Source organism: Oncorhynchus masou, chromosome 1 (assembly GCF_036934945.1).
Source record: "Oncorhynchus masou masou isolate Uvic2021 chromosome 1, UVic_Omas_1.1, whole genome shotgun sequence".
NCBI lineage: Eukaryota > Metazoa > Chordata > Actinopteri > Salmoniformes > Salmonidae > Oncorhynchus > Oncorhynchus masou.
Window position 1 is genome coordinate 33,726,702 of NC_088212.1, and position 144,179 is coordinate 33,870,880.

Consider the following 144,179-nt stretch of genomic DNA (forward strand, 5'->3'; position numbering starts at 1 on the left):
CTGTGATACAAGATGTTTATAGAAAGAGGAGAGGCACTGTGATACAAGATGTTTATAGAAAGAGGAGAGGCGCTGTGATACAAGATGTTTATAGAAAGAGGAGAGGTGCTGTTATACAAGATGTTTATAGAAAGAGGAGAGTTGCTGTGATACAAGATGTTTATAGAAAGAGGAGAGGCACTGTGATACAAGATGTTTATAGAAAGAGGAGAGGCGCTGTGATACAAGATGTTTATAGAAAGAGGAGAGGCACTGTGATACAAGATGTTTATAGAAAGAGGAGATACAAGATGTTTATAGAAAGAGGAGAGGCTGTGATACAAGATGTTTATAGAAAGAGGAGAGGCACTGTGATACAAGATGTTTATAGAAAGAGGAGAGGGTCTGTGATACAAGATGTTTATAGAAAGAGGAGAGGCGCTGTGATACAAGATGTTTATAGAAAGAGGAGAGGGATGTTTATAGAAAGAGGAGAGGCACTGTGATACAAGATGTTTATAGAAAGAGGAGATGCGCTGTGATACAAGATGCTGCTGATGATACAAGATGTTTATAGAAAGAGGAGATGTTTATAGAAAGAGGAGAGGCACTGTGATACAAGATGTTTATAGAAAGAGGAGATGCGCTGTTATACAAGATGTTTATAGAAAGAAGATGTTTATAGAAAGAGGAGAGGGGCTGTGATACAAGATATTTATAGAAAGAGGAGAGGTGCTGTTATACAAGATGTTTATAGAAAGAGGAGAGGCACTGTGATACAAGATGTTTATAGAAAGAGGAGAGGCGCTGTGATACAAGATGTTTATAGAAAGAGGAGAGGTACTGTGATACAAGATGTTTATAGAAAGAGGAGAGGCGCTGTGATACAAGATGTTTATAGAAAGAGGAGAGGCACTGTGATACAAGATGTTTATAGAAAGAGGAGAGGCACTGTGATACAAGATGTTTATAGAAAGAGGAGAGTCACTGTGATACAAGATGTTTATAGAAAGAGGAGAGGCGCTGTGATACAAGATGTTTATAGAAAGAGGAGAGGGGCTGTGATGTTTATAGAAAGAGGCTGTGAAAGAGGAGAGGCGCTACAAGATGTTTATAGAAAGAGGAGAGTTTACTGTGATACAAGATGTTTATAGAAAGAGGAGAGGCACTGTGAAGATGTTTATAGAAAGAGGAGAGGCGCTGTTATACAAGATGTTTATAGAAAGAGGAGAGGTGCAAGATGTTTATAGAAAGATACAAGATGTTTATAGAAAGAGGAGAGGTGCTGTGATACAAGATGTTTATAGAAAGAGGAGAGGCGCTGTGATACAAGATGTTTATAGAAAGAGATGATAGAAAGGGAGAGGGGCTGTGATACAAGTGTTTATACAAGATGTTTATAGAAAGAGGAGAGGCGCTGTGATACAAGATGTTTATAGAAAGAGGAGAGGCGCTGTGATACAAGATGTTTATAGAAAGAGGAGAGGGGCTGTGATACAAGATGTTTATAGAAAGAGGAGAGGCGCTGTGATACAAGATGTTTATAGAAAGAGGAGAGGCGCTGTGCTACAAGATGTTTATAGAAAGAGGAGAGGCGCTGTGATACAAGATGTTTATAGAAAGAGGAGAGGCGCTGTGATACAAGATGTTTATAGAAAGAGGAGAGGCGCTTATAGTGTGATACAAGATGTTTATAGAAAGAGGAGATACAAGATGTTTATAGCTGTGATACAAGATGTTTATAGAAAGAGGAGAGGCGCAAGATGTGATACAAGATGTTTATAGAAAGAGGAGAGGCGCTGTGCTACAAGATGTTTATAGAAAGAGGAGAGGCAAGATGTTTATAGAAAGAGGAGAGGTGCTGTTATACAAGATGTTTATAGAAAGAGGAGAGGCGCTGTGATACAAGATGTTTATAGAAAGAGGAGAGGCGCTGTGATTGGTCTCTTTGTTTTCTCTCTGACTAATGCCCTCCTTGCCTGGTCCGTGAGTTTTGGTGGGCGGCCATCTCTTGGCAGGTTTGTTGTGGTGCCATATTCTTTCCATTTTTTAATAAAGGATTTAATGGTGCTCCGTGGAATGTTTGAAGTTTCAGATATCTTTTTACAACCCAACCCTGATCTGTACATCCCCACAACTTTGTCCCTGACCTGTTTGGAGAGCTCCATGGTCATCATGGTGCCGCTAGCTTGGAGGTGCCCTTTGCTTAGGGCTGTTGCACACTCTGGGGCCTTTCAGAACAGGTGTATATATACTGAGATCATATGACACTTAGATTGCACACATGTGGGCTTTATTTAACTAATTATGTGACTTCTGAAGGTAATTGGTTGCACCAGATCTTATTTAGGGGCTTCATAGCAAAGGGAGGGAATACATTTGCATGCACCACTTTTCAGTTTTTTATTTTATTTTTTTAAACAAGTAATTTTCTTCATTTCACTTCAGCAATTTGGACTATTTTGTGTATGTCCATTCCACGAAATCCAAATAGAATTGCAACGCAAATTACAGATTGCAACGCAACAAAACGTTGCAGGGTGAAAAGAGGGGTGAATACTTTTGCAAGGCACTGTGTCTGTTTGAAGTGTATGAAAATATATTATACAAGTGCTTCGGTATTTTCAACACAGAAATGTTTCTTAAAAAGACTAGAAGAGAAGTATTGAATTTTCCTCAACCATGAAAGACTATCATGCAAATTGTTGATGTTCGTGCTGTTTGTGAAGTTAAGGGCAATGTGTGCTGTTTTGTTTTGAGCCAGATTCAGCTTTTCTATGTCTTTCTTTGTTGCACCTGACTAATTACCGCACAATAATCAAGATGGGACAATTGTATTTTTATTTTATACTGAACAAAAATATTAACACGGCATGTAAATTCAGCAAAAAATTAAAATGTCCTCTCACTGTCAACCGCGTTTATTTTCAGCAAACTTAACATGTGTAAATATTTGTGTGAACATAACAAGATTCAACAACTGAGACATAAACTGAACAAGTTCCACAGACGTGACTAACAGAAATGGAATAATGTGTCCCTGAATTAAGGGGGTCAAAATCAAAAGTAACAATCAGTATCTGGTGTGGCCACCAGCTGCATTAAGTACTGCAGTGCATCTCCTACTCATGGACTGCACCAGATTTGCCAGTTCTTGCTGTGAGATGTTACCCCGCTCTTCCACCAAGGCACCTGCATGTTCCCGGACATTTCTGGGGGGAATGGCCATAGCCCACACCCTCCAATCCATCAGGTCCCAGACGTGCTCAATGGAATTGAGATCCAGGCTGTCTGGTGAGGACCTGCCTTACAACAGGCCTAAAAGCCCTCAGTCCAGCCTCTCTCAGCCTTTTGCTGAGCACTGATGGAGGGATTGTGCGTTCCTGGTGTAACTCGGGCAGTTGTTGTTGCCATCCTGTACCTGTCCCGCAGGTGTGGTGTTCGGATGTACCGATCCTGTGCAGGTGTTGTTACACGTGGTTTGCCACTACGAGGACGATCAGCTGTCCATCCCGTCTCCCTGTAGCACTGTCTTAGGTGTCTCACAGTACGGACATTGTAATTTATTGCCCTGGCCACATCTGCAGTCCTCATGCCTCCTTGCAGCATGCCTAAGGCACATTCACCCAGATGAGCAGGGATCCTGAGCATCTTTCTTTTGGTGTCATCATCAGAGTCATCTGAAGGTGAGAGTTTATCCTTTGGCATATCAAAAGCTGTGTGTGTGTGTGTGTGTGTGTGTGTGTGTGTGTGTGTGTGTGTGTGTGTGTGTGTGTGTGTGTGTGTGTGTGTGTGTGTGTGTGTGTGTGTGTGTGTGTGTGTGTGTGTGTGTGAGGGGGGTACGGAGTAGTATTTCTGTCTCTAATAAAGCCCTTTTGTGGGAAAAAAATCATTCTGATTGGCTGAGCCTGGCTCCCCAGTGGGTGGGCATATGCCCTCCCAGGCCCACCCATGGCTGCACCCCTGCCCAGTCATGTGGAATCCATAGATTAGGGCCTAATTAGTTTATTTCAATTGACTGATTTCCTTCTATGAACTGTAACACAGTAAAGTCTTTGAAATTGTTGCATGTTGCGTCTATATTTTTGTTAAGTGTATTTATTTAACCTTAATTTAACTAGGCAAGTCGATTCAGAACAAATTCTAATTTACAATGATGGCCTACCAAGAGGCAAAAGGCCAACCTGCGGGGACGAGGCTGGGATAAAATGTTTAAATGTTGGACAAAACACACATCACGACAAGACTTAAATGTAAATGTAAGAGAGACACCACAACACTACATAAAGAGAGACCTAAGACGACAACACAGCATGTCAGCAACTCATGACAACACAGCATGGTAGCAACTCATGACAACACAGCATGGTAGCAACTCATGACAACACAGCATGGTAGCAACACAACATGGCAGCAGCATAAACATGGTACAAATAACAAGTTCAAAGCCTGAACAACTTGTACAGTGGATCTTTGAATCAAAAACACAGAACATCTTTTTATAACAGACATACCTCATCTTCACAACAACATTGTCAATATGACTTGACCATGATAACAGACCATCTAATGTTACTCCTAGGAGTGCAGCTTCTTCAATTTGTTCAGAGTGTGGTCTCAGCCAGCTGCTTAGACACTTGCAGGGACTCAAACAAACAGTTGCACATGTCCTGGGCCCTAGCAACCACCCTGGATACTACCCTAGCAAAGACCCAAGCAACAACCACTGCCACCTGCGTGGTGAACGACCTCCTCCTTTCTCTCTCTGTCCTCTCTGTGTGTACTGCCTTATCTTAAAACAACCTGGTCTGGTCATTCTTAGGTCATTCCAGAAACCAGTGTACTGATCCTTCTCCATCTCATCATAGAAGGCTGTGTCTGTCTGCTCTGGAGTCCTGCTGCACAGACCTAATGCCATTCAGCCTCAAAGGACCATACACACCCCGGGTACGCACACACACACACACACACACACACACACACACACACACACACACACACACACACACACACACACACACACACACACACACACACACACACACACACACAAACTTAAATACTTTATTTGAATCCACAAATCATAATTCATACAATAAGTATTCAAACATTTCAGGACAGGGATCTCTGGACACCTAAGGAAACAGATAGCACCTTCTCCACTCAGCAAGGCTGTCCATGACTGTAGACACGGAGTAATACCTCGCTGGCTGCTTCGCCTTTGTCTGATGTAGGTCTGCTATCTGAATGCCAGGTACTGTCAGCTTGTGAACATGGATATCAGTGTGTACACATCTCCATATATCAGCAGAGCAAGCTTGCACTGCTACCCGAGGCTGTTCAGGCGTGACACGAGGGGCTGGTATTTAAGCAGCTTGGCAGGCAAGGCCTGCTCCATGTAGGAGTCAAATGAGCAGCCCCTTCCTCTGGCAACAACAGCCCCTCCCTCTGGCAACAACAGCCCCTCCCTCTGGCAACAACAGCCCCTCCCTCTGGCAACAACAGCCCCTCCCTCTGGCAACAACAACAACAGCCCATCCCTCTGGCAACAAAAGCCCCTCCCTCTGGCAACAACAGCCCCTCCCTCTGGCAACAACAGCCCCTCCCTCTGGCAACAACAGCCCCTCCCTCTGGCAACAACAGCCCCTCCCTCTGGCAACAACAATATCTGGCTTATATGGGATACAAGAAGACACATTATCGTCAACGTCAAACCAGGCTCCTCTGACAAGAGCATGTTTTTATGTGTGCTGTTGGTGAGACCACGTGTCTCAACTCAGTAGCTACCACGTCAACAAGATGGTCATGTCTTGCAGTGTACAAGTATTTGTATGTACGGCAACCATTAACAACTTGTGCAACAGACTCCATGACATTTAAGTCAGGGTGTAAAAACACAGAAGGGATCATGGTATGCAGGGTCCTAGAGTGCTAGGTTGTATTTTTTTGGTAGAACTTGCAGCCTTGCCTTAACAGTAAAGGTGAGACTGTCCTCGCCAATAATGGGGCACACACACACACACACCCACACAAAAACACACACACACACACACACACACACACAACTTCTCTCTTTGGTCTCTCTCTCTCTCTGGTCTCTCTTCTTCTTTCGATCTTTCCTTTCTCCCCGGGGGATGTCCCTTCATGCTGTGCCCAGGTCTGGTACTAGCCGTGTGGGTGTGTGTGTACGTGTGTACTTGTCTGTGTGTGTACGTGTGTACTTTTCTGTGTGTGTACGTGTGTACTTGCCTTGCCTTACTATGTTGTGAGTGATGTTGTGCCATGTGGAGCAGGTGTCCACCCATCTGTGCCAAAACCATAGAGACTAGACTGCTTATGAGCTGAGCCACGGTTTCACAGTCACACTCACTTACACATTAGACATCGGCTGCTGATAAAATGAATACTGAGAAACACACATGACTGTGTGACTGTGAGATGAACATCTAAGGGAACGTTGTAAATATTCCACCCAGTGTGTCTGTTTCCCCTCTCCGCCCACAGCCCAGGGCCATTGGTTACAAACAGGAAGAGCTTAGTGACAGACAGACAACCTCTTCTCTCTTCCTCTCTCAATAGCAGCTGGGCCCACCTGCTCTCTCTCTCACCATCTCACTCTCTCTTATCCCCCTACTCTGCAACTCTCTCAGGGTGTGAAACAGAAACCCAGATGAAGAGCTCATCATTAATCTCCAACACTCGTTTCTGTAGAATAAATATCCCTGATCCACTCTGCTGCTTTAATGACCTGACTTCTCTCCAAGAAAACCTTTTACTCTGTTACTACACACTGTCAAACACACACACACACGTTCGCATGTGCATAAACACACACGTAGAAATGCACACACAGATGGGGATATGTTTCAGGTGCGGTGTGTGTACAGAGTTTGAAGTGGAGGATATTCTGTGCCTGCTCCCCTCTATGTAAAGTGGAGCCCAACAGAGAGCTGCACGCGCGCACACACACACACGCACACGCACACACACACACACACACACACACACACACACACACACACACACACACACACACACACACACACACACAGGTACATTTTTGTCTCTCTGTGTGTCAGTTAGAGGTTGTGGAGGTGGAGGTGGAGGTGGAGCTTCAATTCAAAAGAGGGCTGTTTTCTCTGCAGGCCAACCAATCACAACAGCTCCACTACAAATTAACATCACAGTGTGTGTGTGTGTGTGTGTGAGAGAGAGAGAGCTGTGTTTACACTTACATTTTAGTAATTTAGCATACGCTCTTATCCAGCGACTTACAGTTAGTGCATTCATCTTAAGGCATAGAACGTAAATTTTTCCTCAATAATGTAGTTATTAGTAGAGTCAGAGCTAGAAGTGGGAGTCAGGTTCAAGTGCGGGGAGGTCAAGATGAGGAGGATTGTTTAAGATACTGTTTGATGAGGTAGGGTTTCAGTTGTTTCGGAGGATGGGCAGGGACTCTGCTACCCTAGTTTCAGGGGGAAGCTGGTTCCACCATTGGGGTGCCAGGACAGAGAAGAGCTTGGACTAGGCTGAGAGGGAGCTGCCCTCCCGTAGGGGTGGGAGGCCAAGAGACCAGAAGTGGCAGAACGGAGTGCTCGGGTTGGGGTGTAGGGTTTGAGCAGAGCCTGGAGGTAGGGAGGGGCAGTTCCTCGTGCTGTTCCGTAGGTAAGCACCATGGTCTTGTAGTGGATGCGAGCTTCAACTGGAAGCCAGTGGAGTGTGCAGAGGAGCAGGGTGACATGAGAGAACTTGGGAAGGTTGAAAACCAGGCGGGTTGCAGCGTTCTGGGTAAGTTGCAGGGGTTGGTAGCACAAGTGGGGAGACCAGCCAACAGCGAGTTGCAGTAGTCCAGATGGGAGAGGCGCCTTGATTAGCACCTGCACCACTTCCTGTGTGAGGTAGGGTCGTACTCTACTGATGTTGTAGAGCATGAACCTGGAGCGGGTCACTGCTTTGATGTTTGCATAGAACGACAGGGTGTTGTCCAGGGTCACGCCAAGGTTCTTTGCACACTGGGAGGGCGACACTGGAGTTGTCAACTGTGAGGTCTTTGAGCAGGCAGGCCTTCCCCGGGAGGAAGAGCAGTTCCGTCTTGTCGAGGTTGAGCTTGAGGTGGTGGGCCGACATCTAGGTTGAGATATCTGCCAGGTACGCAAAGATGTGTGTTGCCACCTGGGTGTCAGAAGAGGGGAAGGAGAAAAGTAGTTGAGTGTCAACCACATAGCAATGATAGGAGAGACCATGTGAGGATATGAGGGAGCCGAATGACTTGGTGTATAGAGAGAAGAGGGGCTAGAACTGAGCCCTGGGGGACACTAGTAGTGAGGGTATGTGGTGCTGACACAGATCCACTCCACGTCACCTGGTAGGAGCGGACTGCCAGGTAGGAGACAATCCAAGAGGGTGCAGAGCCTGAGATGCCCAGCCCTGAGAGGGTGGAGAGGAGGATCTGATGGTTCACGGGTCGAAGGCAGTGGATAGATAAAGGAGGATGAGAACAGAGGAGAGATAGTCAGCTTTGGCAGTGTGGAGAGCCTCCGCGACACAAAGAAGAGCAGTCTCGATTGAGTGACCCGTCTTGAAGCCTGACTGGTGTGGGTCAAGAAGATCATTCTGAAAGAGATAACAAGAAAGTTGATCGGAGACAACGCGCTCAAGTGTTTTTGAAAGAAAAGAAACGTATACAGGTCTATAGTTTTGACGTCAGATGAATCGAGTGTTGGTTTCTTGCGGAGGGGAGCAAATCGGGCCATTTTGACATTAGAGGGATGCCGTCAACCTTTTTTTCAAAGTGGTTGAAAAAGTAGTCCGCAGAGATGGAGGGGTTGGAGGATTAAGGAGGGAGGAGAAGGTAGAGTTTCCTAGGGTTAGGCAGAAGCTTGACATTTAGAGTGGTAGAATGTGGCTTTAGCAGCAGATAGAGGAAAAGAAGGTAGAGAGGATGGAGTGAAAGGATGATAGATCCTCCGGAAGTTTAGATTTCCTCAATTTTCACTCAGCTGCTTGCAGTCCTATTTTGTAAGCTCGCAATGAGTCACTCAGCCACTGAGCAGAAGGGGAGGGCCCAACCGGCCGGTAGGAAAGGGGACAGTGTGAGACATTAGATCCGGAAAGGGAGGAGAGTAGGGTCGAAGAAGCAGAATCAGGAGACAGGAGGGAGAAGGATTTAGCAGAAGGAGAGAGTGAAGATTGCGACGGCGCATGACCATCTGGTTAGGGTCGGAGGAAAGGGAGACAGGAAACAAAGTAGTGATCAGAGACCTGTATGGGGGTTGCATTGAGATTAGTAGGCGAGCAGCCTCTAGTAAAGAGGAGGACAAGAGTATTGCCTGCCTTGTGAGTTGGAGGGGATGTGGAAAGGGTGACGTCAAAAGAGTCGAGGAGAAAGAGAGAGTTGGAAAGAAATGAATTGAAGGCAGACATCGGGAGGTTGAAGTCGCCAAGTACGAAGAGTGGTGAGCCATCATCATGAAATGGGCTTATCAAGGTGTCAAGCTTATTGAGGAGCTCTCCAAGGGAACCTGGTGGGTGATAGATGACAACAATGTTAGGCTTAAGTAGACAAGTGACAGTGACAGCATGGAATTCAACTAAGGAGATGGACAGGTGAGAGAGGGAGAAAAGAGAATCTCCACTGAGGAGAAATTAGTAGACCTGTGCCACCACCGCAATGACCAGATGCTCTTGGACTACAAGAGAAAACAGTCAGTTGAAGAGAGAGCAGCTGGAGTAGCAGTGTTCTCTGGGGTGATCCATGTCTCCATCAGGGCCAAAAAGTCAAGGGACTGAAGGGCAGCATAGGCTGAGATGAACTCAGCATTCTTGACCGCAGATCGACAGTTCCAAACTCTGCCAGGGACTCGGAATTCCACATGGGTTGTGAGTGCAGGCTACACTAAATTAGAAGGGTTGCAGCCAAAGGGTGAGGAGTGTCTGTAAAGCCTACAGGGAGAGGTGCAAAAGTTGACAAAGCTACAAAAGACCAACATGAGATCATCTGTAAAACAACTAGGTAAGATATTCAAGTGAGAGAGTGGAGTCCTACCTCTTTTTCCTTCCTCGAACAACACCACAGAACAACACCACAGAACAACACCACAGAACAACTCCGTAGAACCGTCTTTGTTTCGGCGATGGTCTTTGTTTTGCGGAGGAAAAACGCCACTGACATGACCGCCACTTACAGCTGTTGATAATTGATAATTGCCTAGCAGAGGTGAAACCACTCTCCCTCCAATAGAGCCACTGATTACCAAAACAATTCCCAAATTGCCCTGCCCCTTGATCCTGATTATGAGCAGTCAGAAGTTCCCACACCAAATACAAATAGGCCACCGGAAAGACAGGCAGCAGTTAAAGTAGGTGGCCCTAGCTAGAAAAAAGACAGTACTAGACCACAACAGATAAAAACAAAAAAAGTATATTTACCACACCTGGAGATATCAGGAGTCCTCTAGCTATAGACTGAAGCACACTGAGATGGAGACTGGGAAGCTGGTTACATACGCTCAGAAAATAGATAAAACCAACCCCCCCCCCAGCCATTGATTACCAAAACAAGTCACAAATTGAATACCAGCGCTTGCCCAGTCTATTAGAAGTGATGCAGTCTCAAAATCCCCTCTGTCAACCTTACCCAATCACAACTTTCCTCAGAGAGCCCTGTCCAATGCCCAATCAGCACTGTCCAATCAAAATACTCCTGACATGGTCCAATGAGAGCGCAGGTCTTACTAGTGTGACATCCGACTTCGGTGAGCTCTCCGTTTCCCAGCAGTCAGGGTCACCCAAAGGCCTGCCAATCACAGGTCAGAGAGGAGCAGTAAGGGCCTGTCCAGACCGCCCTGGCAGAGCTGGGTGGGTTCCAATTCTCTACCCTTATCCCGGGAGTGTGCACTTGTTCACTACCCCTTATGGAGGTAAAACATTGGACACTTTAGAGAAAGTGTTTAGGGAAGAGAGAAAGGGATCCAAAAGAGAGGGAGGGAGATGAGAGGTAATGAAGGAGAGAGGGTATGGGTCTCTCTAGGTGCTGTGAGGAGAGGTACTTAGAGGCTTTGAGCTGTGGAGTCAGACAGAGTCCACGTCGAGATACATTACCTCACACTGCTCCAGCCACGCATGACAGAGAGACTGTGTGTGTCTGAAGTAACCAGCACCTATCTGTGTTTTTATGGGGTTGACCTCGCACACACACTCGCTCTGCGCTCCAGATGTCTGTGCCTCAGTTCTTATGTTGTAGTGGTGAAGTGGTCCTGTACTGTAGCTCTTAACAAACATGAACTGGTTTGGATTTAGCTGTGTCCTTTCTATTTTTCTAGCTGAGAATGATTTTTAAATGAATCATATGAATGAATCAAACTAAATAGTGTTTGTGTATGAACTGTGGTGTATGTAGGCTATGGAGCGTAGTGTTAGGTACATAACTGTCTTTGTTCCACATGTTCTGGATGGTCAGGCAAATGACAGCAACCTGCTTTCTACAGCTCAAAAGTAGTTACGTTAGTATATAGGAACAGGAACACAAAAAGAGCATGTTTTTTTCTATGCTTCCTTTACACTTTTCCTCACTTCCATTCTGCCTGTGTCCTCTCCATTATGAGTTGTGGTACCTGCGACCCTGACATTTTCATTTCATTTTCCCAGTCTGGCTCCCCCTCCCCTCTCCCTCTCTACTCCCATCCTCCTTTCCCCTACATTCTCTCTCTCTCTCTCTCTCTCTCTCTCTCTCTCTCTCTCTCTCTCTCTCTCCACCTTCCTCTCCCGTTTTCTGGGGCAGTTCCTTTCTTCCTCCTGAAAGCCTCAGAGTGAAAACAACCGAAATAAACCAAGGCGAAGAAAGAGAAATATATAACAAAAAAAACATGTGAAGTCACTCTTTCAGAATGCGCCTCTTTCCTCATTCTTTATCTTGCTCTTCTCTCTTTCATCCTGTTAAAAAGAGCCTTTATTATCTGCTCTCTCATGAATTACACATGAGCAGCACCTCTCTCTCTCTCTCTTCCCCCTCATTCACTCCTCCCATCCCCTCTCTCTCTGCCTCCATATATCTCTCTCTCTCTCTCTCTCTCTCTCTCTCTCCTCCTTCACTCCTCCCATCCCCTCACTCTCTCTCTCTCTCTCTCTCTCTCTCTCTCTCTCTCTCTCTCTCTCCCCCTCCTTCACTCCTCCCATCCCCTCTCTCTCTGCCTCCATCTCTCTCTGCTCTCCCAGATGGTGTAGTTCAGGTCATATCCTGTGTGTTTGGAGGGTAACTGGGTTACTGTCTGTTCTGTTGTTCTCACTCATCTGTCTATGAAGAGAAAACAGGAACAGCACGTTTCATATAATAGCATTCAGACACACACCCTTTCAAAGCAGATTGAGAACCTATCAACATTTCCAATAGAGTCAAGGGATGCAGTTTTGCCATTGTATCTCTATCTATGCCAGTGGTACTCAACTATTTGAGAAGGTCCGGTCACACAAATTTCCTAGGTAGCAAAGGTTCGAATGGATATTGCCATTTATCTACGTTGTAACGAGCCCCCACCTCACAACCAATGCTACCCCAAACTGTTCAAACTGTTCACATTCCTCTTGTTAATGGAGAAAACATTTAGCAGTTTAAACCTAATTTCCTGCAGTTCTACACATTTTGCCATGTGGCGGAGCGAACATTTTGCATTTTTTAATGCTAATTTCCTGCTATTTTACACATTTTGTCATGTCTTATGTGTGTTCATATGGTACATGAGTGACTCAACGTCAATATGGGCCCCTTGGGGGTTGAACATCCTGTGCACGTAAAGTGTTTAGAGTGGCCCAGAGGTGCATTCATATGGAGATATCTGCTTTAACATATCCACTTTAACCAGCGGCCCCCTTCTCTCTCTCTCTCTCTCTCTCTCTCTCTCTCTCTCTCTCTCTCTCTCTCTCTCTCTCTCTCTCTCTCTCTCTCTCTCTCTCTCTCTCTTTTTTCCCCCTCATAATTTTTTGCTATCTCCCTCTCTTCCTTCCTCTCCTGTTCTCTCTCTCCCTTTTTCTAGCCTGCCCCAGTCTTCAAAAAATCTGCCTCTCTCTTCTCCTGAGCTGTTCTCTGTCATAACAGCCATCTGTGAGGATTGTCTGTTTCTGTTGTCCAAGCAGATATGGGAGGAAGAGATGAAGGTGATGAAGATAGTGACTGGAGCTCATTGTCTGGCTGCCAGTGGAGGTGTGTGTGACTCTTATCATATGTCAGAGTGCGACTGTGTGAGTGTCAATAATGATATGCATGCTCTGGGCTCTGGTTTGATCTGCACTGTCTGAGGTGTCCTCTGCTCACCTTTGTCTGAGGGGGAAGAGAGGAGAGAGGGAGGGAGATAGAGAAGAGGGTGGGGAGGGAGGGAGGCAGATAGAGAGGATGGTAAAAAAGAAGGCAGGTAGGAGGGGAGGAAGAGGAGAGGGGAAGGGAAGACTGCTTTTTTCTCTGACAGTGGCAGAGCAGTAGACAGCTCTGATCAGGCTATTGTTAGATGTGTGTGAGTGTGTGCACACACATTGTTAGAAACATCTCACATTGTTAAAAATGAAGTGATCCTTGTGCCTAATGCAGGTGCTGTCTGATCTGCCACACACACCCACACACACACACACAAGTCTGTTCTAGTTAGCGCGCAATATAATCAAATCCGCAGTGCAGTATTCTCACAGAAAGCTAGTAGTTATGTTTCTTTGGGCGTGTTTATGTGTCATGCTGGGGTATGGCCTCTGGTTGACATTTCCAGTACCTGAGCAACAGTACTCTGACACAGGCATACACACATATACACAGACACGCGCACACGCATGCGCATGCGCACACACACACACACACACACACACACACACACACACACACACACACACACACACACACACACACACACACACACACACACACACACACACACACACACACACACACACACACACACACACACACACACACACAAACTCAGCAATTGATCTTCCCTCTCTCACCCTGAGCAATTACCTCCCTAGTTATTCAGAATCCATCATCAGCTCCCTACCGACCATTAGCCAAGAAACAAGTGGGGTGGAGTGTATGTGTGTGTGTGCGCGTGTGTATGTGCGTGTGCGTGTGTGTGTGTGTTAACGCACACAAACACATTCAGTCTCATCTTCACATCACTGTATGAAGCAGGCAGATCGCTCAATATTGACTTCAAAATTGGACGTCTGTCGATGTCCTGAGAATGTCCGCTAGGGGAAACAGTGAGCGCGATTACCGTCAAGTATACTTCGGTTAAGTAGGCTTGGGGTAATCCCATGACTCTGGATCCGAAGGTCATGTGTTCAATCCCACTGGTAGACACACATTTATTTTTTATTCCAAATGCCCACACCAGTAGAAATCCACTTTTTTTTGAAAGATGATGGCCACAGCATACCCATAATGCTGCACAACAACTTATGTCAATATGCCATCACTTAAGTCAAAGTATGATATATTTGGGCTTGAAGTGATAAATCTGAACTGTCCACTTTGCTCAAATCCGTGTGAATGTAGTGTCTTTTCCTGTGATATACAGTGCCTTGCGAAAGCATTCGGCCCCCTTGAACTTTGCGACCTTTTGCCACATTTCAGGCTTCAAACATAAAGATATAAAACTGTATTTTTTTGTGAAGAATCAACAACAAGTGGGACACAATCATGAAGTGGAACGACATTTATTGGATATTTCAAACTTTTTTAACAAATCAAAAACTGAAAAATTGGGCGTGCAAAAATATTCAGCCCCCTTAAGTTAATACTTTGTAGCGCCACCTTTTGCTGCGATTACAGCTGTAAGTCGCTTGGGGTATGTCTCTATCAGTTTTGCACATCGAGAGACTGACATTTTTTCCCATTCCTCCTTGCAAAACAGCTCAAGCTCAGTGAGGTTGGATGAAGAGCATTTGTGAACAGCAGTTTTCAGTTCTTTCCACAGATTCTCGATTGGATTCAGGTCTGGACTTTGACTTGGCCATTCTAACACCTGGATATGTTTATTTTTGAACCATTCCATTGTAGATTTTGCTTTATGTTTTGGATCATTGTCTTGTTGGAAGACAAATCTCCGTCCCAGTCTCAGGTCTTTTGCAGACTCCATCAGGTTTTCTTCCAGAATGGTCCTGTATTTGGCTCCATCCATCTTCCCATCAATTGTAACCATCTTCCCTGTCCTGCTGAAGAAAAGCAGACCCAAACCATGATGCTGCCACCACCATGTTTGACAGTGGAGATGGTGTGTTCAGGGTGATGAGCAGTGTTGCTTTTACGCCAAACATAAGCTCTCAAGCTTAGACTTTTGTTAAAACACTGTCATCTCAGATTTTCAAATATGCTTTTCAACCATAGCTAAACAAGCATTTGTGTAAGAGTATTGATAGCTAGCATAGCTATAAGCCTAGAATTCAGCCAGCAACATTTTCACAAAAACAAGAAAATCATTCAAATAAAATCATTTACCTTTGAAGAACTTCAGATGTTTTCAATGAGGAGACTCTCAGTTAGATAGCAAATGTTCAGTTTTTCAAAAAATATTATTTGTGTAGGACAAATCGCTCCGTTTTGTTCACGTTTGGCTATGAAAAAAAACTGTATCCAGTTATAGCCTCAAGCTCATTAGCATAACGTAACGTTAACTATTTATGAAAATTGCAAATGAAATGAAATGAATGTGCTAGCTCTCAAGCTTAGCCTTTTCTTAACAACACTGTCATCTCAGATTTTCAAAATATGCTTTTGAACCATAGCAAAACAAGCATTTGTGTAAGAGTATTGATAGCTAGCGTAGTATTTAGCGTAGCATTTAGCGGGCAACATTTGCACAAAAACCAGAAAAGGATTCAAATAAAATCATTTACCTTTGAAGAACTTCGGATGTTTTCAATGAGGAGACTCTCAGTTACATAACAAATGTTCAGTTTTTCCTGAAATATTAACTTTGTGTAGCTATGGTCAATCTTCCAATGATATGCCTACAAATACGTCACAATGCTGCAGACACCTTGGGGAAACGATAGATCTAGTGAAAAATAGAGCCTCAAAAATCCTGCTCATTTCCTGTTTGAAGTTTCATCTTGGTTTCTAGCAGTTTTGGAAACGTTTTTTTATCCAATAATGAAATAGCGCCCCCATAGATGTAAGAGGTTAATCAATGCTTATGACAAATCCAGCCCCAGAACCAGCCATAGAGCCAGCTGGCTAATCTTATGAATACGGTGTAGTTAAAGAAACCCCGCAACAGATAACATTAGCTAGCTAGATAAGGATAGCAAGATAGCTAGCTAGTTAGCTAGATACGGTTAGCATGCTAGCTAACTACACTGACTGCTACCAGTGCCCTATTTGCTGATGTTTATCAACTCCAAGTGGAAATTCCCACACCCAATGTGTGAATATGAATGAGTTGCCTTTGCCATTCTTCGGCGTTGGAACCTAAACATGAATTTCCTCTCTAGGACAGGAAATTATGCTAAAATAGTGGCGGCAACTTACTCTGGGGGGGGGGGGGGGGGGGGTCCTTTATCCCTTAACTAAACCATTTGAAATGAATGCCTAAACCTAATGTATTAACCATATCAGAAACCTTAAGCCTTAATGAGCAACTTCAAAATGTGATGTTTGGAGAAACGGAACGATGCTGATCAGGAGTCGATCCCAGGGTGTTAAAAACACTTTGAAATGTGATGTTTTGAAAACATGGATAAACGTCAGAATCATATTGGTAAAACTGTGAGATCTTGTTGACATGAAGATCCGGCTGAGAAAGCAAGTTTTTTTCGTGTCTCTCTCTCTTTAAATATGACAGGCTGAGAGAGTGGCCAAGCAGCAGGGTGTGTGTGTGTGTGTTTGTGTTTGTGTGAGACACATTCTACCTCACACACCCTTCTGCGTGGCCACTCTGTCAGCCTTTCATATTTAAAGAGCCATTAAAGGTGCTCCCAAGACCCTGGCTCACATTAATGATGTCACTGTGCACAGCGGCTCATATTAATGATGTAACAGCAGCCAAGAATGTATGCTGAGTGTGTGTGTGTGTGTGTGTGTGTGTGTGTGTGTGTGTGTGTGTGTGTGTGTGTGTGTGTGTGTGTGTGTGTGTGTGTGTGTGTGTGTGTGTGTGCACGTGTGTGTGCGCGTGTGTGTGTGTGTGTGTGTGTGTGTGTGCGTGCGTGCGTGCGTGCGTGTGTGTGTGTGTGCATGCGGAGGGGGGCAGTGCCTCATCTGTAACACGGCACGACCTTGATGCACAGCCCTGTATGGATGGATGGGGGGATGGGGGAAGATGGAGAGAGTGAGGGAAGAGAGGAGGAGGGAGGAAGAGAGGCGTAGGGTCTCTCTGTAATCTTTGTCTCCAGTGTTTTTCCTCTCATACGCTTCCCTGTACCATGAGTTCTCACAGTGCAGTATAAACAGACAGGATTAGACCCCATAACAACATAGAACATGGCTCCAAACAGGATTACAGCTGGGGGAGAGGTGGGGTGCGGGGGGAGATAGAGTGGAGCAGGGAGAGACAAGGGGTCTGTCCCAGAACTCTATTCACTGCTGCACCTTGCACCGATATTGCTATAAATCAGATCAAATCATATCCAATCTATATTTGTGTCAAAAGTAGTGAGTGGGTGGGGTGAGGTAGGGAGCTATCATTCCATTTAGATGTTTAATGTTGTCAGAAACGGGACTGCTCTGACGAGCTGGAGAGGAGAGGAGGGGACGTGAGAGAGGGAGGAAAAGAGAGGGGAGAGGTCAGGTTACCATGTGGCTGGAGAGGCAGGCTGTGTGTGTGTGTGTGTGTGTGTGTGTGTGTGTGTGTGTGTGTGTGTGTGTGTGTGTGTGTGTGTGTGTGTGTGTGTGTGTGTGTGTGTGTGTGTGTGTGTGTGTGTGTGTGTTGCATTGCTGACTCCAGTGTTCTACGCCTCCCCAAGGTTGCAGTGTGTTTATAAGTGTGAGCTAAAAGGATTTAGGATGATTTTATACCCTGACGTATGAGGACATGATTAGAGAGGGGCTTTATGTGAATGGTTAAATAGCTGGACATACTCTCTCTCTCTCCATGGCTGTAGGGAAACTGTGAGTGTGATGTTGTATCCACAGGCAGCGTTTTTGTGTTTGTCTGTGTCTTTTTAATGAGGCTCCTCCCATCCAGATGAGTCTCTCTGTCACTGGGATTCAACCCCTTGACTGGTATTTACATCTGTAGTAGGCTAGGAGGAGCGTGTGTGTCTGTGTCTGTGTGTGTGTGTGTGTGTGTGTGTGTGTGTGTGTGTGTGTGTGTGTGTGTGTGTGTGTGTGTGTGTGTGTGTGTGTGTGTGTGTGTGTGTGTGTGTGTGTGTGTGTGTGTGTGTGTGTGTGTGTGTGTGTGGGGTGACTATTTTGTGAAGTCTGAAACTACTGACGTTCCCGACCCCCTCTTTGTCTTGAGACAAAGCAGTGCTTGTGGCAATGTTCCTCTAGGTCACGCGCGCACATGTGCACGCACGCACACAGACACACACGTATACGAATACACACAGTCGTGCTGAGTGTGTGAATGAGGGCCTCTTAGATGCTGAGGGGACAGCTGTATCCGTACTGTGCCTATGCTATGTGTGTATGTGTGTGTCCATGTCGTGTGTGTGTATACAAGCTGCGTGTGTGTCTGTGCTGTGTGTGGTGTGTGGGTGACAGCTGTGTACATGCTGAGGGTCCTTCATTGTGATGAAAATGTTGGGCATGCATGTCTGAAACTGCTATTCACACATAACCCCCTCATCAGAATACCCTTCACAGATAAATGGTAAGGGGTCTGTGTCTGTGTGCGTGCGTGTGTGTGAGCGTGCGTGTGTGTGTGTGTGTGTGTCTGAGTGTGAGTGTGAGTGTGAGTGTGAGTGTGAGTGTGAGTGTGAGTGTGAGTGTGTGTGTGTGTGTGTGTGTGTGTGTGTGTGTGTGTGTGTGTGTGTGTGTGTGTGTGTGTGTGTGTGTGTGTGTGTGCATACATGCTTGACGGGGAGTGTTAATACATTTGAACACTCAAGGGATATAATCTACATAAGTGACGGCTTCACAGAGCAGACACATTTTAAGGCAATTATCTCAACTGGCCTGTTTTAGTTAACACTCATCGGACTCCATTGTCCTCATGTAAATGCTGTGTGGAAAATGCACAGATCTTTGTCGTGTTAAACGTAGCCTTAAACACTTCCAAATTTGACGTTCGCAAAAACTTTGAAATGTAATGTCTGAGAAACATGGAGGAACGTAAACGTCCGCATCTGATTTCTAAGGCTGCAACTCCGAATCCAGTGATAGAAAGTTTCTGGGATTAAAAGCCTTTGTTTTAATCCCAAACCTTAAAGTGGAACTGATAGCATTTTAGCAACATGACATTTTATTAAAATATGTTCATATACTGTACACCCCCAGGAAGAATATTACACACCAAAAAAAAGATTCTTAGAATGTTTTGGAATTACGTATATCCAAGGCATTTGTGAAAAATGTATACAAATATAGAGTGGGAAAACGGCCTGGCGTTTGGGCAATTAATAGACACTTCAATAAATGAAACCTAGTAAAAACATATGTGTGTGTATATATATATATATATATATATATATATATATATATATATATATATATATATATATATACATACACATGTTTTTATTAGGTTTCATTTATCTACATTTATATACATGTATAAATACAAAAAAAGTATAATTATTTTTTTAGTGGGTAGATCAGCGTAAATATTGCAGATAGATTGTAGCTAAAAACCTATTTCTCATCCAGGACTGGAGTCTATGCAGACCAGTGCACCATATCAGCCAATCAGAGCTACATTAGGCCTTTATACAAACAAGCCATTTGCCACACAGGACTGCCATCATTCACTTTGAACTGGACTGTGTGTTTACAGGCAGTATAACCTGCCATCATTCACTTTGAACTGGATTGTGTGTTTACAGGCAGTTTGACCTGCCATCATTCACGTTGTACTGGACTGTGTGTTTACAGGCAGTATGACCTGCCATCATTCACTTTGAACTGGATTGTGTGTTTACAGGCAGTATGACCTGCCATCATTCACTTTGAACTGGATTGTGTGTTTACAGGCAGTATGACCTGCCATCATTCACTTTGAACTGGATTGTGTGTTTACAGGCAGTATGACCTGCCATCATTCACTTTGAACTGGATTGTGTGTTTACAGGCAGTATGACCTGCCATCATTCACTTTGAACTGGACTGTGTGTTTACAGGCAGTATGACCTGCCATCATTCACTTTGAACTGGATTGTGTGTTTACAGGCAGTATGACCTGCCATCATTCACTTTGAACTGGACTGTGTGTTTACAGGCAGTATGACCTGACATCATTCACTTTGAACTGGACTGTGTGTTTACAGGCAGTATGACCTGCCATCATTCACTTTGAACTGGACTGTGTGTTTACAGGCAGTATGACCTGCCATCATTCACTTTGAACTGGACTGTGTGTTTACAGGCAGTTGCAACAGCGCAACTTTAAATCATTCGCCAAAAGCCACAAAAATACACCTGAATGGATTTATGCAAATATTTAAATACCATGGGAGTCCTCTTGCATTTGGAAACATTACATTCCTACTGATCAAAAATTCATGAAAGGTAGGCTCTCTCTCCTTCAGTTATAAACATCATCAACAACAAGATTAACAACTAATGCTAGCCACAGCAAGATGAGCTATAATCTAACGAAACAACATTAGATAAACCCTGAAACTTCTCCAGCTAGGTGGCTGACAACATTGCTCTGTTAAACTATGGGGAAATTGTAGCCTAGTCGCTAGTTACAGTACTTCCAGACACAAATGAGAGAACACCTCACTCTGGTGATTTTACTTGCCCTAGCAGAGCTGGTTAGGCTGTTTTCATGGTATCTAGAATGTTTGTGACTAACTGACTTTTTGCCTAGGTTTACTGACACCAGTCATATTCATCGGGTGTTGCATGTTTGTTTATTCATCAGTTATTCTGCACTCAGAATTTGCAAACGCAAGTGATATGCTAACTGGGTAACAGTCATTCAAGTTCAGCATAGCTAGCTAGCTACATAAATAGATACACTAGCCTATTAGCCACGTTATGACTGACTTGTGATCATTGCCCTTGCAAGTTTGATTTGATTGACATTCTCAGTTTTTGTCCAGAATATTGAGTCATTGAAACTGAAACTGAAACAGTGCATCCCGAATGGAGACAGCAAACGATGTTCCAGGGCAGCTGTCTCAGTCTCAAATCAGATTTCCCTCAAGAATTTCCTTGTATTTAGCACCATCCATCATTCCTTCAATTCTGACCAGTTTCCCACCCCAAGGGGGTGAATACTGACTATCATCCCTGGCTGACTCACCATCCCTGGCTGACTCTACCATCCCTGGCCAACACTACCATCCCTGGCTGACTCTATCATCCCTGGCCAACACTACCATCCCTGGCTGACTCTATCATCCCTGGCTGACTCTATCATCCCTGGCTGACTCATCATCCCTGGCTGACTCTACCATCCCTGGCCAACACTACCATCCCTGGCTGACTCTACCATCCCTGGCTGACTCACCATCCCTGCCTGACTCTACCATCCCTGGTTGACTCTACCATCCCTGGCTGACTCTACCATCCCTGGCTGACTCACCATCCCTGGCTGACTCTACCATCCCTGGCTGACTCTACTATCCCTGGCTGACTCTATCATCCCTGGCTGACTCACCATCCCTGGCTGACTCTACCATCCCTGGTTGACTCTACCATCCCTGCCTGACTTTACCATCCCTTGCTGACTTTACCATCCCTGGCTGACTCTATCATCCCTGGCTGACTCACCATCCCTGCCTGACTCAACCATCCTTGCCTGACTCTACCATCCCTGCCTGACTCAACCATCCCTGCCTGACTCTACCATCCCTGGCTGACTCTACCATCCCTGGTTGACTCTACCATCCCTGGCTGACTCTATCATCCCTGGCTGACTCACCATCCCTGGCTGACTCTACCATCCCTGGTTGACTCTACCATCCCTGCCTGACTCTACCATCCCTGGCTGACTCTACCATCCCTGGTTGACTCTACCATCCCTGGCTGACTCTATCATCCCTGGCTGACTCACCATCCCTGGCTGACTCTACCATCCCTGGCTGACTCTACCATCCCTGGCTGACTCTATCATCCCTGGCTGACTCACCATCCCTGGCTGACTCTACCATCCCTGGCTGACTCTACCATCCCTGGCTGACTCTATCATTCCTGGCTGACTCACCATCCCTGGCTGACTCTACCATCCCTGCCTGACTTTACCATCCCTTGCTGACTTTACCATCCCTGGCTGACTCTATCATCCCTGGCTGACTCACCATCCCTGGCTGACTCTACCATCCCTGCCTGACTCAACCATCCTTGCCTGACTCTACCATCCCTGCCTGACTCTACCATCCCTGGCTGACTCTACCATCCCTGGCTGACTCTACCATCCCTGGCTGACTCTACCATCCCTGGTTGACTCTACCATCCCTGGCTGACTCTACAATCCCTGGTTGACTCTACCATCCCTGCCTGACTCTACCATCCCTGGCTGACTCTACCATCCCTGGTTGACTCTACCATCCCTGGCTGACTCTACCATGCCATCCCCCCTGGTCTCTGTGCCATCTTTCCTTACCTCCCCTCTCCATGGCTTAGCTATGTCTGAGTGCTGCCAGGCACAAGACTGCAGCCAGAATTTACTGATGTGCCCAAAGCTTCACTAAACATGCGGTTTGTGTGTGTGTATTTGTGTGTGTGAATGGTCTGGGATGGCTGTGGGAAAGGATTAGGCAGCTTTAGTTAGGCTTTGTATAATAAGCAGCGCTATGCCTGCTCCGGATGGAAACCACCCAACACACACACACACACATGTACACAGACACGCACACGCACACACACACGCACACGCACACACACACACACACACACACACACACACACACACACACACACACACACACACACACACACACACACACACACACACACACACACACAATGATGGAATCATCTCTGCTGTTAACTACCTCTGTGAGTTTCAGTAGTTTTAGTGTGGAGTGCGTGTGTTAGGGTGGAGTGTGTGGGTTAAGGCTCCCTGGCTGTGGTAATTGGGGCCGATGGAGCAGAAAGCAAGGGATAAAGTGAATGATGAAGGGACAGATAAAGAGAGGGAAGAGAGGGATGGAGTGCTGCACATCGCCTGGAGGAGAGCCACTCTGATTGGCAAACTCAACGCGTGGTGTGTGTGTGTGAACAGCTTAGCCCTCTCTCTGTGGATCAATTAGATGTAGGAGTGTGGACCCAGGTGTGGATCACTCCTCATGGTAATAGGGTTTAGATTGGTGTGTGTGTGTTTAGATTGGTGTGTGTGTGTGCAGTGTGCGTGCTAGCGAACTGTGTGTTTTACTCAATGTTCTACTAATTTAGCAGAGAATATGAATTTGAAACTTGGATTATACCTTCAGATGTATTCTTTAAACACCAGACCAAAGAAATGCATATTCTAGATATTCAGTGGTTGTCTGAGAACATTGCTCAGTGACAGCTGTGTGGATCTGTGTTGAAGAAGTGGAGTTACCACTTCAGCTTCTAGATCACTGTGAGCTGACAATTGACCATGGCTGTATGTCTGATCATCACAGTATTCTGAGGTTAGTTCAGGTTAGGTTAGTGTTCATTAAGCTAGAAACATCCAGCTACACACACACGTACGCTCATCATGAGAACCCTAGTGTGTCTGTCTGTGTGTTTGTTATGTGTGGGTGTGTATTGCTGAGTCCACGCATGTGTGTGTGAGGTGCTGTTTGATGTTCTGGAGAGGTTAATACATGTGCATTTGTATGAGGCCCCTGCAGCTGCTAGCCCCTTCCTCTGTCTCCATGTCTCTCTCTCTCTCTCTCTCTCTCTCTCTCTCTCTCTCTCTCTCTCTCTCTCTCTCTCTCTCTCTCTCTCTCTTTGTTCCTATTTGTCTCTTTCTTTCTCTCTCTCTCTCTCTCTCTCTCTCTCTGTCTCTCTCTCTCTCTAGTTATCTCTCTATATATGTGTATACAGTATATATATATATATATATATATATATATATATATATATATATATATATATATACTGTATATATATATACTGCATGTCAATTACATGATAACATATAGGTAAGTAAGATGGATGGACGTGCATAAGAATGGTTGTGTGGGTCAAAATTCTAATCCCATTTCACCTTTATGAATGATTGTCTTTTTGGACACTTCGAGAAGTGTAAAAAGAAAGTTTGATTTCACCTAATTTTAACATTCTGTCATAAGGAGCACATATAAAAATCACTATAGTACGTGCCTTTAAGTGCATCATAAAAGTAACAGGGTTGACAATTAAATCAGCCATGAATCCCCTTGTGCCAGGGGGAATGGATGTTTGTTAAATTGTTAAAACCTTTCTAGCCTGTCTATCTATGTGTAACAGGGTTGACATGTTATGCTCGACTCGTTCAGTTTTCCACCGGAAAACATCAGAAAAATTGCCAAAATTAGTAGAACCAGCTCACCTGCTTTTACGCTATGATTTGACTATTAGTGAGCTACAATCTTCATAGAAATCAGAGGGACATGTCTAAATGCAGAATTTGGGCAGAAGTCTTTATTCATATAAAAAAACAGATTTATTGAATTCTCCATGCAGTCTATATTAAATGGCACTTAATTTAATATAACAGGCTTTTAAAATTCAATATCGGTGCACGAAAGAGAGAGAGAGAGAGAGAGAGAGAGAAAGAGAGAAAGAGGGAAAGAGAGAGAAACGGAGGAGAGATAAAGAGATGGAGTGGGTGTCATAAAAGAGCGAGAGAGAGTTGAGACCACTCCTGGGAGCGTAGAATGCTTCCTCATCAGTAAACAGTGAATAATTCATATATATATATATATATATATATATATATATATATATATATACACATACAGAGAGAGAGAGAGAGAGAGAGAGAGAGAGAGAGAGAGAGAGAGAGAGAGAGAGAGAGAGAGAGAGAGAGACAGGTAAATGATATTCGTGTCACAGACCTTCCATTTTTACAGCAGACAGCCCAGTCCTGAGTGGACGCTTTTATTATTCACTACACTATGAACTCTCAGAGACCCTCAAGACCTCAAGTGTGTGTGGCGTGTGCGTGTGTGTGAGAGAGAGAGGGAGATAGAGAGAGAGAGAGAGAGAGAGAGAGAGAGAGAGAGAGAGAGAGAGAGAGAGAGAGAGAGAGAGAGAGAGAGAGAGAGAGAGAGGGTGAACCAGAGGACAAGGTGGGGCAGCACGCAAAGCTTCCCTAACGGTGACCCCAGCACACACTCGGCTCTCTGCCAGGGGGAAATGGATTGAGCAGACTTCTGTCTGAACCAGTGGTGTAGTTCTGACCCAGATACACACCCTCATGGGAACCAAAACAGCGAAGAAGTTTAGCCTCGCTCTTCAGGGCTCTTAGTATTGCTGTTTCCCTCATACATCGCTGGCCCTACCTTGAACTCCACTACATCTACAGTGTATAGCATACAGTAGCATCCACCATGTCCCCTTTAAATCAGGAGCTGTAAGAGATCGACCTCTACATTGGAGACAAGTATAACTAAAAGCGCATGGTGCTTCATAGACAGAATCACTACTGACTCGTATTGACATTATAACCTCTGACCCCTGAACATGACTCCTGACACAGGCGTGTCAGGGATGTACACTATTCTACACAATACTGTGCTTATGGTGATGTTGATGTCATAAATATGATAGATGACACAGAGGCTGAAGCAGTCAGCAGTTTGTTCACCCCTCACACACAACTCACTGCATTATCACACACAACTCACTGCATTATCACACACAACTCACTGCATTATCACACACAAACACGCAAACACAAAAACAGCATGTCCTGCAGACTGGCAAGCTGAGTATTTGCAATATATTCTGTGTTTCATAACTCCAGCCAGTACACTCTTATTATGCTACTGTTATTACAGAGATGCTGCTTGGTTTTGACAATCTGGAGGAAATACAATAAGCAAGTGGAATAGTAATAATAACAGTATTTTACCAGCTCACATTGCACTCCGCTCCAGTGGTGGAAAAAGTATCCAATTGTCAAAAGTAAAGTTACCTTAATAGAAAATGACTCAAGTAAAGGTGAAAGTCACGCAGTAAAATACTACTTCAGTAAAATTATTTGGTTTTAAATATACTTAAGTATCAAAAGTAAATGCAAAAGTATGAATAAAAAAAATCCTTATATTAAGAAAACGAAATGGCACAATTTTCTTGTTTTTAAAATTTACGGGTAGCCAGGGGCACACTCCAACACTCAGACATAATTTACAAACAAAGAATTTGTGTTTAGTGAGTATGCCAGATCAGAGGCAGTAGGGATGACCAGGGATGTGTGTGAATTGGCCCCTTTTCTGTCCTGCAAAGCATTCAAAATGTGAGTACTTTTGGGTGACAGTGAAAACAAGTGCAGAACCCTCTCTTGTCTCAACACAGATCTGAAGATATGACAGAGAGTGTTACGACTTCCACCGAAGGTGGCTCCTCTCCCTGTTCGCCACCGGGCTACTAGCTGCCAATTCCTTTTTCAATTCTGTTAGTTTTGTCTTGATTGTTTTCAGTTGTTACTTATTTGTTGTTAATTATAGTCTATTTCAACTTCCAGGGCCCACATGCCTTTGTGCCAGTTTATTCTCACTGTCAGTGTGGTGAAATTGTTTTGCTTATACATATTTTGCTGTCTGACTTTCCTGATTTATTGGTCATTATGCCTGTTTGTTGGCTAGATCCAGCTTAATAAACGTATGCATTGGAAGCATTGCTGGGGCATTGGGGGTGGCAGTGTAGCCTAGTGGTTAGAGCATTGGACTAGTAACCGAAAGGTTACAAGTTCAAATCCCCGAGCTGACAAGGTACAAAATCTGTCATTCTGCCCCTGAACAGGCAGTTAACCCACTGTTCCTAGGCCGTCATTGAAAATAAGAATTTGTTCTTAACTGACTTGCCTAGTAAAATAAAGGTAAAATAAAATTGCTCTCTCCGCCTGACTCCACACCCACCACTCCTAGCTATCCGTGACAGAGAGAGAACTGTCGTTGTCATGTTTCTCTTTCTCTCAAACGGGTGACTTCAACTGTCACAGAAACCCTGAAGAAAGAGCATCAAACAAATGAAGCTCCCGAGTGGAGCTGAAGGACGGGACTGAAAACAAACAAAGGATAACTATGTAAAATATACTGTGCCCGTAAAATGTGTTTAGTATGTATAAGCTGGAAGTAGAAGCCTAAGTATTGTTGTCCATTAGTTTACTCCAATTAGGGGAGGGGTTAGATGAAAATAATACATGGAAATATATATGATATATGTATTTACAAAAAATGTATATGGAGGAATAGAAATAATGCCGACAATTACATTGATGGAAGCCACAACCTATCTGCAATATTAAAGCTGATCTACCCCCACCACAAAAAAAGGAAGGAAGCTCCTCTTTCTATCTCTCTACAATAAACCCCCCCCTCTCTCTCTCTCTCTCTATCTCCCTGTCCTGTATATGCTGTAGTTTATGTGTTTGTGGATTGGGGTGTGTTTGTGGATCAGGGGGTGTGTGAGTGGATGCACATACTTAGACAAACACAGTAAGTCAGGCTAGTTTTTCACAGTGGAGTGGTTGAGAGAGCTCTGTGCGGGGTTCGCACACACACACACACACACACACACACACACACACACACATGCAGACCCAGCTGCAATCTGAGTGGAGTATCATTGAACAGCATATATTCGTCTTCCTGGGTGTCTCAGCTCATGCCTCTGTGTGTCTGTATGCTAGGAAGCTAAACGCTGTACACTCACACAGCTGTGGTCACCTACTGACAGTTACTATGTTGTGCGTGTGATAGACAGGATGAGCTGTACCCAGGTGCATGGCTGGAGGGGGAATGGAGAAATGGGGGAGAGGAAAAGGGAAGAGAGAGAGAGCGAGAGAGAGGAGGGTTACCAGTTGGGGCCTGGGTTTGTGTTTGGGTGTGAGGGGGTCGTAAAATCATAGGAGAGGAAATCAACGCTGAGCTACACACACACACACAAACTGAATTCTACATAAACTTACCGCCTGCACCTGCTTCTCGACACCACATCACCACACAACTCACCCTCACACCAATATCACCTTCTTCATCACCAGTGCACCAGTTCACAAGATCATCCTCGGCCTCCCATGGCTCCAACGCCATAACCGGTTGGTTATGGTCGAGGATGAGAATGGTTGAGGATGAGAATCACGGACTGGTCACCCGAATGCCGGAGGACCTGTTTTCCTGTTCCCTCTCATGCTGTTGCCCCTGTAGTCTGGGACGTAGATGTGGACATTCGCCAGGCTAGACAGAGGGAACCCGCTCCCACTACCTGTCCTCCTGAGCGCATCTCCATTCCCACAGGGATAAGGGAGCGGCTGGGCACACACCGCTGTCATCGTTGGACATCCTGGGATCACCCATCCTATACAATCACTCTCCGAGAAGTATTGGTGGCCCACCTTGGCGCCGGATGTAACTCGTTACGTCAATTCCTGTTCTGTCTGTGCTCAAATGAAGTCCCCCTGGCACGCTCCAGCAGAGAAACTCCTCCCCCTTCCCGTCAGTCCATTGAATTTGTTACTGAAAGGTTTCCACTGGTGTCCCCCAGGGCTCTGTTCTAGGCCCTCTCCTATTCTCGCTATACACCAAGTCACTTGGCTCTGTCATAACCTCACATGGTCTCTCCTATCATTGCTATGCAGACGACACACAATTAATCTTCTCCTTTCCCCCTTCTGATGACCAGGTGGCGATTCTCTGCATGTCTGGCAGACATATCAGTGTGGATGACGGATCACCACCTCAAGCTGAACCTCGGCAAGACGGAGCTGCTCTTCCTCCCGGGGAAGGACTGCCCGTTCCATGATCTCGCCATCACGGTTGACAACTCCAGTGTCCTCCTCCAGAGCGCTAAGAACCTTGGCGTGATCCTGACAACACCCTGGCAACCAACATCATGGCGGTGGCCCGCAGGTTCATGCTCTGCAGAGTACGACCCTGCCTCACACAGGAAGCGGCGCAGGTCCTAATCCAGGCACTTGTCATCTCCCGTCTGGATTACTGCAACTCGCTGTTGGCTGGGCTCCCTGCCTGTGCCATTAAACCCCTACAACTCATCCAGAACGCCGCAGCCCGTCTGGTGTTCAACCTTCCCAAGTTCTCTCACGTCACCCCGCTCCTCCGCTCTCTCCACTGGCTTCCAGTGAAGCTCGCATCCGCTACAAGACCATGGTGCTTGCCTACGGAGCTGTGAGGGGAACGGCACCGCAGTACCTCCAGGCTCTGATCAGGCCCTACACCCAAACAAGGACACTGCGTTCATCCACCTCTGGCCTGCTCGCCTCCCTACCATTGAGGAAGTACAGTTCCCGCTCAGCCCAGTCAAAACTGTTCGCTGCTCTGGCCCCCCAATGGTGGAACAAACTCCCCAGAGTGACGCCAGGACAGCGGAGTCAATCACCACCTTCCGGAGACACCTGAAACCCCACCTGGAATACCTAGGATAGGATAAGTAATCCTTCTCACCACCCCCCTTAATGATTTAGATGCACTATTGTAAAGTGGCTGTTCCACTGGATGTCAGAAGGTGAATTCACCAATTTGTAAGTCGCTCTGGATAAGAGCGTCTGCTAAATGACTTAAATGTAATGTAAATGTTTCACCACCATTCTGGTGGTTGTATATAGATTTTCGAAATCCTGTCATTTTATTCTTCTCTCTGGTCTCCTCACAGCTCTCCAGGTCGCTGAGGCACTATTCCAGCAGGTCTTCTGACATTATGGCCTTCCGGAGGACATTGTCTCTGACCATGTGCCCCAATTCACATCACAGGTATGGAGAGCCTTTATGGAGAAGCTCAGGGTCACAGTCAGCCTCACTTCCGGGTATAGGCCTCAGTCCAACGGGCAGGTGGAGAGAATGAACCAGGAGCTGGGGAGGTTCCTGAGGAGTCAATGCCAGGACCTGCAGGGAGAGGGGACCCGATTCCTTCCATGGGCAGAGTACGCCCAGAATTCGTTACGTCACTCCTCCACCGGGATTACTCCCTTCCAGTGTGTTCTGGGTGTCGAGCCGGGTCTGGTTCCTTGGATCCCGGGCCAGACCGATGCTCCTGCGGATAATGAGTGGTTCAGGTGCGCAGAAGAAGTGTGGAAAGAGGCTCACGTCAGACTTCAGTGCGCCATCCACCGTCAGAAGGAGCAGGCAGACCGCCACCGCAATGAGACTCAAGCGCGCCGTCCACCATCAGAAGGAGCAGGCAGACCGCCACCGCAATGAGACTACAGTGTTCCATCCTGGGGATTGCATCTGGCTATCTACCAGGAACCTCCCACTCCGCCTGCCCTGCAAGAAGCTGAGCCCCCGGTTTGTGTGGCTGTTCAAGATTCCCCAGAGTGTCAACGAGGTGACTTATAGGTTACAGCTTCCCAGTGATTACCGTATCTCACCTTCTTTTCATGTCTCCCTTCTCAGGCCGGTGGTTCCTGGTCCCCTGGCTGATGCTGTCCATCACAACACCCCTCCGCCCCCCTGGACGTCGAGGGAGGTCCCGCCTATACCGTCATATCCCTACTGGACTCCCGACGTCGTGGAGGTCGGTTCCAGTACCCGGTGCCCTGGGAGGGGTATGGCCCAAAGGAGCAGTGTTTGATTCCGGTGGAGGACATTCTGGATCCCAACATCATCCGTGATTTCCATCTTCGCCGCAAGAACCGACCCACTCCTCGTGCTCTGGGCTGTTCCTCTGGCCGGCGGCGTCTTGCGGCTGGAGCCGCGCATTGGGGGGTGGGGATGTGATGCAGCCTGGATTCAAGCCAGGTACTGCAGTGATGCCTCTTGCACTGAGATGCAGTTTCTTAGACCACTGCACCACTCAGGAGCCCTAGGGAAGGGTACCATTATACCATCATTCTTAAATGGAAGAAGTTTGGAACCACCAAGACCCTTCCTAGAGCTGGCCGCCCGGCCAAACTGAGAAATCGGGGGAAAGGGGTCTTGGTCAGGGAGGTGACCAAGCTCTAGAGGTCCTCTGTAGAGATGGGTTAACCTTTCAGATGGACAACTATCTCTACAGCACTTCACCAATCAGGCCTTAATGGTAGAGTGGACAGATGGAAGCCACTACTCAGTAAAAGGCACATGACAGCACACTTGGGGTTTGCCAAAAGGCTCCTAAAGATTCTTAGACCATGAGAAACAAGATTCTCTGGTCTGATGAAACCAAGATTGAACTATTTGGCCTGAATGCCAAGCGTCACGTCTGGTGGAAACCTGGCACCAACCCTATGGTGAAGCATGGTGTTGGCAGCATCATGCTGTGGCTATATTTTTCAGTGAGAGGCACTGGGAGACTAGCCATGACCAAGGCAAAGATGAACGGAGCAAAGTACAGAGAGTTCCTTGATGAAAACCTGCTCCAGAGCGCTCAAGACCTCAGGACTACGACCCTAAGCACACAGCCAAGACAATGCAGGAGTGGCTTCGGGACAAGTCTCTGAATGTCCTTGAGTGGCCCAGCCAGAGCCCGAACTTGAACCTGATCGAACATCTCTGGAGAGACCTGAAAATAGTTGTGCAGCAAGGCTCCCCATCCAACCTGACAGAGCTTGAGAGGATTTGCAGAGAAGAATGGGAGAAACTCCCCAAATACAGGTGTGCCAAGCTTGTAGCATCATACCCAAGAAGACTCAAGGCTGTAATCGCTGCCAAAGGTGCTACAACAAAGGACTGAGTAAAGGGTCTGAATACTTATGTAAATGTGATATTTCAGTTTTTATGTTTATTAAATTAGCAAAAATTCTAAAAAACTGTTTTTGCTTTGTAATTATGGGATATTGTGTTTAGATTGATGAGGGGAAAAAAAGCAATTTAATCAATTTTAGAATAAGGCTGTAACTTAACTTGAAAAGGTCTTGGGGTCTGAATACTTTCCGAGGGGACTGTATATGGTTACAGGGTGTTATGTGATTTAAGGCACAGCCAGAGGGAGAGTGAAGCTGTGAAATATGAACGCTCTCATTAGCACAGTTCCACTGAGAGTTCGTTAAGGTTTCAGGCCAAACGAGCATTTAATGTGTGACATGATTTAATGAGATGATCATTCTACACTCTCTGTCTCGCTTTCTCTCTGAGCTTTTTTTTCACCCCAGTCCCAAATCTCTGGTCTTTCTCCGGAAGAGTGCATTTGTGTACTCATTTGAAGGCTTTTGAGTGGTATAAGTATGGGCAGAGGAGTTTCCACCCTATATTCTTAAACTGGCAGGCCTTTGATGCTCATTTGACTCTTTGGTCCGCTGCAGAGATAGACAACATTACAATTATTACAGACATGTGGTGATCTTGTTGACTGAGATTGTATGACTGGCATTGTTTAATGTTTTTTTTATGATTGTTATATAGAAATGAATAGAAAGCCTATAATTCTTATGACCCTATTTCCACATGATTCCCTCGCTGTGTGTCTGTGTCTCAGTGTGGCAGCATTGATGTGAATTGACACATTGATTAAAAATATATCTGTCTGAATTATTCAGCATGTTATTTTAGTGTCAGCATGTGTGTGCGCTTGTGTGTGTCTGTGTGTGTGTGTGTGTGTGTATATGTGCGCGTGTGCGTGCGTGAGTGTGTGTTTAGGTGTGTGTACGTGTGTATTTGGAGGTCAAGGGATTCACTGAAGTCTGGTTGTCACAGAAATCTACTTGAATAATAATGACTCCACAGCTGAGTCCCTCTGAGGGAGAGAAAGGGAGAAACAGAGAGAGAGAGAGAGAGAGAGGGAGAGAGTTATAGAGGGGTAGAGAGAGGGGGGAGAGTGAGATACACACAGAAACATTCAGATTGGAGCTATGATAACGTATACTGTAATGCATGTATTTTAATGAGTAGCTCAACCTGACTGTCTGTCTGTCTGTAGCCGATGAGAAACACAACTTTCCATGTCTGACTAAAGCATCTCACTGAGACCAGGCTGTTTGTGTATGTGTTTGGTGTCCAGGGAGCAGTACAGTAGAGTCTGGAAGAACAGCTGTGGGGAGATCTGGGAACTGAGACATGGATTTTCCACACACACACACGCACACTTTAGTGTGTATTTCACATTATTTCATCAGCAGCAGTGCTGAGGATGTTTTCTTCACTAATGCGACACAAAGAAAATTTGCTTCTCGGCGAGAGAGAGAGAGAGAGAGAGAGAGGGAGAGAGACAGAGAGAGAGAGAGAGAGAGAGAGAGAGAGAGAGAGAGAGAGAGAGAGAGAGAGAGAGAGAGAGACAGAGAGAGAGAGAGAGAGAGAGAGAGAGAGAGAGAGGGAGACAGAGAGAGAGAGAGAGAGAGAGAGAGAGAGAGAGAGAGACACACACAGACAGGGGGGGTGGACTCATTAAGGAGACAATAGAGTTGAGGGGAATTCAATTTTTTTGTAAAACATGTTTCATATGCAGGATCCGCATCAGACATCAGCAATGGATCTGTGATGCTGTGAAGGTGTGTGACAAGGGGTCTAACAACAAGAGTTGTGGTGTAATATTCTCCTCGGAACTAGTCTCCATAACAAAGCTGTTTGGATCTCAGTGGGACTCCAACACCCACGATGCCTCAATCTGTCTCACATGTCAGGAGATGAAAGACATGCTATAACACACTGCTCTTCTGTGGGACACACACTGGAGCTACAGTATGCTGTGTTTGCTGATTTACACTGTTTTCATCATCTTACCCTACACACTGAGTGTACTAAACATTAAAAACACCTTCCTAATTATTAGTTTACACCCCTTCAATTTCTCAGGCATGGAATCCACAAGGTGTCGAAAGAGTTCCAGAGGGTTGCTGGCCAATGTTGACTCCAATGCTTCACACAGTTGTGTCAAGTTGGCTGGATGTCCTTTGGGTTGTGGACCATTCTGGATACACACGGGAAACTATCAGTGGCGACCCGTCATTCATGGCAGGTGGAGCAAATATATTTTTTGGGGGACTTGCCTGTTTTGCATGTTATTTTGACATTAATACATGTCACATATCAGTTTGCAAACAGTGTAAAAAATATATAACATTGAGTTAATAAAGCTGCATACAAACATGGTCTCTTTTTTGTTTTCTTGAGTAAAGCAGCTCCAAAATACAGGTGTTTCAGCCTCGCTCAGTGCTTTCTATTGTGGTGGGGCAAGCCAGCAGAAAATACGGAGCGTAGCACCATGATTGGCTCAGTGTTCTGTCACTCATTTGGACACCATGTCACCACCAAGTCTAAGGGTAGAGCTAGAAAATAAATTATAGATAAAATGTATCGGTGCTCATCGGGCCATAAACATTACACAACAAGTTGAAAATCGCAAATTCAACAATGAGTGGTTTGGAAGGAATCAGTGAAAGTGGCTAACTACAAGCATTGCAAAGCAATCAGTGGAGTGGCTGTGTGGTCCCAAATCTGGGATGAAGTGGCTAACTTCCAAGTTTAAAATGATAAACATTCAACATTGGCCATGCTGTCAGTGAAGCATGATTTGTGCCACGCTCAAAACAACTGTTAACCCGTAACTGTGAAAATTTGACTTCAGTGAGTTCAAGACAAGTGGGAAGTCGGGAATAAATGAGCTCCGACTGGGAAAATATGTTTTGAACGGTCATCCAACTCGGAATTCTAAATCCGGCCCCTTTCTATGACATCATCATGATTTAACCTTATTTTTTCAGAGTTGCTAGTTGTTTTGAAAGCACCATGAATCCATAGAATGCAAGACTTTGATGACGAAATTGTCCCATGAAGGACTGCCGCTCCACCTTCCAAAAATGTATTGTATGGTGCTGCATAAATGATGCAATATGCCAGGTAGATATATATACTGTAGCTAAGAAAGTAATACTAAGTATATGTTGTGTAGTAAGATGTTAGTAGTCCATGTCTCTCACCCTAATAATTTGCTATATTTGCCCCTCTTAATTTCACCTATTGTTCTGACTTGGTGGTGAACTTGTTTTAGAGAAATGTAATCATTGAATATTGTAAGAGCTTTCATTGTCTGCTTATATGCCCCCTTTATTTATCCTACGGTTCTGACTTGGTGTACAGGGAGAACACTGTAAGAACGGCCCATGTTCTGAATTCTGTTGCTGTACATTTCAAAAGTGCTAAACAAATAGTTATATTGACTACGTCTGTCCTAGCTCGCTCATGAATGTCTTAATCGAAATTACGGATTGCCTCTTATCCGCTTGACATCCCCTTATGCCATAGTTTGTACATCTCATTTGTCATTAGAAACCACATTTGTTTAAGCAAATCAGCAACATCAGCTGTTTTTTAAAGGCAGGTTAAATAAACAAATTAGGCTGAGTGAACTGTTTCTCTGCCAGACAAGGCTCCGCTGAGAGCCAGGTGAAGCAGTGGTAAACTGTTGGGACTGCTGTTGTTGGGGCACCGTTTGTTACTGTTATAGTGTAATTAATGTATTGTTTAGTGTATTTGCTTTGCTGGCATGCATCCCCCCCCCCCCTTTGAGCGTTTTAAACCCAGCGGCATTACAGCTCTTGACTCAAACCGGTACTACTACCATACTACTACCATACCCCGTTCAAAGGCACTTAAATATTTTGTCTTGCCCATTCGCCCTCTGAATGGCACACATACACAATCCATGTCTCAATTGTCTCATGGCAACAACAAAAAAATCTCGATTTGAAGTGGAGTTAACAGGTGACATCAATAAGGAATCATAGCGTTCACCTGGATTCACCAGGTCAGTCTATGTCATGGAATGTTTTGTACACTCAGTGTATGTTAATTAATTCCCCTGGGACCCGACTTTCTCCTCTCCTCTCAATGCTTCCCTTCTCAGGATTGTTTTCTCATTCAGGTGGGATGTGTGGACTGCTACTATCCCCCTCTCTGTGTCTATGTCCCTGTCTCATAGCTGAGAATATGTGTGTACAACCATTCTGTCTATCTGTACTATGGAGTTCTGTCTCAGCTAGATCCAGTCTGTATGTTTGTTTTCCATTAGATATGCTTTGTTAAATACACACATCATAGCTCAGATTCCAATTATAACGCATAATGACACGTAATTACACTGATTAGAAAATATTTAACATCCACATGAGATATAAAATGTACATAATCCAATGTGTAACATTAATTTGTGATATTCTAGCAATAGAAGCGGTCTATTTTTGCATCTGCAGACTGTAGTGCTATTGGTTGGAGACTGGCATACAGTACTCTGATCTGTTGCCTATTGCGAAGACCCCCACACACACACGCACACACACACACACACACACACGCTGTGGGTAATGAAATGCTTCACAGCTCGTTTGGCTTCTGCTCTTCAAAAAAAGCTGCACGGCACTGGGTCTAAAACACAACTATTAGATCTATAATGACTCTCCTGCCTACTCCCTATGGAACTACACACACATACCCACGCATACACATGCACACACACGCACACGCACACACACACACACACACGCACGCACGCACGCACGCACGCACGCACACACACACACACACACACACACACACACACACACACACACACACACACACACACACACACACACACACACACACACACCCTGTTAAGTCTATGCATTATACATTCCACCCATCTGCCACTCAGAGCTCTCAATCCCATAGGGGGGCAGAGGAGGAGAGGGAGAAGAGAGGGGCTCCCTTCATCTGTTTTTAACAGCTGGAAAAAGGAGGGAAGGTTTAGCATGATCCTACAGATGTAGGATCTTAATTTGAGCCAGTTTGCTCAAGTTGGAAAATAGTCCTGCAGCAACAGGAAATGGGAATTGTTAAGTGGATTATAATTAATGGATGTTTTTGTAGGGGATGATACATTTTTCATTAGGGCAAATCAAGTCTAAAACTTAAAAGAATGAATTACAAACTTTAGAAGTCTTCGCAGGAAATTATCATTAATAATGGAGTGATCAAATTAAGATACTACATCTTTATTTAGAACTCTCTTTCTCCCCCAAACCCAGTCACTTTACCTCTCTCTATTCCCCATCTCTCCTCCTTTCTCAGCCCTCTTTCTCTCAACGGCCTCTCCTCCTCTCTCTTAACCCCCCACACCTCTCTCTATCCCCAATCCTCCCCTTTCTCTTACTCTCCATCTCCCCCCTCTCTTCCTCTGTATATCTGTCAGGAGCCTGGCTGGTGGAATGTGAGGCCTTCACCTGTGTTTGGGCCTCATTAACAAACACCCAGAGAAATACACTATGTGTCTGCTCTATGAGTGATTTATACACACATATATCACCATCTCTTTCTCTCTCTCTAGCTCCTCTCCCACCCTCCCTCCCTCCCTCCCTCCCTCCCTCCCTCCCTCCCTCCCTCCCTCCCTCCCTCCCTCCCTCCCTCCCTCCCTCCCTCCCTCCCTCCCTCCCTCCCTCCCTCCCTCTTTCTCTCTCTCTCTCTCTTCTCTCTCTCTCTCTCTCTCTCTCTCTCTCTCTCTGTTCTTCTCTGCTCATATTCCTACATTACACATACACCTGCTTTGTCTGTCTGTATGTATGTCTGTGTTCCGTTCTCCGGGGGATCAGGACGCTGCCTGGAGACCAGACCATCTGCAGCCTGGAACCTCACTATACCTCTGATCTGATCCCTCCATCTGGGAGAGAGCGAGAGGGAGGAGAGGGAGATGTCTGTGAATGAGCCTGTCTCATTGTCTCAGAACCATGATGACTGTCATGAGATGCTGTGTTGCATCCTTGCAAGAATCATCTCAACCCACACCTCCATCAGGTGTTTTGCCTAACCTACACCTGTGTAACAACCCTGCCTCTGACTTCTTTTTTATAAGTGTGCAACAAGCTCTCACAGTCTCACTTCAGAATCTGACGTTTGTCCATAAACATCAAATTTAGAAGGTTAAGTTTAGCATTAATTCCAAATGTTTAAGGTAGGGGTGAAGGTTTGGGATAAGGTTAAACCAAAAACAAAGCAACTGTTACGTTTAGTAATTAATTCCAAATGGTTAAGGTAAGGGTTAAAGGTATACTTCAGGATTTTGTCAATGAAGCCCTTTATCTACTTCCAGGCGGCAGGTAGCTTAAGAGTTAGAGCGTTGGGACATTAACTTGAAGGTTGATTGTTCGAATCATGAGCCGGCAAGGCACCCCACAATAACTGGGGCTGATACATCTGATGTCGATTAAGGCAGCCCCAGCACCTCTGTGATTCACTCACCATTGCCCCTGGAGGCTGGTTTTGAAATCATCTCCCGATGTCCTGGCTACCTGGACGGACGTCCAATTTTGCCTTGGATCTTGAGCAACTTGGCTGGTGTGTGTATACAGTGGGGTCCGAAATGATTCACACCCTTGATAAAGATGAGGAAAAATTACTGTTTAAAATAAATCATTCAAATACTGAGCTATACTGAACAAAAATATAAATGCAACATGCAACAATTTCAATGATTTTGCTGAGTTACAGTTCATATAAGAAAGTCAATCAATTGAAATAAATTCATTAGGCCCTAATCTATGGATTTCACGGCTTGGCAGGGGCGCAGCCATATGGCCGACCCACTGGGAAGTCAGGCCCAGCCAATCAGAATGAGTTTTTTGTTCAGTGTATATTGTATACTAAAAGAAATGGGAAATTATATAATTTTATACTAATACAATTGCTCAGAGAAAGAGATTTCGTTTAGCAAGTAATACTTTTTTCTCTCAAAAAAATTACTGACACCCCTTTTTTCAATACCTTTCAATACCTCACCTTGCAAGGATAACGGCACTGGGCCTTTTTCTAAAATGTTTTTGAGTTGGAGAACATATTGGTAGGTGTCTTAGACCATTCCTCCATACAGAATCCTTCCAGATCCTTGATATCCTTTATCTGTACTTGAGGATGTGTGAGACAGACACACAGCTGCCCTGACAAACAGACACACAAACATTCATCCAATCCGACCACTAACTGCATGATCCTCCTCTGCCTTATTACATTCCTCAGCTGTTCCACTCAGTGTGTGAGTATGGTCTGGATGAGGACACAGGTTTTGTTGTTTTCAAGTGGCACTGTGCTGCTTTTATTAGTAATATGTACAGTATACTCATGGTATACATCGTTCAACGAAATGCTTACTTGCAGGTTCCTTCTCGACAAGGCAACAACATTAAGAAATCTTTAAAAAAAACAAGAATACGAACATAAAGTGAACATATATATATATATATATATATATATATATATATATATATATATATATATATATATATATATATATATATATATCTATATATATAGATATATATATAATGTAGCATAAATATAATACAGGAAGAAACTATTTATAATACAATATTTACACGTGTATTGAGGAAGGGGGGATGGGGGACAAGTGTGAGTCTGGTAGCAACAGTTGTGATGTGTGCTAAGATGCAGAGAATCAGAGCAGGTGGTCAGTCCATTTCAAGTGTTCAGCAGCCTGATGGCTTGTAGATAGAAACTCATGCTCCGATACTGCCTGCCCGATTATAAGAGAGAGAACAGCTCGTTGCTGGATCGTGTGGGGACCTTGATGATGCTGTGTACCCTCCTCAGGCACCATTTCAAGTAGATGTCCTGGATGGGTGAAAGCACAATGATATGTGCTGGGCCATCTTTGCCACCTGCTAGAGGGCCTTGCGGTCTTGGATGATGCAATTCCCATACCAGGCCATGATGCAACCGGTCAGGACGCTCAGAATGGTGCAGCGGTAGTATTTGGAGAGGACCCGGAGTCTCCTTAGGAAGCAGATTTGATTTGATTTATTAGTATCCCCATTAGCTGAATATGGCAGATGTTGAAAAGATGTCGACAAGCAATAACACATACGTTTTCTCAACAACAGGTTATGGTCAATAATATCAAAGGCTGCACTGATGCTGTTGCGCCTTCATGACAAGAGTGGAGAATCTCTATAACAATGGGTTAAAGTTATGTATTGTAACTCTAGGTGTAAAATAGTAAATATGGCTACATCTCAGAGTATTAAATTGTCAAGTGGAGAAAAACAAGGTTGTCCATTATCAGCATATCTATTTATTTATTTAGGCCATCGAAATGTTGGCTATTAAAATTACATAGAACAATAATATCAAGGGTCTAGAAGTCCAGAGTTTACAATCAAAGGTGTCATTTTATGCTTATGATTCATATTTTCTTTTAAATCCACAATTTAGATCCCTCCAGTGTCATAGAGGATCCAGATAATTGTTATAATATCTCTGGAATACAACCAAATTATGATAAGTGTACTGTTATGTATTGGATCACAAAAAAATACAACTTTTACATGACCGTGTAGTTTGTAAAATATACTGTGTCCAAATATACTATGTAAAATATACTGTGTCCATAAAATGTATATAGGTTCAGAACTTTTGTGAAACAGCACAAGTTGAAAATATATGGCAAATAAAAATCTAAACTGGATGGTCTTCAGAGGTAGATGGGAGGGGTTGAGGGTCACTGAAGGATGGGACTAAAAACAAATAAAAGATAACTATTGTAAAATATACTGTGTCTGTAAAATGTGTTTAGTATGAATAAATTTGAATGGAAGCCTGAGTTTGTTGTCATTTAGTTGAATAAAGGGAGAGGTGGTAGGGTTAGGGGAAAATATATTTACAAATATTTTTTTAAGTGTTGGTGTTATTGGTCCATGACAAGCCCTCAGTGATGTGGATGCCAAGGAACGTACAACTTGTGACTCTCTACTACAGTCCCATTGATGTGGATTTGTGCATGTTCCCCCCACTTCCCAAAGTCAACAATCAACTCTATCAGAACTGAGGATAAGACCCAGATGCAGACAGCTAGTCACAGATTTATATTGACCCAAACAGGGGGCAGGCAAAAGACAGGTCAAAGGCAGGTAGAGGTACGTAATCCAGGGCAGAGTCAATAAGGTACAGAACAGCAGGGTTCCCCTGTGTTAAGAGTAAGTGTGGAGGAGGTGTTGTTGCCAACCCTCACAGACTACAGCCTGTAGTCTGCCGATCAGGAAGTCTCAGATCCAGTTGCAGAGAGTGGTGTCCAGACCCACGGCTTTTGGGGTCAAGCTTGGAAGGAACAATAGTGTTGAATGCTTAACTGTAGTCAATTAACAGCATTCTCACATAGGTGTTCTTCTTGTCCAAATTTGTTGCGGCTGTGTGAATAGCAATGGAAATAGAATCTTAAGTGGATCTGCTGGAGCGGTAGGCAAATTGGAGTGGGTCCAGTGTGCCTGGGATGCTGCCCTTGATGTGGGCTATGACCAGACTCTCGAAGCACTTCATGATGACCGAGGTCAGCATGACGGGCAATAGTCATTTGGGCATGTCACCTTGTTTTTCTTGGGCACTGGGACGATGGTGGTCTCCTTATTAATGCAGCTGGGCAGCCTGGGACAGGGGTAGGTTTAAGATGTCACAGAAGACACCCACCAGCTGGTCATCACACACTCTGAGGTTGCGGCCAGGGGGCCGGGACCAGAGATGAACTCGCTCAGGTAGAACAAACTTAAACTTGCGCCTTTTTTCAATGCTGAATTGAACTTCATTGAGAAAACAGAAAGGTGTCAATGTTTTTTTTCCGTAAACATTCTTTCTGAATTTAAAAGTAATCCAAGTAATCATCTAGTTTTTTTTTAAGTATCTGTAATCGGATTACAATATTTTTGCTGGTAACATAAATGATTACAGTTGCAGTTTTTTTGTAATCAGATTACATGTAATCAGTTACTCCCCCACCCTGTTTGTCTATCGGCTGCCTGTTTCAGATGTTGTAGATGCAAGGCCTAAATGAGAAGAAAAGATGGGGGAGAAGAAGAGGAGGAGAGGAAAAAGAGAGGAGGAGAAGAGGAAAAGAAGACATTGAGGAGGGTGAGGTGAGGACAAGATTGCTCCAGAGAGTGAAAGGGAGGTGGAATAGGATCATTAGGGATGGAGAAGGAGAGTGATGTGGAATAGGAGCTGTGTTGTCTTCCCTGCCAGGGGGCCGGGACCAGCGATTAAGGAAGCTCTTTGTATGGAGGGAGAGGCACAGCTCTGCTCTGCTCTGCTATTGGTCCAGAATAATGTAGGAACCAATCAGAGACAAGATATCTGTGTCACATCCACCCCAACCATCTTACACATTCTTCAACAATGTGATTTACATATCTATCTCATCTATCTCTCTTTTTTCTCTACCTCCAGTTCCTCTTACACTCTCTTTCTCTTTCCGTCTCACCTGATGAGTGTTATCTAGACACACAGTCCAGTCTGATAGCTGAGTGTAACCTAAGGTACTGAGCGGTAAGGCACATGTGAGGTAAGGTGAGTATGTAAGGTAAGATAGGTGGTAAGGTAAGATGTACTGTAAGAGACAGAGATATCCAAGTGAAACACACCATTATAGGGTTGAGTTACCTACTAACCTCACAACACAGAGACACATGTTGTCATAGGGAGCTTTATCATTGACTCTCATCAGGTCACATCAGATACCTGTGACTATCGTACTCTGACCACCCCAGTGTGTGTTTGTGTGTGTAGCTCAGCATTCTGCTGTCCTGTGATTTTATGACCCCTCACACCCAAACACAAACCCAGGCCTGGTAATGGCCCCTTGTGTGTGTGTATGTGTGTGTGTGGTGGGGGGAGGGGGGTTGTGTGTGGTTCTTTGCTATTTAGCACAATAATAGCTGCTGTCAGTTCCCAGGTGAGTCCCAGGGCTAGGAGTCCCGAGACTGTGGTCTTATTCTGTTCCAATCCTACTCAGCCAGGTAAATGAAAATTACATTTAAACTGTTTGTATCTCTTATCATCCATGTACCAGTAGACAAAAGAATCTGTCTGTGAGACTGTGTTTACTCAGGAAGGGCCTGGCTAATGGCTGGCTCACTGTGTCTCTGTGACCCCTGCTCTGGATAGACTTTGGGGTCAGACTGGAGCAACAATAGCTACTTACACAGGTCACAGGTGTTCCCTGACCTGGTTTTAAAAACTGAGACATACAGTTGAAGTCGGCAGTTTACATACACTAGGTTGGAGTCATTAAAACTTGTTTTTCAACCACTCCACACATTTCTTGTTAATGTTAACAAACTATAGTTTTGGCAAATTAAATAAATCATTCTCTCTACTATTATTCTGACATTTCACATTCTTAAATTAAAGTGGTGATCCTAACTGACCTAAAACAGGGAATTTTTACTTGGATTAAATGTCAGGAATTGTACAAAACTGACTTTAAATGTATTTGGCTAAGGTGTATGTAAACATCCGACTTCAACTGTACAGTATCAGTCAAAAGTTTGTACACACCTAATCATTCAAGGGTTTTTCTTTATTTGTACTATTTTCTACATTGTAATAACAGATATGGAATTATGTAGTAACCATAAAAGTGTTAAACAAATCAAAATATATTATACATATGGCATTCTTCAAAGTAGCCACCCTTTGCCTTGATGACTGCTTTGCACACTCTTGGCATTCTCTTAACCAGCTTCATGAGGTAGTCACCTGGAATGCATTTCAATTAACAGGTTTTCCTTGTTGAATGTTAATTGGAATTTCTTTCCATTTCTTTCCTGAATGCATTTGAGCCAATCAGTTGTGTTGTGAAAGGGTAGGGGTGGTATACAGAAAATAGCCCTATTTGGTAAAAGACCAAGTCCATACTATGGCAAGAACAGCTCAAATAAGCAAAGAGAAACAACAGTCCATCATTACTTTAAGACATTTAAGACATTTCTTTGTGAGATGCAGAGTAGGTGAATGGATGATCTCAGCATGTGTGGTTCCCACCGTGAAGAATGGAAGAGGAGGTGTGATGGTGTGGGGGTGCTTTGCTGGTGACACTGTCAGTGATTTATTTAGAATTCAAGGCACACCTAACCAGCATGAATACCACAGCATTCTGCAGCTACAACAGGGCAATGACCCAAAACACACAAGAAGGAGAGTGATGGAGTGGTGCATCAGATGACCTTACCTCCACAATCACCTGACCTCAACCCAAATGAGATGGTTTGGGATGAGTTTGACCACAGAGTGAAGGAAAAGCAGCAAACATGTGCTCAGCATATGTGGGAACTCCTTCAAGACTGTTGGAAAAGCATTCCTCATGAAGCTGGTCGAGAGAATGCCAAGAGTGTGAAATGGTGCTGAAGAGGATGGCTGATGTTTTACATGCTCCTAACCAACTGTGCTATTTTGTGAGTTTTTTTGCATTTGTTTGTAATTTATTTTTTAAACTTATTTTGTACATAATGTTGCTGCTACCGTCTCTTATGACCGAAAATAACTTCTGGACATCAGAACAGCGATTATTCACCTCAAACTGGAATGAGCTTTTTCTTTTAACAAGTCCAACAAGAAGGATATACTGCATTCCCGGGAACAGGCCCAAATCCACGTCATTTGAGTGAAGAAAAGACAGAGTTAAAGGGGGCGGAGGTCGGGCCTTCTGAGAATTCGTAGGCGAGTGAGTAAACTCCCACTGCCATCCGTTCTATTGGCCAACGTGCAATCATTGGAAAATAACATTTATGACCTACGATCAAGATTACCCTACCAACGGGACATTAAAAACTGTAAAATCTTATGTTTCACTGAGTCATGGCTGAACCACGACACGGATAATATAGGGCTGGTGGGATTTTCCATGCACCGGCAGAACAGCGAAGCCACGTCTGGTAAGACGAGGGGTATGGGGGGGTCTATTTGTCAATAACAGCTGGTGCGCGATGTCTAATTTAAAGTCTCTGGGTATTGCTCGCCTAAGGTAGATTATCTTATGATAAGCTGTAGACCTCACTATCTACCAAGAGAGTTTTCATCTCAACGTAGCCTTCTATTTACCACCACAAACCGATGCTGCCACTAAGACTGCACTACACCAACTCCAAAAATGCTATAAGCAAACAATAAAATGCTTTTCCAGAAGCGGCGGGAACCTTAATGCAGTCAAACTTAAATCTGTTTTACCTAATTTCTACCAGCATGTCACATGTGCAACCAGAGGAGAAAAACTCTAGACCACCTTTACTCCACACACAGAGATGCATATAAAGCTCTCCCCTGCCCTCCATTTGGCAAATCTGACCGTAATTATATCCTCCTGATTCCTGTTTACAAGCAAAAACTAAAGCAGGAAGTACCAGTGACCTGCTCAATACGGAAGTGGTCAGATGATGTGGATGCTACGCTACAGGACTGTTTTGCTAGCACAGACTGGAATATGTTCTGGGATTCTTCCAATGGCATTGATGAGTATAACACCTCAGTCATCGGCATCATCAATAAGTGCATCGACGACGTCGTCCCCACAGTGACTGTACATACATATTCCAACCAGAAGCTATGGATTTACAGGCAACATCCGCATCAAGCTAAAGGCTAGAGCTTTTCAAGGAGCAGGACAGTAATATGGAAGCTTATATGAAATCGCACTATGCCCACAGACGAACCATCAAACAAGCAAAGCGTTAATACAGGATTATGATTGAATCCCACTACACCGGCTCTGAAGCTCGTTGGATGTGGCAGGGCTTGCAAAGTGACGCAAGCCAACCAGATGAGCTAAATACCTTTTATGCTCGCTTCGAGGCAAGCAACACTGAAGCATGCACGAGAGAACCAGCTGTTCTGGACAACATTCACAGAGCCGCGGGGCCAGACGGATTACCATGACGTTACTCAAAGTATGCATGGACCAACTGGCAAGTGTCTCCATATTCAACCTCTCCCTGACTGAGTCAGTAATACATGTTTACATGTGTCAAGCAGACCGCCATAGTCCCTGTGCCCAAGGAAGTGAAGGTAACCTGCCTAAATTATTACTGCCCCATAGCACTCACGTCAGTAGCCATGAAGTGCTTGAAAGGCTGGTCATCACTCACATTTTATTTTTTTTATTTTACCTATACTTTACTAGGCAAGTCGGTCTAGGAACAGTGGGTTAACTGCCTGTTCAGGGGCAGAACGACAGATTTGTACCTTGTCAGCTCGGGGATTTGAACTTGCAACCTTCCGGTTACTCGTCCAACGCTCTAACCACTAGGCTACCCTGCCGCCCCATCAACAGCATCCTCCCGGAAACCCGAGATCCCCTCCAATTCGCATACCGACCCAACAGATCCACAGATGGCGCAATCTCAATCGCACTCCACACTGCCCATTCTCACCTGGAGAAAAGGAACACCCATGTGAGAATGCTGTTAATTGACTACAGCTCAGCATTCAACTCCATAGTGCCCCAGAAGCTCATCACTAAGCTAATGACCCTGGGACTAAACACCTCCCTCTGCAACTGGATCCTGGACTTCCTGACGGTCCACCCCCAGGTGGTAAGGGTAGGCAACAACACTTCTACCACGCTGATCCTCAACACTGGGGCCCCTCAGGGGTGTGTACTTAGTCCCCTCCTGTACTCCCCATTCACCCACGACTGGGTGGCCAAACACAACTCCAACAACATCATTAAGTTTGCTGACGACACAACAGTGGTTGGTCTGATCATCGACAACGATGAGACAGCCTATGGGGAGAAGGTCAGAAACCTGGCATTGTGGTGCCAGGACAACAACCTCTCCCACAATGTGAGCAAGACAAAGGAGCTGATCGTGGACTACAGGAAAAGGTGGACCAACAGGCCCCCATTAACATCAACAGGGCTGTAGTGGAGTGGGTCGAGAGTTTCAAGTTCCTTGGTGTCCACATCACCAACGAACTTTCATGATCCAAACACACCAAGACAGTTGTGAAGAGGGCACAACAAAACCTTTTCCCCCTCAGGAGACTGAAAAGATTTGGCATGGGTCCCTAGATCCTCAAAAAATTCTACAGCTGCACCATCAAGAGCATCCTGACTGGTTGCATCGCTGCCTGGTATGGCAACTGCTTGACATCTGAACTTGACGCACTACAGAAGGTAGTGCGTACGGCCCAGTTCATCACTGGGGCCAAGCTTCCTGCCATCCAGGACTTTTATAATAGGCAGTGTCAGAGGAAAGCCCCAAACATTGCAGAGACTCCGTCACCCAAATCATAGACTGTTTTCTCTGCTACCACGTGGCAAACAGTACCGGAGTGCCAAGTCTAGGACCAAAAGGCTCCTTAACAGCTTCTACCCCCAAGCCATAAGACTGTTGAACAATTAATCAAATGGCCACCGGACTATTTACATTGACCCCCCCCCCCCCCCCCATGTTTTGTACACTTCTGCCACTCGCTGTTTATTATCTATGCGTAGTCACTTCACCCCTACCTACATTTACAAATTACCTCGACTAACCTGTACCCCTTTGACTCGGTGCCCGTACTCCCTGTATATAGCCTTGTTATTGATATTTTATTGTATTATTTTTTACTTTAGTTTATTTGGTAAATATTTTTTTAATTAACTGTTCTTGAACTGCACTGTTGGATAAGGGCTTGTAAGTAAGCATTTCACGGTAAGGTCTACACTTGTTGAATTCGGCGCATGTGACAAATTGAACCGTGTGCTCCCTCGCCGGCCTCTAGGTCACCAGGCTGCTCATTATGGCACACACCTGTCACCATCGTTAAGCACACCTACGCGCCATCAGGCTCACCTGGACTCCATCACTTCCCTGATTACCTTCCCTATATATGTCACTCCCTTTGGTTCCTTCCCCAGGTGTAATTGTTTCTGTTACAATTTCATGTCTGTGCGTTGTTCATGTTTCTTGTTTTGTATTGTGTTGCTTTTATTTATTATAACACTCACTCCCTGAACTTGCTTTCAGACCCTCAGCGCACACGTTACAGAATAACGCCTCACCTAAGGGAAGCATCAGGGAGTGTTTTTAAAAAATTGTTTTGGTTTCGGTGGGAATGACGTCAGGTCCGGGAGCCGCTACAGGCTTTCATGCCTCAGCCAGATCGCCAGGCTCTCCTGCCTCTGTGGGCTCATCAGTCTCTCATGCCTCAGCCGGGTCGGACCGCCAGGCTCCCCTGTTTCCACCGGCTCGTCAGACTTTCATGCCTCAGCTGGATCGCCAGATTCCCCTGCCTCAGCCGGTCTGTCAGGTTCCTGTGTTCCAGACGGTGACAGGTTCCCGCGCATCAGCAGGGGTGACTGGTCCGTTCCTGATCCCCGGAATCGTCCCTGGAGTTGGTGTCCCGCGGCTGGAGCCGAATGCGCTGAGGAGGGTGTACAGTCAGGTATGCTCTATCTCCGGCGCTCTAAGTCACCATGCTCCTGCATCTCAGCTGGATTGACAGGTTTCCCGCACCTCTGCAGAGGTATCCGGTCTGCTCCTGATCCCCGGGATCGTCACCTTGGTCGGCGTCCTACAGCCGGAGCCGCGCGTCGGGGAGGGGGTACTGTCACGTGTGCTCCCTCTCCGGCCTCTAGGTCACCAGGCTGCTCATTATGGCGCACAACTGTCACTATCGTTAGGCACACCTGCGCGTCATCAGGCTCAGCTGGACTCCATCACTTCCCTGATTACCTGCCCTATATATGTCACTCCCTTTGGTTCCTTCCCCAGGCGTTATTGTTTCTGTTCCTGTGTCACGTCTGTGCAATGTTCGTGTTTCTTGTTTTGTATTGTGTTGCGTTTATTTATAAAAGCACTCACTCCCTGAACTTGCTTCCCAACTCACAGCGCACATTGTTACACAAATAAAGTTTGATTCGATTTTGAGTGTGCAAAGCTGTCATCAAGGCAAAGGATGGCTACTTTGAAGAATCTAAAATCTAAAATATATTTTGATTTGTTGAACACTTTTTTGGTTACTACATGATTCCATATGTGTTATTTCATCGTTTTGATGTCTTCACTATTATTCTACAATGTGGAAAATAGTAAAAATAAAGAAAAACCCTTGAATGAGTACATAAGCACATACATACATACATACATACATACATACATACATACATACATACATACATACATACATACATACATACATACATACATACAAACATACATACATACAGACACACACAAACACACTCACATACACACTCATATACACATACACATATGCAGGTGTTCCCTGGCTGACAGAGGTGTGAGTCATGTAGCGACAGACGGGCTGTTTGAGGGAATGGAGAGAGGGAGGGAAAGACAGTTAGATGGAAGGAGGGAGGGATGGAGGTGTGGAGGTGAAGGGGGTGTGTGTGTCAGTTTCAGCCTCCCCTGCTCAGCTGTGGATGTAATTAAATGGATTCGTATGGAAATATGAATTTAGCTTGATGAATAGAGTCAAGTATGTGCACAGTTTGAGTGTGTATTTGTGTGTCTGTGTCTGTGTGTGTGGTTAGAATGTGTGTGTGTGTATCTGTGTTTAGTAAGATATGTTACATTAGCCTTAATGAATAGCAGATGAGAGCTGTAATTGAACCAAGCAACATTTGTACCTGTTGCTGAAATAACAGACCAGGTAAAGAGCATTTACCTGGTCGCTCCAAAATAACATTTGTGTTTTCTCCCCTCTGAATTAGACTAATGTTGAGATAATAATCCACATCACGTCATGTTGTGTAGAGCCAGCTATGTGACTCAATCCCAGAAGATGTGAAGAGACTGTCCCCAGAGCAGAGAGGAGCTAACAGGAAACAGCAGATGTAATCTAATATCAGTGTCTGGTTAACGAGGATAATTTCCTCTGGCCATGTCCGACGAGTTTAGTTGTGTGTGTGTGTGTGTGTGTGTGTGTGTGTGTGTGTGTGTGTGTGTTTGCTGAAGGACAGTGGGGCGTATGTGCGGTGTGTGCTGTGAGTATGGGGGGTGTACATATGAGTCATAGCTGTAGTTATTACATGATCGGACTCCCTGCATTTGCCTTTTATTGCACTGACTCTATGCACACTCACTGGACTCTACCCACACACTCACACATACTTACACTGACATCCCAACACACACACGGCATAGCACACGGACACATGCATACTGACGACACACACACACATTCACACTCACCACATACGCTGCTGCTACTGTCTATTATCTATCATGTTGCCTAGTCAATTTACCCCTGCACGCGTATCCGTACATAGCTACCTCAAATACCTTGTACCCCTGCACATCAACCCAGTGCTAGTCCTCCCTGTATATAGCCATGTTACTTTTACCCTTTATTGTCATCGGTTATTCACTGAGAATTTATTCTTCATGTCACTATGCATTTAGGAATGTGCGTTTATGGTAGTAATTTATTTAACTTTGTCTCCTCGGTAAGAAAAACTCCACTTATTTTTAAAATTAGGAATCCAATGTGCCATTTGTTTATTTCTGTGTTCACGTGACTAATGCTACTACTTTTTGGAAAATGTGTGTTGGAAATTCAAAAAATTGTTGGAAAATGACCCATAAGTGAGCATTTCACTGTTAGTCGACACCTGTTGTTTCCGAAGCATGTGACAAAGTAAAATGTGCTTTGATTTGACCAACCTATAACACACACCAAACATACAGGTAACTGCCAAAATAGAGGATACACTTAAGCAAATGAGAGATACAAAGTATATTGAAAGCAGGTCCTTCCACACAGGTGTGGTTCTTGATTTGATTATAAACACATAAAACATTCCATCAAGCTTCGAGTCCTGTATAAAAAATACCCAGTTGCTCATTACCTGGGCTACCATGGCAAGAAGAAGAGGTCTCATTGAAGGAGGGTTCTCAAAGGAGCATAGGGGTTTCAGGGTGTGTGTGTTTGTGTGTGTCTCAGTCACACAATCTCAACCCAACTGAACACTTATGGGAGATTCTGGAGTGGCGCCTGAGACAGCGTTTTCCACCACCATCAACAAACCACCAAATCATGGAATGTCTCGTGGAAGAATGGTGTCGCATCCCACCAATAGAGTTCCAGACACTTGTAGAATCTATGCCAAGGTACATTGAAGCACCTGGCGGTGCTGGCGGCTTGCGGTGGCCCAACGCCCAATTCAGACACTTTATGCTAGTGTTTCCTTTATTTTGGCCGTTACCTGTACCACACCATCCACAGAGCCGCTCTGTTCCATACTCCGGCAAGCCTACAGAACACACACACACACATCGTGACCACACTGAGTAGAAGTGATGTTAATGTGAACAGAGATTCCTACTGGTGTCTAAGTGTTCCCAACACCTGGCACATTCCAGCTGGACTGAAGGAGAGGATTAACAGACACACACACACACGCACGCACACACACGTACGCACACACACGCACACACACACACACACATGCACGCACGCACACGCACACGCACGCACGCACGCACACACACACACACACGCACACACGCACGCACACACGCGCACGCACACACACACACGCACGCACACACACAGCGTGTTGCTGTGAAGCAGACAAACCTGAGATAGACTCACAGGAAGCATATGATGAGGTAGAGAGAGGGGTCATAAATTATGAGTGTCGATTTGAAGACGTTTCGCCATGATAGAGTGTCATCATAATAATGAGTTTAGGGCTAGTAAAACTTCACATTGTCTTAGTCTTTGTCTGGCTTCTGGGAATAGTTTTTTTTCAAGCTAGTAACAGCTAGACCTACATATAGCCATAAGATGATCCACAATGACTTGAAATGCCTTACTGCATCTATACATTATCATTTCTATTTTTAATAACTGAACACTGTTCCTCTCTCTCTCTCTCTCTCTCTCTCTCTCTCTCTCTCTCTCAATTTAAGGGACTTTATTGGCATGGGACACATGTTTACATTGCCAAAAGAAGTGAAATAGATCATAAACAAAAGTGAAATAAACAATAAAAAAATAGCAGTAAACATTACACTCACAAAATTTCCAAAAGAATAAAGACATTTCAAATGTCATATTATGTACATAGTCAAATATTTTCTTAATTTTGGGTCAGTCACAGTGGTCAAGTATTCTGCCCCGTTTAGGGCCGAATAACATTCTAGTTTGCTCTGTTTTTTTGTCAATTCTTTCAAATGTGTCAAGTAATTTTCTTTTTGTTTTCTCATGACTTGGTTGGGTCTAATTGTGTTGTTGTCCTGGGGCTCTGTTTGTGTTTGTGAACAGAGCCCCAGGACCAACTTGCTTAGGGGGCTCTTCTCCAGGTACATTTTTCAGATGATGGATTTGTTATGGAACGTTTGGGAATTGCTTAATTTTAGGTGGTTGTAGAATTTAACTTCTCTTCTCTGGATGTTGATAATTCGCGGGTATCGTCCTAATTCTATTCTGCATGCTTTATTTGGTGTTTTACGTTGTACACAGAGGAGTCTCAATTTGGTGTTTGTCCTATTTGGTGAGTTATTGGTTGGTGAGCGAATCCCAGACCTCACAACCATAAAGGGCCATTTGTTCTATAACTGATTCAAGTATTTTTTAGCCAGATCCTTACTGCTATGTCGAAATGTATGTTCCTTTTGATGGCATAGAAGGACTTTCCTGCCTTGTCTCTCAGATCGTTCACAGCCTGGTGGAAGTTACCTGATGTTTAGGCCGAGGTATGTGTCGTTTTTTGTGTGCTCTAGGGCACTGGTTCTCAATCCTGGTCCCGGGAACTCAAAGGGGTGCACGTTTTAGGTTTTGCCCTAGCAGTACACACCTGATTCAAATCATCAAAACCTTTCGATGAGTTGATCATTTGAATCAGCTGTGTAGTGCTAGGGCAACAACTAAAATGTGCACCCCTTTGGGTTCCCAGGACCAGGATTGAGAACCAGTGCCCTAGGGCAACGTGTCTAGGTGGAATTTGTATTCTCTCTCTCTTTCTCGCTCTCTCTCTCCCCCGCGAAGCCCAAGGCTGACAGGGCGGGCGGGTCCTGCTCTCTCAGAGGCGGGTTTTCCGCAAAAGGGTTGGTTGATTTGCTATCGATCTGAGGAAGAGAGGAGAGGGGAGGATTCTTAGGTGAGGCCTGGAGAGAAAGAGAGAGAGAGAGAGGGGGAGAGGGGGCGAGAGAGAGAGAGAGAGAGAGAGAGAGAGAGAGAGAGAGAGAGAGAGAGAGCGGAGCCGAGATTTATTGCTACAACAAGACTAAACTCAACCAGGACGGAATAGCGCTGCTCGAGACAGGAAATCTGATGCAGGGAGCGAAGAAGGAGTGAAAGTGTTTGGTGGAAGGACTGCTATTTTTCAATCGCTACTGTTTTCCCCCTTTCCTACTCCTCTCCTTTTCTTTCCATTCCTCCTCCCTGACCGATCGCATTCCGCGTAGAATCTGCACTTTAATGCCCCTGCGCATCCGAGGAGTGGAAGGAGAGAAGAGCGAGGAAGAAGAGAGCGAGGGAGAAGAGAGCGAGGGAGAAGGAGAGCAGAGGCCTGACTTTAACGGAAACCCCGCCGCCGCACCTCACCCCTCTCCCCCGTGGCTGCCTGTCCCCTCTCCCCTCCTGGCCCTGCATGGACGGGGATGGGGAGAGCCGGATGTTGTTACCGCGGGGCTGAGCGCCTCGCATCCTCGCCTTCCCTGCGACCGCTGCTGCTGCTGATCGTCGCTCTCTGTTACGGGGCGCACAGAGGTAGGCTAACTAGATAACTTCAAATGTTGTTCATTTTCCTCAGTAGCCTCATCGGGACCTAGTTCCTTGTCCGCGGAAAACTTCAGATCGAGCGCTGTGAATGTGACTTAACATTTAGAGGCTAATGGTGAGTTAATAACCAGTTAATAATGCCAAATCTAGGTATTTCGGATTGGCCTAGCATTTGGTTAAGATTAGTCTATAGTGCATTTTATAGGCCTGTGTGTTGTAGCCTATTGGAGTGTATTCGAACCTGAACCTCCCGTTGTCATTGTGTTATTGTCTGATATTGCTGGGCTCTTTCTCTCTCCCGCGGACCGCGGTAGCGCAGCAGTCAGAAGGGAAAGTGTTTCCTCCCCCATCGCTCTCTTGTTTCTCCGGAGTTTCTCCAGTGGTGGCTCTGCCGTGGGTCGCTATGGCTGATAGAGAAGGGAAGGGTGGCTCTGCCGTGGGTCGCTATGGCTGATAGAGAAGGGAAGGGTGGCTCTGCCGTGGGTCGCTATGGCTGATAGAGAAGGGAAGGGTGGCTCTGCCGTGGGTCGCTATGGCTGATAGAGAAAGGGAAGGGTGGCTCTGCCGTGGGTCGCTATGGCTGATAGAGAAAGGGAAGGGTGGCTCTGCCGTGGGTCGCTATGGCTGATAGAGCAGGGAAGGGTGGCTCTGCCGTGGGTCGCTATGGCTGATAGAGAAAGGGAAGGGTGGCTCTGCCGTGGGTCGCTATGGCTGATAGAGAAGGGAAGGGTGGCTCTGCCGTGGGTCGCTATGGCTGATAGAGAAGGGAAGGGTGGCTCTGCCGTGGGTCGCTATGGCTGATAGAGAAGGGAAGGGTGGCTCTGCCGTGGGTCGCTATGGCTGATAGAGAAAGGAAGGGTGGCTCTGCCGTGGGTCGCTATGGCTGATAGAGCAGGGAAGGGTGGCTCTGCCGTGGCTGATAGAGAAAGGGAAGGGTGGCTCTGCCGTGGGTCCTATGGCTGATAGAGAAAGGGAAGGGTGGCCCTGCCGTGGGTCGCTCTGGCTGATAGAGAAAGGGAAGGGTGGCTCTGCCGTGGGTCCTATGGCTGATAGAGAAAGGGAAGGGTGGCCCTGCTATGGGATAGAGAAGGGGAAGGGTGGCCCTGCCGTGGGTCGCTATGGCTGATAGAGAAAGGGTGTCTCTGCCGTGGGTCGCTATGGCTGATAGAGAAAGGGTGTCTCTGCCGTGGGTCGCTATGGCTGATAGAGAAAGGGAAGGTTGGCCCTGCCGTGGGTCGCTATGGCTGATAGAGAAAGGGAAGGGTGGCTCTGCCGTGGGTCGCTATGGCTGATAGAGAAAGGGAAGGGTGGCCCTGGGTCGCTATGGCTGATAGAGAAAGGGAAGGGTGGCCCTGCCGTGGGTCGCTATGGCTGATAGAGAAAGGGAAGGTTGGCCCTGCCGTGGGTCGCTATGGCTGATAGAGAAGGGGAAGGGTGGCTCTGCCGTGGGTCGCTATGGCTGATAGAGAAAGGGAAGGGTGGCTCTGCCGTGGGTCGCTATGGCTGATAGAGAAAGGGAAGGGTGGCTCTGCCGTGGGTCGCTATGGCTGATAGAGAAAGGGAAGGGTGGCTCTGCCGTGGGTCACTATGGCTGATAGAGAAAGGGAAGGGTGGCTCTGCCGTGGGTCGCTATGGCTGATAGAGAAAGGGAAGGGTGGCCCTGCCGTGGGTCGCTATGGCTGATAGAGAAAGGGAAGGGTGGCCCTGCCGTGGGTCGCTATGGCTGATAGAGAAAGGGAAGTGTGGCTGTGCTGATGTCTTGGTGTCAGGTCCATTACATCCAGCCAGACTAACAAAGGCTTGTTGACACAGTTTTAAAATAATGTAGGCTTATAATAATAATGGGAATGTAAATTATAATTCGGTATAATTATGTCACAAATGTATACATTTTAGCCTACCTATACTTTTAATACACAAAAAAATATGAGTTCAGTGTAATAGGACCAAATGGAGACAATAGAATAGAACGAAATGTAATAAACCAGAAAATAACAAAACCATATGGAAACAGTGTCATCAAGAATATGTTCTTAATTGAATTCATATGTATCAATAAAGGTTCAATAGAAAACAAAACAGAATAGAATAGAACCATATAATCTGGAATATATTAGAAGGGAATCAAATCATACAGAAACTCTAGGATTGGTAAATAGAATAGGCTAGAATACCAAAGGGTGGTAGTAGGCTACTTGAAGTCATCCTATAGAGGCTGGGTTTGCCCTTGTGACCCAGAGCTAGCTGACTGCTGTGCCTACACAGAGAGGCCTGTTCTGGACTGGCACTGTGACAGCCCACCACCCCTCTCTGGATGTCCCCCAGCCATAACCCAGACCCTAGGCCCTGTCATCCAGCCCGCACTCATTGACTCTTGCGTGTATTTGTGTGTGTGTGTGCACAGCAGTCACACCTCTGGTAATTCATTTAACACAGTCCCAGGCAGCTGGACATGACACTGTCTGTGCATAGTTCTGTTCAGTAGGGGGATGGGGACAGTTTGAGAAGCATAAAAAGCACGTTGACGCTCCCTTCCAATAAGAATTTACATTTTAAATCAGTTACATTTCAAATTATCTATTTAGAAGTTGGTCCTATTTCACTTTTCTAAGTTAGTTCAGGACACCATATAACACATTTTACATTATAATTGCATTTAATTGATTGACACTAATAATTTATCAGCATGTCCTGTCTCATTGTGAATGTCAGATGTTGCAACGAGGAGATATACACAACACACTATTTAGATGTCTTGGTGTTTTTTTGTGTGTGTGTGTGTGTGTGTGTGTGTGTGTGTGTGTGTGTGTGTGTGTGTGTGTGTGTGGCTAGTAACAAGACTTGGTGTGTGTGTGTTATAGTGTGTGTGTGTCTGTGTAGCTAGCTAGTAACAAGACTTGGTGTGTGTTATTGTGTTGAGGGTGTGGTGTGTGTAGCTAGCTGGTCTGTGTGTTATTATGTTGATGGTGTGGTGTGTGTAGCTAGCTGGTCTGTGTGTTATTGTGTTGAGGGTGTGGTGTGTGTAGCTAGCTGGTCTGTGTGTTATTGTGTTGAGGATGTGGTGTGTGTGTGTAGCTAGCTGGTCTGTGTGTTATTGTGTTGAGGGTGTGGTGTGTGTGTAGCTAGCTGGTCTGTGTGTTATTGTGTTGAGGGTGTGGTGTGTGTAGCTAGCTGGTCTGTGTGTTATTGTGTTGAGGGTGTGGTGTGTGTAGCTAGCTGGTCTGTGTGTTATTGTGTTGAGGGTGTGGTGTGTGTAGCTAGCTGGTCTGTGTGTTATTGTGTTGAGGGTGTGGTGTGTGTAGCTAGCTGGTCTGTGTGTTATTGTGTTGAGGGTGTGGTGTGTGTAGCTAGCTGGTAACAAGGCTCCACAGCTGTCTTCTCATAGTGCTCATCACCACCGGACGCATCAGACCAGCTGGGGAGTCATCAGCTATCACTCCTGATATTATTTGCAGTGTCATTACCGCCAGCCATCCCCACAATTTACCGTTATTCAGCCGTGTGTGTGTGTGTGTGTGTGTGTGTGTGTGTGTGTGTGTGGACTGAAACAGAAGTGAGTGTTGTCTGAAGCAGAGGCCAGAGCAGCTGTGTATTGTCCCACAGTCAGTCACAGTTATCAGTACGTTCATACTAGACTCACTGCACAAAGACCAGTGTGATCAGAAAGACCTGGAGACGCACGTGTTTGCTGTGGAGTTTTACTCTCAAGATTCAGCCTGAGAATGAGAATGTGTGTAGTCGTTCACTCATTGTATCTGTGAGTAACTCTCTGTGTGAGTGTGAGTGAGTGAGTGAGTGAGTGAGTGAGTGAGTGAGTGAGTGAGAGAGAGAGAGAGCGCAGTGAGCTCTGGATCCTTGGTGTTTAAGTAAATACAACACTGATAACAGAAAAACGTCTACTTTAAAACTGGAAATCAACCAATCCTCCATCGGTAACACAATGGAAAGGCCAAGTGCTTTATTATCTAAATGTTGAAAGTGTGTGGGCGACGAAGAGACGAACTGGTGCATGTGACCACGAGGCAGAGAATGATGTCCTTAATGTTTGTTTGTGTTTGTATGCTGTCATTTGTATGTGTATGTTTTGTATTGTTTGAAAAAATCTATACAACACGGATCAGTGGCTGGGAGGAGAAGTGACTACTGGACAGGGAGAGGGGTGGGCTATGTCTGGCCTGTGCCCACACACGGCTGAGTGAGACTGAGTCGGGATCTCTCACCAGGAGTCCAGTTTGAATGTGTCATTCTGTAAACCTGGGATGTAGAAAACTCATTTGTCCATTAAGGGAAGCCTGGAAGGGTCAGACGATAATGTTAGCATTGTGTGTGTGTGTGTGTGTGTGTGTGTGTGTGTGTGTGTGCATCCAGCTGTTACTTGATTTCCTTATTTCAGTAAAAATCTGTTTGAGATGGGGAAGGTGGAGATTGATCGACACAGAGATACCAACTGTACGTAGACACACTCCACCTGGAGAACTAATTGAATCATCAGTCATACTGTAAAAATAGAGTTGGATTCATGATGAGGATTTGGATTAGTTCTAAGGCTCTGGGTCTAGGCTTTCAGAGGTGTGTGTGTTTGTGGCTTTGTGTTAGCTGAGGAGTAGTGTCAGTATTTAACACACTGGAGGGACATTCTAACCCCGAGTGTGAGTGGAGTGATATATTGTGTACCATCCCTCTAATACCCACCACAATACTGCCCCCACCTGGTAGGATCAGGTACTGACACACACACAACCCTCTCACCACACAGCCCTGAGAGCGAGAGTGAGAGAGGGTTGGCTTTCTGCAAACATTCCTCTTCTCCTTTCTTATCCCTTTATCATATGGTTCAGTGCATTCACACCAAGACATCTATGGACCTGTTTGCTTTATCTCTTTATACAGCAGGGGAACTAGGCCTATTGTTAGCATTAGTTTATGTGTGAATAGACCTATACTGCGTGTGCGTTCATGTGGCTGTGTGTGTGCTGGTGTCTGTTAGTAAATCATGCCATAATCAGATGAGCTTTGACAGTGCGTGTTGTTAGCAGTGGAAGCAGAGCCATGATCCTTTCAGAGATAGTTATTAGTGTGTGTGTGTGTGTGTGTTTGTGTTTGTGTGTTTGTTTCTGCATTAGAGAGCCTCTGGTCTAATCTAATAGGAGCTCACTGTGGCTGATACATTAGGCCTGGCCTCTCCTCCTCCTCTCTCTCTCTCCTTCTCTCTCTCTCTCTCTCTCCTCTCCTCCTCTTCTCTCTCTCTTTTCTCCTCCTCTTCTCTCTCTCTTTTCTCCTCCTCTTCTCTCTCTCTTTTCTCCTCCTCTTCTCTCTCATCCTCTCCTCCTCTTCTCTCTTACTCTTCTCTCCTCCTCTTCTCTCTCTCATCCTCTCCTCTTCGCCCTACTCTTCTCTCTCCTCGCCTTATCTTCGCTCCTCCTCTTCTCTCCTCCAGTTCTCTCTTCTTCTCCTCCTCTTCTCTCTCCTCGCCTTATCTTCGCTCCTCCTCTTCTCTCCTCCAGTTCTCTCTTCTCCTCCTCATCCTCTCCTCCTCTTCGCTCCTCCTCTTCTCTCTCCTCGCCTTATCTTTGCTCCTCCTCTTCTCTCCTCCAGTTCTCTCTTCTCCTCTCTCTCTCTCTCTTCTCTCTCTCATCCTCTCCTCTTCGCTCCTCCTCTTCTCTCTCCTCGCCTTATCTTCGCTCCTCCTCTTCTCTCCTCCAGTTCTCTCTTCTCCTCTCTCTCTCTTCTCTCTCTCATCCTCTCCTCCTCTTCGCTCCTCCTCTTCTCTCTCCTCGCCTTATCTTCGCTCCTCCTCTTCTCTCCTCCAGTTCTCTCTTCTTCTCCTCCTCTTCTCTCTCTTCTCTCAGTCAGGCTGACACTGAGACCTCCTCTTCTCTCTCCTCGCCTCCTCTTCGCTCCTCCTCTTCTCTCCTCCAGTTCTCTCTTCTCCTCCTCTCTCTCTCTTCTCTCGGTCAGGCTGACACTGAGACCTCTGAAGAACTTCTAGATCTTTCCTCTTTTACAGCTCAGACACAGCAGGACAACCAACGGTTCAAAGCAGTGGGTGGCTGTCGTATCACCCCTGACCAAGATATCAAACTTCTTTCAACAACAACAAACGATGAGACCATGAACACGGGGCCATGATAGTCTGGAGAAGGACAAGCTTCATCAGACAGCATAGAGGATCTAACAGTGTGGATGTGTGTGATATGTTATTCTTCCACTCTGTGTCTCAGCCTTATCTCTGGCTCTGTGGGAAAGTCTGCAAGTCTCTATTTGAGTCTCTCGGCACTGCTCTTTGTTCTGGTTTCTAAAAGTCATAAAGCAGTGTTACTGTACACACACACACACGCACGCCCGCCAGCCTGTTCTTTCTCAGCTTTACTGGTTTAATATAAACAGGCCAGTAGCGTTGTGTTAATTTGGGCCATAGAGATCAAAGCTCCTAACCGACCTGTGTGTGTGTGTGTGTGTGTAAATGAATGCGAGAGCTTTCCTAAAGATGTATGTCATGCCAAAGCCAAACCACCATGACTGTGAGTTTCTATGACAGCCTTGGTCTGGCACACATGCCATCTGCACCACGTGTTCTCTATCGGTCTTTGGTACCATGAAGGAACATTGATGTTCCACATGTATTGCGGCCCCGCCGGGGCCACTGGTACTGTATTAGTGCTGTAATAATAGAACTGTAATACTATTGTAGTTGTACCATAGTACTGACTGTTAGTATGTGTGTGTTTCTCCAGGTCATTGCCAGGTGGCCACCCCTCAGTGTCGTATCCAGAAGTGCACCACAGACTTTGTGTCCCTGACGTCTCACCTGACCCCAGCTCTGGGTGGCTTTGACGTAGAGTTCTGTAAGGCTCTGAGGTCCTACAGCGCCTGCACCCAGAGGACAGCCAAGTCCTGCAGGGGCAACCTGGTCTTCCATTCTGCCGTCCTGGGCATCTCAGACCTCATGACCCAGAGAAACTGCTCCCGTGACGGGCCCACCTCCTCCACACACCCCGAGATACAATCAGAGCCCTGCAACTACCACAGCCGTACCCAGCACACTCACCCACACCCTCACTCTCACACGCACACTCCCACGCGGCCGGGTTACCTGTTCTGCGGGCTGTTTGGGGATCCCCATCTGCGGACGTTTAAGGACAGCTTCCAGACCTGCAAGGTGGAAGGGGCGTGGCCGCTGATTGATAACGACTTCTTGTCTGTGCAGGTGACCAACGTTCCTGTGGTAACGGGATCCAGCGCCACAGCGACCAATAAGGTGAGGGGAAACCCTTACGGTATATTACTGTGTATTGAAATGAAAGCCTCGGCACTTAACTAGTTAAAAAAAAGAGAGAATAATAACTCCTTCCTACATGGTTCAGAACAGGTGCAAGTCCACGAAGTAGAAATTTATACACTAATAAATACAGGAAGACTGTTTTGTTTCAATATAAAACAAAAACCTTTATTTGGAGCATGTTCCATCTTGTAGTGAATTAGTATATCGAGAAGAGAACAGGCCCCGGTATAGAGCCCTGAGGTACTCCCTCGATAAGACGTCTGATAAATGGAGGTTCTTACCCAGCTCTCCACTGAAGCAGCAGTGTTGTAAAGATGCAGTAAACAGTACATTCTGGGATGGGAGAAGAGAGGTTGAGAGTGACGTACAGAATAAATATGCCGTCTAGTATGAAGAGCTTTGCAGCTGCAGCCTGGCCCAGATAGGTTTTATAGCAACCCCCTCTTCTCTCTTTTTGAAACCTCTTTTTACGTGATGTGTTTTCACTTTGCAGACCGTGTTAGTCTTTTTTGTGTTCTAGTTTGATTTTACTGAATGGCTGGTGTGTGTGTGTCTATATTCACCTCTGAGCTGCTGTGTCTCAGGGAAAGAGCTCTTTTCGTCGAGAACACACACACACACACACAGGTGCGAGGAGAGCAGAGTGAACAGTTGAGTCTTGTGACTAACACTTGTGACTAACGTGGTGTTGGAATCCTAACTTAGTTAATGGCTGCATGACCCCTAATACCCTGAAATGAGCGGCGCGTGAAAGGAACCACTATGTGTGTGTCAGCAGAGTGCCCGAGACCTTTCACACACATATGGCTTTAAGCAGGTTACGGTCGAGAACGAGGGGCGCCATACCATAAAAAGACAAACGCACACACACATGGAAACAGACACAGACACAGACACATGACAAACACACATGGACACACACACAGACACAGACACAGACACATGGACACACACACACATGGACACAGACACAGACACACATGGACACACAACACAGACACAGACACACATGGACACACGACACAGACACAGACACATGGACACACAACACAGACACAGACACATGGACACACAACACAGACACACACACACACACACACACACACATGGACACACAGACACACACAACATGGACACACAGACACAGACACATGGACACACAGACACAGACACACACAACACAGACACATGGACACACAGACAACACAGACACAGACACATGGACTCACAACACAGACACAGACACATGGACACACACAACACAGACACAGACACACACAACACAGACAGACACACACAACACAGACACAGACACACACAACACAGACACAGACACACACAACACAGACACACACACACACACACACAGACACAGACACACAGACACACGACACAGACACACACAACACAGACACACACAACACACACAGCCACACACAACACAGACACAGCCACACACAACACAGACACACACAACACAGACAGACACACACCACAGACACACACAACACAGACAACACACACAACACAGACACAGACAACACAGCCACACACACACAACACAGACACAGACACACACAACACAGACACACACAACACAGACACAGACACACACAACACAGACACAGACGACACAGACACACACACACAACACAGACACAGACAGACACAACACAGACACACACAACACAGACACAGACACACACAACACAGACAACACAGACACACACAGACACACACAGACACATGGACACAGACACAGGCTGAGAAGGTCTTTAGACGTCAGTTCTGTGGTGGCCAAGCGGCCATGTTGCCCCCCACCCAGGGGATAGTTGTACGACTGGTGCTCTGACCCTGTGTCAGGGGTGGGGCTCGCTATTCGTTCTAATTATTAGCACACACACACCCGTGACTGCGCCTGCAGCTCCTGGCCTAATGGCTGCTCAGGCCTCATCCCTCATCGCTGACAACTGGACAAAGCAGTCATTCATGCTATCACTAATGCTAACACTAAAACTGTGTGGCTATGGCCACAGCCTTGCGGATACAGTTGGAGGACCCGGCTAAGGCTAACACCATGCCACTGCTAGCCGTTAGCCTGGGTGTGTTTGCTTAGCTGTGTCTGCTAATCACAGCTTGTTAAAAAGTAATTGGGTCATTGCTAAAATGGATTCTGTGGTGAGTTAATGGCATGAGTGTTTGTGTCTGTGTGTAGGTGTGTGTCTGTGTGTAAGTGTGTGTGTGTGTGTGTTTGTGTAAGACAGAGTTGGGCTGAGCCCTCTGACAAATATGATTTCAGCTCGTTTTCAGGGCACATGGGTGTGTGTGTGTGTGTGTGTGTGTGTGTGTGTGTGTGTGTGTGTGTGTGTGTGTGTGTGTAACCAATAAATAACACAGTAAAAGCCATTTATAGTTTATATTGTAGTGTTGTATATTAGTTGTCAGTGTGCAGTCAGTGTCCTCTTTGCTGCAAAGAATTGGGGTTTGAACAAAACAAGTGAAGGTCAATATCCTTGCCATGTTTTTAATGTATGATATTATAAAGTGTCTGGAAAACCTGTTTTTAACCTGTTTTACACAAAGATCAAAGTTATTGTGTGCCTGGTCATACGATTACCTTTTTGTGTGTCCATAGATCACCATCATATTCAAGCCCTTTGAGGAGTGTACAGACCAGCGTGTTTACCAGGCGATAACAGATGACCTGCCCGCTGCCTTCGTAGACGGTACCGTGAGCAGCGGGGACCCCAACCATAACGTTAACGGAAATAACGGTGACTCTACCGGTAAGGTACGGGCGCTGTGGATCTCTGAGCGTAGCCCCGGTCACCACGTGGAGCTGCACGCCGGCTACATCGGCGTGACGGTTATCGTGCGGCAGCTGGGGCGCTACCTGACCCTGGCAGTGCGCATCCCGGAGGAGATGGCCCATGCCTACGACGCTACGCAGGACCTGCAGCTCTGCCTCAACGGATGTCCCACCTCGGAACGCATCGACCGGGGAGGTCACCTGCCACTGCCTCTCCCTCTACCCCCTCCAGCGCTGGGCTTACATCTCCAGCAGCCACATGGCCAGGGCAAGGGCCAGCCCTCCCACACGGCTCCCTACAGCGCCCCCCAGAGGTTCAGTGTGGAGGGTGCACGGGCACGCTGCAGGGAGCAGCTGGAGCTACAGGATATTTATTTCCACTCATGTGTGTTTGACCTCATGACCACCGGGGACGCTAACTTCACGGCAGCAGCGTTCAGTGCTCTGAAGGACATGGAGAGTCTCCACCCCCACCGTGAACACTGGAGGATCTTCCCGCAAAGCTCCGCCGACACCTCCCAGCCTATCACATGGCTCCTACTGCTCACTCTCTTTGCGCTCGGCTCTGCACTGGTATAGCGTTTGTGTGTGTGTGTGTGTGTGTGAGTATGTGTGTTCATATAGAGCCTCTTGCTGAGCTGTAGGATAAAGTTCCCTCTTTGCAGATCTAAGGTCAGTTTTGTGTTTTCCCCTAACAGTTATGATTGAGGAGGGTAAACTAAGCTGATCCTGGATCTGTGTCTAAGAGAAACTTCTAACCAGAGCCCCTCTGGAGATTTCACTTTTTCTTCTTCTTGGTGAAAAGAGAATAGTTGACTGAACACCCTAAGGCATATTACTGCCATAAAGGAGTCCACAGCTGACATCTGAACAGATTCCACGACACTCCTGTGTTCTTCCCATCTCTGCTGTGTGGGACCTAGCAGGCTTCCTGGAGATTATGACCTGTCTATATGTGCGGATTACCAACCAACACTCCAACCTGTGTGTGTATATTGTAGAAACACACTCCAGACTGTAAATAGTGTGTGTGTGTATATTGTAGAAACACACTCCAGACTGTAAATAGTGTGTTTGACGTATCCTGGAACGCTGGATGGCGTTGTTTTGGTTTTTATTTTTGCGTGATTTTGTTGTGATAGTTTTTTTTATACCTCATAGACAGAGGAAGTTGTTTTAAGAGAAGCACTTTATTTAGATTTTTTGCTAAATCCACACCAGTGTTCCCCCTCTCCCCTTTCAACCCCACCCCCACTCTCTTCCCCTTCCACCCCCTCACCATTTCCCCCTCCCCAACCCCTCAAACTCTCCCCCTACATGGCCCTTCTTTAGAGTCTAAGGGGCCAGATCAATGACCCCCTCTCTCCACTGCCCCCTACCATCCTCCAACAGCCCAAGCTGTGGATTTCATCTGCAGTTTTGTCACTCACAGTGTAAATCTCAAATGACACCTGATTCTCTGCAGTATGCTACTTTTCACCATAGGGAGATAGGCAGCGTAGCCTAGTGGTCAGAGCGGTGGACTAGTAGCCGGAAGGTTGCAAGTTCAAACCCCCGACCTGACAAGGTACAATCTGTCGTTCTGCCCCTGAACAGGCAGTTAACCCCCTGTTCCTATTTGTTCTTAACTGACTTGCCTAGTTAAATAAAGGTAAAATAAATAAACAGTGAACTATATAGGAGATTTTGAGACAGTTAACCAGCTCACTAACACAGTGAGGTGGAACCTCTGTTTTAAAGCAGAGATTCCAAAGGCAGTGGAGTTGATTTCGCCTCTGTTCTATAATAACTTCATGTGAGCTATTTTCTGTTGAATGTATTCTGTATGGTACCATAGCAGCTGTTCAGAACAGTTTCAGACCCACCATTACCGTTCAATGTTTGATTATCATTTACAGTATATCTGCAAATACTGTGTGTGTGTGTGTGTGTGTGCGCAAGTTAGCGTGTTTTACCTGGTTTATTGTCTAAGGACTGAAGAGACAGTCCTCTTTTTATGAACGTATTCACTGTTCACTGCTCGTTCACACTGCTGTATTGACTATGACCTGCTCTTACTGAGTTTTCTTACTGGCGCTACATTTCAGCTGGTGGTAACAGTTCAATCCATTTACCAAACAGCTTTGACTATCAGCTTTTCTATGTTGTGTGTTTCTCTATGAGTGTTCAGTTTGCTTGCTGTTGCAACCAAAGACTACCACATATGGTGATTCACCATCGAAGCTCGCTTGTTTTCATATACGAACATGATGACCACACACCCCCTCCGAACTCAAACCGTAACCTCTCTACCCCCTAACCCCCTTCCTCCCTACCCACCTTTAACTCTTAGTAAACTTGCTACTGTAGATGGACTCTGTTTTGCTACTCCTGCCAGAGCTGACGGGCTGCTCCCGGATTGGGATACACAGACTAGGCTTTAGTAAACTGTCGACCAGGGTTGCACAACTCCAGTCCTGGAGGGAAGTAGTATACGCAGGTTTTAGTTCCAGCCCAGCACTAACACACCTGATTCAGCTAATCAAGATCTCGATGATTGGTTGATTAGTTGAACCAGGCAAGTTATTGCTGGGGTGGAACAGAAGCCTGCATACACTGCAGACCTACATAACTACCTGCTATAGGCAGGGCACTGGGACTTCCACAGGCCGAGACGAAGTCACACGCGCTGATGGGATATATATGCCCTCATATCAAATGACAAAGCAGTGTCTGGTGGGAAATGTATGCTCAGTCTGCCTCTGGCATTGTGAACTCTTAACTTGTGTGTGAGTGTCCGTGTGGTGAAGAGTGACTGCTCAATGTTGAAATACGTAACTTATGTATAAACGTAGTGTCTGTTAGAGGAAGGTACGCTCCATATTCTGGCTGTTTCAGATGTGATTGTACTGCCACCTAGTGGCGCTCCATTGCTATGTCAGTGTTTTACTCTTATGGAGGCACTAATGAAAACTTGGGAAAAAAATGTACATTTGTGCAAGTGTTTTATTTAAAAAACAATAAATCAAAAACGGACCCAATGTTTCTTTTTCTGATGTATTTTGTCTTTGATTTGTCTTGTGTCCTTGTTTACAAGAAATACTTCTACAGACCAAATAATATTGTTCTACAACTGATTTGCATTTTATTGACATATCTTACGTTATCTCACATTGTCTCTGGTCTTAGGGCTCGATTCAATCTGTATTGTCGAAGTTCAGCGCTGTAGCGCTATTAAAATTTAAAGGCAGTGTTCAAGCATTCGTGGAGACTGCATTCACGGTTAACACTGCATATATCGGCTCAATTGGAAATGACCTTTAAATTTCAAGCGGATTGAATCGAGCCCTTAGTGTTTCTAACTGACAGAGAATTAGGTCAGAGTGGAAGCCAGTTGTCTCTGCATGTGCATCTGTCTGGGATGATCACATACCACAGGTTCATCACACACACACACACTCTAACTGTCACCCTAACATTCACAGGGACACCTGCGATCTCCAACAATCTCCAAGTTTCTGAGAAGCGCGCCTAAACTCATGAACACACAGCTACTCTAGGAGACGTCCTCTGCAGACCCAGCCAATACTGGACCTCCTCTCTTCTATGGTCATCATCATAGTCAAGATTTAAGACATCCTCTCACGCACGCATGCGCGCACACACACACACACCGAGCCCTACCTGTGAAGGTGGCATGGTGTGTCCTGATGACTCTGGCTTGGCAGCGGTGACTGACTTAACAGCTGTATGACGTCCACTCACTGGTCGCCACCGTTACTATCTCCACGGCACTGCGGCCACTGTTCTGTTCCTCCCCGGCCACACTGTAGAGAGCACTGGCAGGACTCACTGGTCGCCACCGTTACTATCTCCACGGCACTGCGGCCACTGTTCTGTTCCTCCCCGGCCACACTGTAGAGAGCACTGGCAGGACTCACAAGATGAACATGTCAGAGAGAACAGAGGTGTCAAGTCATTAGATCGTCATGTTGGAAAGGACAGAGATAACAATATTCTCATAAATGTTGAGCAAGTAACATCAGGTTGTGTGTGTGTGTCTGTCTGTGTGTTGTGTGTAGTCCTACCTTCCCTCCCCAAGTAACATCAGGTCGTGTGTGTGTGTCTGTCTGTGTGTTGTGTGTGTAGGCCTACATCTTGTGTGTGTGTCTGTCTGTGTGTTGTGTGTGTAGGCTCCCCCTCCCCAAGTAACATCAGGTCGTGTGTGTGTGTCTGTCTGTGTGTTGTGTGTGTGTAGGCCTACCTTTCCTCCCAAAGTAACATCAGGTTGTGTGTGTGTGTCTGTCTGTGTGTTGTGTGTGTGTGTGTCTGTCTGTGTGTTGTGTGTGTAGGCCTACCTTTCCTCCCCAAGTAACATCAGGTTGTGTGTGTGTGTCTGTCTGTGTGTTGTGTGTGTAGGCCTACCTTTCCTCCCCAAGTAACATCAGGTCGTGTGTGTGTGTCTGTCTGTGTGCTTGTGTGTGTAACATCAGGCCTGTCTGTGTGTTGTGTGTGTAGTCCTACCTTCCTCCCCAAGTAACATCAGGTCGTGTGTGTGTGTCTGTCTGTCTGTGTGTTGTGTGTGTGTAGGCCTACCTTTCCTCCCCAAGTAACATCAGGTCGTGTGTGTGTGTCTGTCTGTGTGTTGTGTGTGTGTAGGCCTACCTTTCCTCCCAAAGTAACATCAGGTCGTGTGTGTGTGTCTGTCTGTGTGTTGTGTGTGTCTGTGTGTTGTGTGTGTCTGTCTGTGTGTTGTGTGTGTAGGCCTACCTTCCCTCCCCAAGTAACATCAGGTCGTGTGTGTGTGTCTGTCTGTGTGTTGTGTGTGTAGGCCTAACATCAGGTCGTGTGTGTGTGTCTGTCTGTGTGTTGTGTGTGTAGGCCTACCTTCCCTCCCCAAGTAACATCAGGTGTGGTAACATCAGGTGTGTGTGTGTGTCTGTGTGTCCTGTAACATCAGGTCGTGTGTGTGTGTCTGTCTGTGTGTTGTGTGTGTAGTAACATCAGGTGTGTGTGTGTGTCTGTGTGTTGTTGTGTGTGTAGGCCTACCTTCCTCCCCAAGCCTGTCTGTGTGTTGTGTGTGTAGGCCTACCTTTCCTCCCCAAGTAACATCAGGTCGTGTGTGTGTGTCTGTCTGTGTGTTGTGTGTGTAGGCCTACCTTTCCTCCCCAAGTAACATCAGGTCGTGTGTGTGTGTCTGTCTGTGTGTTGTGTGTGTAGGCCTACCTTCCCTCCCCAAGTAACATCAGGTCGTGTGTGTGTGTCTGTCTGTGTGTTGTGTGTGTAGGCCTACCTTCCCTCCCCAAGTAACATCAGGTTGTGTGTGTGTCTGTCTGTGTGTTGTGTGTGTAGTCCTACCTTCCCTCCCCAGGTGACATCCAGTTAACCTCCAGGTGACCCCTACTCAGGTCAGAGATGACACACACCAGCAGCGTCCAGCCCACCCTCTCACCTGCCAGGGAGGCCAACACATCACCATGTACTGGCCCTGTGGTAAGGTGAAGAGGGGATGGGAGGGGGGGAAAGAGAAAGACAGTCTGTAATAGTCTCAGACTCAACCAGTCAGTCCTTTTGTTTTTACTCAGTATGTTCACAAACTAAAAAAGAACAAACCAACAAAAAACTATCGAGAACAAAATACAGTGTGTGAAGATATATGTTTAAGTGAGTTAGTTAGTTGGTCAGTTCTTTAGTTAGCCACAGACTGTTCACTCTGTCACCATCTGGCAAGCGGGATCGAAGCATTGGGTCTTGGACCAATAGGCTCCGGGACAACTTTTACCACCAGGCCATCAGACTGCTGAACAGCGAACCCTAGCTATCTACCTGCCCCTGCACCTTATTCAATTATTTTCCCCTTAGAGACTATTTGCACGGACTAAATTCTAACCCGAACCCTAATTGTAACCTTAGCCTCACACCTAACCTAGTCTCACACCTAACCTAACACACACACACACACACACACACACACACACACACACACACACACACACACACACACACACACACACACACACACACACACACACACACACACACGCAACTCTGCTGTTCGATTATATACTATGTATTCAACTGCGCGACCAAGATACTGTCCACTTTATAGTTGTAAATACAGTTATAATTGACACAGCACATTCAGTATCTATTATGCTATTGTATCTATACTGTATATCATACCGTGTACATAAAAGGCTATTACTACAACACTACCTCTTCTATTACTTGTTATTTTGTATTTGACTGATATTATTGATATTGATTATTGTACTGCAATGTTGATGGAACTGGCACAAAGCCTTTCGCTGCACCTTTTATACCTGCTGTAAACTGTATGCGTGATGAATACAATTTGATTTGTTTTGATTACCTCACAAGTTGTTACTCACCAGTCCAAATGTAGAGAATGGGGAGGCAGAGGAGAATCCTATGTTGTTCTGTCATGTCTGTGTGGCTGATAAGCATCCTCCTCTGTGGCGCTGTTATGCATCTGTGTGAGAGAGTACATGAGTTGTGAGAGTGTTTGAGTGAGTGAGTGAGTTTTGTCAATAGTATACCACAGGGTGGTGACATGTTACTGAGCTGGGCAGCAGTGCATTGTGGGGGATTACCAGCCCCTAGTCATGTGACCTCACACCCGCCACAGAATCTCCCCACAGATTGAGAGAGAAAGAGAGAGAGAGAGCAAGAGAAGACAGAAAAGCTATTTCACCTCTGCTCTTTCACAGAGTTGTTCTACCGGTATCATGTTTACAAAGTCTTGTGTCTATAGTTCAGAGGTCCATAGAATCCTACTGTAGTGTACAATAGGGAGATCTCTGGTTGTGTCCTCTACTGTGTGAGTAGATCAGTAGTCTGCCAGCAGTAGATCAGTAGTAAACAGGTAACCACAGAGGACACCTGCAGCTCTGGGCTGTGAGATATGAGGTGAGAGGCTGATCATAATAATCATCCCCAAAGTACACCTGCATAGACAAACACACAAACGCACACACACACACACACACCAAGGTTTGGTCTCAATTCAGGATTATGGAATTGACTCTCAACTAATGAGTTGAAATTCAAATTGGCCACACCTCACAGAATGTACAATTTCAATTTGAGTCTGAATAACAGGAAGTAGAATTGAATTCAGTGCAATTCAAATAAATTACACTCTGTTGTAGAACACAAGAGTTTCATTGAATTTGACAGGTCACACTTCCAGAGCTCAAAGAATATATCACTTTTCAATAATTCTATTCTCTTTTAACCTTAGTGCTTCCAATACCCAATTATATTTCGCCCAAACATTTAATTTGTTTGGCTCCTTTTTGAATGCCTCAAGGTCAACTAGTGCATTCTGGGAAATGTAGTATTTTCCACATATTTAACAAGATTTAAGTGGTTAATTAAATATAATAACTTAGACTATTGGCATGTTGATTTTTACTTGATAATTCAAATCAACTGTTTCAACAATATTTCATATTCATTTATAAACTGGGTTGTTCGAGCCCTTTATGCTGATTGGCTGAAAGCCGTAGTATATCAGACCGTATACCACCGGTATGACAACATGTATTTTTGTGAATTGCAATTCTGTATCCTGTTTACTACTTCAATTCAAATTCTAGAATTTAATTGGAGTTTGAGGCATTCACAATTCAATTCTGAATTGAGCCGAACCCTGACACACACACACACACACACACACACACACACACACACACACACACACACACACACACACACACACACACACACACACACACACACACACACACACACACACACACACACACTGTCAGAATGCTAGTTGTGCACTATGGACGAGACACATGGAAAGTATGTGTTCTTGCAGTGTGTGTATACAGGAGAGACAGTGTGTTGGATATAGTATGTTGGCCTCCAGTATGAAATGGGTGGTGTTGTTGTGGGGGTAGTGTGGATTAACCACCTGGTTTCACCCGCCTCACCAGCTGACAGGTTAAATACAGACACAGCTATATATACATATATACAGTCCTAACATCAGACTGGAAAATATGAAGAAACACTCTAATAATATCACTGCAGTCAATAATGTATGGACAATCTAAACCATCCTATATGAGGGCTGGACTGGTGAAGAAAGGAAAAGTTGACAAAAAGGGAAGGTCACACACACACACACACACACACACACACACACACACACAGCTGCTGTACTCGTGGGGATAGGAAAGGGGGCGGGAGCATGAAAGAGAAAATGAAAGCTGTCAGCAGAGACAGAGAACGAGGGAAGGATGATGCAGCTCAAATGAGGTAAATGAATAAAAACATGGAATGAACCTCCGTCTACACCTCCATCCAACTCAGGGAACATCAGGGGTGCCAGGGCAACATGTGTTCTGTTCTATGGTGATCGTGTTGGACTTGTTAACATCAAAACAAAGGTATTCATCTGTTTAGGGGGTGAATGTGCATTTGTGTCTGTCTATCCCAGTATCAGATTACAATTACAGTGAATGTGCATTTGTGCCTGGACTGTCTATCCCAGTATCAGATTACAACAACCAGTCCTTCTCTAGTCCTGTCCTTCTCTATTGTAGCCTGCCTGGACAGCTAGCAACCAGTCCTTCTCTATTGCCTGGACAGCTAGGGTAACTAACAACCAGTCCTTCTCTATTGTAGCCTGCCTGGACAGCTAGGGTAACTAACAACCAGTCCTTCTCTATTGTAGCCTGCCTGGACAGCTAGGGTAACTAACAACCAGTCCTTCTCTATTGTAGCCTGCCTGGACAGCTAGGGTAACTAACAACCAGTCCTTCTCTATTGTAGCCTGCCTGGACAGCTAGGGTAACTAACAACCAGTCCTTCTCTATTGTAGCCTGCCTGGACAGCTAGGGTAACTAACAACCAGTCCTTCTCTATTGTAGCCTGCCTGGACAGCTAGGGTAACTAACAACCATCTCTTCCACTCACCATGTTGTTTTTTGACATGTAACACACTGGGCTTGCTGCCTGGCTGTAAGCGTGTGTATCATTGCATAGAATAGATAGCAGCCTTTCTCGACCAGACCGGAATTGAAATTGTTCAGCTTCTTGGCTATATAAAATCTGACATCATTAATTCAACACATTACCACTTCATGACTGTGTGAGATCATAGATGAAATAGATTCACTGTAAGAAAAAGAAAAAATAACATAGTTCCTTCTTCTGTCTTCCTTCAGGTTCAAAAAATAACTTCTGGACATTTCTCCGAGCCTGTTGCTGTAAGGTTATACATTTCCGTCTAGCCAAAGAGAGACTACGTTCCTCCTGAAGCGTAATTATCAACAGCTATCCTCCCTGATGTTTCTCTACATTCTGAAAACCAACTGAGTGCCTGCAGACTGTTTGATGCTCTCAAGAGTGATCCTTATCCTTACAGTAGTCCTCCAACAACATTTCCACCATAATGGTCAGGTTCTTGGTTCTGGCCCTCCTGTCTCTGGCTGGTGTGACCCAGACCTCCGCTAGCCCGACCCAGGCCTCTGAGCCCTTTAACCCCACTGAGGAGCAGCCTCCCTTAGGTACAGGAAGCCTCTCATTCCCTTGGAGCCACCTCCGTCTTCCGGGGTACATTGTTCCTCTCCACTACCACCTCCTGCTCCACCCTAACCTCACCATGCTCAGCTACAGCGGTACTGTCCGGATAGAGCTCCAGGTTCAGAACAATACCAACTGGGTGGTGCTGCACAGCAAGGGTCTCCGTATCACTACAGCAACCATGTTGGACCAGAACCTGGCTCACCTGTCAGACAAGGTAGGCTACTCCCTCAGAACTAAACCGTCATGCTCAGTTTGTAACGATGTCCCACTTTTGTCTTCTCTGACATGTCCGTCTAATTACTACTGCATGTGTGTCTTCAGGTGCTCCCTGTGCTCCACAATCCTACCCATGAGCAGACTGCCATCTTCTCTCCCAGAGTGCTCAGCGGTGGGCAGAAGTACTTCCTATTTCTGGAGTTTGGGGCGGAGATAGGAGAAGGCTTCTATGGCTTCTACAGGAGCACCTACAGAACCAGCAGTGGAGAGACACGGTACGGAGCGTGTGTGAGTCTACCTCCCTCTCTCTCTCCATGGGAGGGAGAAAGGCTGTGTTGTGCATCACTCCCTAACCAAATGTTTTTTTTGTGAGACATCACATGATAAACAACTTGTAATGTCTCTCTTTCTCTCTGCTCTCCACTCTCTCTCTCTGCCCACCCTCTATCTATCTCTCCAGGAACCTGGTCTCCACTCATTTTGAGCCCACCAGTGCTCGGATGGCGTTTCCTTGTTTTGATGAGCCGAGCTTCAAGGCTAATTACTCTATCAGTATCAGGAGGAGCTGGGAACACACCGCCCTGTCCAACATGCCTGTAGTGAGTTAACACACAAAAGCAACACGGTGGCAGGTGGTTCATAGTATGTGAGTGTGCATTACAATGTGTGTGTGTGTGTGTGTGTTTCCCCTTTAGGAGCAGACAGTGGTCCTGGATGATGGTCTAATGGAGGACCGTTTTGTTGTGAGTGTGAGGATGAGCTCCTACCTGGTGGCCTTCATCGTGTGTGACTTCAGATCTGTCAGCGCAACAACGGCCTCAGGGGTCAAGGTAGGTGGGACAGGGGTGTGTGTGAATGTGTGTACAGGCGGTATGTGTGATTTCAGAACATCACTGTGTTCACATATGTTTCAGGTATCTGTCTATGCTGCTCCTGAGAAATGGCAGCAGACCCATTATGCTCTGAAGGCTGCAGTCAAACTACTGGAGTTCTATGAGAAATACTTCAACATCAAATACCCACTACCTAAACAAGGTAACTAAATACTTCAACATCAAATACCCACTACCAAAACAAGGTAACTAAATACAAGGTAACTAAATACTTCAACATCAAATACCCACTACCAAAACAAGGTAACTAAATACTTCAACATCAAATACCCACTACCTAAACAAGGTAACTAAATACTTCAACGTCAAATACCCACTACCTAAACAAGGTAACTAAATACTTCAACGTCAAATACCCACTACCTAAACAAGGTAACTAAATACTTCAACGTCAAATACCCACTACCTAAACAAGGTAACTAAATACATCAACATCAAATACCCACTACCTAAACAAGGTAACTAAATACATCAACATCAAATACCCACTACCTAAACAAGGTAACTCAACGGTGCTGATGACCAGGGTTCAATAGCAGTTGTTGAAACAAGTAAGGTAATCATTGAAGTTGCTACCTTCCCCCCCTCCAGACCTGGTTGCTATCCCAGACTTTCAGGCCGGAGCGATGGAGAACTGGGGTCTGATCACCTTCAGAGAGACCAGCCTGCTCTTCGACCCCGCCACCTCCTCAGGCTCCGATAGGGTCTGGGTTACCATGGTGATCGCCCACGAGCTCGCCCACCAGGTGAGAGCCGGACAGAAAGTTGTTCAGGGTGTTGAACAGGAAGTAGCAGCTCATGGCAGGAAGTGAACCTTGGTAGTGTGAAGAGGGATTAGACTGTCATGTCATAACCCTCTGCATTCTTCGGGAAGTGTATCCTCACTGGGAGACAAATAGATCTCCTCACAGTGAATGAACCTGAATGAAATGACTGGAACAGATAGATGTCTGTCCTCCTCTTCCTCTGACATCTCTCATTGTCTGTCCTCCTCTTCCTCTGACATCTCTCATTGTCTGTCCTCTCCTGCCTGCCCGTTTGTCTGTCTATCAGTGGTTTGGCAACCTGGTGACCATGCAGTGGTGGAATGACATCTGGCTGAACGAGGGCTTCGCCAGATACATGGAGTACATCTCAGTCAACGCCACATACCCCAAACTCAGAGTGGTAGGATCCTGTTACTCATATGTTGTACACATCCCTACTCCAACTTCACAGTAGTATTATTGATTAGTATGAATGTTTCACATGTCCCTGAGGGATATTCCTGTTGAAAAGGTGCCCTTTTCATCTCTCAGGAGGATTATCTGGTGGACACCTGCTTTGCTGCGATTGGTCGAGACTCTCTTAACTCCTCCCGTCCCATCTCCAGTGCGGCTGAGAGCCCCACACAGATTGAAGAGATGTTTGACACAGTATCCTACGACAAGGTAGACAAAAAACGCAAACACGCACATCTTTTTTCCATCACATTGCTTTTATCAACCCTGTCTTTGCTTCAAAGGAGGGAATAAGGATGAGTGTCTAAAGTATTGGATCAGGACTGCAGTGTTAATGTACTGTACTGTTTATGTGTTTATCCACCAGGGTGCATGTGTCCTGCACATGCTCAGACACTACCTGACTGACCAAGTGTTCCAGAGTGGAATCGTGCGCTACCTTCGCAGGTACAGCTACAGCAACGCTCACAACCAGGACCTGTGGGACAGCCTGGCCAATGTGCGTAGATCGTTCAAATGATATATATTTTATTATAAACTGGGTGGTTCCAGCCGTGAATGTTGATTGGCTGACAGCTGTGGTATATCGGACCATATACCACGGGTTTGACAAAACATTTATTTTTACTGCTCTAATGACGTTGATAACCAGTTTATAATAGCAATAAGGCTCCTCGGGGGTTTGTGTTATATGACCAATATACCATGGCTAAAGGCTGTATCCAGGCACTCTGCGTTGCGTCGTGCAAAAGAACAGCCCTTGGCCGTGGTATATTGGTGATAACCCCCCCCCGTGCCTTATTGCTTAATTGATCCCTCTGTGTCGGATGATTCAGTGTGTAAATGTAAGGTGCTGTGTTGTTGTTCTCAGACGTGTTCAGAGGAGGAGTTCAGCTCTGGAGAACACTGTTACAGCAGCAGGCAGGCAGCTAAGAACGCAGTAAACACACCTCTGTTTACACAGCAGTACATTACATTACAATACCAACAGTCAAGTCTCACCATTGATTTAAGAGTGTGATGTTTACGTGTGTGTGTGTGTGTGTGTCAGTACCTGTACACTGGGGAGCACCTGGACCTGACATCCATGATGAACACCTGGACACTGCAGACAGGTGTGCCCTTGGTAACAGTTACTAGGCAGGGGTCTCATCTCCTGCTGAAACAGGAGAGGTTCCTGAGGACCGCACATCCTTCTGATCCAGCATGGCCCAGCCTGCAGCAGGGGTAAACACACACACCACACACACAAACACACACACACATTCTCTGTGATTGTCATGTGCAGTGAGGTCATATTCCTGCGCCTCATCCCTCCCCTCGCTGATCTCTCTGTGTTAGGTTCCTGTGGCACATCCCTCTGACATACAGGACTGACACCTCAACAAGTATCCACAGACACCTAATGACCACACTCACAGGTAAGACACCTAATGACCACACTCACAGGTAAGACACCCAATGACCACAGTCACAGGTAAGACACCTAATGACCACACTCACAGGTAAGACACCTAATGACCACACTCACAGGTAAGACACCTAATGACCACACTCACAGGTAAGACACCTAATGACCACACTCACAGGTAAGACACCTAATGACCACACTCACAGGTAAGACACCCAATGACCACAGTCACAGGTAAGACACCTAATGACCACACTCACAGGTAAGACACCTAATGACCACACTCACAGGTAAGACACCTAATGACCACACTCACAGGTAAGACACCCAATGACCACAGTCACAGGTAAGACACCTAATGACCACACTCACAGGTAAGACACCTAATGACCACACTCACAGGTAAGACACCTAATGATCACACTCACAGGTAAGACACCTAATGACAACAATCACAGGGAAGATAGTTGTGGTCTCGCTCGTGAGGTTTCACTAATTCATTGATTGCCTAGTCTCTCCTCTCCTCAGACAGTGTGGAGGTGGGGGAGGAGGTGGGCTGGGTGAAGGTGAATGTGGACATGGCTGGTTATTACCTGGTCCACTATGATGGTTCAGGCTGGGACGACTTGATACAACTACTGAAGGACAACCACACAGCTCTCACCTTCATGGACAGAACACACCTCATACACAACGCCTTCCAACTCACCACGTAAGAAACCTACCTGTGTGTGTTAATATATGAATAGACGGCCTCCCGGGTGGTGCAGTGGTCTAGGGCTGTGCCACCAGAGACTCTGGGTTCGCACCCAGGCTCTGTCGCAGCCAGCCGCGACCGGGAGGTCCGTGGGGCGACGCACAATTGGCCTAGTGTCGTCCGAGTTAGGGAGGGTTTGGCCGGTAGGGATATCCTTGTCTCATCGCGCACCAGCGACTCCTGTGGCGGGCCGGGCGCAGTGCACGCTAAACGAGTTGCCAGGTGCACAGTGTTTCCTCCGACACATTGGTGCGGCTGGCTTCCGGGTTGGATGCACGCTGTGTTAAAGAAGCAGTGCGGCTTGGTTGGGTTGTGTTTTAGAGGACGCATGGCTCCCGAGCCCATACGGGAGTTGTAGCGATGAGACAAGACAGTAACAATTGGATACCACGAAATTGGGGAGAAGGTACACTTCAACTATGTCAGACAAAATGAGGGGAAAAAATCCAGAAAATCACATTGTAGGATTTTTTATGAATTTCTTTGTAAATTATGGTGGAAAATAAGTATTTGGTCACCTACAAACAAGCAAGATTTCTGGCTCTCACAGACCCGTAGCTTCTTCTTTAAGAGGCTACTCTGTCCTCCACTCGTTACCTGTATTAATGGCACCTGTTTGAACTTGTTATCAGTATAAAAGACACCTGTCCACAACCTCAAACAGTCACACTCCAAACTCCACTACGGCCAAGACCAAATAGCTGTCAAAGGACACCAGAAACAAAATTGTAGACCTGCACCAGGCTGGGAAGACTGAATCTGCAATAGGTAAGCAGCTTGGTTTAAAGAAATCAACTGTGGGAGCAATTATTAGGAAATGGAAGACATACAAGACCACTGATAATCTCCCTCAATCTGGGGCTCCACGCAAGATCTCACCCTGTGGGGTCAAAATTATCACAAGAACGGTGAGCAAAAATCCCAGAACCACACAGGGGGACCTAGTGAATGACCTGCAGAGAGCTGGGACCAAAGTAACAAAGCCTACCATCAGTAACACACTACGCCGCCAGGGACTCAAATCCTGCAGTCCCCCTGCTTAAGCCAGTACATGTCCAGGCCCGTCTGAAGTTTGCTAGAGAGCATTTGGATGATCCAGAAGAAGATTGGGAGAATGTCATATGGCCAGATCAAACCAAAATATAACTTTTTGGTAAAAACTCAACTCGTTGTGTTTGGAGGACAAGGAATGCTGAGTTGCATCCAAAGAACACCATACCTACTGTGAAGCATGAGGGTGGAAACATCAGAAAGAGTGAATGGGGCCATGTATCGTGAGATTTTGAGTGAAAACCTCCTTCCATCAGCAAGGAAATTGAAGATGAAACGTGGCTGGGTCTTTCAGCATGACAATGATCCCAAACACACCACCCGGGCAACGAAGGAGTGGCTTCGTAAAAAGCATTTCAAGATCCTGGAGTGGCCTAGCCAGTCTCCAGATCTCAACCCCATAGATACCTTTGGAGGGAGTTGAAAGTCCGTGTTGCCCAGCAACAGACCCAAAACATCACTGATCTAGAGGAGATCTGCATGGAGGAATGGGCCAAAATACCAGCTAAAGTGTGTGAAAACCTTGTGAAGACTTACAGAAAACATTTGACCTCTGTCATTGCCAACAAAGGGTATTTAACAAAGTATTGAGATAAACTTTTGTTGTTGACCAAATACTTATTTTCCACCATCATTTGCAAATAAATTCATTAAAAATCCTACAATGTGATTTTCTGGATTTTTTTTCTCATTTTGTCTGTCATAGTTGAAGTGTACCTATGATGAAAATTACAGGCCTCTCTCATCTTTTTAAGTGGGAGAACTTGCACAATTGGTGGCTGACTAAATACTTTTTGCCCAACTGTATATATGTGAATAGACAACACAAACAGACTTTTATTTCTGACGTCATCTCTCTATACTACTTCGATAGGGCAGGTCGGTTGTCTCTCGATAAATCCTTGGACCTTATTGGCTACCTGCGATCAGAAAGTCACACCGTTCCCTTACTCGAGGGGTTGGGCTACCTGGAAGCTTTCTACAGGATAGTGGAGAGGAGAGACATACCTGATGTCACACAAAACCTCAGGGTAGGACACATACACATACATGTGCACACACACACACACACACACACACACACACACACACACAAAACAATTCTAAAAACATTCTGGTTCAGTTGCGGAGTTTGAGTGCGTGTGTGGTCTGATGTCCTCTATGTGTGTGGTCTGATGTCCTCTGTGTGTGTGGTCTGATGTCCTCTGTGTGTGTGGTCTGATGTCCTCTGTGTGTGTGGTCTGATGTCCTCTGTGTGTGTGGTCTGATGTCCTCTGTGTGTGTGGTCTGATGTCCTCTGTGTGTGTGGTCTGATGTCCTCTGTGTGTGTGGTCTGTTGTCCTCTGTGTGTGGTCTGATGTCCTCTCTGTGTCGGGTCTGATGTCCTCTCTGTGTCGGGTCTGATGTCCTCTCTGTGTCGGGTCTGATGTCCTCTCTGTGTCGGGCCTGATGTCCTCTCTGTGTCGGGCCTGATGTCCTCTCTGTCTGATGTCCTCTCTGTGTCGGGTCTGATGTCCTCTCTGTGTGGGGTCTGATGTCCTCTCTGTGTCGGGTCTGATGTCCTCTCTGTGTCGGGTCTGATGTCCTCTCTGTGTCGGGCCTGATGTCCTCTCTGTGTCGGGTCTGATGTCCTCTCTGTGTCGGGTCTGATGTCCTCTCTGTGTGGGGTCTGATGTCCTCTCTGTGTGGGGTCTGATGTCCTCTCTGTGTGGGGTCTGATGACCTCTCTGTGTCGGGTCTGATGTCCTCTCTGTGTCGGGTCTGATGTCCTCTCTGTGTGGGGTCTGATGTCCTCTCTGTGTCGGGTCTGATGTCCTCTCTGTGTCGGGTCTGATGTCCTCTCTGTGTCGGGCCTGATGTCCTCTCTGTGTCGGGCCTGATGTCCTCTCTGTGTCGGGCCTGATGTCCTCTCTGTGTCGGGCCTGATGTCCTCTCTGTGTCGGGCCTGATGTCCTCTCTGTGTGGGGTCTGATGTCCTCTCTGTGTCGGGTCTGATGTCCTCTCTGTGCCGGGCCTGATGTCCTCTCTGTGTCGGGCCTGATGTCCTCTCTGTGTCGGGCCTGATGTCCTCTCTGTGTCGGGCCTGATGTCCTCTCTGTGTCGGGTCTGATGTCCTCTCTGTGTCGGGTCTGATGTCCTCTCTGTGTCGGGTCTGATGTCCTCTCTGTGTCGGGTCTGATGTCCTCTCTGTGTCGGGTCTGATGTCCTCTCTGTGTCGGGTCTGATGTCCTCTCTGTGTCGGGTCTGATGTCCTCTCTGTGTGGGGTCTGATGTCCTCTCTGTGTCGGGTCTGATGTCCTCTCTGTGTGTGTTTTCCGCAGACGTACATCCTGTGGTATTTCCGTGATGTGATTGACCGTCAGACGTGGAGCGACAAGGGCTCTGTGTCTGAGAGGCGGCTGAGGTCGGAGCTCCTTTCCCTGGCCTGCCATCTAGGAGACCTCCCCTGTTTGAAGCAGGCCCAGCGCAGCTTCACACACTGGCTGGACTCCAACAGCACGCTTACGTATGTCTCTCTGCCTATCTATCTGTCTGTCTGTCAGAGTGTGGTTACATCCCTTTGACAGTAACATACCTCCTGAAATCCACGACCAATCAAAGGTGCAAACTTTGCCTGACTGCAGAAGTAAACCATGTCCTGTCTGTGCCTCTCCATCCACCAGCCTGCCTGCAGATGTGGCAGAGACAGTGTATTCAGTAGGGGCCCAGGAGGACACGGGCTGGGCGTCTCTCCTCCAGACATACACCCACTCCCTCTCAGAGACACACAAACACAAGATCCTCTCTGCCCTGGCCAGCAGCCGAGACACTAACAAACTAACCAGGTGTGTACAGTCTTCTATACGCGGTCAATTCAATATTTGACATTACATTCAGTGTGTGTGTTTCTACCCCAGGTTGTTGGAGCTGGGTCTAGAGGGAGAGGTGATCCGTACCCAGGACCTGGACTCCCTCATCGCCATGGTAGCCAGGAACCCAGGGGGACATCATCTGGCCTGGAGCTACGTCCAGAAATACTGGAGCACCCTGGTGGACAAGTAGGTGGTCGAGAGGGAGGGGATAGAGGGAGGGAGGGAGGAGAGAGGTAGAGAAGGAGACTAACACTGAGGATAAATAGGTGGAGAATGAGAGAGGGGAAAGGGAGAAAGATTAACTGAGAGACTAATACTGATGACAAAGTAGGTAGTAGTAGGCCAGCAGTCCCATAGCCTGGGGGCTTTGCCAACCTGTGGTGTTTTGCTCTTGTTCTTACCCTGCAGGTTCCAGTTGGGATCGTTCTCTATTAGAAACATCATTATTGGTACCACAGCCCAGTTCTCCTCCACAGAGGAACTCACTGAGGTGAGATTACTGATCTTTCCATGGCAGTATCATTTGTTGTCAGAAGCAAAGTTCTGTTTGAGCGAGGGAGAGGGTGTGTCCCGTAACCCACGGCCATGCTTACCAGGTGTGTGTGTTCCCCAGGTGCGTGTATTCTTTGAGTCGATCCGTGAGCAGGCAGCTCAGCTGCGAGTGACTGAGGTTGCCATGGATAACATCCAGAAGAACATCCTCTGGCTGCAAAGGAACCTGGGAACTCTGAGGAGCTGGCTGGACCAACAGATAGACTGAAGAGAAAGAGAGAGGCAGAGGGAGGGGGGATAGGGAGAGAGAGGCAGAGGGAGGGGGGATAGGGAGAGAGAGACAGACAGAGGGAGGGAGAGATAGAGGGAGAGAGGAAGGGGATAGGGAGAGACAGAGGGGGTAGGGGATAGGGAGAGAGAGAGAGGGATAGGGAGAGAGAGAGACAGAGGGAGGGGGATAATGGAGAGAGACAGAGGGAGGGGGATAGGGAGAGACAGAGGGAGGGGGATAGGGAGAGAGAGAGACAGAGGGATGGGGGATAGGGAGAGAGAGAGACAGGGGTATGGGGGATAGGGAGAGAGAGACAGCGGTAGATTAGAGCTTTGTTTTTTCATTTTTTATTTTTTGGATAGTTGTGTGTGTATATAATTTGGTCATGATTTTCAGTTTATATCAGGGACTTGGAATTGGTTTTGTTGAATTTGATTAAAATGTTTAATAATGAAGTGTTGTCAAAGTGCTCATTGAAGAGCAGTAAGAAGACCGAGATGTGGAATTACACAGAGTAAGAGCAAATGAAATATGAACAGAAAACCAATTTGTAGGTGTCAACAGTGAATGTAGGAGAAGCCTGAAAAGGCAAAAACAGCCGTTTCTGTATGTGAGACAGAATGAAGCTTGGTCTCACACACTACAACCTCACAGCCACTAGAGGGTGGGGACTGCTGAAGATTCAGTAGGAAACATACAGTTGCAGTCGGAAGTTTACATACACTTAGGTTGGAGTCATTAAAATTCATTTTTCAACCCCTTCACAAATTTCTTGTTAACAAACTATAGTTTTGGCAAGTCGGACATCTACTTTGCGCATGACACAAGTAATTTTTCCAACAATTGTTTACAGACAGATTATTTAACTTATAATTCACTGTATCACAATTCCAGTGGGTCAGAAGTTTACATACACTAAGTTGACTGTGCCTTTAAACAGCTTGGAAAATTCCAGAAAATGATGTCATGACTTTAGAAGCTTCTGATAGGCTAATTTACATAATTTGAGTCAATTGGAGGTGTACCTGTGGATGTATTTCAAGGCCTACCTTCAAACTCAGTGTCTCTTTGCTTGACATCATGGGAGAATCAGAAGAAATCAGCCAAGAGCTCAGAAAAAAATGTGTAGACCTCCACAAGTCTGGTTCATCCTTGGGAGCAATTTACAAACACCTGAAGGTACTACGTTCATCTGTACAAACAATAGTACGCAAGTATAAACACCATGGGACCACGCAGCCATCATACCGCTCAGGAAGGAGACGCGTTCTGTCTCCTAGAGATTAAAGTACTTTGGTGCGGAAAGTGCAAATCAATTCCAGAAAAACAGAAAAAGGACCTTGTGAAGATGCTGGAGGAAATAGGTATAAAAGTATCTATATCCACAGTAAAATGAGTCCTATATCGACATAACCTGAAAGGCCCCTCAGCAAGGAAGAAGCCACTGCTCCAAAACCGCCATAAAAAAGCCAGACTACGGTTTGCAACTGCACATGGGGACAAAGATCGTACTTTTTGGAGAAATGTCCTCTGGTCTGATCAAACAAAAATATAACTGTTTGGCAATAATGACCATCGTTAAGTTTAGAGTAAAAAGGGGGAGGCGTGTTAGCCAAAGAATACCATCCCAACCGTGAAACACGGTGGAAAATGATGTGGATATATTGAAGCAACATCTCAAGACATCAGTCTGGAAGCTTGGTCACAAATGGGTCTTCCAAATGGACATTTACGTGTATGTAAACTTGTGACCCACTGGGAATGTGGTGAAAGAAATAAAAGCTTAAATCATTCTCTCTACTATTATTCTGATATTTTACCATCTTAAAATAAAGTGGTGAGACAGAACATTTTTACTAGGATTAACTGTCAGGAATTGTGAAAAACTTAGTTTAAATGTATTTGGCTAAGGTGTATGTAAACTTCCGACTTCAACTGTATGTGTGTAAACATGTTGTACACATATCTATTGTGAGCGGACCAAGTAATTGGGCATCACTCTAAAGCGGGAAGGTGGAATAAACGAGTCAGGAGTAGGTTCTTGACTGAACACAGTTCTCTATTGAGGGCATTTGGTCAACAAAAACACTCCAACATAATCAATGAAAATCTTCCAAGGAAAAACATACATCTTCTCCAGATGAAACAGGAACACAATAGGATTATCTTTAAACTACAACAAAAAGTCACGGGATTGTCACCGTCTTAGTGGTTCTTCCTGGATAGCTCTTCTCTCTCTCCATTCTCTCTCTCTCTCTATTCTCTCTCCATTCTCTCTCTCTCTCCATTCTCTCTCTCTCTCCATTCTCTCTCTCTCTCCATTCTCTCTCTTTTCTATTCTCTCTCTCTCTCTCTATTCTCTCTCTCTATTCTCTCTCTCTCTCCATTCTCTCTCCATTCTCTCTCTCCATTCTCTCTCTCCATTCTCTCTCTCTATTCTCTCTCTCTATTCTCTCTCTCTCTCTCCATTCTCTCTCTTATAGGGGAAGGAGAGTATGTCATTAGTACCATCAGCTGTGCTTAATTGCCTCTTGTCTCCCATGCCTTGTTGGGCTCCTATCCGTGAGCCCAGCCTGCCCTCTGGTGGTCCTTCCAAACTATGTTTTTCATTTTGCTGAATTTCTGAGTGTTGGTTTACTCAAAAAACACACCTATCGTGCATGCACATTGCTTGAATCATGGATGGAGGGATGGATGGAGAGGCAATGAGAACCTCAGAATCTATCCTCTGTTGTTTTGGCAATAGCCTGGAAACAAGTGGATGGTGCTGACCTGATACTTGTTCTGGAAATAAACAGAAAAAGCTGTTGGAGAAGTACAGTGCCTTCAGATAGTATTCATACCCCTTGACGTATTCCACATTTTGTGTTACAGCCTAAATTAAAAATTGATTAAATACATGTTTGTTTTTTTCAGAATACACACAATACCCCATAATGACAAAGTAAAAACATGTTTTTAGAAATCTTTGTATATTTATTGTTTTTTTGTGTGTGTTTTTATGTTTAGGGGGTAGATCAGCTTTAATATTGCAGATTGTGTGTTCTATCAATGTAATTATTTGCATAATTTCCTATTCCCCATATATTTTTTGCTTATTTATTTGATATATTTTCTGTTATCATTTTCCCCTAACCCTAACTCCCATCCCCTAATTGGAGTAAACTAATGGACAACAATACTTTGGCTTCTACTTCCAGTTTAACATACTATATACATTTTACAGAAATGGTACACGGACACGGTATATTTTACATTAGTTTTCTATTTGTATTTTTTATTTTACCCTTCAGCTCCCGTCACCCCCTCCAATCTATCTCTAAACACCATCCAGTCTTGACTTCTACTTGACAAATATTTTGCTGTGCTGTGATGTTCCACAAAGGTTCTGAACTTTTCTATTCTCATAGTTTCCACAGATTCTAAATTAAAGATGAACACCTTTACTAAAAGTACTATTATATTATTGATTGACTGGCTATGACTTTTTAAGTCACCCTGCAGTACTATTTGCACATTATTCTTTTTTTATTCTTCAAGCTCTGTCACGTTGGTTGTTGATCATTGCTGGACAGCCAATTTCCAGTTTTGCCATAGATTTTCAAGATGATTTATGTCAAAATTGTAACTAGGCCACTCAGAAACATTCAATGTTGTCTTGGTAAGCTTCTCCAGTGTATATTTGACTTTGTGTTTTAGGTTATTGTCCTGCTGAAAGGTGAATTTGTTTCCCAGTGTCTGGTGGAAGCAGACTGAACCCGGTTTTCCTGTAGGAGTTTTCCTGTGCTTGGCTCTATTCCATAATTTTTATTTAAAAAAAACTCCCTAGTCCTTGCCAATGACAAGCATGCCTATAACATGATGCAGCCACCACAATGCTTGAAAATATGAAGAGTGGTACTCAGTGATGTGTTGGATTAGCCCCAAACATAACACTTTGTATTCAGGACATAAAGTAAATGTAATTTCCAAATTTTGGGGAATTTTACTTCTGTGCCTTATTGCAAGCAGGATGCATGTTTTGGAATATTTTGTATTCTGTATAAGCTTCCTTCTTTTCACTGTCATTTAGGTTAGTATTGTGGAGTCACTACAATGTTGATCCATTTTAAATGTTCTTCTATCACAGCCATTAAATTCGGTAATTGTTTTAAAGTCACCATTGGCCTCATGGTGAAATCCCTGAGCGGTTTCCTTCCTCTTTGTAAACTGAATTAGGAAGGACGCCTGTATCTTTGTATTTAAATAAAATTAACATTAAAATGTATCCTTCATTCAACTAGGCAAGTCAGTTAAGAACAAATACTTATTTACAATAACAGCCACCCTGGCCAAACCCTAACCTGGATGACGCTGGACCAATTGGACGACGCTGGCGCCACCCTATGGGACTCCCAATCACGGCTGTGATACAGCCTGGAATCAAACCAGGGTCTGTAGTTATGCCTCTAGCACTGAGATGCAGTGCCTTAGACCGCTGCGCCACTTGGGAGCCCAAGAGTATGTAGTGACTGGGTGTATTGATACACCATCCAAAGTGGAATTAATAACTTCACCATGCTCAAAGGGGTGTGTAGGGGGTACAGAAATGAGGTAGTCATCAAAAACTCATGTTAAACAATACTATTGCACACAGAGTGAGTCAGTTCAACTTATAATATGATTTATAATATGTTTTTACTCCTGAACGTATTTAGGCTTGCCATAACAAAGGGGTTGAACACAAGACATTTTAGCTTTTCATTTTTTATTAACTTTTTATTAAAAAATTCTAAAAACATAATTCCACTTTGATGTTATGGACTATTGTGTGTAGGTGAGTGACACAAAATCTAATTTTAATCTATTAGTCATGGGGTGTGAACACTTTCTGATGGCAATGTACAACTTTCTCACACTACTGAAACAACCACTTCCTGAAAACACACACACACACACACACACACACAAACACACACACACAAACAACGATTCCGTTCCCTTGGCTCCTTTGACCCATAATGAACACCTTAGCTATTGCACATTTACAGATGCACACCCATGTAATGTTTCAGAAGTGCTGTGACACACTGAAGTGCTGTCAAGCATCCATCTCTACATTGAATAGCTGTCTGTGGCGACTGACTGTCTATTGATAAAGACAGGGACATAAGTAGCCAAAGCTCAGTCACATGCTGATTGTGGGCCATGGGGACATCATCTTACTGCATGTGACTCCTGACCTCCTGAACAGTGTGTGTGTGTGTGTGTGTGTGTGTGTGTGTGTGTGTGTGTGTGTGTGTGTGTGTGTGTGTGCATGTGATTGAGAGAGAAAGAGAGACAGGCCAGTGTAATAACTCCCCCCAAACTCTGTCCTCGGGACCCCAAGGGGGTGCACATTTAGCTTTTTGCCCCTAGCACTACACAGCTAATTCAAATAATCAACAAATTATCAAGCTTTGATTATTTGAATCAGCTGTGTACTGTTACTGCAAAAACCAAAAAGAGCACCCCTTAGGGTCCCGAGGACCGAGTTTGGGAAATGCTGGGCTATATTGTAAAATTCATGAAAACTAAAATTAGCTTTTTGGTCTTAATTTAAGGTTAGGCATAATGTTAGCAATGTGATTAGGGTTAGGTTCAAAATCACATTTTAAGAAGATAAATTGTAGAAATAGGCGGGGTGACGACCCACAGGGAGGGTCAAACACAGAGGTCTAACTGTATTTTAATCACAGGCGGCACCTTAATTGGGGAGGACAGGCTCATATTGTTTTGCATTAACCACCAGAGTGTGTGTGTGTTTAAATCTGAACAGACAGAAGCCCTTTATTTGCGGTAATAAAGCTGTAGGGCCATAAAGCAGACAGCTTCAGCAGAAGGGGTAGTGCTACTGAACCTACAGCAAGAACCTGCTGGTCCTTATCAGATTGAGCAGACACCCCACATAAGGAGCCCTATCAAGCACAGGCGTAACCAAGCAAACAATTGAGTGAGTTAAAAAGAAATGTAAAAAAAAAGAGGCACATAGGGTTGAGTTGTGGGATAAACTCAACTGACTCACATAATGTAGGCCAACTGGAGTGTCCCCTGCAGTTGCTAGTGTGAATATTGCACAGAGCCTTTAGAACAGATAAACAAACTACTGGCGGCCTACCCCGGACGATGCTGGGCCAATTGTGCTCCGCCCTATGGGACTCCCGATCACCGCCGGTTGTGATACAGCCCGGGATCGAACCAGGGTCTGTAGTGACACCTCTAGCACTGAGATGCCATCCCTTAGACCAACTCGAGAGCCAATAGTAATGACTGGAATGGAATAAATTGAATGGCATTTAACACATCAAACACATGGTCTCCATGTGCTTGATACCATTCCATGTACTCGATTCCAGCCACACTTTTTTATTTTTCCTGAGAATTAACAACAATATGTGTACGATGAGGATGTTCACAACATTTAATAATGGATTCACAAAAAAGTACATGGAAAATCCAGTACAATAAGATATCGTTGACACGCACACGAATTTCCCAAATTCTAGTTTGTTTTCACAGCAAGCGGTAGTGATTTGTCTTTTCACCTTCGAGCCACCACTCTTAGCTCCGACCAATAGAATTCCGGTAAAATACATGACAGAAATCTGTCAATAACTGCCTGGAGAGAAAGGGAATGGGACGCTATCATTGAAATGCATGGCGAACAGTTTGTTGACAGACTATCGTTTGGACGATTGACCATATTCATTATTTTATTCCGTACGCTACTAACTTCACCGATTGTGACTCGTATCTATAATTCAAAAACGTTAAAGCATGGAGAGGAAAGTTGTGGCCGCTCTCTAGTGTCAGAAGTTAGCTAGCAGCCAAGCTAGCTAGCCCACTTAGCCTGGCTGTACAGTCACCTGATCTGACAAGCTACTGGTAGCATCAGTCTTTTTGGTGGCGGAGTTTGGTCCGCAGTGGTTCCCTCGTCCTCCAGCGGGGTGTTGTTATTGGTGAAGTGAGGACAGTTCGGCTCGTCCAGATATCTTGTCATGGAGGACCCATTTGACAGTGGTAAGGAATGACGACGCTCGCGTATCCAACTGCTACCCAGACGTTCTAGTAACTATCTCTGTAGTAACTATCAGTTGAGCTTGTAGTAAGGTTAGCTAGATAGCCGAATGTTTCAAGTCAACAAATGTCAGGCTCTTGATTGCCAAAACTGCTCCATGGCTAACGGACTAATCAGCAATATATGCACTTTTAATGATGGGTGTGTTATCTGATAGACGCCTGGCCTTGAGTACAGTAACTACATTCGGGTTCGGCTGAATAAACCGGGAGTCTCTTAGCTAATGTGTCTTATGTTCTCTATGTCAGTGTGACATTCACTTGGGGACACACACATTCCCCATTCGGGCTGAGGTCAGAGTTGACTTTTGACTCTTGTCACCAGAGGGATTATTTATTTAGCTAGCCCATTTAAAGGCTAGCTAGCTAGCTAGCTAGCTACATATTAGCCATCTAAAGAGCAGGGAATTTACATTTTATGGCAGCCAAGTTCCTACTGTTATCTGAGGGGATAATCTGAGCAAACCTGTTGGATTGAAAAACTCAATTGCACTGACACCCCATCCTCTCTTTATGCTTATTGGGACATTATTCTTATTGTTCATTTACATTACATTTACATTACATTTAAGTCATTTGGCAGACGCTCTTATCCAGAGCGACTTACAAATTGGTGAATTCACCTTATGACTTCAGCCTTGGCCTACACTTTGCCCTACCAAGGAAGGTGAGGAAATCCAACTCAGATTGGTTTACATTTTCTGCTGCTCCAATTTGCTAAATCCTCTTGTTTTAGAGGCTAGGCCAAGCTGTGTTAGTGTTATTTACAGTCTTGACTGGAGGCTGCATTAGTTCAGTAGTTTGTTTATGTTCTAAAGACCCATAAAAATGTCCATTTAACTCAACTGTTTGCTTGGTCAAGCCTTTTGCATTTGATAGGGCTCCTTTATGTGGGGTGTGTGCTCAATCTGATAAGGACCCGCAGAGTCTTGCTGTAGGTTCAGTAGCACTACCCCCTCTGCTGAAGCTGTCTGCTTTATGGCTCTACAGCTTTATTACCGCAAATAATAAATAAAGGGCTTCTGGTTGTTCAGATTGGAACACACAGACACATACTGGTGGTCAATACAATCCATAATAGTCAATGGAAACACTGCTACTCAATAGACAGACACTGCTATATTTCTCTGAGTGCTTTTGCCTAATTGAAACATGTTCCATGTACAGTTGAAGTCGAAGTTTACATACACCTTAGCCATATACATTTAAACTCAGTTTTTCACAATTCCTGACAATTAATCTGAGTAAAAAGTCCATGTCTTAGGTCAGTTAGGATCACCACTTTATTTTAAGAATGTGAAATGTCAGAGTAATAGTAGAGAGTGATTTATTTCATCACATTCCCAGTGGGTCATTAGTTTACATACACTCAATTAGTATTTGGTAGCATTGCCTATAGATTGTTTAACTTGGGTCAAATGTTTCAGGGAACCTTCCACAAGCTTCCCACAATAAGTTGGGTGAATTTTGGCCCATTCTTCCTGACAGAGCTGGTGTAACTGAGTCAGGTTTGTAGGCCTCCTTGCTCGCACACGCTTTTTCAGTTCTGCCCACAAATTCTCTATAGGATTGAGGTCAGGGCTTTGTGATGGCCACTCTAATACCTTAACTTTGTTGTCCTTAAGCCATTTTGCCACAACTTTGGAAGTATGCTTGGGGTCATTGCCCATTTGGAAGACCCATTTGCGACCAAGCTTTAACTTCCTGACTGATGTTTTGAGGTGTTGCTTCAATATATCCACATAATTTTCCTCCTCATGATGCCATCTATTTTGTGAAGAGCACCAGACCCTCCTGCAGCAAAGCACCCCCACAACATGATACTGCCACCCCTGTGGTTCACGGTTGGGATGGTGTTCTTCGGCGTGCAAGCCTCCCTCTTTTTCCTCCAAACATAACAATGGTCATTATAGCCAAACAGTTATATTTTTGTTTCATCAGACCAGAGGACATTGGATATAGATACTTTTGTACCTGTTTCCTCCAGCATCTTCAAGGTCCTTTTCTGTTTTTCTGTGATTGATTTGCACTTTTTGCACCAAAGTACGTTAATCTCTAGGAGACAGAACGCGTCTCTTTCCTGAGAGGCATGACGGCTGCGTGGTCCCATGGAGTTTATACTTGCGTACTATTGTTTGTAAAGATGAACGTGGTACCTTCAGGCGTTTGTAAATTGCTCCCAAGGATGAGCCAGACTTGTGGAGGTCTACAATTTTTTTTCTGAGGTCTTGGCTGATTTCTTTTGATTTTCCCATGATGTCAAGCATAGACACTGAGTTTTAAGGTAGGCCTTGAAATACATCCACAGGTACACCTTCAATTGACCCAAATGATGTCAATTAGCCTATCAGAAGCTTCTAAAGCCATGACATCATATATGGAATTTTCCAGAAAATGTTTAAAGGCAAAGTCAACTTAGAGTATGTGAACTTCTGACCCACTGGAATTGTGATACAGTGAATTATAAGTTAAATAATCTGTCTGTAAACAATTGTTGGAAAAATGACTTGTGCCATGCACAAAGTAGATGTCCCAACCAACTTGCAAAACTATAGTTTGTTAAGACATTTGTGGAGTGGTTGAAAACAAGTTTTAATGACTCCAACCTAAGTGAATGTAAACTTCCGACTTCAATTGTATGTTATTTCATTAGCCTACTTAAATTCAGAATGCACAAGGCCTACATGGAAAGCCTTACTGATGGATGAATCCTGTCCTGGACACAGACTGCAGTAGTATGGAAACGAAATGCCAGGAGATTATTCCTTGTTGAGCTGACACAGGTTGTTTTCACTAACACAGCCCAGAGGAAAGGCCTCTTGCCTAGCCTTATCTGCCCTGAGGCACCAAGTATACCTGGTCTGGGCTCTGCCTGGGGTGAGTCCCAGCACCACTATGGCCTTGAACTTCAGGTCTGTGTGGCCCTAGCTAAGTCATATATGGTAAACGTATAAGTCTGTAGACTGTCTGTGGATCTGTGTATTTTTGTTTGAAAACAGGAAGAGTCTGGTGAGATGCTGCTGACACTTTCAGTTTCGTTGCTGCTTCAGCTATAACATTAGACCTTGCTGTGCCAATTTGAGGTGCACTAATTTTGGTCTTAGTAACAGTTTCCACATTTTTAGAATAGCCTCATTTGACACACAATACTAGTTCTAACATGGACTAAAATGTTGCTATGGTTCTTATTTTGATCGGGGTATTATTAAATATGTGCCAGCAGCATACCACCCTTCATCCCACTGCTGGCTAGCCTCTGAAGCTAAGCAGGGTTGGTCCTGGTCAGTCACTGGATGGGAGACCAGATGCTGCTGGAAGTTGTGTTGGAGGGCCGGTAGGAGGCACTCTTTCCTCTGGTCTAAAATCAATATCCCAATTCCCCGGGGCAGTGATTGGGGACACTGCCCTGTGTAGGGTTCCGTCTTTCGGATGGGACGTTAAACGGGTGTCCTGACTCTCTGTGGTCACTAAAGATCCCATGGCACTTATCGTAGGAGTAGGGGTGTTAACCCCGGTGTCCTGGCTAAATTCCTAATCTGGCCTTCAAACCATTATGGCCACCTAATCATCCCCAGTTTCCAATTGGCTCATTGATCCCTTCCCACCTATAACTATTTCCCAGGTTGTTGCTGTATATGAGTAAGTGTTTTCAGTCAACTTACCTGGTAAAATAAATCAATATTCAGCTCCATATGAAGGCCTATTAATAGAAGCAGAATACTCTGCAGACCACAGGACTTCTGAATCAGGACTAGATCTGCTGCACGGAGGGATAGGATGAACTCTGATGGCTTCAGTTAGCCTTCCAGTCACTCAGTCTAGGCAGCTGGGCCCTACCAACACGCGTGCATGTTCTCACACAATGGAACACGCGCAATAGAACATACTAGGTGTATGAGATGGCTTTTTTTATAGTGTCATCGGTTATTACTGGCTCTCTGTTCACTTACACGCAACACCCACTATTCACTGACACACACTGGGACTTCAGGGTGTGTGTGAGAGCTTTGTTTGCACCCTGCCCTGCATTCACCCACCACTGAATCAGAACACACATAGGGGCTCAGTCCCTCTGCACGGTTTTATTACAGGAGAAAAATGGGACCCTTTACAAAGAGGCACAACGGGACATTTTTTACAGTTCGACTACTGTTGTAATTGTTTTTATTGAATTAAATAGTTGACCATTTCTCTGTTTTTCTGAGGAGATACTGGGGAGAACCAAATGAAAGGGAGCTCCACGCACACGTGCACGTTTTATTGAACGTGTGTGTGTGTGTGTGTGTGTGTGTGTGTGTGTGTGTGTGTGTGTATTAACCCTTTGTTTGCTTGTATGTGTTACCAGAGCGAGCGTCCCTGCCCAGGAACATGATAGAGAACAGTATGTTTGAGGAGGAACCTGACGTAGTGGACCTGGCCAAAGACTCTACAGCCTTCCCGGTAATTCTATACAACACTGACATTAACCCATCCCCTCATCACTATTCCCTTTTATTTCTTCCAACTGTTTGTTTTTCCAGATTTTTATATCTTGCCTTCTCTTTTTATTCTCTCTCTCTTCTTTCTCCTCCTCCAGGAGTTCCCGGCGTTGGACCCAGATGAGGTGGTGTACGAGCCCCGTAGCTCCCGTCTGCTGGTGCGAGGTCTGGGAGAGAACGACCTGGACGATGAGGAGGAGGACTATGAGTCGTCAGCCCGTCTACTGGGCATGTCCTTCATGAACAGAAGCTCCACCCGCAGTCCTAGCGCCTCCCCTTACATCAGACAGGCTCCACCCAGGTTACTCTTCAAGTCGAAATAAACTTGGTTTAAAGTGCATTTAAATATGACAGGCACTTTACAGTAAAATAGAAACAATGAAAGAAACAATACTAAAGATAGATATTATATTTCTAGATTATTAAATAGTTTTATTTGTTGTTTTTTGGCCAGGTCATGTTCCCGCCCCTCGGCCCGTATGCTGGTAGTGGGCGTGTTCATCTTGGTACTGGTCACGTCCATGGCGATGGTTCTCTATTTCCTGCCTGGCTGTACCTTCACTAAGGTAGGTAGGTAGGGGTGTGTGTGTGGTGTGTGTGTGTGTGCTTCCGTTTGTGTGAGTGAAGAGTGTGTGGTTACTGCATTGGCCTCCACAGCTACGGGGTGGTGTGTGTGTTCACCGTACTGATCCTCTCTCCCCAGACTGGCTGTCCTAAGGCTAACTCCTCCACTCCTATGGAGCTGGTCTATCCTAAAAGCACCAATGGGGAGCTGTTTCCTTGGAATGAGCTCCGCCTCCCAGCCAGTGTACGACCTGTAAACTACGACCTCTCCCTGACCCCTAACCTGACTTCCATGACCTTCACCGGCCGCACCATCATCAACATGATTATACAACACAACACCAAGCGCGTCGTTTTGCACAGCTCCGAGATCAATATCATCAAGGCAACCTTTCAGGTAGCAATGCTACGAACATTGACTATTTAATCGGAAATGGTAATATTATTTTATTATTGAAAACTTAACTGTTATTGTTCTCATGTAACTTCCTTACTTGCCATGTGAAGAGAGTAAGAGTTGCTTTCCCTGTGGAGATAAATGATGTATTACTTAGCTTAATGATGTTTCCCTTGCTAAATGTTTTTACAGAGTTAGATTGTTTCACCTTGTTTAATACTGTTTTTACTGTAACCCTTTCAGGTTGGAGAGGGTAAGAGTGTTGAGGTGAAGGTGTTGGAGTATAAACCATGGCAGCAGATAGCTGTCAGCTTCCCATGGGATCTGAAGGTAGGCCAGGTGTGTGTGTTAACATTGGACTACACAGCCAACCTTTCACACACCTACGACGGCTTCTATAACAGCTCCTACAATGACAAGACTGGAGCCAAGAGGTATGCAAAACACTCTAAAGACTATTTACTAAAGTTTGTCCTAAAAATAACAACCTAACTCGGTGTGAATGCAGTGAGACACATTCTTTAAGTGTGAAAACTTGAGTGTATGTTGACCTTTAGTAAACTTCAAGCCTAGTCCTTGCTCTCTGTGACTGAGTGATTCTATTCAACCCTCAGGGTCCTAGCTGCCACACAGTTTGAGCCCCAGGCAGCCAGAAAGGCCTTCCCCTGTTTTGACGAACCAGCCTTTAAAGCCACTTTCCTGGTCAGGATCACCAGAGAACCTGAATACATCGCTCTGTCCAACATGCCCAAGGTACACTGTTTGTGTGTGTGTATGCGCGTGTGAGTTTGCGTGCACCTGTGTATTTTTAAGTTGTCAACACATTTTGTAATGTATATTTACATCAAACGATTATTGGAGACGCTTCACATGAAGAATGCCAGTGTGTAAACCATCTGTTAATGAAACTATGCACTAACTACTGTAAGTCAATCTGGATAAGAGCATTTGCTGAAATATAGATGTAATCTAACTGTGTTGTGTTTCCCAGGCTAAGACGACTACATTACCCAGCGGCATGCTGGAGGATGAGTTTGAGCAGACAAGTGTTAATATGAGCACCTACCTGGTGGCCTTCATTGTAGCCAACTTCACCAGCATCACTAGAAATGTGTCCAATACACTGGTACGTACAGAGTCCCTGCCTCAATCTATTCACACTAGTTCTATGGCCTGCAACACACTAGAATGCAACTCTGTCTCCTCTGTGCCTATCCCCCACAACTTTGGTTCTATTGCATTTATTCCATGTGTATGATGTGTGTGTTGCAGGTGTCAGTGTACTCTGTGCCAGAGAAGAAGGAACACACACAATATGCTCTGGACACCGCGTCCAGGTTGCTGCAGTTCTACAATACCGTATTTGACATCGACTACCCTCTGAGGAAACTGGGTGAGAGGAGAGCCAGAAACACACAGACAGACACTCTGCCCTCACACAATTAGCTCAACTGATGAACACCTTTTACATGTAGTAGTTAAATAAAGGTTCAATAAAAAATAAAAATGAAGGCCAAAAGATGAATAAAAACAATGTGAGGAAAAAGTCTGTCTTCAATAATGTGACACAAAATACACAGTGGTATTGACCCCTCCATGTTTCTGTATCTCTCGCTCTCTCTCTCTCTCTCTCGCTCCTTTCTTTCTTCCCAGACCTGGTTGCTATCCCAGACTTCTTGGCGGGAGCGATGGAGAACTGGGGTCTGATCACCTTTAGAGAGACCAGCCTTTTGGTACAAAACCAGTCCTCTCTTCTCGACAAACAACTAATCGCTAACGTCGTAGCCCACGAACTCGCTCACCAGGTGTGTAGACGATTACTTGGCGATGGGGAACACGTGTGTATGCACGTCGGCAGTCTTAATGCTGTGTTGACGTTTGGTTGAGAAGCGCTGCTGTTCTTATGCAGTTGCTTTAACAGTGTCTAATGCTCTTATGATACTGTCATAAAGCTGCCGTAACACTCTTCTAATGCCGCCATGTGTCAGTGGTTTGGGAACCTGGTGACGATGCGCTGGTGGAATGACCTGTGGCTCAGCGAGGGCTTCGCCACCTACTGGCAGTACGCATCTCTAATGACAGAGTTCCCACAGCTGTACCTAGTAAGTAGTACCATGTCACACGCGCGTACGTGTAAGTGCTGTGCAAGGGGTCAATGTAGATTAAGATGGCCGCGGTAGAATGACCTCTCTTCCGTCTCCAGGGCAATGTGTTCCTGGAGGAGCGGTTCAAGGCGATGGCCAAAGATTCTCTGAACTCCTCCCACCCAGTCTCAGTGTCGGCCCAGGTGACCACACCTGAACAGGTGTCTGAGATGTTTGACTCGATCACCTATGAGAAGGTACTTCAATTACATTATTCGCCTTTACTTACAACTTAATTGATTAGTATAGTGAATGATATCGAGTCCTATGGTCACAGCAGTGATGTGTGTCTTTGTGTGTGTTTGTTTGTCACTAGGGTGCGTCCCTCCTGCTGATGTTGAACTCCACTCTTCCAGACGGTCAGTTCAGGAAAGGTCTCCTCGAGTACCTGCGTCAATACAGAGGATCTAACACTGTTACTGACGACCTCTGGAACAGCATCACACGGGTAGCAGTGGTCTGTCTGTGAAACCCTGTCTCTGTTTCCTGATTTTTAGTTATTTTCACAGGTTCCTTATTTTGCGTCTGCAAAATCTGGTATAGTACCCTTCCACAACCATCACCCTGCATGCGTATTGTGTGTGGAGACGTCTTGTCTATTGTGTTAGTACTACTGATGGGGATGATTCTCCAGCTCCCTCTGGCCCAATGTGACTACTAGTAATATAAGTAGTAGGGCGGCCCCTTACAACAACAACAAAAGATTGGTCGACCGAGGAAAAAATGAAACGTGTATTTTTCCATATGTTTGAATACAATCTACTGTATCTAGGCTACTGAGCTTGTCTGATGCTTTAAACACTGATTAAAAATGAAGACACACAAATCACCGTTACGCTCCTGAAGTTGCCGGTAATAGGCTACCCCAGCCATCGGCAACCTTTTCCGTTTGGAGTGCTAAGTTATCGTACCATTTCTACTGATCTACGTGCAAGTTATAATTTTCATATAATGTAAAAGTAACATCTATTGCCATTGCCAATATATAAAAATACCCAACATAAAACCAACAAATAAAAACATTGCAGCCCGCAGGTAGAAAATATCCTGATAAGTATCTAAGAATCACATTGGCTACGTATGGCCTGTCTACAAGTAACTTGAAACATTGTCAGCTATTAACTTGGTCTGGCCCTGATGCTCGTGCTAGCAAACTTCCGACACTGTATAAAATCTGACCATATCCTCCTGATTCCTGCTTACAAGCAAAAACTAAAGCAGGAAGTAGTCGTGAATCACTCAATGCGGAAGTGGTCAGATGACGCAAATACTAAGCTACAGGACTGTTTTGCTAGCACAGGCTGCAATATGTTCCAGGATTCTTCCGATGGCATTGAGGAGTACACCACATCAGTCACTGGCTTTATCAATAAGTGCATTGACGATGTCGTCTCCACAGTGACCGTACGTACATACCCCAACCAGAAGCCATGGAATACAGACAACATCTGCACTGAGCTAAAGGGTAGAGCTGCCGCTTTCAAGGAGCGGGACTCTAACCCAGACGCTTAAAAGTAATCCCGCTACACCCGCCGACGAACCATCAAACAGGCAAAGCGTAAATACAGGACTAAGATTCAATCCCACTACACCGGCACCGATGCTCGTCTAATGTGGCAGGGCTTGCAAACTATTACGGACTACAAAGGGAAGCACAGCTGTGAGCTGCCCTGTGACACGAACCTACCAGACGAGCTAAATTACTTCTATGCACGCTTCGAGGAAAGCAAAACGGAAGCATGCAGGAGCGCACCAGCTGTTCTGGATGACTGTATGATCACGCTCTCCATAACCGATGTAAAACCTTTAAACGGGTCAACATTCACAAGGCCGCAGGGCCAGACTGATTACCAGGACGTGTACTCAGAGCATGCGCTGACCAACTGGCTATAGGCCCTGTGCCAAGAACACCAAGGTAACCTGCCTAAATGACTACAGACCAGTAGCACTACAGTTGCCCGTTGCAGCTCTAACAGGGCAGAAATGTGATGAATTGACTTGGTAGAAAGGTGGCATCCTGTGACGGTGCCACATTGAAAGTCACCAAACTCTTCAGTAAGGCCATTCTACTGCCAATGTTTGGCTATGGAGATTGCATGGCCGTGTGCTCGATTTTATACAGCTGTCATCAATGGGTTTGGCTGAAATGGCCAAATCCAGTCATTTGAAGGGGTGTCCACATACTCTTATGTATAGTGTATTTGCCACTGCTTGACTAAAAAAAATTCTTCAACCAACAGCCTATCGATCAAACAATCGACCAGTTGATTAAATTGTGTTAGCCCTAATTAGTGGACATATCATTGATTATTGTTTCTGGATGTGCCAGGTCCAAGTGCTTCCCCAGCAGGAGAGTGTGTCAGACATGATGAGAACATGGACACTGCAGAAAGGCTTCCCATTGGTTACCGTCAGCCGCAAGGGTGGTGAGGTGACCCTCACACAGGAACACTTCCTGCTCTCCACAGACAACACCACACACACCTCCAGGTGAGATGCATGCACACACATATGCTTGCGCATGCGCGCGCACACACACACACACACACACACACACCAACCTGTTTTTTTTTTTGTCCTCAGCCTGTGGCACATCCCTGTGACATACGTGAATGACAGCTGTAGCTCTGCCCCTTCCTGCAGACAGATGTTCACTCTGAGGAATAAGACAGGTATAACACATTCAACTTCTGTACATTGAGCTGGGTAGCTGTCATTTAGTTTGACTTAATGTTATGCATTGTCTAGTTCGTGTGTCAGGCTTGTATAGTACTTAGTGATGTTTGGCCTGCTGGTTGTATGCTCTGAGGTAAGAGCATGTTCATGTGTCTGAGTGCATTGTTCTGTGTTTTCCTCTTAGCGACTCTGAAGGTGTCAGAGAGCGTTAAGTGGCTGAAGTTGAACTACATGAACACAGGCTTCTATATAGTTCACTATGGAGACGAGGGCTGGTCAGCTCTCATAGACGCTCTAAAGACTGACGTCAGCACACTCACACCCCACGACCGCGCTTCGCTCATACACAACATCTTCTCCCTGTCCAGGTCAGTGTGTGTGTGTGTTTGTACTGTGGCATGGTTCACTCAATGGAGGGAAATACTCGCTAGATGATATCTCTCAGAAGGACGGGATTTAGTTTTTTTCAGACTGTGGTCGTTGCTGTAAAAAAAAAAGTGTTCTCAGTCAACCTACCTGGTAAATAGTTAAGAAATGGATGAATTGGAGGCCTTTCTTAATACTCTGCCTGGACTTGTACGATTACCTGAACATGTCTATATGTTAGATGTTTTGGATGCTCAACTGAACAGACAACGGACACAAATAGACTAAATTGACTCATATCTATTCATTTTTTTTCTCTCCCGCTCATCAGGCTGGGTCGTGTGTCCTTCCGTCAGGTTCTCAGCCTGTTGGACTATACTACCAATGAGACTGAGACTGCTCCTCTGACAGAGGCCCTATCACAGCTCAGCTCTGTCTACAGACTACTGGACAAGAGACCGGAGCTAAGACTGGTGGCCCGCATGAAGGTACACACACTAGATTGTCAGGTACCTTGTTCTGGGGCCTCGTCCCACCATTGGGACAAACTGACTGTGCTAACGTTCTCTTTGTAATGTGTGTTCCAGGCGTACATTTTGGGTCATTTTGGCCCTCTGATGGACAGTCAGGACTGGGGAGTGGAGGAGAGCGTCTCCAGTCAGGAGCGGAGGTCAGCCCTTCTAGAGGTGGCATGTAGTCTTGGACGGCAGAACTGTACTGACCAGGCCACGGCCCTCTACGAACAGTGGACCAACTCCAACCAAACCAATCGGTACACACATGGACTGAATGAAAATGGTTCAAACGATGTAGTAAAACAAGATTATATTTTCGGTTCTGATGGGGTGCAACAGTTGAACTATAAGCTCATGAGGCATTTATAATATTCTTCAAGAATCAATGGCTATATATCATGAATGTAAAAGGTCCAATACGTATGTATTTATCGTATATTGCCCCTTTATGGATATAAACAATGAAGACCGGCTTGCTTGTTTAAAAAAAGATATACTATTAGATATTTTGGCTGCCATTTGTCTTCATCAGAAATGAGTAAAGCTAGTGATGTGTTCTATAGAGACCTGTTCTATAGTGATCTTGTGGTAATGTAGTGATGTGTTGTCTCTTCCAGCATCCCAGGTGATCTTCAGCGAGCGGTGTTTTCTGTAGCAGCCCAGTCTGACTCTGGTTGGCTGTCTCTGCTGGACACCTACAGACTCACAACTTACGACTCGGAGAAACGCAAGATACTGCAGGCCCTCGCCTCCACACAGGACCCACGACGCATCGTATGGTGAGGGAGACCGTGTGTGGGTGGGTGGGGTACATGGTAGAGGTCTTCACGGATCCACCTGTACCTGAATACCCACGACCAGAATTCAAAATGGTTTCACTGGTCTGAGTCGGATCTGATATGAATGTCTCAGGTATGTGTAGTTTTAACTGACCCATTCAGATCCGAACGCGACTGCTGCAGTGGAGGGAGAGAGAGAAATCGTGTAATTTATGCTGCTGGTCTTTGCTTTTCCTGAGAGTGGTGCTGGTTGGAAACAATAGGCTACAGTCATAGACTCTGTTTGGGGGAAAAAGTTAGGAGATATCTAATCAATGATGGAATGGAAAGTTAAAGAAGAAGGATGAGCTACAACAATCAAGAGCCAACAGGTAGGCTGCTACTTTAGATTCTGAATGGAGTTGTTGTTTGTAACTGTAGGATGAGAAAGCGCATGCAGCTTCAATTAGTCTAGATGGTTAGTTAACCAGGTTCTCCTGGTTTGATGCAGTCAAGACGGGTACTATGTAATCATATTGGATGATAAATAACTTAGCTACAGTATGGCAGCTTTTAGTCTACTATAGTGCGAGTCGGCTTGTTTGGTTGCGGTCTCACTTTCCCTCCCTGTACCCTGTGTCACCCGCACAGCACGGCCCCTGCTCGATCGTCACCTCTCTCTACCTCCTCGCCAATGTGCATAATCAGCTCTGGGTTAGTAAAGTAGCTTAAAAATAGATTTTTCTGCTGCTTCCCTCACTCGGGTCGGGTCTGGATCCGACGAGGTCTAAACGGAACCGATCTAGTTGTCCTCGGGTCCGTTCGGGAACGGGTCTGTATATTTAAAAAAAAAAAATAATTCATATATATATATTGGGTCTGGACTTGTATTCCCCAGGTTCCTTCAGAACAGGTCCAGCTTTTTGGACCAGTGAAGGCCTCTAGTCCATGGTACTTAATCAATCAATATACAGACAATTAACTGGCCAACTTAACCTCTACCCAGAGGTTGTGCGGAGAGTCACAGTTGTAATTAAGCTGTTCCCAGATATGTTTGTAGCGGCCTGTGGTGTGTGTCTCTGCAACACTCTAAACACATCCTCCTTCAGGATTCTGAGTACGGTGCTCGAGGGAGGGATTATCCACACCCAGGAGCTGCCACTGGTCATCAGCACTGTGAGCGACGGCTTCGCTGGCCACTTGTTCGTCTGGGACTTTGTCAAAGAGAGCTGGGACAGGATCATAGAGAAGTGAGTGCCCGTAAAGAATAAGATCAATTATACGTTTACATACTTACACCGTCAACATACAGAAATGGACACATAAACAATACAGTTTCCCAATTAGAATCTATGGCCCTGTTTGGATTGGCTGTTGTGAAGATGTGGCCTGTTTGGATTGGCAGTTGTGAAGATGTGGCCTGTTTTAATTGGCTGTGTGTTTGTGTGTGTGTGTGTGTGTGTGTGTGTAGGTTTCCAGTGGGATCCTATTCCATCCAGAGCATCGTCAAGTCCACTACCTCCCAGTTCTCTACTCAGACACACCTGGAGGAAGTGAGCTGACACCTCAGAACCATGCTGACTATATCATGTCTGTGTATCAGATGCGTAGAGTCCTCTTCTCTCATGTCAACTCTTGTCTGTGTAGGTCCAGGGTTTCTTCTCCAGTCTGAAGGAGCGGGGCTCTCTGATGCGTAGCGTCCAGGAGGCTTTAGAGACCATCAGACTGAACCAGCACTGGATGGACAGGAACCTCGCAACACTTAGAGACTGGCTCTAACATGGCCGCTGGGCAACTGTGGCCCCCGACAACCCGCTCTGGGGACCGTGTTGGCATGGCAACATCAGCTTTTGCACTGTCGTAGGGCTTGTCTCAGATCTCATATTCCCCTTATTGTTCCTACTTTTTTAAACTACTTTTCGCTAGGGGTGGGCACAGTTAATCGAATATCCGGATATATACAGACAGACTTGAGTGTTCATTTTTGGAAGAATCGTTGTTTTTTTTGTTTGTTTATCAATGGATGAAGCTTTGTCTAAATTAAGCAAGGCAACAGTAAACATGTTGTCCCCCACAAATTATGCAGCAATCTAAATGGCAGAAAATCCATCATGGCGGGCCTTATTGTCTTTGTGAGGAGAGGAACCTCTGTACCGAATGTCATGACATTAGGCCAAACGTGTGAGGGGCGTGACCTTTCATAGTTTGCATTTTCAATCTTGTTATAGCGCCACCAACTGGCCTTAACTGTGATTTTGTAAATGCCGTATCTCTATGGCAATACGCATTATTCACCCAAGTTTCGTCAATCGGACCAGTGCTATCTGAAATATTGGGCGTAAAGACAGATCGGGGAGGACAATTATACTTGGGACATTTTTACCTACAAGGATATACAGATAACTGCCAAAATAAAGTACACACCAACATAGTGTCTTAATAGGGCGTTGGGCCGCCAGAACGGCTTCAATGCGCTTTGGCGTAGATTCTACAAGTGTCTGGAACTCTATTGGAGGGAAGCGGCACCATTCTTCCGTGAGAAATTCTATAATTTAGGGTTTTGTTGATGGTGGTAGAAAACACTTGTCTCATGCAATGCTCCAGAATCTCCCATAAGTGTTCAAGAACGGGTGACTGATCCACCCACCCACACTCTTTAAACCCCCTATGCTCCTTTGACACCCCTCTTTCAAAGTAACAGATCTCTTCTAGCCATGGTGGGCAACTGGGCATTTTTATACATGACCCTAAGCATGATGGGATGTTAAATGCTTAATTAACCCAGGAACCACACCTGTTTGGAAGCACCTGCTTTTTAATATACTTTGAATCCCTCATTTACTCAAGTGTTTCCTTTGTGTTGGCAGTTACCTATACCATGACATATGAAATTCTTAATTTAATAAAACAAAATTTTGAATGTAGCTAGTTTTTATAACGGTGTGTTGCGCTACTGCTGCACATTTAGGCCTACAGGCTGCCCTGACATCGGCATGCTAGTTTTCCCATTTCAAATAGCGATTTACAGGCACTCATCTTACTGAGTTTTCACAATACCTGACAGATCATTGAAAAACACTCGCCAGAAAACCTTTTTGTGACAGAATCGGTTCCATCTTGGTGAAAATCAGACTTGCTGTTAGCCAACCTCCTGGAGGAAAGCAGCATGTCCGCTGTTTACCTCTGCCATGTGCATTTTCCTCATTCTGATTGGTCAGCAGTCGATATCCGGATATCCGAAAAAGTATCATGATATATTATTTGAATAGTAAAATAATTTCAAAGGCCCATCCCTACTTTTCGCAATGATCAGAAGTAGTGCACTTTACTGTATAGGGAACATGGTGTTATATTTAGGCTTGTCCTATGAGTTTATTTAGTAGTATTTAGCTCAGGGTAAACTCAAATTCCTCTCTATGCTGTCGAGCAAACTTCCCCTACAGCTTTCACCACGACATCATGCCTGGATACAGCAGCCCGTCTCTTTCAAACTCGACGTGCTTCACATTGTATGGCGGTAACTCGCCCCTTCCGCCACCATATAGTGTATGTGTAGCAGCCACCTGAGAAATAAGGAAAGGGAATACAGGAAGAGAACATGCTGTGTGTCATCAACGCTGGCCACGTGTCATCAGTATGGGTCACCTGTGAAACTCATGGTGCAGTGACTAACTGCTCTCTTAGACCCTGGCCCTGACACCAACCTCCTCATGACTGTGAGCAGTGGGGGAGATGGGAGAATGTCTGTTGGAGGCCAGAGTTGGGCTACAGAGCTGATACACAATACTACCCTGTCTTCAGCCAGAACATGTACGGCTACCAGTAACATGTTGAAGGAACATGAAAATACCTTCTCACTGTTTAGATGCTCCCAAAGTTCTACTGTACCACATTTCCACCACTAGGTATTTTATTTACACCTCAAGAAGTATTGGTTGGATAGTGGGAACGTTGCTGAAACGTTGTTTGATGAATCTTGAAGCATCTTCCCCCCCAGCACTCCCTGTGAGCACTTCTTCTGTTGATGTAACTTTATTTGTTACATTTTGACAGTTAAAGGAAAACTCCACCCAAGATTGATCTTTTGGTATTTATTTCATTAGTCCATTGTTGATCTGGTCCCAAAACCGCTTTTCTACTTTTCCTTTGCATATGAGGCTATCTGTGTACAGAATATTTCACTCTCACAATGCTTGTAAAGATATTATTATTATTATTACTCCTATCTCTACCTTGCTTTTTGCTTGTCCTATTTTGTGTGAGCAGATCTCTCACTTGTTGTTTAAGTTTGGTTTCTGTTGTGTGTGTGTGTATATAGTGTGTACAGTGTGATACCACGTAGACATAAGAGTCCCGGTCAAATGGTTTTGTTTTTACTAAACAATGACGTATACTGATTTATAATATTGGCTCACTTCAATGCCTCATGTTGGAATATGGCAGCGTTTCCCAAACTCACCAAAGGTGAATGTTGGTGAATGTTGTGGTTAATATACAGGGTCGCCTGATTATGTCTCTGTCTTTTCCATTAAAGGACTTGACAGTGAGGGACCCAACAGTGTTGCGTTTGTAGAGCTGGGTAGAGTCGTTTTCTATGCCGTGTCTGTAGTCCAACAAAGTGTGGATAATCAGAAAGTAATTTCACCAGTTTAAGTTCTGTGATTGGTTAGCCTGGCTCAGTCAGGGCTAGGTTACGTTGTCTCGCTGTGTGTGAGGTTTATGGTATTCAGTTCTGTATGGTAGCCTTGTTGTTGACGTAATTGTTTCAGCCTCCCGGCTGGCTCTGTTGGAGTTCCCTGTAGGAACAGATCTAGGGCCAGTTACCACCACCAAAGCCAATGAAGACCCTGGATCTGTGTTTAGGGGCATCTTCATGCTACCTCCTCTCTGCTACAGCAGCACTAGCTCCAGTTGTCAACCACTGAATGTCCTGAAGGAACTCTTCTATTACAAAACAGCATGACCAATGACTGAGTGTCTAGCTAGCTCCTCTTCTAATCTAAAGCCTCAGATGTCTGTATGTCTCTTGTTGCTACTGGCTCATTCTGAAGGAGGATTCACTTCCCTGTCTCACTCTGAAAGTTATGTTGAAAACATTGGAAAAACCAGGTCATATTGGTGGTTTTGATATTTATTTTTTATTTCACCAGGTAAGTTGACTGAGAACACGTTCTCATTTACAGCAGGGACCTGGGGAATAGTTACAGGGGAGAGGAGGGATGAATGAGCCAATTGATAGCACTATGAAATCAAATATGGTAGCTTTGGTACAGAATTGTGAATCATATTGTTGATTTTTAGATGTTAATCATTCACTCACTCACCAGAAAACAACAGCCCGTACTGTACGTCAGAGCTCAGGGAGATATGTTAGTAACTGTTAACTCTTCACTGAACCTACTGGCATAAAGCCTACCTAACACTGCCACAAAGATGACATGTTATATAACCAGTCATCATTACAGCTGATGCAATCTCATGAAAATGGCCTTTTCCACTACCATAACTCAAACTATTATTTAGGTTTGTTAGATTTTATATCAAGTTAATTAGCCAAAGCCTACATAATGACTGCTTGTTTTCTATGTCAGTCTTACGACAGTGTTGTTATGCCTTATGACAGACGGTTTAGGTGAAGTGTATGAAGACCCAGATGGAGGTGGCATGTCTCTAGATTAGATTATGATTCTATGTTAGTGTATTCCTATGCCAAGCTCACCTTGAGATTGTTGCTCATCATTTTAAACTTTTTTTTGCACTGGGGTTGAATGATGGTGAAAAATGTAAGGCTCTTCATGCCATGAAAAAAATATATATATATGAATAAAATAGTTTTCTGGACTTTCATTGCTCTGTGTTTTGTGTTCAGCCGGTCAAGTGTTAGTTTGGGATTTATCCAAATGTGCTACATATAGGAATGTAATGTAGACTATACATAGAGTTGTGTAATTAAGCATACAGTCCTAACAACTAGACCACCAGAGGCTGCTCTTTCCCCCTCTCCCAGTGACGTCTCACTGTCTTCAGTCTTTGCTGGTCATATTTGTGTGGCGGAGGGCTCATTTTAATACACCATAGATCATATGTCTTATCATTCCTTTTCCCCACCACGAAAACACAATCTTTAAGATAATTTCTGTCATGTTTTGTACTCCAGACATACACAACTGCACCACCTATCGCACCTTCACAAAAAACATGAAGACATGGCTAAAGGCCAATCCGACTTGAACATAATCCCTAGCTGTGTATTTCAGTTTTCCATGTGTGTAGTTTGTGAGATGTGGAAACACTGTTGCTTTTGTGTTTTGTGCTATTGCTGTCAGCATGATACGTGTTGCTTGTCCTATGTTGCTCTGCGTGTGCTCACTACTCATTGTTTTTAATAACCTTCCCAGGGACTGCAGTTGAAAAATAGCCGGTTAGCTAAAACCGGCACATGTACTGAAACGTTGATTAATGTGCACTGTCCCTGTAAAAATACACTCAATCAATTCCTGTCATACACTGGAAATGGGGCTGTGTAAAAAATAATTCACCACCCCGTTCACGAAAATGGTTCGCTCATACAGAGCAGTGGGTTGCTAATTAAGCAGGCAGACAGGCATTGTGGCATTGTTACTGTTCATTTGAACGTTAGGTTACTCGTTTTGCCCATTCTACGCGGCTTTGAGCGTGGTATTATCATTGGTGCCATGCGCGCTGTTCACAGAAACGGCCAGCCTCCTTTTCACGCACGATAGTGTCTAGGGTTTACTGAGAATGGTGCGACTAAAACAAAAAAACATCCAGTCAGCGGCAGTTGTGGGTGAAAACAGCTCGATGAGAGGTCGAAGGAGAATGACAAGAATTGTGCAAGCTAACAGGCAGGCCACAGACAGGAAAATAACTGCGCAAAACGGCATCTCGGAACGCACAACTCATCGATCCTTGTCACGGATGGGCTATTGCAGGAGGACACCACGGCGGGTTCCACTCCCATCAGCTAAGAACAAGCAGCTCCAGTTGGCACACGATCGCCAACACTAGGCAATTGAGTGGAAAAACATTGCCTGGTCCAACGAATCCTGGTTTCTTTTGCGTCATGCTGATGGCAGAGTCAGCATTTGACATAAGCAGTATGAGTCTATGGCCCCATCCTGCCTGGTGTCAACAGTGTGGGGATTGTTTTCCTGGCACACGTTTGGCCCCCTAATACCAGTTGAATAACGTTTCCATGCCCCAAAGAATTCAGGTCATTCTGGGGACAAAGGGGGTTCTGTGTATATCCACAGAAAGTAAAAACACTAACATTACTCGGCTGTACATGGTAACTACATAATTGTATTTGTAATGATTATAAATGGGTGGCATTTAGATTTCATTGAATTTACATGTAACGACAGACATTTGTGTTTACAGTGCATTTGGAATATATTCAGACCCCTTGAGTTTTTCCACATTTTATTAGGTTACAGCCATACTCAAATGTATTTAAAGTATTTTTCCCCCTCAATCTACACACATCTAAAAACATGTTTTTACATTTTTGCTAATTTATTACAAATAACATCACATTTACATAAGTATTCAGATCCTTTACTCAATACTTTGTTGACGCACCTTTAGCAGCGATTACAGCCTTGTGTATTTTTGGTATGACGCTACTAGCTTGGCACACCTGTATATGGGTAGGTTTTACCATTCTTCTCTGCAGATCCTCTCAAGATCTGTCAGGTTGGATGGGAGCGTTGCTGCACAGCTATTTTCAGGTCTCTCCAAAGATGCTTAAATCGGGTTCAAATCCGAGCTCTGGCTGGGCCACTCAAGGACATTCAGAGACTTGTCCTGAAGTCACTCCTGCATTGTCTTGGCTGTGTGCTTAGGGTTGTTATCCTGAAGGAAGGTGAACCTTCGCCACAGTCTGAGGTCATGAGCACTCTGGAGCAGGTTTTCATCAAGGATCTCTCTCTCTACTTTGCTCCGTTCATCTTTGCCTCGATCCTGACTAGTCTCCCAGTCCCTGCCGCTGAAAAACACCCCCACAGTATGCTGCTGCCACCACCATGCTTCACTGTGGGGTTGGTGCCAGGTTTCCTCCAGATGTGACGCTTCGCATTCAGGCCAAAGAGTTTAATCTTGGTTTCATCAGACCAGATAATCTTGTTTCTCATGGTCTGAGAGTCTTTAGGTACCTTCTAGCAAACTCCAAGCGAGCTGTCATGTGCCTTTTACTGAAGAGTGGCTTCCTTCTGGCCACTCTACCATAAAGGCCTGATTGGTGGAGTGCTGCAGAGATGGTTGTCCTTCTGGAAGGTTCTCCCATCTCCACAGAGAAACTCTAGAGCTCCGTCGGAGTGACCATTGGGTTCTTGGTCAACTCTCTGACCAATGCCCTTCTCCCCCGATTGGTCAGATTGGCCGAGCAGGCCAGCTCTAGGAAGATTCTTGGTGGTTTCAAACTTCTTCCATTTAAGAATGATGGAGGCCACTGTGTTCTTGGGGACCTTCAATGCTGCAGAAATATTTTTGTACCCATCCCCAGATCTATGCCTCGACACAATCCTGTCTCCAAGCGCTACGGACAATTTCTTGAACCTAAGGGTTTGGTTTTTGCTCTGACATGCACTGTCAACTGTGGGATCTTATATATCCTCTATATAGACAGGCGTGTGCCTTTCCAAATCATGTCCAATCAATGGAATTTATCACAGGTGGACTCCAATTAACTTGTAGAAACATCTCATAGCAAAGGTTCTGAATATTTCTGTTTTTTCTTTTAAACATTTCTAAAAACCTGTTTTTCGCTTTGTCATTATGGGGTATTGTGTGTAGATTGCTGAGGATTTGTATTTAATCAATTTTAGAATAAGGCTGTAGCACAACAACATGTGGAAAAGGTCAAGGGGTCTGAATACTGTCCGAAGACACTGTATTTATTTATAGGAAGAGTGAACATTAATCAGCATCAATATTACAATAATGCAACATAAATGTAAATGTGTAAATGTTCCTGGGATAGCCAAAAGCTCATTTGCACCCCGCTAATCCTCAACACTGGGGCCCCACAAGGGTGCGTTCTGATCCCTCTCCTGTACTCCCTGTTCACCCATGACTGCATGGCCATGCACGCCTCCAACTCAATCATCAAGTTTGCAGACGACACCACAGTGGTAGGCTTGATTACCAACAATGACGAGAAGTCCTACAGGGAGGAGGTGAGGGCCCTTGGAGTGTGGTGTCAGGAAAATAACCTCACACTCAACTTCAACAAAACAAAGGAGATGATTGTGGACTTCAGGAAACAGCAGAGGGAGCACCCCCCTATCCACATCGACGGGACAGTAGTGGAGAGGGTAGTAAGTTTTAAGTTCCTCGGCGTACACATCACGGACAAACTTAATTGATCCACCCACACAGACAGCATCGTGAAGAAGGCGCAGCAGCGCCTCTTCAACCTCAGGAGGCTGAAGAAATTTGGCTTGTCACCAAAAGCACTCACAAACTTTTACAGATGCACAATCGAGAGCATCCTGTCGAGCTGTATCACCGCCTGCTACGGGAATTGCTCTGCCCACAACCGTAAGGCTCTCCAGAGGGTAGTGAGGTCTGCACAACGCATCACCGGGGGCAAACTACCTGCCCTCCAGGACACCTACACCACCCGATGTCACAGGAAGGCCATAAAGATCATCAAGGACAACAACCACCCGAGCCACTGCCTATTCACCCCGCTATCATCCAGAAGGCGAGGTCAGTACAGGTGCATCAAAGCAGGGACCGAGAGACTGAAAAACAGCTTCTATCTCAAGGCCATCAGACTGTTAAACAGCCACCACTAACATTGAGTGGCTGCAGCCAACACACTGACTCAACTCCAACCACTTTAACAATGGGAATAGCCACTTTAAACAATGCTACTTAATATAATGTTTACATACCCTACATTACTCATCTTATATGTATATACTGTACCCTATATCATCTACTGCATCTTTATGTAATACATGTATCACTAGCCACTTTAAATTATGCCACTTTGTTTACATACCCTACATTACTCATCTCATATGTATATACTGTACTCGATACCATCTACTGCATCCTGCCTATGCCGTTCTGTACCATCACTCATATATTTTTATGTACATATTCTTTATCCCTTTACACTTGTGTGTGTGTGTGTGTTTAAGGTAGTAGTTTTGGAATTGTTAGGTTAGATTACTCGTTGGTTATTACTGCATTGTCGGAACTAGAAGCACAAGCATTTCGCTACACTCGCATTAACATCTGCTAACCATGTGTATGTGACAAATAAATTGGATTTGATTTGATTTGAGAAGGCCGATTGACCGAGTTTACTGTGTCGAAAATGGACAAAGCAGTTACTGCCGTTGTTATCCTGGAGGTGCTTTCCTTGAGCACGATATGTCAAAATATTGTAGAGGTGGAGGGGCAAGGCCATGCAGGGTCTGAAAGAAAAGACGTGCATCTGCATACTGCTTAAAGCTGTCCAGATTGAATAAATTATGTTTGTGAAAGATGTGACAATGGTGGTAATAGTTTGATTTATTATCAGAAATCGTAAGTGTTTGTAGAGTTTTATTCAATTGGTTTCAGAATAGTAGCTCTTGCTTGTGACCAGCATGTGAGGCAATATCTCAGATGTGAGATCTAGCATGCATATATAGTTTGGCGGCCTCCAGGGGAAGACAAGGTCTTATAAACCTCAAGCTGGATAATCCGAACTTGAACCTGTTAACCACCTTCTTTACTCGTTTCTTAAATGTCAAGTTGGAGTGTAACGGCTGTCGGTGGAAGAAGGTGAGGACCAAAGCGCAGCGTGATACTTGTTCATGTTATTTATTTAAACTGAACACTATCAAACAATGAAACAAAAAGCACAACCGAAACAGCTCCGTCAGGTGCAAAACACACTAAACAGAAAGTATCATCACCCACAATCAAGGATGAAAACAGGCTGCCTAAGTATGGTTCTCAATCAGGAACAAAGATTGACAGCTGCCTCTGATTGAGGACCATACCAGGCCAAACACAGAAATACCAACTCATAGAAAAACAAACATAGACAACCCACCCAACTCACGCCCTGACCATACTAAAACAAAGACATAACAAAAGAACTAAGGTCAGAACGTGACATGGAGTCCAAAATGACGCCGAGATACCAGAAGATAGACACAACTTTCAGATTCTCCCTAATGACTAGAACAGCTCTTTGGGAAGAATGAATGGTTTTCTTAAAGAAGTACATACAAACAGTCTTGTCAATATTTAAATGCAGGCAAGAATCAGTCATCCATTTAGAAACCTGTATCATAGTTTCCGTTAACTTGTTTACTTGTTTGTTTTTTGAGTGTACGTAAAGGACTGTATCCATCTGTATGTTCACCTGTGGGCAAGCAAGTGGGAAATTGTTTATATAGATAGTAAACAGAAGGGGGCCTAATATTGACCCTTGTGGGACCCCAATGTTATAGTAAAGAGAGTCTGACTTAGTGTCCCCCAGACGAACCCTTTGGCTTCTATTTTTCAGATAGGAATACATCCAAATAATGGCCTCCGTGGACACATGAAGGGAGGATAGTTTGGATAACAGGACCTCGTGATTCACAGTATCAAATGCCATCCAAAAAGACATCACCGACTTCACCACTTATGTCCAGTTTAGATTTAATACACTCCAGAAAATGTCAATTGGCTGTTTCGGTAGAATGGTTAGTTCTGAATCCAAATTGCATTTGATATATGGAGTTGCCCTGATTGAGATGATCAGCCACCCTTGATAGCACTGGGAGAATGCTTACAGGTCAGGAATTTTCCACCAGTGTTGGGTCATCAAATTTTAAAACATGACATTTTCATACACAACTGAATGCATTCAACTGAAATGTGTCTCAACCCAACCACTTTCAATCAGAGAGCTGCGGGGGACTGCCTTAATTGACATCATGCTCGGGCAGAAAGGAAGATTTTTCCACCTTGCAGGCTCGGAATTCAAATCAGTGGCCTTTTGGTTACTGGCTCAACGCTCTTAACTGCTAGGCTACCTTAACCCTACATGTTATGTACCCAACTTCTTAGGGCTAGGCGTCCAGCTAGCGGGACAACTTCCAGCGAAACTGGAGGGCGTGCAATTCAAATAAATAATCATAAAAATGTATTATGGATATTAAACATTTAGGTACATACAAGTGTCTTATATTGGTTGAAAGCTTACATTTTTGTTAATATAACTTCACTGTCCGATTTACAGTAGCCATTACAGCAAAAACATGCCATGTGATTGTTTGAGGATGGCGCCCCACATCAAAATATTTTACCACCGGCACAGGTTTAATAAATTCAGAATAGCGATGAAATATTCACTTACTTTTTGAAAATCTTCCTCTGAAAAATCTTGTCATCCAAAGGGTCCCAGCTATAACATGTAGTGTCGTTTTGTTAGATAAAATCCTTCTTTATATCCCAAAAAGTCAGTTTAGTTGGCGCCATCGATTTGAGTAATCCACTCGTTCAACATGCAGAGAAAGGAATCTGAAAATCTACCCCTAAACTCTGTTTCAACAAGTCAAAATACGTTTCTATTTACTCCTCAGATACACTAAAATGTAAACAAACTATAATATGTCTTACGGAAAGAAGTATGTTCAATAGGAAACCGATCTTAGCAGGTGCATTCCGTATTCATCGTGTGCGCGCATACACAAATTTCCAAGACTGTGTCCCTGTACTAAAACTTATATTTCTTATTCGTTTTGGAAGTTACAAGCCTGAAACCTTGAACATAGACTGCTGACACCCTGTGGAAGCCATAGGAATTACACCCTGGGAGTTAGAATTCAGATGCCCCTATACTTTCCATTGTAAGAGCATGGGCTCTCAAAAAAACAAACAATTCTGGTTGGTTTTTCTTCGGAATTTCTACATATTGCAAAGTGTTTTCTTTCCAATGGTACCAATTATATGCATATCCTGGCTTCAGGGCCTGAGCAACAACAGGCAGTTTACTTTGGGCACGTCATTCAGGCCGAAATTGAGAAAAAAGGGACCTATTATTAAATTAAGAGTATTTGCACTGGTGAACTGCAACTTCCCTGCTGCACCCTAGCTCTTATCCAATTGACCATTCAATAATAATATTCTAGTACATTAACTACAGTAATTATGCATTATGTAATGGCATGTTGAGAATGTGCTACCTGATACCATTATAAGGGTTTGTGAGGTCAAGCCCATTGTATGTGTGCCAATGGGCTTGACCTCCATACATTCTTACAGTGCATACCACTATATGGGTAGTGTGTGTCTGAGGGTGGTGTGTGTCACTGTGTGTATGAGGATTGGTATGTGTGTGTGTCCCGTGACTACTCGAAGATACATATGATGGTGGCATTTTCAAAGAGCAACTACCCTGAGCTTTTGTTAGAAAAATAGACTTTTATTCGAACTCAAACCAAGTAAGTATGAAAGTACATAACTGTGGTAATATCCCCTGTATAGCAAAGTTAGATATAATACCATACACCGGAATGACCTACTGTAGCCCTACCTGAGTGCTAGTTACCTGAGTGCTAGTTACCTGAGGGCTAGTTACCTGAGGATTAGTTACCTGAGGGCTAGTTACCTGAGGGCTAGTTACCTGAGCTTTGGGCATTTTTCAGAAGTAATAAACAATAAGATAAGTTACATACAGTATGTATAACGCTAAAACGAACACTTCAGACACCGTCTACAAACACACACAACACCATCTGTCCTTCATCACCTGAGTCTCTGCTACTCTATGTACATAGTAAAACATCTGGAGTCTGTTGATGAGCTCAGACATTTTCTGCCATGCTGCTCACTTCACCCAAGGCCACCTCCATCATCTCTTCCTCCTGAATCTTGCCTTCCATCCCATCACCCTTCTCTTTGCCATCCATTCTCTCCATCCTCAGCACCTCTTTATCGTTACCTAACAGCTCCTGCTCCTTTGCCCTCCACTTTTCCTCATCTCTTTCCTTCTCCTCTCTCTCCAGCTTCTCCTTCTTTCGGAGCTTCCAGAAGAAGCGCAGGTTCCTCTCTGGGTAGGCCACGTTAGCCAGCGGCAGCTTGAATATGGTGTTGGTTTCCGTGGTAAACAGAAGGAAGGTGAGGGCGGAGAGACAGAAGGGCCAGGTGCAGGCTGGCAGGCCAAACTGAACAAAGAGAGAGAGGGAGCGAGAGAGAGTCAGATTTAAGAGATTTCAATTTTTATTTGTCACATGTGCTGAATACCACTGGTGTAGACCTTGCCGTGAAACGCTTACTTACAAGAGTTAAGAAAATGTATTGGGCCAAATGTACGACAATCTGTAGTGCCTTACAGTCGGATATCGAGCAGTTGCCATACCAGACGGCTATTCAACCAGTCAGGATGCTCTCGATGGTGCAGCTGTAGAACTTTTTGAAGATCTGAGGACCCATGCCAAATATTTTCTGTCTCCTGAGGGCGAATAGACATTGTCGTGCCCTCTTCACACCTGTCTTGGTGTGTTGGACCATGTCAGTTTGTTGGTTATGTGGACACCAAAGAACTTGAAGCTCTCAACCTGCTCCACTACAGCCCTGTTGATGTGAATGGCCTTCCTTTTCCTGTAGTCCAAAATCATCTACTTTGTCTAGATCATGTTGAAGGAGAGTTTCTGACCTCCCTATAGGCTGTCTCATCGTAGTTGATGATCAGGCCTACCACCGTTGTGTCGTCGGCAACCTTACTGATGGTGTTGGAGCTTTGCTTGGCCACACAGTTGTGGGTGAACAGGGAGTATAGGAGGAGACTAAGCACGCACCCCTGAGGGGCCCCCGTGTTGAGGATTAGCGTGGCAGATGTATTGTTGCATACCTTTACCACATGGGGGCGGCCCGTCAGGAAGGGTTCTTAGCTTAGTAATGAGTTTGGAGGGCACTATGTTGTTGAATGCTGAGCTGTAGTCAATGAACAGCATTTTCACGTAGGTGTTCCATTTGTTCAGGTGGGAAAGGGCAGTGTGGAGTGCAATAGAGATTGCATCATCTGTGGATCTATTGGGTGGTATGTGAATTGGAGTGTGATTCTGGGATGATGGTGTTGATGTGAGCCATGACCAGCCTTTCAAAGCATTTCATTGCTACAGATGTGAGTGCCACAGGTTGGTAGTCATTTAGGATTATGGTCAGATTTGTCAAATGGAGGGCGAGGGAGAGCTTTATATGAGTCTCTGTGTCGAAGTAAAGGTGGAGTCGAGTTTTTTTTCCATCTGGTTGCACATGTTACATGCTGGTAGAAATGAGGTAAAACGGATTTAAGTTTTCCTGCATTACAATCCCTGGCCACTAAGAACGCCACCTCTAAATTAACATTTTCTTGTTTGCTCTTAGCCTTATATAGTTAGTTGAATGCGGTCTTAGTGTGTTTTCAAAATGTGTTTATGTGCCCCACATTGTGTGAATGAAATTAGGCTACTGTATAGATAACAGCATGACTGTCATATTCTCATAACATTGTACTTACTGTGGACATGACATTAGCGATGGCTGAGCCCAGATATGCACAGAAGAAAGCTGGTGAAGAAAAGGCAGTCAAATTCAGTCATATTGCTACAGTACCACCCATCCAAACCTTTAAGGCCTTTAACCAGTCATGTGACACAGAGACAAGAGGTCCCCAGTTGGCATTACAGTGTGAACTCACCACAGGTGATTGCCAGCAGGTGTACCTGCCAGGTGAGAGCGTAGAACATCCCTCCAATAGCGATACAAGCTAGAACACAGTTATACCCCCACAGACCGAAGTAGATCGCCTCAAATGGAGCTGCCAGGGCCAGACCTTCAGGAAAAGAGCCCACACTGGAATTCACTCAGCTGTACAATACTGTCCACTTCAAATACCTCATCTGGAACACTCGTGTTGTGTCTAGTCTGGTGGTTATGTACGTGTGTGTGTCTACCTGAGACCATGCCAACTGCGGATCCAATGGTAGCGTGAGCACAGGTGATGGGAGAGGAAATGAAGAGAGCGACCATGAAGATTCCTCCTGTCCAGGGGTTATCACACCCATACACCTGGCCTATACCTACTGGCACAGCTGTGAACAGCTGAGGAGAGAGACAGAGAGGTGATCAGACTCGCGTGTGTGTGTGCATGCGTGTGTGGCCAGGGGCAATCACGTCAACAAAACCCACAGGCACCATACCACAGATGTGAGTGACACAAACACACCTTCTGACTCACATATAAATCAGAATTGGACAGAAATAGTATGATGGTTGAAGCCCTCAGCACATGCACAAGAATGTATCCATATTTTTTGTCATTTTGAAAAGTTCTCAGAGTCGGACAAAACCTCTAACCTACATCAGCTGCGTAGCCTAGTGGTTAGAGCGTTGGAATAGTAACCGAAAGGTTGCAAGTTCAAATCCCTGAGCTGACAAGGTACAAATCTGTTGTTCTGCCCCTGAACAAGGCAGTTAACCCACTGTGCCTAGGCCGTCATTGAAAAGAAGAATCTGTTCTTAACTGACTTGCCTAATGAAGTAAAACAAAAATCTCAGTATGTATGTGAACTATTTCTTGCATGTGGCCATTCCAGATAGATGGGATTCCTAGAGCTACTGAATGACTCAGCCTGGAAGTTTCTAGAATACACCTGAACCACACAACACGCAGAAACACACACATGCTTTGTTTATTCACACACAACACCCTGCTTTGTTTATTACCTTAGCTACGTTGACCTCAGCCCAGGTGATGTTGGCTAGTTCTGTGCGCGGCTGGATGAGGACTTGAGGGAAGTGGTGGTTGTAGTGGCCAGTAGCCACCATGTGGAGACATACCAGGATGTTGAAGGGAAGAGTAAACACTGGCAGGTCCCAACGACTGTTAATGGACGCCAATGCACTGGACACTATAGGGCTGGAGGAGAGGAGGTTAATGTATGCTGCTCAACCACAATGATACATAATAATCTCTCATCTCTCCAGTAATCACAAGTCCCATTCGAGGTCAAATCTAGTCAGGTATCGTCAAATCTGTTTTTTACCATGTGGAGGAAAGTTATTTCCCTGTCCGTTCTGAGAAATGGTGATTGTCACAAGTCTATTAGTGCACTGCAGATACTGGCTCGATATGTGTCAGTAAGACAGGACCATAATAACTGACATTAGTGAAAGTTGGTTAGACAAGGTAGAAAGAAAGTCAGGAATGTTCTTTTGACCCGATGATGTGATAGAGGCAGACATGAATAAAGCTAGAAATAATAGAGGCAAAAAAGTGGGTCAGTTTGACGTCATGATGTGATTCCGATCTTAATGGGCCAGATAGCCATCTTTTCCTGGTACTGAAAAGATTACATTATTCACATGTTTGATTCACGTGCAAAACCCCATGAGACGGTGGTTATCAGCTCATCTGATGGGTATCTGGTGGCACAGTCTAACTCACCAGGTCATAGACATGACAATGTTGGGCAGTAGGAGCCACCAGTACCACTCTCCAGCATTAGAGAACACGGCCATCAGCAGCCCCACCAAGATCCCATTGTAACCATACAGCCCCGCTGCAATCGCACCCCTAAAAGAGAGACAGACACACACAGTCAGAGATTGCATACGCACGTGTTCACTCACGTGCACGCACGCTCAGACACACACACACACCTGCTCTGTTGCAGTATGAGGGCAGAGATTGTGGCGAAGAGTGTGCCCACGAAGCCGTTGAGAGCCCACCAGCGGTTCTGCAGGATCAGCCCAGCAAAGATCACTAGGCCACTCAGAGGATTGTTGACAAACATGACCTGGGCAGCACCACGGAGAACCCAGTCTAGCAGCTGGAGTAGGAAGAACTGTTCTGGAGGGGGAGAATGGAGATGGGCAGCGGGTGAGGGAGAAAGAGAGAGTCATGTTCATAGAAAAAAATATGATATATGTTTCTTTGCACACAAAGCTATAGATAATCTGGTCATTGTATGCAGGTTTCTGTATTCTCACACACATACATGTACATACAGTCCCCAACACAGGTCCTATACAGGCTGTCAATTTGTAGAGAGATTTCAACAGAGCTGTATTGGATACTTTGCTGCATTGTCTAAAGATTATGAATGTGTTTCTTTTTCGGTGTTGTCACAGTCCTTTTTGGGACGATCCTGGGCTTGGGACGGTCTGGACATGTTTTCTCTGCTCATGGACATTGCCATTGGACATAGAGTGATGCATTTTCTTTGCTGGAGAAGCATAATGAATTCAGCATTCTGTTGAATTCATTACCTCAAAGTGATTTAAAAAATTAAGTTTTTATTCAATGATTTGTCAATGTTTTTGACTGACTGTATATAAGATAAACTTAGCCGGCCTCCCGGGTGGCGCAGTGGTTAAGGGTGCTGTACTGCAGCGCCAGCTGTGCCATCAGAGACTCTGGGTTCGCACCCAGGCTCTGTCGTAACCGGCCGCGACCGGGAGGTCCGTGGGGCGACGCACAATTGGCCTAGCGTCGTCCGGGTTAGGGAGGGCTTGGTCTCATCGCGCACCAGCGACTCCTCTGGCGGGACGGGTGCAGTGCGCGCCAACCAAGGTTGCCAGGTACACGGTGTTTCCTCCGGCACATTGGTGTGGCTGGCTTCTGGGTTGGATGTGTGCTGTGTTAAGAAGCAGTGCGGCTGGTTGGGTTGTGTATCAGAGGACGCATGACTTTCAACCTTCGTCTCTCCCGAGCCCGTACGGGAGTTGTAGCGATGAGACAAGATAGTAGCTACTACAACAATTGGATACCATGACATTTGGGAGAAAAAGGGGTAAAAATTCAACAAGAAAAAAAAAACAAAAAGATAAACTTAGCCTATTTGGAGAAGTGCTATGTTAAAATATAATCCATACTTACTTTTCATCCACTCTGCAAACACCTCCATGTCTCCTGAGATGTAGGACAGTAACAGTAGCATCCGGGCCTTGGCCTTCTGTTGGCAGGTGTGGACTGCAGACTTCCCAGCCTCAGCGTTTTCCCCCTGAGCCGCCTTCTGCTCCCCGCCCACTGACACCTCTGGATCTGGGTTGGCCATCAGTGGCTGCTGCTCTTGCTGCGTGAATTGTACAAATATTATACTAAACAAAACATATAAACGCAACATGCAACAATTTCAAAGATTTTGCTGAGTTTCAATTCATAAAAGGATATCAGTCAATTGAAATGAATTCATTAGGTCCAAATCTATGGATTCCACATGACTGGGTAGGGGTTGCAGCCATGGGTGGGCCTGGGAGGGCATATGCCCACCCACTCGGGAGCCAGGCTCAGCCACTGGGGAACTAGGTTCATCCAATCAGAATGAGTTTTCCCCTACAAATGTAAACACATTTGTGCACAACATTTTTGATAAATAAGCTTCTTGTCCGTATCGAACATTTCTGAGATCTTTTATTTCAGCTCTTGAAGCATGGGACCAACACTTTACAAGTTGTGTTTACATTTTTGTTCAGTGTATGTACAGTTATTTCTATTGATAATGGTGTACCCTGTTATTTTATCTTGTTCTGTCATACTTTCCATCATCAACATTTTAGTAGGTGTAGCTACTATTATTTTGTTTTAGTTAGCGCTTTGTGCATAATCTCCTAAAAACAACCCCTCTGAGCAGCCTGGTGATGTCTTAAAAAACCACACACAAAGTGAATCAAATCGAATCAAATCAAATTGTATTTGCACCTAATAACAACACTTTACAGACTTTACAGACTTTACTAGTCGGCAGCGTAGCCTAGTGGTAAGAGCGTTGCCCTAGTAACCGCAAAGGTTGACCTAGTCACTGCAAAGGTTGCAAGATCGAATACCGAGCTGATAAGGTCCAAAGTCTGTCTGTTCCAAAGGTCCACTTTTCCTAGGCCGTCACTGAAAATAAGAATTAGTTATTGACTGACTTGCCTAGTGATATAATGGTGAAATAATGGAAAAATAAAACAGATAAAAAGGAAGACAAATATTTGCTGAATAAAAAAAGGAAATAGTAAAACAATAAGGAGGCAGTATACAAAATGTACCAGTACTGAGTCAATGTGCCGGGATACCAAATACTTGAGTTAATAGAGATAATACAGTATGTACACTACCGTTCAATAGTTTGAGGTCCCTTAAGAATGTCCTTGTTATGAAAGAAAAGCAAATTTTTTTGTTCATTAAAATAACATCAAATTGATCAGATCAGTGTAGACATTGTTAATGTTGTAAATGACTATTTCAGGTGGAAACGGATGATTTTTAATGGAATATCTACATATGTGTACAGAGGCTCATTATCAGCAACCATCACTCCTGTGTTTCAATGGCACGTTGTGTTAGCTAATCCAAGTTTATAATTTTATAAGGATGATTGATAATTAGAAAATCCTTTTGCAATTATGTTAGCACAACTGAAAACTGTTGTGCTGATTTAAAGAAGCAATAAAACTGTCCTTCTTTAGAATAGTTGAGTATCTGGAGCATCAGCATTTGTGGGTTCGATTACAGGTTCAAAATGGCCAAAAACAAAGAACTTTCTTCTGAAACTCTATTCTTATTCTGAGAAATGAAGGCTATTCCATGCAAGAAATTGCCAGGAAACTGAAGATCTCGTACAACGCTGTGTACTACTCCCTTCACAAAACAGTGCAAACTGGCTGTACATGTTCTCTCTAATTTATTTTCCACAATGAGCAAATTTCTATTTTATCATAATGTAGGCCTACCAAAGGGGCCAACCATCAAAAAATATGGAGAAACATGAAAATAGCTGTTCTATCATTCAGCCTACAGTTGCAGTCAATGTGTTTTGTTAAAAGTACAGTGGGGCAAAAAAGTATTTAGTCAGCCACCAATTGTGCAAGTTCTCCCACTTAAAAAGATGAGAGAGGCCTGTAATTTTCATCATAGGTACACTTCAACTATGACGGACAAAATGAGAAAAAGCATCCAGAAAATCACATTGTAGGATTTTTAATGAATTTATTTGCAAATTATGGTGGAAAATAAGTATTTGATCAATAACAAAAGTTTATCTCAATACTTTGTTATATACCCTTTGTTGGCAATGACAGAGGTCAAACATTTTCTGTAAGTCTTCACAAGGTTTTCACACACTGTTGCTGATATTTTGGCCCATTCCTCCATGCAGATCTCCTCTAGAGCAGTGATGTTTTGGGGCTGTTGCTGGGCAAAACAGACTTTCAACTCCCTGCAATGATTTTCAATGGGGTTGAGATCTGGAGACTGGCTAGGCCACTCCAGGACCTTGAAATGCTTCTTACAAAGCCACTCCTTTGTTGCCCGGGTGGTGTGTTTGGGATCATTGTCATGCTGAAAGACCCAGCCACGTTTCATCTTCAATGCCCTTGCTGATAGAAGGAGGTTTTCACTCAAAATCTCACGATACATGGCCCCATTCATTCTTTCCTTTACACAATCAGTCGTTCTGGTCCCTTTGCAGAAAAACAGCCCCAAAGCATGATGCTTCACAGTAGGTATGGTGTTCTTTGGATGCAACTCAGCATTTTTTGTCCTCCAAACACGACGAGTTGAGTTTTTACCAAAAAGTTCTATTTTGGTTTCATCTGACCATATGACATTCTCCCAATCTTCGTCTGGATCATCCAAATGCTCTCTAGCAAACTTCAGATGGGCCTGGACATGTACTGGCTTAAGCAGGGGGACACATCTGGCACTGCAGGATTTGAGTCCCTGGCGGCGTAGTGTGTTACTGATGGTAGGCTTTGTTACTTTGGTCCCAGCTCTCTGCAGGTGATTCACTAGGTCCCCCTGTGTGGTTCTGAGATTTCTGCTCACCGCTCTTGTGATCATTTTGACCCCACGGTGTGAGATCTTGCGTGGAGCCCCAGATTGAGGGAGATTATCAGTGGTCTTGTGTGTCTTCCATTTCCTAATAATTGCTCCCACAGTTGATTTCTTCAAACCAAGCTGCTTACCTATTGCAGATTCAGTCTTCCCAGCCTGGTGCAGGTCTACAATTTTGTTTCTGGTGTCCTTTGACAGCTCTTTGGTCTTGGCCATAGTGGAGTTTGGAGTGTGACTGTTTGAGGTTGTGGACAGGTGTCTTTTATATTGATAACAAGTTCAAACAGGTGCCATTAATAAAGGTAACGAGTGGATGACAGAGGAGCCTCTTAAAGAAGAAGTTACAGGTCTGTGAGAGCCAGAAATCTTGCTTGTTTGTTGGTGACCAAATACTTATTTTCCACCATCATTTGCAAATAAATTCATAAAAAATCCTACAATGTGATTTTCTGGATTTTTTTTTCTCATTTTGTCTGTCATAGTTGAAGTGTACCTATGATGAAAATTACAGGCCTCTCTCATCTTTTTAAGTGGGAGAACTTGCACAATTGGTGGCTGACTAAATACTTTTTTGCCCCACTGTATGGCTATATTAAATGAGACATTTGAAAAAAATATGCAGGGCTTGATATTAACCTGTTTATCGTCTTGTCACTCAGACAAGGAGGTGACTGAAAATGTTATTGTGTTGTTTGATGCAAAAAAGTATTATTCTTCCCATACCATTGTTACAGAGAATCAGACAAATTATGCTACCCTCTGCCTATTGGCTACTCAGCTTATCCAAGCTTGTCTCAACATATAAGACTGCCCCTTTAAGACAAAAAAAAGCTCTTTACCTGACTTGCTTTAAAAAAAAGATGTCTAGAAAGGTACACATGCTATACTCTTGTAGGAAGCAATCACTCCCCTATTGCAGACTACAAATGATCTATAACTGGGCTAATAACTCACTAACTAGCAAAGGATATGAACAAAAATGTGCATAAGTGGATACATTCAGTTCTTGCTTTGATCCCAAAACAAGCACATCTACTCAGGACCACAGCTGTAAACACAGTCCAGATTGAATTAAATGGCACAGATCATCCATATATGGCAATGGTCATATACAGAGCATTCGGAAGTATTCAGACCCTTTTACTTTTTCCACATTTTGTTACGTTACAGCCTTATTCTAAAATGGATTAAATTGCTTTTGTTCGTCATGTATCTACAGTTGAAGTAGGATGTTTACATACACCTGAGCCAAAAACATTTAAACTCAGTTTTTTACAATTCCTGACATTTAATTCTAGCAAAAATTCCCTGTCTTAGGTCAGTTAGGATAACCACTTTATTTTAAGAACGAGAAATGTCAGAATAATAGTAGAGAGAATGATTTACTTCAGCTTTTATTTCTTTCATCATATTCCCAGTGGATCAGAAGTTTACATATACTCAAACAATGAACAATGAACTTGGGTCAAACATTTCAGGTAGCCGTCCACAAGCTTCCCACAATAAGTTGGGTGAATTTTGGCCCATTCCTCCTGACAGAGCTGGTGCAACTGAATCAGGTTTGTAGGCCTCCTTGCTCACACACGCTTTTTCAGTTCTGCCCACAAATGTTCTATAGGATTGAGGTCAGGGCTTTGTGATGGCCACTCCAATACCTTGACTTTGTTGCCCTTAAGCCATTTTGCCACAACTTTGGAAGTATGCTTGGGGTCATTGTCCATTTGGAAGATCCATTTGCAACCAAGCTTTAACTTCCTGACTGATGTCTTGAGATGCTGCCTCAATATATCCACATACTTTTCCTCCTCATGATGCCATCTATTTTGTGAAGTACACCAGTCCGTCGTGCAGCAAAGCACCCCACAAGATGATGCTGCCACCCCCGTGCTTCACGGTTGGGATGGTGTTCTTCGGCTTGCAAGCCTCCCCTTTTTCCTCCATACATAACGATGGTCATTATGGCCAAACAGTTATATTTTTGTTTCATCAGACCAGAGGACAGTTCTCCAAGAAGTAAAATCTTTGTCCCCATGTGCAGTTGCAACCTGTAGTCTGTCTTTTGTATGGCGGTTTTGGAGCAGTGGCTTCTTCCTTGCTGGACGGACTTTCAGGTTATGTCGATATAGGACTCGTTTAACTGTGGATATAAATACTTTTGTACCTGTTCCTCCAGCATCTTCACAATGTCCTTTTCTGTTGTTCTGGGATTGATTTGCACTTTTTGCACAAAAGTACGTTCATCTCTAGGAGACAGAACGCTTCTCCTTCCTGAGTGGTATGACGGCTGCGTGGTCCCTTGGTATTTATACTTGCTTACTATTGTTTGTACAGATGAACGCAATACCTTCAGGCATTTGGAAATTGCTCCCAAGGATGAACCAGACTTGTGGAGGTCTACCATTTTTTTCTGAGGTCTTGGCTGATTTCTTTTGATTTTCCCATGATGTCAATCAAAGGTAGGCCGTGAAAGGTAGGCCATCCACAGGTACACCTCCAATTGACTCAAATGATGTCAATTAGCCTATCAGAAGCTTCTAAAGCCATGACATCTTTTTCTGGAATTTTCCAAGCTGTTTAAGGGCACAGTCAACTTAGTGTATGTAAACTTCTGAACAACAGGAATTGTGATACAGTGAATTATAGGTGAAATAATCTGTCTATAAACAATTGTTGGAAATATTACTACATGCACAAAGTAGATGTCCTAACCGACTTGACAAAACTATAGTTTGTTAACAAGAAATTTGTGGAGTGGTTAAAAAACAAGTTTAAATGACTCTGTAACGGTTTTCTTGAGTTAAAGGAGAGGAGGACCAAAATGTAGGGTGGTTACTACTCATGTTTTTTAATAAGACAACTAAACATGAACATAATACAAAACAACAAACGTGGAAAACCGAAATAGCCCTATCTGGTGCAACAAACACAAAGACAAGAACAATCACCCACAAAACCCAACACCAAACAGGCTACCTAAATATTGTTCCCAATCAGAGACAATGACTAACACCTGCCTCTGATTGAGAACCATATCAGGCCAAACATAGAAATAGACAAACTAGACATGTAACATAGAATGCCCACTCAGATCACACCCTGACCAAACAAAACATAGAACCATACAAAGCAAACTATGGTCAGGGTGTGACAGACTCCAACCTGTGTAAATCAAATTTTGATTTGATTTACACTTAGATTGGAGTCATTTAAACTTGTTTTTCAACCACTCCACAAATGTCTTGTTTGATTTGATTTGTATTTTAAGTGTATGTAAACGTCCAACTTCAACTGTGCACACAATACCCCATAATGTCAAAGCAATAACAGGTTTTTAGACATTTTTGCAAATGTATTAAAAATAAAAAACGGAAATATCACATTTCCATACGTTTTCAGAACGTACACTCAGTACTTTGTTGAAGTACCTTTGGCAGTGATTACAGACTCAAGTTTTCTTGGGTATGTTGCTACAAACTTGGCACATCTGTATTTGGGGAGTTTCTCCCACTCTTCTCTGCAGATCTTCTCAAGCTCTGTCATGTTTGATGGGGAGCATCACTGCACAGCTCCTTTCAGGTTTTTCCAGACATGTTCGATTGTGTGCTTAGGGTTGTTGTCCTTTTGGAAGGGAAACCTTCACCCTACTCAGGTCCTGAGCGCTCTGGAGCAGGTTTTCATCAAGGATCTCTCTGTACTTTGCCCCGTTCATCTTTCCCTCAATCCCAACTAGTCTCCCAGTCCCTGCCACTGAAAATCATCCCCACAGCATGATGCTGCCACCACCATGTTTCACCATAGGGATGATGCCAGGTTTCCTCCAGATGTGACGCTTGGCATTCAGGCCAAAGAGTTCAATCTTGGTTTTATCAGACCAGAGAATCGTGTTGCTCAGAATCCTTTAGGGGCCTTTTGGCAACCTCCAAGCAGGCTTTCATGTGCCTTTTACTGAGGAGTGGCTCCGTCTGGCCAGTCTACCATAAAGGTCTTATTGGTGGAGTGCTGCAGAGATGGTTGTCCTTCTGGAAAGTTCTCCCATCTCCACAGAGGAATTCTGGAGCTCTGTCAAAGTGACCATCGGGTTCTTGGTCACCTCCCTGACCAAGGCCCTTCTCCCCCGATTGCTCAGTTTGCCGTCAGAGTTTGGACGTTCCAAACTTCATTCATTTTAGAATGATGGAAGCCATTGTATTCTTGGGGAACTTCAACTCTGCAGAAATGTTTTGGTACCATTCCCCAGATCTGTGCAGATCTTTGACCTCTACTTGGTTTTTGCTCTGACATGCACTGTCAACTGTGGGAACTTATATAGGGTATGAACACTTTCCGAATGCATTGTATGTCAATGGTCTATATTGGCCTACTGCAGCTCTGATTGGCTGTGCCACATGGTCTGTGTAGGATACGGTCTCGTGTGCAACAGAGTCATGAGAAATAGAGTCCAATAGAGTCCTGGGTTCTACCTACAAATAAATATCTTGCATAGTTAATTTTGTTTCGGTATGATGTATTGAAAGTGGCTAATATTGCCTTGATTCTCTCACAATTGCCACAGCAAAGGGAAATGTTGATAGTGTTAACTAACAGGAAAAACTTGAAGATCAATCCTGTGCTTCTCTCAGTAGGCTGATAATATTCTACGCTCTGCATGGCAGTCCTTGGGAGCTGCCCGGCAGTCTCAGGCTACTGCGAACCCTCACACACATACAGCTTATAGGGAACATTGCATGTGGGTTGGGGTAAAGTGACTAGGCAATCAGGATATAATGAACAGAGTAGTAGCATAGGTAAAGTGTAGTATGTGTGAGTGTGTGCATATAGTCTAGTGTGTGTGCATAGAGCCAGTGCAAGGGAGTCAGTGTAATACAGTTAAGATAAAGAAACTGTCCGCGTAGCCATCTGATGAACCATTCAGCACACTTATGTCTTGGGGGCAGAAGCTGTTCAGGTGCCTTTTGGTCACAGACTTGGCACTCCATGACCACTTGCTGTGCGATAGCAGAGAGAGTCTATGACTTGGGTGGTTGGAGTCTTTGACATTTTTTAGGGCCTTACTCCGCCTGGTATACAGGTAGGAGTTCGGCCCCAGTGATGTACTGGGCCGTAGGCACTACCCTCTCTAACGCCTTGCAGTCAGATGCTAAGCTGTTTTCATACCACACGGTGATGCAGCCAGTCAAGATGCTCTCAATGGTGCAGCTGTAGAACTTTTTGAGGATCTGAGGGCCCATACGAAATCTGTTCAGCCTCCAGAGGGGGAAGAGGTGTTGTCGTACACTCTTCATGTCTTGGTGTGTTTGGACCATGATAAGTCCTTAGTGAGGTGGACACAGTGGAACTTGAGCTCTCGATTGATGTTATCATCATGATTATGACACACAAAGACCCGTCTATGACCTGGCTTACCTTTGACTGGAATGCGGATGCAAGTTCTTGCGTTAAGGCACTATAGAAACTGGAGATATTCTTGGGAATATCCTACAGAAGATAAGTCATGTTAAAAAATATTATTATATAATATTAGTGTACACCACTAATTGGTGTAGGTGCTGCACTGTAAAACAAATTCAACATGTAAAAAGTAAATTCAGCTTAAATATCTAAGTTATCTGGACTTCAAAATGGGAAGGTGTTGAGCTGGTGTGGAATACTCCACAAACCTAATTAATAAAACAATGTTGAGTGAACTGAAATAGTGAAACTGAACTGAAAGTTTGCCATAACAACACAAATAGCTGAGTTGATCACACAAGAGAGTTCAGTTTGCTGAGACCAGCAACGTAAAATACTGTGTTGGCTTAAATACGTGTCTCATTAACATATTACCTTGTGTGCTTTTCTGCAAGATGTATTTAACTTTATTTTTTAAAATCAATTTACATGTCAGGAACCAGTTTACAACTTAAACATTTATTTTAGAGGCTGAAATATGATGCATTAACCCAGATATATCAAAAAGTGAAGTGGATTTGTTCAAACCATTAGTGAGATTGTTTTACCTGTTTATCTGGTGTGTGGTTAGTCAGAGCAAATTTGTAAGAACCCACTGTCTGCTTTCAACCAGCCATCTGTCGATAACATAACCATTTTCATAATTGAGCAAACAGCTATTTTATAGGTAATCCAACTTCGTATCTCTTGGCATAATGACTAAGGGGACAGTCGCTGGACCTGGGTTTGAGTTCATGGAGTTAAAATAGTTCAGCTGAGGATATTCTTACATTGTTAAATTAGGAGGACTTGAAATAAAACGTTTTAAAAAGATCAGGTTAACCAGCTGCAATATAATTTCTAGTTTACTCAACTGTTGAGACAACTTAAGAATGCATGTTGGCAGAACTTTTCTGTCCCCCAAAGTTAAGTGAACTAGAAATTGTATTGTAGGTGGTTGCCTTGATTTTAAAAAAGTTGGCTGAAAACACTTTTTACAGTGTGCCCTTTAGAAAAATAAATCTCAGTGAACTAAACGAAAGAAAGGGGTGCAACTCTACTGCATTCGAAGAGCAGTGTGAAGAGCAGTGTGAAGAGCAGTGTGAAGGGCAGTGTGAAGAGCAGTGTGAAGGGCAGTGTGAAGAGCAGTGTGAATGCAACTTCTTCTTGAACGCACACATTGAGTCAAACACAGGTGTCCCTCGACAACGTGGGCAACCAATAAAAAGTTGCATTCACACTGCTCTTCGAATGCATTCAGAGCAAGGTGTAAGGACCAAAACATGCATGCCTCAGTGCATCTGCTCTGAAGCTTTCCATTTCTTTTATCATATTAATATTCTACTTGAAATAAATGATGTAAACAGGCTCAGAAGCGAGAATGAAAGTCACACAGTCTTCTCATTTGCAGTGAGATTTATATTATAACCAACATTTTGTTCTGTTCTGTCATCAGTACCTCACCTTAAAGAATGGCAATTGTTTATTTCTTTAGAACGTTACTATTTAACATTATCCTTATATAATACTTTCTACGTAGGATGTAGTATTGGCATGTCCAACTTTCCCTTTTTTTTTTTACACAGATCTGTGCCCTTCTGCACGACAGAAAATGTTGCCTCCATTTAGACAGAAAGGAAGACGAGAAGGATGAGTAGTGCAGTGTGTGTCCTACCTTTGTGCGATGTGGTCCAGGCATATATGTTTCCAGTAGGGCAGGGTGCTGTGTGTGGCAGCTGCTGTGAAGCTGTGCTGTAGCAGGGCTCCCATCACTGTTTTTATACCCCGCACAACATTCCTACTCTCCTTCTAGATGAACAAGAGCGATAACGTTCAACCACGCGCAACTTAACTTTGATATGGAATGTGTGTGTGTACGAGAGAGATGGCCTTGACCTATGGGTGTTCTATCAGCAGTTCCCGTCCAATAGCCAGCCACACAACTGTTAGCATCATGACTTTTGACCTGTGAGAGATTTACCCTATAGAGAGAGTTTTATCATTTTCCATACAGTGTTTCAATAAAACTTGAAGTGCACAATTCATTTTTTTAAATCCAATGGCAGATTGTGAGCATGTAGAAAAATGTGTCACTCTTACAATTTCATTATCCTTATGCGTAAGACAAATGATCAGACATTGAGGCATTGCATGCAACATTGATTAAGATCACCTATTTTATGTGACTTGCCAACTGATCACTATCACCCTTCTCCTTGAAATTCATCAAGTAACGGTGTATCAATGATATTGAGATAATGAGAACCCAGGTATCTCAGCAGTGCATTTTACACGACACTATTCTAAATGGTAGTGACTCTTTCCACTTTGTTCCATTGAAGAACACTGGTTGATGTAGAATGATGATGTAGTATTTCAAGCCACATCCATATAGCATTTTGTTTAACCAACATAAATGTATGTCAAATGTATACATTTATGAGGTAAAAAAATAGAAATTGACAGTGTTCAGCAGTTATGTAGCTCTATGCATTAACTAGGCACTACATCATTTTATTGTTAACAAATGGCAAGAAAATCATATAAAAAGTAAAGTGAATATTGCATTAGATACTTAGATTGAAAATGCATCCACATTGAAAGAGTAATTTGGCGCAGTGAACAAGTGACTTTGTACTCGAAAATGTGTTTAGAGTTTTGAAACGTGAGCCATTTGGATGATCTGTTTAGATTTTTGTGCTTAGGGTTGTGAAAATGTACCACATACATGTGAAAATTGCACCAAAGTGAACTGCAACTTCACTCACACCTTCCTCTGAGTTTGTTCAAAGGAATTCCCATCCCTTCAACTATTTAAATCTCTGCAACTATTAGGAAAGGTGGATACATAGTCAGTTGTACAACTGAATGCTTAAACTGAAATGTTTCTTCCCAATTTAACTCAACCCCTCTAAACAGATGGTTAACTGCCTTGCTCAGAACAACAGATGTTTACCTTGTCAGCTCAGGGATTCAATCCAGCAACCTTTCGGTTACTGGTCCAACGCTCCAATCCGCCAGGCTTCCCGCCAGACTACCTGCCACCCCTAACATCTGTGACAGACCGGCTCGACTTTGTCTCATACAGCAAAATTTGAAATTGTGTTTTTTACAATGGATTAAAGTAGAGACAGAGCTAGAAAATGATATATCATATACTACAATGGGAAAGCAATTCTGCTTTGAAAGTTGATAAACTTGTCAAATCACTTCTGAGAAAATTACCCTTGAATGTTTTGGTACACATACCGGAGAGCTCTTCTTTGTCTACACCCATTCAGCATCGTTCACACCCTCTTAAGCTTTAGCCCCACCCATCTCTTTAAGGATTCACATATGATGCCATGTACAAAACAACCAAAGATTTCAAAGGCTGGTTTTATTACGGGTGTCTTTGTAAATTCAGTCTGGAGTGTCAGAGTGTTTTCTGGGCATTCGTAAACTCAGGGCGTTGTCAGATTGTCCGTTCGTAAATTCAGAGCGTTTCACTCTCGGTGCTTTCAGAGCGCACACTGGATGCTCTAGCCGAGTAGAAGGGTTGATTTAAGTGTTCTGTTCTAACAACAGCAGTCAAGCACCCAAGCTAACTGGCTAATGTTGGCTAGCTTGCTAGCTACGTCCAGACACAAATGAGAGAACAGCTATGGTGGTAAAAAATGACAAACTTCGTTATGCAAATGCACTGTATGAGCCTTAAACTTGTACGTTTCCCCGGTCTGTTTCTCTCATGTAAGAAGAAGCCAGTATTTTTCCTCTATTGTTTTTGAGTAACTTGGTCACGTGGCCAAAGACAAAGACTTTACACTTTAACTTGAAATGAAAACGACTTTCTGACAAAATTAGAAATGTGTAATATCTGAAATTGTAGCTAGCTAGACCATCTTATCCATAAACATGGATGGACGCTTCACTCTCTGTCCTGGATGCCATGGTATGACTTAGTTTGAAGATGTAATCCGGAGACAGGTGTTTTAAACAACAGCCTTCTAAATCAAATCAAATCAAATCAAATGTATTTATATAGCCCTTCGTACATCAGCTGATATCTCAAAGTGCTGTACAGAAACCCAGCCTAAAACCCCAAATATCAAGCAATGCAGGTGTAGAAGCACGGTGGCTAGGAAAAACTCCCTAGAAAGGCCAAAACCTAGGAAGAAACCTAGAGAGGAACCAGGCTATGTGGGGTGGCCAGTCCTCTTCTGGATGTGCCGGGTGGAGATTATAACAGAACATCGCCAAGATGTTCAAATGTTCATAAATGACCAGCATGGTCAAATAATAATAAGGCAGAACAGTTGCAACTGGAGTAGCAGCACGGCCAGGTGGACTGGGGACAGTAAGGAGTCATCATGTCAGGTAGTCCTGAGGCATGGTCCTAGGGCTCAGGTCCTCCGAGAAAGAGAGAGAAAGAAAGAGAGAAAGAAAGAGAGAATTAGAGAGGGCACACTTAAATTCACACAGGACACCGAATAGGACAGGAGAAGTACTCCAGATATAACAAACTGACCCTAGCCCCCCGACACATAAACTACTGCAGCATAAATACTGGAGGCTGAGACAGGAGGGGTCAGGAGACACTGTGGACACCCCCGGACAGGGCCAAACAGGAAGGATATAACCCCACCCACTTTGCCAAAGCACAGCCCCCACACCACTAGAGGGATATCTTCAACCACCAACTTACCATCCTGAGACAAGACCTAGTATAGCCCACAAAGATCTCCGCCACAGCACAACCCAAGGGGGGGGCCTGTGTGTTTTCTTTTCGACTCCATCTGCATATTTGTAATCACCAGCCAGAATCTTCTCCATCTCCTTAGCTATCATACTCTAATTTCACTGATTTCAAAACTTGGTCCTGCAGAAAGTGGAGAGCAACACATGCAGTTCTTCTACGTGATATCTTTCAAAAAGTCAAGTTGGAAAGGATAACCTATACCTACTGACCAGCTAATGTTATAGACAGAAGTGTGCTTTATGGCAGACCAATCCGAACTCATCTATCGGAATGTCCAGCCCACTCATTATTTCAGCCAATCATGGCTAGCGGGAAGGTTTCTGACTTTTTCCGTGGCTAAACCAACTAGGTTCATAACTTAACACTTTTATCCGTATTTACAGATGGAATACACGTTTGTTATTAAGGCACATGAAAGTTCATGTGTTCCAGAAGGCATTTCTGCCAAAATGCATTTTGATTTAAAAAAAAGTTTACATTCAAATGGCTCTCCGCAAAGTTTTGTGTAGCAGGTCATATTTATTCTAATGTATTCTCGTAGTACTATGCCCAACAACAGTCACTATAAGCTGCACTCCCCTAAGTATTTATTTGGACAGTGAAACTAAAACCTTTCATTTGGCTATATACTCCAGCATTTTGGATTCGAGATCCTTTATATGAGTCGACAGTACAGAATGTCATTTTTCATTTGAGGGTATTTTCATACATATGTTTAACCATTTAGAAATGAATGGTTAATAATGTATTGTGTCATTTTGGAGTCACTTTTATTGTAAATAAGAATATAACTTGTTTCTGAACACTTCTACATTTAGTGTGGATACTACCATGATAGCAGATCATCTTGAGTGGATCCTCATGAATAATGATGATGATTGGAAAAGTTACTCAAGCAATGATACATGAGAGGCCATGTGTTATGACATTTTTATCATGGCTATGATGTGGTCATTGCCACGAGGGTAAGCCGAGTGTATTATTGTTTCTATACAACGTGTTACCAGCATTATAAAAGATGAGACAGTGGATCTGTAAAAGTAGTTGTAGTAGTAGTAATAGTGCGTTGCTCGGTAACGATGCAAACAATGGCACTTTTTATGAATGTGGTCATGTGTATGTGGTCTAGTATTTCATGGGCAGGATAGACTCCAACAATGGAAATTCCAAACCACCCGTTATATAAAGAGTCACACACATCCACACACAGAGGCATAAATATCATGCACCCCCCAAAACATTATGCTAACTTCCCCTGTTAATGGTAATGGTGACTGGTTAGCATGTTTTGGGGGTATGATCTGTGTCTCTGTAACTTTCTCATTCATCATTATTCACAATGAATTCATGATTGTCTGTAGTCATGGTAGTATCAACATGACTGTACAAGCGTTTAGGAAAATATTATATTCTTTTGTACAATAAAAAAACATTAATTTCACACCATAACCCAAAACACAACCAAAACAAACTGTAAATGCATCCAAGAAGTTTGTAGAGTCACAAGCTTGATGTAGTCATCGCTAGCTAGGAATGTGGTATCAAATATTCAACTTTTAACTACTTTAATAATACACTATAAGTGAATTTGTTCAAATACTTATGAGATCTTAAAATGGGGGAACTAGATACATAAAGTGCTTTCATATCTAAACTGTAACACAGATATGTATGAAAATAGCCTCAAATAAAAGGTGACATTCTGTACTGTCGCCTCATATGAAACATTTGATCTGAAATCCCAAATGCTGGAGTATAGATCAAAATGAAATGTTTCAGCTTCACTGTCCAAATACATACGGAGGGGAGTGTATAATCAAACTACCATGTAGTCAGGTACATAATTATTGACAACCTTGATAAAGATGAGCAATAATGACTGTATGAAATAAATAATGCAAATACTGAGCTATGTTGTATGAATTGTTTTGGGGGGGAAATTATATTGGTATTCTTTCACTGTAATAGCTACTGTAAATTGGACAGTGCAGTTAGATTAACAAGAATTTAAGCTTTCTGCCAATGTCAGATATGTCTATGTCCTGGGATATGTTCTTGTTACTTACAACCTTGTTACTTACAACAATCGCATTTGCCTACGTTAGCTCAACTGTCCCGCAGGGGACCTACCAATCCTGAAGAAGTTTTAAGAACAAATTCTTATTTACAATGACGGCCTATCCCGGCCAAACCCTCCCCTAACCCGGACAAAGCTGGGCCAATTGTGTGCCGACCTATGGGTCTGATCTGATGTGACATTCCTGATCTGGTTGGTTGGATAGGTGCCTCTGTTACTTGTTTTCGAAGACTATGAACTAGTCACCTGCTGGGGAGTGTGTGTCTGCATGTGCATGTGTGTCTGTGTGCATGTGCACTCACATATGTTTGTGTGTGTTTGTGTGTGTTGGTGTGTATGTGTGTGTGTGTGCATACTTGTGTGCATGAGACATGTGTGAGGATATTGGCAAGGCTCTTGGATTCTGTGTGTGTGAAAGCAGGTAATTCCAGCTGGAATGCCACGCCTGTGATTGACACCTTTATCATAGTCTTTTTCTTCAGAGTAGTAAGCATGTGAGCAGTGCACGGTATGTGATGGCTCCCTTGTCTGTTCTGTTTTTTCAGACTGATCGCCCCCGTGTGTGTGTGTGTGTGTGTGTGTGTGTTGATATGAAAGGGGGAAGGGGTCTCCATGTGTGTCATAGACAGAATCACAAAATACATACACACGCACACACACACACACACACACACACACACACACACACACACACACACACACACACACACACACACACACACACACACACACACACACACACACACACACACACACACACACACACACACAACTCAACACTGTGAGGCAGACGGATGTAGGAATCTAAACGCCCACGCCTGTGTTTGTTTCCCCGGCAGGGTCGTCTGGTCATTAAACACAATTAGAGTTACATAACCACCTTAACGAGGCGGCCTAACGAGCTACGCTAATTACACAAACGGACATCTAGTCATCTAGTAGTTATCATTCTTCAATGGAGTAAACATGATTTTGACATGTGCATAGCTCCCGATCCAACAACCTTTTTAAAAAAGGCCTTTGGTTCCTAGAAAGAAGGGGAAAAGTCCTTGTGAGACTACAAGGATTCAAATTCAATAATGATTCCGTAAAGAATACATGCAATGAGAAGCTTAGAAAGTGATGTTGGGGCTATAAATAAAGTCAGTAGCGTGTGTGTGTGTGTGGAGGCTATAAATGATGTAGTGTGTGTGTAGTGAATTTGAAGTTATGGTTATAGCTAGGGGTAGTGGTTGATCCAGAGTGCAGACATGAAGCTAGATTAATGGTTAGGGTTGGAGTTAGGGCTATGGCGGAGGTAATGGTTGACCCGGGTGCCGAAATGAAGCTCGGGTAAGGGCTAGGGTTAGGGTTCGAGGCATGGCTGTTTTGTCAACTCCAGTCTGGTAAGGAGTGATGCTGCCCTCTGCTGGACTGACAGGTGACTGACTGATGTCTTGCTCAACACTGCCAATGGTCCTCTTCTCTGTTCTCTGTCCTGTTGTAGAATCCTCCACGACTCATCTCTCTATGTCAGGCACTGACACAAGAACCACCTGTAAACTAGACTTACACACACATATGTTTTACTATCCAAACAGTTGATTCCCATTCAAAATCCTATTTTCCTACCCCTTAACACTTAACCTAACCCTAACCCTAACAACTTAACCCTAACCCTTCATCCGAATTGTAACCTAACCTCTAAGCATAAAGTATCCTTTTTCATTGAGGGGACCGGTGAAATGTCCCCACTGAATTTTCCTTATTTGACTATCCTTGTGAGCACGTCTGGTCCCCACAAGAATGGTAAAACCAAACACACACACACGGATTCAGAGCAGTGGGAGTCCACAGAAAAAAGGTTATTCCAAAGAATGTATGTGTGTGTGTGTGTGTGTGTGTGTGTGTGTGTGTGTGTGTGTGTGTGTGTGTGTGTGTGTGTGTGTGTGTGTGTGTGTGTGTGTGTGTGTGTGTGTGTGTGTGTGTGTGTTTGTGTGAAGGTCCTGCCATAGTCTATGGAACCTGATACTTCATGACTCATGATCACAGGAATGTGAGTTTCCTTCTCCGAGAGAGAGACTCTGGCCTAATGCCCAATCACATCCCCATGTGTGTGTGTGTGTGTGTGTGTGTGTGTGTGTGTGTGTGTGTGTGTCTGTGTGTCTGTGTGTGTGTGTGTGTGTGTGTGTGTGTGTGTGTGTGTGTGTGTGTGTGTGTGTGTGTGTGTGTGTGTGTGTGTGTGTGTGTGTGTGTGTGTGTGTGTGTGAGTGTGTGCATGCGTGCGTGAGACTGTGTGTAAGGCTCTTGGATTCTCAACCCCCACTGCAAGAGGCTTTATACAGAACAATGAAACTTCATATTCTGTTAATTGTTTTCTTCATCGATCTATACATCATTCTCTCATTCTTATCAACCCATTGTAACTTTCTAACATATGTCTGCATCCAGTGACATACAACTTCAGGTAATGTGTGTGTTTGTCTGTGTGAGTATGCATGTGCATGTGTGTGTTTGTCTGTGTGAGTATGCATGTGCATGTGTGTGTGTGCATCAAAGAGGCTCTAACTGGAAACATGAGAGCGAAAGAAAGAAAAAGGGAGAGAGAGAGAGACATTTAATTGAATAAACTGGACTGCAGAAACTCTAACCAACTCCAGCCTGGTGTGTTTGTTTACGTTCGTGCGTGCTTGTGTGTGTGCCTGTGTGTGTGTGAATGCATGCTGGACTGTGTGTGTGCGTTCAACAGCAGGTAGGAAGGAACACAATGGCTGACTTGTTCACAGCGTCACTTTATCCTCATTACACCCTTCACATGTTTACACTGTAACCCCCCCCCCTTGCGCCGCACACACACACACACACACACACACACACGGGTTTACAAGACATATAATTTGATGCAAAGTGTTTATAATTTGTTTAGATGAATCTCTATTTGCCAAGAGTGAGATGAATAAGCCTCTCCTGTCCTTTTCTCTCCTCATTTGTACTCAGATGGGCAGGTTCTACGGAGGGTATGGGGGAGAGAAGTAAAGGGGGCAGAAGTGGAGACTAGGGGTAGGGTGTGTATGTGTGTGTGTTTATGTATGTGCGTGCGTACATGCGTGTATGTATGTGTTGATATGAAAGGGGGAAGGGGTCTCCAGACGTGTCATAGACAGAATCACAAAATACACACACACACAGACAGACAGACAGACAGACAGACAGACAGACAGACAGACAGACAGACAGACAGACAGACAGACAGACAGACAGACAGACAGTAAGTAATTGGCTCTATGATGGGTTCCAGCTGCATGGACAACAGCCAGACTAACTCTCCTAGGCACAGAACACAGCATGCCATAACCCCCCCCCCCCCTTCACACACACACACACAAACCACAGCAGTAATAATAATAACATACGTTAGCAATAATAGCACACTGTGCTGTCCAGTATGATAAATAGTATTTGTGATTGGAATAATTGGCTCTCAGACTGTGGTATAAAGACACCACACATCGTTTGGGACAAGACTGACTCATACAACCACCTATCAAACCTGGTCATTAGTTTATATCAATGCTGTGGTAGCCTACTAAGCTCAAGATTAGGCTGCTACTAGAGACTAGACTGGACTAGAGACTAGGCTGCTACTAGAGACTATAGACTAGGCTGCGACTACAGACTAGGCTGCTACAAGAGACGTCAAGATGGCGCCGAAGAGGATGGCTGACATTTTACATGCTCCTAACCAACTGTACTATTTTGGGAGGTTTTTTGCATTATCTGTAACTTATTTTGTACATAATGTTGCTGCTACCGTCTCTTATGACCGAAAATAACATCTGGACATCAGAACATCAACTACTCACTTTGAACTGAAAAAAGCTTTTTCCTTTAACTAGTCCGACGAGAAGGTTATACTGCTCTCCCGGGAACAGGCCCAAATCCCATAATTTGCGTGAAGAAAAGATGGAGGAAAAGGGGGCGCAGGTCGAGCTGACTTATGGAAATCTGTAGGCAAGCGAGTAAACTCCCACTGCCATCCGTTCTACTAGCTAATGATTATCCTACCAATGGGACATTAAAACTGTAATATCCTATGTTTCACTGAGTAGTGGAGTAAACTCCCACTGCCATCCGTTCTACTAGCTAATGATTATCCTACCAATGGGACATTAAAACTGTAATATCTTATGTTTCACTGAGTAGTGGAGTAAACTCCCACTGCCATCCGTTCTACTAGCTAATGATTATCCTACCAATGGGACATTAAAACTGTAATATCCTATGTTTCACTGAGTAGTGGAGTAAACTCCCACTGCCATCCGTTCTACTAGCTAATGATTATCCTACCAATGGGACATTAAAACTGTAATATCTTATGTTTCACTGAGTAGTGGAGTAAACTCCCACTGCCATCCGTTCTACTAGCTAATGATTATCCTACCAATGGGACATTAAAACTGTAATATCTTATGTTTCACTGAGTAGTGGCTGAACGACAACACGGATAATATAAATCTGGCGTGATTTTCCATGCACCGGCAGTACAGAGAAGAAGCTACGTGTGGTAAGACTAGGGGTGGGGGTATGTGTCCATTTGTCAATAACAGCTGCTGAGCAAAATATAATATTAAAGAAAGCTCTAGGTATTGCTCGCCTGAGGTGGAGTACCTTATAAGCTGTAGACCATACTATCTACCAAGAGAGTTCTCATCTATATTATTCGTAGCTGTCTATTTACCACCATAGACTGATGCTGACACTAAGACTGCACTGCACCAACTCTATAAGGCAATAAGCAAACGAGAAAATGCTCATCCAGAAGGGGCACTCCTAGTGGCCGGGGACTTTAATGCAGGCAAACTTAAATCAGTTTTACCAAATTTCTACCAACATGTCACATGTGCAACCAGAGGGAAAAAAACTCTAGACCACCTTTACTCCACACATAGAGATGCATACAAAGTTCTCCCTTGCCCTCCATTTGACAAACCTGACCATAATTATATCCTCCTGATTCCTGCTTACAAGCAAAAACTAAAGCAGGAAGTACCAGTGACTCGCTCAATACGGAAGTGGTCAGATGTCCCGGATGCTACGCTACAGGACTGTTTTGCTAGCACAGACTGGAATATGTTCCGGGATTCATCCAATGGCAATGAGGAGTATACCACCTCAGTCATCAGCTTCATCAATAAGTGCATCAACGACCTCGTCCCCACAGTGACCATACGTATATATCCCAACCAGAAGCCATGGATTACAGGCAACATCCGCATCGAGGATTACAGACAACAGCTGCCACTTTTAAGGAGTGGGACACTAATCCGGATGCTTATAAGAAATCCCGCTATGTCCTCAGACGAACCATCAAAGAAGCAAAGCATCAATACAGGATTAAGATTGAATCCTGCTACACCAGGCTCTGACGCTCGTCAAATGTGGCAGGACTTGCAAACTATTACAGACTACAAAAGGGAAACCCAGATGCGAGCTGCCCAGTGACGCGAGCCTTCCCAATGAGCTAAACGCCTTGTATGCTCACTTCGAGGCAAGCAACACTGAAGCATGCACGAGAGCACCAGCTGTTCTGGATGACTGTGTAATGACGCTCTCGGTAGCCGATGTGAGCAAGACCAGGTTTACCAGGACGTGTACTTCGAAGCATGTGCGGACCAACTGGCAAGTGCCTTCACTGACATTTTCAACCTCTCCCTGACCGAGTCTGTAATACCTACATGTTTCAAGCAGACCACCATAGTCCCTGTGCCCAAGAAAGAGAAGGTAACCTGCCTAAATGATTACCGCCCCATAGCACTCACGTCGGTAGCCTTGAAGTGCTTTGAAAGGCTGGTCATGTCTCATATCAACAGCATCCTCCCGGATACCCTAGACAGACTCCAATTTGCATACCGCCCCAACAGATCCACAGATGACACAATCTCAATCGCACTCCACACTGTCCTTTCCCACATGGACAAAAGGAACACCTATGTGAGAATGCTGTTTATTAATTACAGCTCAGCGTTCAACACCATGGTGCCCATGAAGCTCATCACTAAGCTAAGGATCCTGGGACTAAGCACCTCCCTCTGCAACTGGATCCTGGACTTCCTGACGGGCCACCCGCAGGTGGTAAGGGTAGGCAACAACATGTCTGCCACGCTGATCCTCAACACTGGGGCCCCTCAGGGGTGTGTACTTAGTCCCTTCCTGTACTCCCTGTTCACCCACAACTGCATGGCCAAACACGACTCCAACACCATCATTAAGTTTGCTGATGACACAACAGTGGTAGGTCTGATAACCGACAACGATGAGACAGCCTATAGGGAGGAGGCCAGAGAACTGTCAGTGTGGTGCCAGGACAACAACCTCTCCATCAATGTGAGCAAGACAAAGGAGCTGATCGTGTACTACAGGAAAAGGTGGGCCGAACAGGCCCTGATAAACATTGACGTGGCTTTAGTGGAGCGGGTCGAGGGTTTCAAGTCCCTTGGTGTCCACATCACCAACAAACAATCATGGTCCAAACACACCAAGACAGTCATGTAGAGGGCACGACAACACCTTTTCCCCCTCAGGAGAAAATGACTTTACCCCAGTCCTCAGCAGTCCAATCCCTGTACCTTTTGCAGAATATCAGTCTGTCCCTGATGTTTTTCCTGGAGAGGTGGCTTCTTTGCTGCCCTTCTTGACACCGGGCCATCCTCCAAAAGTCTTCGCCTCACTGTGCATGTAGATGCACTCACACCTGCTTGCTGCCGTTCCTGAGCAAGCTCTGTACTGGTGGTGCCCCGATCCCGCAGCTGATTCAACTCCTGGCGCTTGCTGGACTTTCTTGGGCGCCCTGAAGCCTTCTTCACAACAATTGAACCACTCTCCTTGAAGTTTTTGATGATGCAACAAATGGTTGATTTAGGTGCAATCTTACTGGCAGCAATATCCTTGCCTGTGAAGCCCTTTTTGTGCAAAGCAATGATGACGGCACATGTTTCCTTGCAGGTAACCGTGGTAGACAGAGGAAGAACAATGATTCCAAGCACCAGCCTCCTTTTGAAGCTTCCAGTCTGTTATTCGAACTCAATCAGCATGACAGAGTGATCTCCAGCCTTGTCCTCGTCAACACTCACACCTGTGTTAACGAGAATCACTGACATGATGTCAGGTGGTCCTTTTGTGGCAGGGCTGAAATGCAGTGGAAAAGTTTTTGGGGGATTCAGTTAATTTGCATGGCAAAGAGGGACTTTGCAATTAATTGCAATTCATCTGATCACTCTTCATAACATTCTGGAGTATATGCAGATTGCCATCATACAAACTGAGGCAGCAGACCTTGAGAAAATTAATATTTGTGTCATTCTCAAAACTTTTGGCCACGACTGTACATGTACAAATGACCTCAACTAACCCGTACCCCCTCACACTGACTCTGTACCGGTACCCCCGGTATATAGCCTCATTATTGTTATTATTATTTTTTACTTTAGTATTTTCTGTCAATATTTTCTTTACTCTTCTTGAAATGCACTGTAAGTAAGCATTTCACGGTAAGGTCTACACTTGTTGTATTCGGTGTGTGTGACAAATAAGGTCTGAGTTGATTTGATTTGACTAGACTAGAGACTTGGCTGTTACTAGAGACTAGACTAGAGAGTAGGCTGCTACTAGACACTAGACTGGACTAGAGACTAGGCTGCTAATAGAGACTAGACTAGAGACTTGGCTGCTACTGGAGACTAGATTGGACTAGGGACTAGGCTGCTACTAGAGACTAGACTAGAGACTAGGCTGCTACTAAAGACTAGACTAGAGACTAGGCTGCTACTAGAGACTAGATGATACTAGAGATTAGGCAGCTACTAGAGACTAGACTAGATTAGGCTGCTACTAGAGACTAGACTTGAGACTAGGCTACTTGTTTTCCACCAGACTCTGGAATAAAGATACAACATAAATATTATGATAAGATTGGGATAAGACTGGGATAAGATTGGGATAAGACGAATGGGCAAAGGCAAACCAGGTCCTGAGCCAGGATCATCACTGGGTAAAAAAATAAAAATGATGTTAGCCCACTGAGCTAAAGCCTTGACATAATTTCATGGAGCTGGTACAAGTCCTCAGGTTGGTTGAACCACCTTTGAAAAACCAGAGGGTGGATGAAGTGAACGTGACCCATTATTCCCCAATGATGGAAGGGGGGCTAGAGTAAAAAACGTTTGGAAACCACTGAATTGGAGGAGAGGGGTGAAAAAGATGAGAAGGGGTGAAAAGGTGGAAAGGCCACTTAGAGCATAGGAATCTGGGTCACACACACACGCACATATGCACACACGCACACACACAGACAGACCCACACATACATACACACATACATTCACACACACAGGCATGCATACACACATACACACAATTACTGTCCTACTGTGTATTACCGGTTGAATCTATCAAAACATTAATCTCCAGAATACGTAAGAGTTTGAATGTCTTTATCGACTCGTGAATGATGTGTGTGTAAAGCAGGCATGGCACTATGGTGGAGTGTGTTACTACTGCACTGCATAGTATTAGCAGCTGATTCAAAACACTGTCTGTCTTTGTGTTCAGAATGAGCCAAAGTGGCGTGTGACATATGGATTTACTGACACCTTCGCTCTGCATGAGACGCCACGAGTGGGACAGATGTACTACGATGGTGTGTTTGTGTGTGAGTGTGTGTGTGTGTGTGTCTGTGTTATGTTGTTGTTGTCTCAG

The 144,179-nt window shown here is 44.6% G+C and overlaps 4 protein-coding genes across 8 annotated transcripts; 3 read left to right on the forward strand and 1 right to left on the reverse strand.

Annotated features, from left to right (window-relative positions):
• The first annotated feature begins 52,906 nt into the window (after positions 1-52,906).
• Positions 52,907-66,698, forward strand: rgmb (repulsive guidance molecule BMP co-receptor b). Its single transcript, XM_064969616.1, has 3 exons — positions 52,907-53,583; positions 60,330-60,853; positions 63,513-66,698. Exons 1-3 carry the CDS (start codon positions 53,475-53,477, stop codon positions 64,263-64,265), a joined length of 1,386 nt encoding a protein of 461 aa, XP_064825688.1. The 5' UTR covers positions 52,907-53,474; the 3' UTR covers positions 64,266-66,698.
• A 5,198-nt stretch (positions 66,699-71,896) lies between these two features.
• Positions 71,897-82,431, forward strand: erap2 (endoplasmic reticulum aminopeptidase 2). 2 transcript variants are annotated; one of them, XM_064969650.1, is made up of 20 exons: positions 71,897-71,957; positions 72,869-73,443; positions 73,551-73,720; positions 73,906-74,044; positions 74,141-74,275; positions 74,360-74,480; positions 74,930-75,084; positions 75,392-75,505; positions 75,637-75,768; positions 75,926-76,057; positions 76,430-76,498; positions 76,610-76,785; positions 76,900-76,979; positions 77,498-77,681; positions 79,651-79,807; positions 81,098-81,282; positions 81,440-81,601; positions 81,674-81,814; positions 82,037-82,118; positions 82,242-82,431. In XM_064969650.1, exons 2-20 carry the CDS (start codon positions 73,096-73,098, stop codon positions 82,386-82,388), a joined length of 2,829 nt encoding a protein of 942 aa, XP_064825722.1. In that variant the 5' UTR covers positions 71,897-71,957; positions 72,869-73,095; the 3' UTR covers positions 82,389-82,431. The 2 variants fall into 2 exon arrangements, with proteins under 2 accessions (XP_064825722.1, XP_064825715.1); XM_064969643.1 differs by having other exon boundaries at positions 71,903-72,088.
• Positions 82,432-88,995: 6,564 nt separating this feature from the next.
• On the forward strand, positions 88,996-107,225 carry lnpep (leucyl/cystinyl aminopeptidase). Its single transcript, XM_064969628.1, has 22 exons — positions 88,996-89,429; positions 93,832-93,926; positions 94,063-94,265; positions 94,419-94,530; positions 94,668-94,925; positions 95,169-95,359; positions 95,540-95,678; positions 95,917-96,051; positions 96,198-96,318; positions 96,579-96,730; positions 96,914-97,027; positions 97,129-97,266; positions 97,386-97,517; positions 99,399-99,559; positions 99,653-99,741; positions 99,930-100,113; positions 100,443-100,599; positions 100,699-100,883; positions 101,244-101,405; positions 102,494-102,634; positions 102,856-102,937; positions 103,032-107,225. Exons 1-22 carry the CDS (start codon positions 89,408-89,410, stop codon positions 103,161-103,163), a joined length of 3,105 nt encoding a protein of 1,034 aa, XP_064825700.1. The 5' UTR covers positions 88,996-89,407; the 3' UTR covers positions 103,164-107,225.
• Positions 107,226-114,804: 7,579 nt separating this feature from the next.
• slc14a2 (solute carrier family 14 member 2) lies at positions 114,805-131,796 on the reverse strand. Of its 4 annotated transcripts, XM_064969677.1 has the most exons (11): positions 130,307-130,450; positions 129,201-129,269; positions 128,608-128,679; positions 120,265-120,460; positions 119,046-119,235; positions 118,831-118,959; positions 118,110-118,302; positions 117,338-117,485; positions 117,082-117,216; positions 116,902-116,951; positions 114,805-115,567 (listed from the first exon to the last, which is right to left on the reverse strand). In XM_064969677.1, the coding sequence occupies exons 4-11, from the start codon at positions 120,440-120,442 to the stop codon at positions 115,208-115,210; spliced, it is 1,383 nt and encodes a 460-aa protein (XP_064825749.1). In that variant the 5' UTR covers positions 120,443-120,460; positions 128,608-128,679; positions 129,201-129,269; positions 130,307-130,450; the 3' UTR covers positions 114,805-115,207. The 4 variants fall into 4 exon arrangements, with proteins under 4 accessions (XP_064825749.1, XP_064825734.1, XP_064825758.1 ...); XM_064969662.1 differs by lacking the exon at positions 129,201-129,269 and having other exon boundaries at positions 130,307-130,451; XM_064969686.1 differs by lacking the exons at positions 128,608-128,679; positions 129,201-129,269; positions 130,307-130,450 and adding an exon at positions 131,588-131,796.
• Between the last annotated feature and the right edge of the window lie 12,383 nt (positions 131,797-144,179).

Coding starts and splice junctions, on each gene's coding strand:
- erap2 (XM_064969650.1), top strand. CDS start 73,096: ATGGTCAGGTTCTTGGTTCTGGCCCTCCTGTCTCTGGCTGGTGTGACC. Junction 76,058..76,429: donor TGTGGGACAGCCTGGCCAAT/GTGCGTAGATCG, acceptor TGTTGTTCTCAG/ACGTGTTCAGAGGAGGAGTT. Junction 76,786..76,899: donor TGGCCCAGCCTGCAGCAGGG/GTAAACACACAC, acceptor TCTCTGTGTTAG/GTTCCTGTGGCACATCCCTC.
- lnpep (XM_064969628.1), top strand. CDS start 89,408: ATGGAGGACCCATTTGACAGTG. Junction 93,927..94,062: donor AAGACTCTACAGCCTTCCCG/GTAATTCTATAC, acceptor CTCCTCCTCCAG/GAGTTCCCGGCGTTGGACCC. Junction 100,600..100,698: donor GACTGGTGGCCCGCATGAAG/GTACACACACTA, acceptor TGTGTGTTCCAG/GCGTACATTTTGGGTCATTT.
- slc14a2 (XM_064969662.1), bottom strand. CDS start 130,330: ATGCCTGGACCACATCGCACAAAG. Junction 117,486..118,109: donor CTGAGGTCAACGTAGCTAAG/GTAATAAACAAA, acceptor CTCTCTCCTCAG/CTGTTCACAGCTGTGCCAGT. Junction 117,217..117,337: donor CGCAGTTGGCATGGTCTCAG/GTAGACACACAC, acceptor CTTTTCCTGAAG/GTCTGGCCCTGGCAGCTCCA.
- rgmb (XM_064969616.1), top strand. CDS start 53,475: ATGGGGAGAGCCGGATGTTGTTACCGCGGGGCTGAGCGCCTCGCATCC. Junction 53,584..60,329: donor CTGTTACGGGGCGCACAGAG/GTAGGCTAACTA, acceptor GTGTTTCTCCAG/GTCATTGCCAGGTGGCCACC. Junction 60,854..63,512: donor GCGCCACAGCGACCAATAAG/GTGAGGGGAAAC, acceptor GTGTGTCCATAG/ATCACCATCATATTCAAGCC.